The sequence below is a fragment of the Odontesthes bonariensis genome, chromosome 19, assembly GCF_027942865.1.
Source record: "Odontesthes bonariensis isolate fOdoBon6 chromosome 19, fOdoBon6.hap1, whole genome shotgun sequence".
NCBI lineage: Eukaryota > Metazoa > Chordata > Actinopteri > Atheriniformes > Atherinopsidae > Odontesthes > Odontesthes bonariensis.
The window spans coordinates 31,857,243-31,982,180 of NC_134524.1; the positions used below are offsets into that span (position 1 = coordinate 31,857,243).

Here is a 124,938-nt window from a genome sequence, read left to right on the forward strand (position 1 = left end):
ATTCCAATTGTATTCGAAATTGTTTGCTTATCATCAATTAAGTCCACCACAATGAATGACTTTAGTTTAACATTTTTATTCGACTCTTTACCAACAAACCTATCATTACCAACAGAAACAGGATGTCATTTTGTGCCATGATTAGCCTAATTTAACAGCACAGCTGGGTTCTTTTTCTGGAGATTTTCAGGCACGCAGTTGACCCCAGAGACATCGCCGTGATGCTCGAGTGTAAGTGAAAGTATCATGTTCCAATTTCTGTTCACCAATTTGCATAGTTGTTTGGAGGTTCCTCAGTCTTCTCATTCAGATTTATTGGACAAAAATAATCAAAGCTGAAGAGCCACTCGCAAGACTGTACTATTGCTTTTGATCAAATGTGATCCTCCCGACTAACAGATTTTTAACAGTTTGTAATAGAGTTTGTAATAGAGATGATATTTAAGTTATACCCTTGACTAAAAAAGGATAATTTATTACGTCTTCAAACCTTTTTCATTAAAGATTTCAAGGCATTCAGTAGACACCAGCGGTGATTGTGTAGATTTAATTTTAGATATGTTTCCCAGCACAAACATGGGGTCACTATGGCTCAGGTGGTGGAATGGTTGTCTTCCTTGGACAATCACTGAACCCCCACATAGCCCTCCATGTGCTCAATGGTGTGTGATTGCAGAACAAAAGCACTGGATACAAAGTGTGCAAATATGTCGTGAAGTGCTTCACAAGCGTGTGTGTGTGTGTGTGTGTGTGTGTGTAAAAAGGCAAATGAGGAACATGATTCAAAAACATCAAATTGTTGTGTTAGTCTGACTGAAAACAGACTTTTAAAAATACATGGAAATTTGTTAGTCGGTACCAATTGGCTGCCAGTTAAACTGTTCGTCAGTTGTATTTGTCTGTGATGTCATAGATCAACCAGAAAGAGCCCAATACTCACAAGATGGAAGGAGGCTTATCACCACCTATCCAAGCAGAGACGGACATACTTTGATCAATAAATTAGTGCTTGTATACTGCGGCAGGAAGGCTGTCCAATCAAATGGCCTTGTTGAGCGTTAAGTGTGTGTGAATGTTTTTTTTTTTTATACTGCTTTCTCACATAGCTCAGGTGCTAAAGTATTCGTCCACCAACCTGAAAATCAAGGGTTGCTCGTTTGCCCTGCCGCATGTTGAAATGTCCTTGGGCAAGACTCTTAACCCCCACTTTGTCCTCTATAAGCTCACTGCTGTGTGACTGTAGAGAGAAAAAAAGCCCTGTATACTGCTATGTAGACTGCAAATATATAAGATGTATGTATGTCCCGATGTAAATGGGTCAATAAGGAACAAATTAAAAAGCACCTTCAAAAGCGATGACCTTTAACCATTTAGCTCCAGAACAAGCATAAACCCTGTGTTATCCACTCTATTTTTACTGTCTTCATCAGATTTGACATTACATAGCCTATAGTTCTTAACTGTATCTAGACTTCATTGCATCTTACTGCCCTAACTTGTTGCTTTTCCACAGATGAGACTGTCAGAATAGAACTGGTGCAGCTGATTCCTCCAGGTATGATTATTTATGAATTCTACTGGGCAAAAATAAATATGCTTTGGCATTTGTTTAAAATTGAATCCAATATATTTTAATCAAACCTATTACTAACAACTCATCAATCTGATGGAAACATACAGTATGTTAGGCATTAAAATGAGGTTCTGTTGAGTCATTTTGTTTCCACAACGATGCAAACAATGTCCGGAACATGTCCTTGAAGAATGTATTACTCTCTCGTGTATTTATTCCCATGAAATGTGTCATTTTTAGCATATCAATGGATATGGTTTCCTCCACAGTCATGCCAACATTTTCATGCTCCTGATTCAGTGAGTCCTCCATTCCAAACAAACAAATGGGTTGTTTTTTCATACCCCAACAGATGACCAACGGGTTGCCTCATGAACTCGTGATTTCCATAACAGATCAAATATTTCTTTTGACATGCAGCAATGTCTTCTTAAGATGGACAGAGGGGGGCTCCCCCTCTGTCCATCTGTCCAGGCTCCCCCCTTCACATGTACATGTGAAGGGCTCCATCTGAGCCCTTCACATGTACATAGGGATGGGAATTGATAAGATTTTTACGATTCGAATTCTATTTTCGATTCTGCTTAACGATTCGGTTCTTTATCGGTTCCCTTATCGATTCTCATTTGGAGAAAAAGGACAACTAACCGGTCGATTAGCATCAACTTTGTTTAGTTTAGAAGTAACACGAGTCATGACCTTACAAACCCAACAACGGTGAGGTCCACATTGGTCTATCATGGCCTGGGTAATTGAACTCTTCCTGCTCTGGTGAAAGGAGAAGCTGGAGGTAGAGGTGAACTGGGGGTAGTACCACCAGCCTCTGGCTCTGAGCCAGTCAGGCTCTGTCTCTCATGATTTCATCTAAATGTAATGCCTGAGAAGGCATTCATTTAACCTTAACCGTTACTAACAGCAGCTTTTACAATGAGGCAAATGGCGCTAACATGATAGGCAGTGTTTGTTAGTTAGTTAGTTACCTGCAGTGTTAGTTGAGGACATGCTAACGTTGCTAACGTTGCTGGGTTCAGATTCACCGACGTTAATCATTCATTCATAGTTATTGCATGTTGGTAGTATTTCCTCCCTTTGGTGAAATATTCACTTTGCAAGTTGCCCTGTTGTCGTCTTTTTTAGGGATGTGTAAACAAACTTTCGAGCGTTTGTACCGCTTGGGCGCCATGTTTACTGTTGACTGCTGGTTGCACCGGACTCGCCACGCAACGTTGCGTGGTGACGTCATTCGCGCCCACTGGAATCGATAAGGGAAACGTTTGCCAAATCGCCAAAGAACCGGTTTTCGATTCCCATCCCTACATGCACAGCAATACCCATGAATTTATTGTCATGCTGAAGAGGCTGACAAAGACAAAGGTTTTGATCTAGTTGCTGGTGTGTGACATGATAATTAAAGCACAACAGCGTGGTGCCGTTCTGGAAGCCAAAGTTGTGAAGTACAATATCTCAACCACCAGGTGCTGCAGGGCAGTAGCACCAAAGCCAGGAAGGTGCATAGCAAAGGTCGCAGTGCTTCAAAATGAGCCAGAAGCACAGTTGTTGTCAAGACAACAAAATGTTACAATGACATTTTTCACTTGTTCAGGCAATAACATCTCTTACTGTGGGTCAGAAATCCAAACTACTTGGTTTGGGTTAAAAAAAACCCATCCTGGCTGGGGATAAGATACGGTATTTCCTTTGTACTCGGTTACTGTCACTTTAGTGATTGCCAGTTTCACATTTCACATGCAGCTGCCCTCACAAACACAAGAGGTTGCCTTTTCTTTGCCCGTAATTATAGTTGTTGTTGCCTACATGAACAAACGAACAAACTGTTTTTTTGGGTGTTCTGATGAAGATGTAACTATACTAAAACTGGTCAGGATTCTCTCCAAAATGTAAAGCTTTAAAAATACTTTTGTTCATTTCCATCTACTCCTACTATAGCTTTGGAATGTGCACATTTTCTGCCTGCTGGCTTCATACTTAGTTTGGTAAATTATATGATTTGTATTTAATTAGTATTCATAATTGCCTTTAAATTAATGCTATTTATTAAATCTCCAGGAACCTCAACAACTTTTGAACCTAGATTCCAATAATAATCATAACAATACTAATGTAATATATCATAATATTAATGATATTACTATTCTAACTATCAAATGCTTTTCTTTTGCAGTGGGGGACACTCTGGCCTACTTTGAAGAAGATGCTCGAAGTTTTTTATTCCCAGAGCCCAAACTTGTTCCCCCCTTCTCTGGGGTGGACCGCGAGGTTCTGATGATCAGAGCGGGTCACTTTCCTGTAGGTTCAACCCCCTTGATACCCCAAGCGTACAGTAAATTTGATTTATTCTTTAGAAATGTTAAAAAAAAAACTAAATTCATGGCAATAGTCAAAATAATTTCATCTTTATTAGTCAGCACGAGGACTGTTGTCTTCCTGCTTGATCGTTTTTGTTATGACTTTCCTTTTCTTTCTGTTTACCTTTTCCATTTATTTGTTTATTTTTTCAGTAGAAATATGAATTTTCGTTAGTTTTATGAAAACTAATGTGTCCTCTGCAGGGTATTGCTCCGAGGTTGGAGTTCTCCACCAAAACATCCATAATTGAGTGCTCACCTGATGCAGAGGTCAACATTTACTCTCATACACCCATGGTAAAAAAAAAAAAATCTTATGTTGCTCAAAATGTGTGTCAATTTGAAGTAAACTGTGTTCTTTAGATTTATTCAGGGTTATCATGGATGTTTAATCACAATGCACATCACATAAGTGAGAGTCTCTTTGGATCTAAAATGGATGCATCACATCTGTATCCTCATCAGTTACTGGTATGTTACAGTCACTGCTGCTGCTGGAGCTCCTGCTGTTCCTGTTTGATAGCACACAGTAGCTTTACCTCACCTCTCAGACCCTATTCAAACTCAAATTGTTGTTATAAGATCTGTTTTTTTTTTTGCAAAAGCAGTCAGAGCACTACTGTGAGGGGTATTAATAACACTGCAGTCTGTCTGCTGTGGTAGAATCGAAAGATTAAAGAGCCCTGCTGCTTATGTTATATTTGCTCTGCAGGTAGTTTTGAGGCATCCGTCCCTTTGTTTACAGAGGCCAGCGATAAAGAGGAACAGTAGGCGCTCCAGCAGAACGAGGGCCACGTCTCCTCAAATGAGACATCCTCAAACCCATGGAGGGGGGCGAGGGCACAGGGTTGACAGTGAAAGACAGAACACTGTCTGGCCTCTGTCATACAGTCCTAGATCCCAGCCCCTGTCCCCACTGAGAGATGATTACACCCAGCGTCTGGCACAGCTAAGCCTCGACTCCACACCTGCCTGCCCAATTGAATGGGACACGGGGACCTTTCAGCCAGTAAGAAGACACAATACAGCTTCATCTGATTCTTATTTTCTTTTTATGATGAATCACTTCCAGTCAGCAGGTGGCAGAGTAGAGCTATGTGAGCCATCTTTCTGCAGCACTTATTTCCACAGGACAGGGGTTTTACAGGACTGCAGCTTTTAAAATAAAAATTATGATATGACTTTTCTCACTTCATAGCTGCCTTCCTGTATTATAGAACAGAACTAGTATAGAATACTTTTATTCGCATTGCAAATTCCCATTATAGCAACTTTACTAAAGATGGTAAATGGTGCATAATTATTTAGAGCCTTTTATCCTTATCTAGGCCATGCATACAACGCTTACTGTAATAGAAAACCCCAACTGTGGTCAACGCTGATAAAAACAAACTGTAGCAACATGTCTCAAAAAGTTGGGATAGGGCTATGTTTACTACTGTGTTTTAGCAAAAATCCATAAACATCTGGAACAAAGGAGGCTAGTTCCTAGAACTTTAAGAAAGAAATGTTGTCTCATCCTTATCTGATATAGGATTCTAGCTGCTCAACAGTCCTTGGACTTTTTTTTGTGTTATTTTACATTTAATGTTGCACAAAATGTTTTCATTTGGTCGCTCATCTGGACTGCAGGCAGGCCAGTCCAGCACCAGGACTCTTCTGCTACGAAAAGCAGAGCTGGGTATCAAACTAATTCTTTTCCAATTTGAAGACAGCCACTTAAACACTCGAGGCATGGTAGCCCATTTTAAAGCAATGAAAAAAACAGACCAAAAATGTTGCGACGTATTCACAAAATGAATGCCATGAATGACGATATAATGATTGGAAGTGAGCAATTTAGGTCTGCATCAGAGCTGCATACAGCTGCATAGTCATGAAGAAGATAAAAGTCAAATTAAATTTACAATTACAAAATGTTTTCATGAATTTTTAATAATGCCCCAACTTTTTTCCAATTTATTGTTGTATATCCACAGATTGCGTTTCTTGACATTTCCACAAATGATGAAACTTTAAACGCTTTTAAGGCCCAACATTCCAAAACTTCAAAATTGATCTGAGCTTCAAAAAAATGACTGAGAAATATGATAAAAGATTGACTGAAAATGCACAAATATGAATTAAATGATGTTTGTGGGTTTTCAACATTTGTGTTTTAGTGAGACAACTATAATTATCTAATATTTAAAGTTACAGTTTCTCATCTTGTCATTGCATTAGTAACTTATTTTTGAATATTTTTTATTTTTGGCACGAGTCTCACACTTTTTGTCCTGAATTACCAGCTGACATCATACAACAGTCAGTTTTGGAATGTATTTTATGCTTTTGTTCATACGAATGTTTTTTCCTTATAACAAGCTCAATTAATGAAACAGTTACTGTGATAATGAATGCGCTCTGTAGCAGTTGGCTCACTGTGTCCTCATTCTCCCAGATGCTGGCTTCCTGGCCTGGAGCCAGACGGTCTGCCTCGCCCGGCCACTCTGCAGTATTTACCAGCCCCTCTTCCCCTCTGACCAAGTTTTCCTCCACAGGTAGAAATCCCCATACAAAGCTGTGTTTGTTGATGTTAATCACACTTTACAATCAAAGAACTGTTAGGCCGATTCTTTAATTGGAAGCCCAAGAACAAACCGGACGAATCTTAAAGCAAACAAAGTATTTATCAGTGGTCACAGGTAAAGTATGGCAGCGCTGGACTCGGAGTGACAGAGCTCTCTCAGGAAATCCGTCAGACCGAGCCCCGATATCCGGAAACATTTCATATTTATGTTCACCTTTGTCTCACAGAGGTTGTACTTGCACTCGACAGAGTATAATTGTCCAGTTTTTAGTGACATGAGCAGGCCATCCACGTCCTTGGTCATGTTCTTTGGATGAGATAAACAACGTGTGTGTGTGTGAGTGTTGTTTTACTGTACCAGACCTATCTGACCTAATAGAGATGCTTTATCTGACCCAGTTTTTTATCCCGCTACGTCATCTTAAAGTCTTGGACATACATTGCGTTTGTATGAGCAGAGTGGAAAAGTACAAACTAAGAACATAGACTATTTAGTAAAGTACAGAATATGAATACATGTCTAAGAACAAAGCCAATTATAACAGAACTTTACAACTTGCTTAAAGTTGGAGTTAATCTGCTCTGTTGTCACATGACCCAATTGTACCAAATTGCAACAAGCTGCTAGTGTAACGATGTAAACCGTCTTGCTGTTAGTGCTCTGGAGCCGGTCATCAAATAATTGCAATTTTTTTCTTCTTTATTTTACTTTTTTAGTGAGACACTCCCCATCTACCAGAAGAAAATCTTTATCCAGTGGTATGGTAGGAACTGTTTATTTCCATTTTCTTTTATGGAAAAGTTGTGGGGTATGTGTAAAAGGTGGGGGGAACACAATCAAGCACAGGTGAAGCACATTGAGGGAGGCAGGTAATCAGGGAGCAGGCTTGACACACAGGGGAAGGAGGAGACCTAAAAGACAAGACAGGTGAGACATAAGGAGAACTAAAAAAAAAAAGATTTATCAAGACATGACATAAGCTTTGCAAGCTCCACAAGAGAGGGGCCTGATAACTGAAGGCTCTGCCTCCCATTCTACTTTTAGAAACTCTGGGAACCTCAAGTAAACCTGCAGTTTGGGAACGAAGTGCTCTGTTAGGAAAATATCTTACAATGAGATCTTTAAGATATGATGGAGCTCGGTCATTAAGAGCTTTATATGTAAGGAGAAGAATCTTAAATCCTATTCTGAATTTAACAGGGAGCCAATGAAGAGAAGCTAAAACTGGAGAAATATGATCTCTCCTGTTAGTTCTCATCAAAACTCTGGCTGCAGCATTTTGGATCAGCTGGAGGCTTTTCAGAGAATATGTGGGACAGCCCAATAATAAAGAATTACAGTAGTCCAATCTTGAAGTAACAAATGCATGGACTAGTTTTTCTGCATCACTCTGAGTCAAGATGTTCCTGATTTTAACAATATTATGAAGATGAAAGAAGGCAGTCCGAGAAACCTGTTTTATATGCAAGTCAAATGATAAATTCTGGTCAAAAATAACTCCAAGGTTCCTCACTGTAGAACTAGAAGCCAAGGAAATACCATCTAGAGTGAGTAGCCAATTTCTCCCTGAAGCCCTCAGGTCCAAAGATAACGACTTCAGTTTTGTCTGAATTTAGAAGCAGACAGTTCTGAGTCATCCAGGTCTTTATGTCTTTAAGACATGCTTGTATTTTCGCAAACTGATTGGTTTCAACTGGTTTCATAGATAAGTACAGCTGAGTATCATCAACATAGCAATGGAAATTTATGCCATGCTGTCTAATAATGTATAAAGTGAAGAGAATTGGTCCAAGCCAATTCAAGCCAATAGCACATTTCATGTACAAAACAATTCAAAGTGCTTCACATGAAATAAAAGCATTGCAGCAGGGAGTGGACTTACTCTGGTGTGTGAGGAAGATTTTTCATTTACAAGAACAAACCAGAATCTATCAGATAAATATGACTTAAACCAGCCTAATGCAGTTCCTTTAATCCCAATAACATGTTCAAGTCTGTGTAATAAGATACTGTGATCGACCGTATCAAATGCAGCACTGAGATCCAACAGGACAAGCACAGACACAAGTCCGCTATCAGAGGCTAAGAGGAGATCATTGGTAACTTTCAGCAGTGCAGTTTCTGTGCTGTGATGCACTCTGAATCCTGACTGAAACTCTTCAAACAGATTATTTCTGTGGAAATGATCACAAAGTTGAGCTGCAACTATTTTCTCAAGAACTTTAGACAAAAAAGGGAGATTGGATATAGGTCGATAATTAGCTAATACTCCGGGATCAAGAGTAGGTTTTTTGAAGTTAAGGTTTAATTATAGCAACCTTAAAAATCTTTGGTAAGCCTGTTAAGAAGAAGTGCTCATAAATTGTGTTTTCTGCAGCTATCACCACTTTGTAGCCACAGGGCAGCCATGTTGGATTCACGGTAGGTGAGATTCCTCGGATCGTCTGTGTCAGAAGTCTGATTTAGGTGCCTTTTTTCTTCTTACAGGGATCTGTAACATCTGTGTTCAAACAGAATGCAGCTTATCTCTGTTCTCAGAGCCTAGAGTTTCTGCTTTCTATTTACCCCTGGATTTATTCAACTTTTTTTGGGCTTAACTCTTTGTTGGACTGAGCTTACACTGGTTCCTGAGTTTTACCAGATTCATTTAGAAACCAACCTTTTTTAATTGGACTAAATAAAAAACAATGAAAAACATGAAAAAAAAATAAATCACCAGCTCTGCCAGGCCCTGGCCACCCAGACACGAATCAAGCGCAGGACCAGGGCCCCAAGACCAAGAGCGCCACCCCACCCCTCCGACAGAGGCCCCACCCAATACCCGAGAGGGCCAGGCACCCTAGACAGCCAAACAAAGTGGGCCAGCGGAATCCCCAATGACCCTGTGTGCTAAACAAGCAGACCAGAGGACAACAAGTCCCAGACCCAGCCCCAACCAAGAACACCCGCACTCCCACACAAATCAGAGAAAGAGAGAGAAAAAAACAACACACACACTCGCACAGTTCACACATCCACTCATGGTTCCCTGGAGGCTCCCAACTCCCCAGAGGTGTAGCGCGGCAGGTACGCCTGGGGCCAGCAGCTCCCCAGCCACCACAGACCCCGAACCAGCAGACCGATTCTTCCTCCTGACTCCCTCCCACCCCAGGCAACAGGGGTGTAGGAGGAACCCTCCCCTCACCCCTCTGGCTCATCAATGTCGAGTGTATGAGAAGCAAATGTGTGATTGCATTTCTGTAAGCTACAGCCCTGAACACAAGGGTCGAACTTACAACCTAAAAAAAGAGACCTGAGTGTCATGAGTCTCCAGGTTCTGGTGTATTCTTCCCCTTTTGTGTCATTTTCCCTTTTCCCTCGTGTGTCTTTGTATTGTCTCCCCTGCTGTGTGTCCGTACAGAGGGGTGGGTGTGGCTGCCTCGGTTCTTCAGTAGGTTATCCTGGCACAGCTGTTTTCCATCCAGCTCATCAGTTCCTACTGCATTTATGCTCCGATATCACCTCCACTCAGCGCCATTTTGTTGTGGCACCTCTGTGGTACTATTGGCCATTCTAAGTCTTCTGATTTATCTATGTCAAACTTTATCTTAGCCGAGTCTCTCTTTGTTTCCTTGAAGAATCTACCACTGGAAAGCTGTCAGCTGCCAATCTGGGAATTCCTTTTTCCAGCATCTGTAGAATCTGCCAAGGAGACCAACCCCTGGAAATACCTGCCTGACATTTTTCAGCCCCACGGACCTGGTAATACCCACTCTCCTGGAAACCTTACCAGTCTGCCCGCTTGCCGACGCTCATCCTAGGTTTCGCTTTTGGCCCGGTGCTCCATCAGCCTGACCCGTCTTGGCAGTTTGTGGTTTATGTCGATGCTTCTGATGTCAGAGTTGGAGCCGTTCTCTCCCATAGTTCACCTCTGACCGGCCAGCTTCACCCTTGTGCTTTCTTTTCTCAACGCCTGTCAACTGTTGAACTGGGATGTAGGTGATTGGGAATTATTAGCGGTAAAGCAGACCTGCCGACCTGCCTTTTTATAGTGTGGACTGATCACAAAAACTTGGCGAACATTCAGTCTGCCAAAAGATTCAACCTCAGACAGGCCAGATGGGTGTTTTTCTTTGGCCATTTTTAATTTCACATCACCTACCAACCAGGTTCTAAAAAGGTGAAGCCCGATACTTTGGCCACCGGACGGTCCCCATTTGAAGCCTCTGTGGGTTATCAGCCACCACTGTTCCCTGTTCAGGAGAACGAGCTCACTGTCCATCTGTGCAACACCATATACGCTGCTACCGCAGACTATGGCGTGAGACCAAGGCCCTCTTCTCTGGACTGCTGAGAGGAAACATTTGGCGGATCGCGGTAGGATCCCGGTAGGATCCCGGCTCCTGTCTACACTACAGGTAAGAATCCGGGAATTCCTCCTGTCAGCGTCTGAGAATCTAAACTTCTGTTAAGCCACACCTGCACTTACCTGTCTGGAGGGCCAACCCCTAGAAATATCTGCCTGACACTCTTCAGCCCCACGGACCTGGAAATACCCACTCACCTGGAAACCTTGCCAGTCTGCCCGCTCGACAATGCTAATCCCAGGTTTTCCGCCCCCCCAGGAACATCTAACAAAGAATTGAGTTAACATTCATTTGTCATTTCCAGAAACCGATATCTTTGTAAATAAACCTGTTTGAATTTTATCTCCAGTGTTTTAAGTCTGCTTTTTTGGTCCAACACACTGCCTTGTGACACTGAGATAACTCAAGACTCAAGACCATAGAGAGGCTAAATGAACAATGGTATTTTAACAAATGTTATGAACCCATAACAAACATCAATAAAACAAACAATAACAATTGTTACAAACTCTTCATTACAATGTGTCCAAATGTAACTTGAATCTGACTTAGCTTTTTTTAACCTTTTGTGGAGACTTGCTGAAAACTTGTTGCAGAGTTGCAGGTGCATGAATGTGATGGACATCATTTACTCCCCACTTGCTTTGGTAGGTTGGAGAAATATCTGAAGGTGATTCCGGTTTATCAGAAGCACAAGAGTTCTCTGACAGTCATCACGGTCCTTTCCCTTCAGACCTATGGAATTCCTACGGAGAACGTGCCAGGCACAGCAGGTTTGTTTTTTGACTGGTCCTCAAAAAAGTTTCTCCCATTTTTAGCTGAGTGCCAGTTTGATTGCTCAGGCCTAAGTGTAGTTCTCACAGAGCGTGGGAAGAGGTCCACGATCGTGTTCGGGGTCTCCTAACAACACCGAAAGCTGTGCGTCGACTCGCTTACGTAAGTAATACATTAAATTCTTTACGTTAAAGTGTGCACAAGGACAAGTCATCTTTTGAAGCTATTGCTTCTCTGTATGTATGTAAGTCAGTTTTTTTCCAACAAACTGAATGCAGTTTTAGAAATGTAATGTCAGTGGGTATTCTTTTGTGAAGTATTAACACTAAATACATCCCTTGATCCCTGACATCTGATGGTGTTAAGAATGATTTGAAAGTAAAAGAAGCCTTGAACATCAATAAGTGTACACGCATCAAGTGAGATCTGTGTGATCTGGTGTTTGCATGATGCTCTCTGTACTGTGTACCAGACTATTAGTTGTGATACTGTGGAATGCTCTGCTAACACGGTTCACAGTATACATGCATAAAATTCTTTATGTACTATTCTGCTGAATTGCAGTCCTTGTGGGGGGCACTAGAAAACAAACCCCATTTCCAGAGAAGTTGGGTTTTATTTTGAGTGGTTCAAGAAGGGGACTCGCATGCAGGAGGCAGGTAGATTAAAAACAAAATAAACTTTATGACCACTAAAGGAAAGGGGCCGCAAAGCAGGATACCCAGAGAGAAATGTAAATCCAAACAAAAATTCTAACAGGGCAGGAAAATGAAGCATTGACCAACTGAAGGGACAACTTGCACAATAATCTACAAATGAGAAAAGAGTCAGGGCAGTTACCGAGGGAAGCAAGTTCAACACAGCTAGCTTAACAAAACCTAAACCTCCACTCAAAGATACCAGGTACTATAACAGTGATGATATTTTTTCCCCTGCACAAAATGCACATAGCACCTAACACTTGGTTCACAAGATGAGCAGGTTGTTTGAGGTGTGAAAACTATAAAGATCATTACATGAATAAAACTTTAAACCACAGAAGAATGCTGCCCAACATCGTTTGTAGTGCAAATTTGTAAGTTAATACCTGCCTGCTGTCTATATCATGACAGCTGAACATAAACTTTTAACTTAAATAATTTACTTTGACAGTGTCCCATATCAGCAGTATAAAGAGGACTTTTTGGCATTTTGGAAGACATATAAGTACATGTCCAACTAGTCTTTCATCACCAAACCAAGCATGGTTTCCATGTTAGCACGATTCACGACATTGATTTTATTTTACTGTAACAATAAAGCTTTTGGCACAATGTCAGGCTCAACAAACTTGGATTAGCATATTCCTTGAGCTGAGAATCTGCATCACAAGTTGCTGATTCAACACTGAATTCTGCTCTAAACAGATGACTTTTAGTTTGGATTAAATTCCTTGGAGGATCAAATTTTTCAGAAATGATTTGCTGAAAAGATGTCACGGAATCAACTTTGTATGGTTAAATTTGGTGTTTAAAATGTTCAAATTTGATTAACATCTAAACTTAGTATACTTCTTGACTTTTAAGATGACTGTTGTGTGTCTGGCCTGGTTGGCAGTTTGGGGGGCTTGTGGGTGGAGCTGTCTTGCGGTGTGGGGGGTGGTCGCTCGGGGGCCATGGGGTGGTGGCTGCTGGCTCTGGGTCGGGTGGCCGTGCCGCTCTGGCATGAGTTGTAGTGCTGGGCCTGGGCCCTGGTGTCTGCTGGTTGCTCTTTCAACCCAGTTATCTCGGGGTCTTAATCCGATCGCGAGTAACCCGATCCAATCCAATTTCTTGTCCGATTAAGGTGCATACATGAACTTAATTACTCAGTTTTATTGTAATTTAGCCAATAATCCGATCCTTTCAGTGCCATGTAACCCCACTGACTGTCTGACATGAACTTCCAATACTTGCCTCACGACATTTAAATGTTATTCTTAGTCTGATTGCTGTCAGGGATATTATCAGGACAAGACTCAATTAATATGACGTGACTTTTTGCAGACAATTTATTCTGAAGTTACCGTAGTGATAGCCTGGATAAAAAGATATCCACCTTTGTGACTGTGAAAGATTATTTTAGCTCAACATTGCTTGCTAGGCCTATATTCCTGCTTCACAGTACACCCCTCCAGTCTGTGGTGAGAGCAGGAAGCAAAACTAACTGACAAGACTGAAGGGACAGGCTCTTCAAAGTGAAACCGTAAACACTTACTAAACATGGAACAAGATTAAAGAAACATGTTGAACACTGATCTGGACTAGGACACTTTGACAGAACATGCCATGAAAAAATAAAAAAAAGGTCAAAAACAAAAACACAACAAAACTGAAAGTGAAAAAGGCAACAAATTGTAACTTGTAAATTTGTTTGAACCTTTGTAATGAATAAAATAAAGACAGAAATGTCAAATTCTTCACTGATTTGACTGATTACTGCTTTCTATTGCTTCTCTAGTCAATGAACAATTTTCACTTGGTTGTCTCCTGTTTTTAAGCTACAATGCAGTGACTAGGCTTGTTCTGTTGCTGTATGCATCTGCTAAGGAGGCAACCCCCTCCTAAAGAACCCAGTTCTGATTGTCCAACTCCACTCGCCTGCTCCACATCAGCCCTGTTCAAGTAAAAAATTTGAGAGAGCACTTCAGTTGTTTCATGCTCCAGATAACGATGGATAAATGTACCCACAATGCAAAACATGAGACACTTGGGCATCAAATCTGATTTCAGGGGGACCTTTTAAAGTCTGATATTTCAGCGATTGTTGGTTGGATTGACCGATTTTCTTTTTGTTAGTTATAGTACGCAAACGCATGTGACCAAATGAAACTGAAGTTGTGAACATGTTAAAAGATGTTTGTGAACATGAAGATGTCGACTTTAGCCTTTTGGTCAAAGCACCACTGTATAAGCACAGCCTCATGGAGCTGCTCACTAAAGACAAAGAGAAAGTTGTGTTGCACTTATTTCTCTTTTTTACCTTTCTTTTCAACCTGTTATGCATTCATGCCTGAAATGGCTGTAAGAAAGCTATCGACATTAAAGACAGATGATAAACAATCTACGGTGACAGAAGGCTTTTCTCTTCCATTTTTCTTGTGTTTCAGGGGGCCACAGTCTCTGAGGTTGAGGAGGTCTTAGCCCGGAGGTCCGTTTCTCCAGGCCCACCGTGATGACCTGGCCTTGGTCTGGAGAGATGTGGTGGAACTGCTGTGTTTCTGAGTTTCACTTACAGAAATGTCAAAGCATAATTTAGATGCATTGTATGTAAGTTATGCTCCTAAATTGATTGAGCAAAAACTTGATGTAAAGTTACATAAATGAATATTTACATAAACTCATCAGTACTCCTGTCCTTTCACCCACTGCTATAGATGTCAAGCTAGGACAATCTTGGAAGTGAGCTGGACATTGAAAACAAAGCATTGATGAAAATGTCAGTTAAACTGTCAATCTGCCTTTTAACTCTCCTTCAGGGAAGAAAAAAAATGTCTTCAGACTGTGCAGGTGTGTCTGTGTTGCAGTGTTGTGATAGATGTCCACTCGCTCTGTATTAGTTACTAAAAAAATCATGTAAATCATATTCAAATAAACCTTTTTGAGCTGAACACAGCTTGGAGGCAGTATTATGGGTTTACTGTCATAATCTATCAAGCTGACATTGTCCAGTCCTTGGGTAGATCGCCCAAAGGCCATTAAAAGCAAATTGGCTCCATGGCAAATCCAGTTCTATGTGAGCTACTGCGATATATTTAAGAAATAGCTGATCGTGACTGTGAAGCTACATAAGGAACATTGTGATCTGTTGGCCAACGGCTGCTGAAACAAAGTTCTATTTTGGTACATTGCACTGTATATAAAGACGGATGAAGCTTTCACCTCTTTCTCAGACTGAATAAAAGTTCAACCAAAATATGTTGGAATGGGATGCTGCCATCTTGCACCATTAAATCAAATCAAATCAAATCAAATTTATTTGTATAGCACATTTCATGTACAAACAGTTCAAAGTGCTTTACATAAAATAAAAGCATTGCAGCAGGGAGTGGAAGAAGCATTAAAATACATAAAATAATATAAAGAGAAACAAATAAAATAATTTAAATTAATTTAAAAACAGGCAACAGTCTAGATAAGTTAAAAGATATTTCATGCATAGACACATGAGAACAGAAATGTTTTTAACCTGGATTTAAAAATGTCTCCATTTGGTGAAAGTTTAATCTCCACTGGTAGTTTGTTCCACTTGTTAGCAGCATAACAGCTAAATGCTGCTTCTCCATGTTTAGTCTGGACTCTGGACTGGACCAGCTGACCTGAGTCCTTGGATCTAAGAGCTCTGCTGGCTTTATATTCTCTGAACATATCACAGATGTAAACCATCAGCAGGCTTTTAAAATCTATTCTGTGACTGACTGGAAGCCAGAGTAAAGATTTTAAAGCTGCTGTGATGTGTTCAGATCTCTTAGTCCGGGTTAAAACTCCAGCAGCAGCGTTCTGGATGAGCTGCAGATGCTTAATGCTCTTTTTGGGAAGTCCAGTTAAAAGAGCATTACAGTAATGGAGTCTACTGGAGATGAATGCATGGATGAGTTTCTCCTGGTCTTTTTGGGAGAGGAAACCTTTAATTCTGTTGATGTTTCTGAGATGGTAAAAAGCTGCCTTGGTGACAGCTTTGATGTGGCTGCTGAAAGTCAGATCTGAGTTTATCAACACTCCGAGGTTACCAACTTGGTCAGTGATTGTAAGGGCCTGAGTCTCAAGATATTTACCAATGCTGACCCTCTTCTCTTTGCTACCAAACAGAATGATCTCAGTTTTGTCTTCATTTAATTGTAGAAAATTCTCTCTCATCCAGGTGTTTACTTCCTCCAGACACTGACACAGTACGTCTGCTGGGCTGCAGTCGCCATGGTGACAGAGACACATAAAGTTGTGAATCGTCTGCATAACTGTGATAATTGATGTTAAAGTTCTGCAATATCTGACCCAAAGGGAGCATATACAAGTTAAACAGAAGAGGTCCAAGAATTGACCCCTGGGGGACTCCACAAGTCATGGCCACTCAGATTCATAGCTGCCAATAGTAACAAAATAACTCCGGCCTTCTAAGTAGGACCTGAACCAGTTAAGGACCGCTCCAGAAAGTCCAACCCAGTTTTCCAGCCTGTGCAACAGGATTCTGTGATCTACAGTATCAAACGCAGCGCTGAGGTCCAACAGAACCAGAACTGAAACATTACCAGAATCAGTATTCAACCTGATGTCGTTTAACACTTTGACCAGAGCTGTTTCAGTGCTGTGATGACGTCTGAAGCCTGATTGAAAGTTATCAAGACTTCCACTTTCATTCAGAAAGTCGTTGAGCTGGTTAAATACAACTTTCTCAATAATCTTGGATATAAAAGAGAGGTTAGAGACAGGTCTGTAAGTTGTTCATCTTAGAGGCGTCTAGAGTTCTCTTCTTTAGGAGTGGCTTAATGGCAGCTGTCTTTAGTGACTTGGGAAAAATGCCTGATGCCAGTGAGCTGTTAACTATTTGTAGTAGATCACTTTCTACTGAGGTAAAAACAGTTTTTAAAAAGTCGGACCGAAAAACAAAAAGTTTCAGTGCAATCTGTTGGTTTTCTTAGCTAGGAAATTGTTTTTGAATTGGCTCTATATGAACGAATTGGATTATTTTATGAATTATGATTATTATTAATTAATTGAATTCCAATTGGCTTGAATTGGACTTACTATCTAAGTGCCTTGAGATGACATTTGTTGTATTTGGCGCTATATAAATAAAAATGAATTGAATTGAATTGAATTATGTCCAGAGAACAAGTTGTTGATTTCAGATGCCGAACTGTTTCCTCTAGGATTGTTAAATTAACAATATTAAATTGTGACATAACGTCAGAGTTATTTCTAGGCTTTAGACACAGATTAGTTTTCTTGTTTGTCTGTGTTGCGTTAATGTTTTGTCTAATTGTTTTGATTTTTTGGCTAAAAAAGTTGGCAAATTCGTTGCATTTCTCAGTGGAGAGGAGGTCTGGGTTTGACAGTTTAGGAGGATTTGTGAGTTTTTCAGCCATAACAAACAGAGTTCGAGACTTGTTGACATTCTTATTAATCATTCCAGATAAATGCAGCTGTCTGGCCTTGCACAGCTCATTGTTATAACTACGCAGGCTTTCTTTGTACAGCTCATAGTGAATCTGAAGCTTTGTTTTCCTCCATTTACGTTCAGCTTTCCTGCATTCTCTTTTCAGGTCTTTGACCGTAGTGGTGTTTCTCCATGGGGTTTTCTGTTTGATCAAGGTGCTCTTGATTCTTATCGGTGCAACAGCTTCCATTACATTAAAAATTTTCAAGTTAAAATGATCCAGCATTCCTTCAACCGACTCAGCGCTCATTGTTGGTAACATAGCTATGGCCTCCCTAAACTGAGCACTTGTTTTCTCATTGATGTACCTCTTCTTAACTGAGAAGCTGGTTGTTTGAACATTCTGAGTAATATGTAAATCAAATAAAATACAAAAATGGTCAGACAAGGCCAAATCAGTAACCACAACAGAAGAAATATCAACACCTTTAGAAATGAGCAGGTCCAGAATGTGACCTCGAAGGTGGGTAGGTTCTGTTACATGTTGCCACAAACCAAACATGTCCAGCACAGAAGAAAATTCTTTGGCATTACCATCCATCATATTATCTATGTGAATGTTAAAATCCCCGGTCAAGATAAAATGGTTAAAATCAGTCGAAATAACAGACAATAATTCAGAAAAATCATCAATAAAACTTGCACAGTATCCTGGAGATCTGTAAATTATTAAGAACAGGATTTTAGGAACACCCTTTAAAATAAAACTCAGATATTCAAAAGAAGTGAAATCACCAAATGAGATCTCTTTACACTGGAATGTATCTTTAAATAAGGCCCCCCCACCTTTCCTCCCATTTCGGCATTTATCCATAAAACTAAAGTTTGGGGGGGCTGCTTCATTAAGAACAGTAGCACTTGTGCTCTCTGTTAACCATGTTTCTGTCAGAAAAAGAAAATCTAAATTGTGTGAAATGATGAAGTCATTAACTAACAGTGACTTATTGGACAGAGATCTAATATTAAGTAAGGCTAACTTTGTGGAGTTTACACTGGTCTCTGTTGTATTCTGAGTTGTACGTGGTACCGTTAACAGATTAGATAAATTCACCCAGCAGGCTGACTGTTTTCGATTCCTTCTTTTACTAACTAATACAGGAATCCTATTGGGCCCCAGCTTGTTCTCAGAACAGCTGTCAGAAGTCGGACTTCTATAGCAGGGACCCTGAACACATCATGGCATGGTATCTTTGTTTTGAACAGTGCTATCTTTGTTTTGAACTCTGGGTGTTGTGCTGCTCCTTGAACATCCTGCACATCCCCTTGTGTCCTGCTCTGCCAGGACAGATGATGTAAGAGGAGGAGGGGGGGGTGCCCTGCGTTTCTCGGGTGATGGTGGTCGCTGGAGTCCTGGCTGGGATAGAGACATCCTTTTGAGACCTTGGGTGATGTGGAGTAATGGGTCTGGTGAGGGGGGAGGGCTGGGGGTTGTTTGCCTCGCTGCTGTGTCCTTCAGTCTAATCTGTACAGTCATGTTTGGGTTTGCCGTCCCAACAGCATGACGTAAGTGTGCACCAAGTAATCTGCATCCAGTTCCATTGGGATGCACGCCATCAGCTCTGAAACGCTCCTTACAGTTCCAAAAGATATTAAAGTTATCAATGAACTTAATCCCATGGGCGATGCATGCATTTGACAACCATGTGTTCAGGCCAAGAAGTCTGCTGAAAAGTTCAATTCCATTACCCACAGTAGGAATGGGGCCAGAAATGGAGACCCGGTGTGCTCCATAGTGACACAGTCTCTCAAACAGCAGAGAAAAATCCTTCTTCAGGATCTCAGAGCCAGTCTTCCTTCTCAGAATATCAAAAGACCCTGTGTGGACAATGATCCTCGTGCCATCTGGATGAGTAGACAGAATGGTCGGCAAAATATCTATCAGTTCCCTGACTGATGTATCAGAAAAAGTTATATTTTCCGTCTTTGCCATTCTGACATGCTGTGTTATAGAGTCCCCGATCAGAATGGTGTCTATTGCTTTTTGTGTGGAGGTGTCGATCGCTTCTGTAGTCCTCACCTTGGTTGTGGGATTTGGGCTTCTCCTGATAATCTGGTTAGCCCTAGGCTGAGGTTTGGGGCCATTTCTCTTGTTTGTCTTCATGTTTGGGTTACATTCATCATCACACACTCTATTTTGAGTCAACGGATCGTATCTATTATGCAATAGAACTTCAGTTGGCGGAGTGAATGCTGGAGGTTTAGTTTTGGTGCTGGATTTACCTCTGCGACGGACAACATGAGACCAGATCCTGGCTGGGGTTGATGATTAAAGAGACCTCAGAGGGTTAAATGTCTTGGAATGTAGTGGATGGACAGTGGATGTCATTTAAAGTAAGCTGCTGGTTTAAACGGTTTAACTACAAAGACAAATACATTGGCAGGAAAACAGAAAATGAGAGTATCAGAAAATATCAATATGGAAACAAAAATTTAGATACAGAATATAAGGCAAAGAAAAGAGTTTGTTTCATTCTAACAGGCATGAAAATCAATATTTGGTATGAGCACCTTATTCTTCAGTGCACCCTGAATTCTCTTGTCATTTAAAGCTGACTTTGAATCATACCATTGGATTGTTGTCAGGAAATGAACTGACTCCTAATCGAGATTCGTTCATGCAACAGGATAACGACAGGAATGATCATGACATCCGTGCTATGTCATGATTTCTGTTTTAGTCTTGCTCTTTATTTCTTTTAGCTTTGCCCTTGTTTTGAATTTTGAATTTTAATAACATTTTTCGCCTGTTCGTCACTCCAAATGTTCTCAGTTATTCGTTGTTCTTTGCATAGCTGCGCTATCTAGATTTAATATCTCCAGTTTTCTTCCAAATGCTGCCATGCCGAAAACAAAGTTTCGGTGCAATCTGTTGGTTTCCTTAGCTAGGAAATTGTTTTTGAATTGGCTCTAAATGAACGAATTGGATTATTTTATGAATAATTATGATTACAATGAAATGAATTCCAACTGGCTTGAATTGGACTTTATTATCTAAGTGCCTTGAGATGACATTTGTTGTATTTGGCGCTATATAAATAATGAATTGAATTGAAATCACTGCTTTGCTTCTGTTCCTGTTTATTTTTTTCCATTTAGCTTGTGTTTTGGATTTCATTGGACACCCTGATTATAAGCACTTTATTATGTTCTTTCCTTCTACAAAATTCTTTGCTTGTGGCAAGAAATTGATTTCTAGAGTTTCTAAAAGTAGAATGGGAGGCAGAGCATTCAGTTATCAGGCTCCTCTTTTACGAGCTGCCAGTAAAAGTCTGAGAAGCAGACACCCACTCCACCTCTAACATTAGGCTTAAAAGTAGGGCTGTGACTCGATTAAAATTTTTAATCGAGTTAACTACAGGCTTTGAAATTAATTAATCGAAATTAATCGCATTTTAATCGCATATACTTTATCCTTTAGAAAATTAACATTTTCAACAATATTTCAACAAACACAGAACATATCCCTATTTGAAATCTGAATGTAGCATGCATGAAAACACAGTATATAGAATCTTGGATGTTAAGCTGCGTTGGGCCCCCGTTAGCTTCCACGCCAGCTGCTACATGTTTAGCGTTGAGGTGATATTTGAGGCTTGATACGCTGCGGTGATACGCGAATTCCTTCTTGCATAATCTGCACACAACCACGCTCTTGTCGACGCTTCCATCCGTCTGTATTTAAAAAAAAATACAGACGGATGTCATGGTGTCATGGTGCTCGTTGTCTCCTCTTTCCTTTCCTCTCAACCCCCAAACCAGTTGAGGCAGTTGATGGCCGAATTTGGGCTGGAATTCATTTTTGAAATGGGAAGAGGTTCTAAATTTTTTTTAACCTTTTTAAATTATAAATCAGAAACTCAGAATGACAAAAAGGACAAAGAATGAGTAGCTGTCTTTTATTTGCTTCCTTGCACATAATGTAGTACATGTTATTTCATATACCAGAAGTGCCAAAGTGTTACCTGTACAGGGAAAGAGTTTGTGGATGCCATCATTGTGTGCTTTTCAGATGTGGGATAGAACATTTTAAAGAAAGTTGATCTGCAAGTTATCTCAGCTTTATATAGAAAACGAAACAAGCACTTTCTTTCATCCATATTTCATTTCAAATAAGTCCCTTTTGTTAGTGTACATGATAATTATGACGTCGTCATGATTAAGACCTCATTTCAGATGCAATGGGTTCTAAAATGTTGACCTACTTGTGAAAAGGTGATGGCCTTCAGCATAAAAACGCTCAACGTATAATTTCCAAAGAAATAATGCTAAACCTAACACAACCTGTAAACTACATGTAAATAAAACTGGAAAAAAGATTTACAGTTGCTGTTAAATCCACTGTATTTCTTCACTTAACTGGTGTTCGGGAGCAGGACACAAATCTAAAAAACATCTTACAGGTTTTTGTTTTGCACGACAAATAACACAAAACAGTCACAAAACAGAAAACTTTGAATTCGTGCCGATGACCCCAAATTCAGTTTCTTTTTGTGCCACCCAGCACAACTTTCATAAAGTAATTTATTTCAGTGGGTCACACGGTTCATGTGTCCAATGTGTTTTGTATTTTTTAGCAAAGGAGACTCATTTGTCATCCAGTGATCCAGGAAAAAGATTCATGCCATAGATCAGAGTCTTTTGATGAAAGCCATGATGCTTTCCTATACATAACCAAGTAGCTTGTAATATGAAAAAGAGTGACAAAACAGCAACTGAAATCAAAATGGACATTTATGTAGTTTTTGCAAAAGTATCATAGTTATAGAACAGGAGTGAAACAAAGTTTTTTCTTTAACTCTGAATACGGACTTTGTTGTCTGATATTTGCAAAGCAACTGTCCTTTCATGAAAATTTCACAAAAAAATGCGGTGTCAGTCTTTTCCTCCACGCAGTTATTTTTGGGTCCATTTGTCTTTATACTGATGATCAGATTATGTTTTTGCAACCGTTTCACTGCTGTGAGGTTGAAACACTTTCCCCAATGTGAATGCAAAGAACTGGTTGGTCAGAAGCTTTTTTTCCACCTCCTCAGCAGATGGTAAAACCAATGTACATCATCACTTACTCACAAAGTTAGCATTTGGCTTTATGCCAAATTCACCTTAACAGCACATCAAATCTTTGCAATATTGAAGATGAGTTCAGATTTTCTTTGCTTTCACCCTGTTATTACGGGCAAACTGTAAAATGCACATAAAACAGGTATATGTACAAATCACATAGATCTCCTAGCTAACTTTAGCATGTGATGGCTAAGAAGAGTCTTGTGTTTTGCATTTTTAGAGATTTAAGAGATGCTTCACTCGGACTTTAAAGAAGACTTTGTGATATTGTTATCAATCCCATGTCATGTACAGGAGTTTCACGTGGAGTCCCCACGTGAACAACTTAAACTTGTTCCAAGCTGAAGGACGCATATGCACAGGCCTAATAGTATGCAGCTTCTTCATGGAGTCAAATACACAACTCGAAGTTACAGGCAGACACACATTTATAAAAGAGCGCAAGACCACAGTTCTGTTGTGGCCATCTTAAATAACAATGGCGATACAGAGCATTAGCATACTTACTGCAGACATTTATGGCAACGCATCTACTGTCTTTGACACTGTGGCACTTTATGGCACCTATACTGTCATCATCAGGCCAACATTCGTACTGTCAAAAGGTGATGGCGAACTTAGCAAAACGTACATAAAACACATCACTGGTTCCAGAAGATTCTTCTTCTCTTCTGTCAGAAAATAATTGAGCTTTAATTTTACAGCCTCCTCTGGCCACGATGTCAACTCAGAACTAAGACTAGCAATGAGATATCATTTTCTCCTTTTAGCAATCCCAAATCAGTTCTTCTCTCGTCATCTAATCTATTGAATGTCCATATTGTTTGTTTTGTCTGTCACTCTGAAATCCAATGATACTGAGTTTAAACTTTGATGATTTTAAGCGTATAGTTATTTCTCTCATAATAGAAATGATCGTTCAGTATTTTATTTCTGATTAAAACTCATTAACTGAATTTTCCTGATTATTGTTTTCAGCTGATTCAACACATTCAAAATGAATAAATGGCTTTGATTTAGATAAATCTGTTTGCTTCATGTTGTAGCAATCTTTACCAACACTATACTATGACAATCTTTGGTTGAGAATTCTTTTTTAAGCGACCTTTTTCCACTCACTGAAACTCCTGTGATTTTTCTCCTGTCTCTGTCGACAGTTCCGTGCTGCTCATCAGCACATCCATGATCCCGATCACCTCCTGTGGAATTTATAACACCACATTTTCACATATAATTCAAAGATCCACTATCTGACAATACAGTTCTGATTCCTAGCCCTGCCTGTTTCATTTTTGAATAACCTTAACCAGGTTTGGCATGTGTGAGACGATTAAACATCATCAATCAAATCTACAGACAATTCTGTGAACATTAGTCTCCCTCTAGACTCTCCAAAATACTTGCAGACAAGTTACAGTAAAACACCTTAATAAGGTTGCAAGAAAACCAAAATCATACATACAAGTCAGTGACAATTTAAAGGCAAAATCTGAACTAATGAACCTTACCTACAGTGAGGAGATCCAAAGTCTCTGTTATTCTGTGGGGGCATTTTTCTCTCCATAACAGAGAAGGGTCACTGCAAATCAAATCAGTCAGTCTGAATGGTCATTTCTATGTTATACTAAAACAGGAGTGGTCTCTTCCAGGTATTGAAATGATATTATTCTTATGCTGCTGCCTTTGAAGTCACTACATCTGAAAACAGCTAAATACAGAATTGAGATTTTTGGACCGGCAATCTCCACTGCAATAATCAAAATGCAAAATGACTGTATATCTTTTAGGAGAAAGGTGCTTCATTTGAAGTTCCAGAGGTTTCTAGAATTGATGCATAGGTGTATTAAAATGGTTCTGGCAGAAGATAGCGGCCAAAAAAACCTTACTATGACGCCTTCAATTTTTTTTCCCTTAGATTTGTCACAATTCAACCAGGTAAAAAAATGAATTAATGAATTAAAAAAAAACATTTTCAGGTCCATGTTTGAGTTGATATTTTAACTTGCTGTCTGAAATGTCTTGTTTACACAGTATCCTGCCACTTTGTTAGGCTTCTGAGATGGTGACAGGGAATTCATGCTTTACACAGAAATTAAAATAAAGCAGATCTAGCTGGTGAACTATTACACCAGTTTCTCAGATCAAGTCTTAATTACTGCGTAAAGTGCTGATGACATTTTTTAATGATGTTTTTTTATGGATTATATTTTGCAGAACCAAACCAAAAATGAAACTATGAAAGATGAAGTCAAAGCTGATAATTGGTGATGCTTTTTTGCAGTTCACTCTAAAGGCCGGAAGTCTTTAGCGCTGTTTAGCTTAAAGACTCGTATTATTTCAAGTTAATTGTGAAAAGTTCAGCCAAGCATCCTATAATAAGTACACACTTGGCATTTTTAACAAACGAACATCTTAAGAAAATCAGTTGAAAAGTGAAGGAGGTATGATGATTTCACTCGTGTATACGCTGCTGATGCAAATAGATGGAATGAACACCATATTGTTTGGTTAGAGGTTACAAAGTTATTTCAATTCAGTGAGAGGAAACATGTCTAATCCAGTCTTTGATGAAGGTTAACCTTTGCATAGAAGCAACTGAAGGATGTTCAGATGCTCATGTACTATCGTTCCCCTGAACAAACATGTTAATGACGAGACTTTTTGTAATCAGTGAGCCAACACTGCTTTACGAGCATTTGAACACATTTTGATTTCAGACCACATTACAAAATATGGTTGTTAAATTGGGAAAAAAGCACTTGGAAAGACACATCGATGCTCCAACAACATTGCTTAAGCATTTTACATAGGGCTTGAATACGTGCATTTTGGAGTATGTTGTAAGCTTTCCCCGCATTGCAGAAGCAAAGACACAATTTATATCTGTTGATATTTTAAAATACATCAATAAATGTTATTGTTTTTAAATTTCACAGTGTTCAATGACTTCACTGGTCTTCGTCTCAGAGGTTCCCATCAAAAATGAGTTTGCAACCAGCGATTAGTATTTCTTTAACATATTGCCTCATGCAGCTTGGTTGAAAAATAAACAGAAAGAAAAAAAATCATCTTTACGTTTGGCACAATTTAAATATACGTGTAGATATACAATAATATCAATATACAAGCATAATGGAACATAGATATTCAACAGCCACCCAAAAGGTTAAAAACATTTATATACTATCGTCTAATCATGGGATTTTCAGTTTACACTGATATATTCTCTTTTGGGAAAAAAAAAAAGAAAACACACTCCCACACTAGATACATCCAAAAAGAACATTCTCATGCACACAGACACACACACACACACACACCCACACACAGAAACAGCTCTTACTTTGAGTGAGTCTTATTCAAAAGAAACAGACTTTTCTTAAACAGACTTGGCACAGTTTCAGTGTAGTAAGGAAGCACTTGAACCATATCTAGAGTTTGTTATAAATGCCCAAAATGAAGGGAGGTTATGTTGACTTAGCTGAATGAAGGCTGCTATTGCTGATGACAGAGCTTGGATGGGATAGTTTGTCTCTCTCTTTATGGGGCTGATACATGATGAAAGGTTTTCCACGTTACAGCCGTAGCAGCGGGGCACTTTTACTGCTCCTCTGAGCCCGCCGGAGGCTAAAACTGGGAGGTCTCCGTGAAGGAGATTGCATCCGTCTTGTCAACAGTGAAGCCTCCATTGACGTAAGATTTCTTCTCGCACTCCTCGTCGTCCATAGTTGCTTCCAGAGCAAACGGGTTGGCGACGTCCACGTCTGATATCAGATCAATCCTCTCTAGTTCCCTCTTGGATAGTTTCTGAACAATGCCGGCTCCGTAAGCATCGCCCAGAACGTTGATCATAGTGCGGAACCGGTCCCTGAAACGCCAGTTACAGTAAATCAGCATTGCTCTTACGTTTGGCTTTAACATTTACAATCAGAAAGGAAGGACAAACAGCACAATATATCGTTTTAATGTTGTGATGTATGCATGCCCATCGCAGGACGTGCCATGTTAATAAAGGTAAATTCTTTAAAAAGGGCAATGCTGCAACTTCATTGCCACATAATTTTTAAAAAAAAAAAAAAAGGAAAACTGACAAGGTTGTTATTTTACAAAACTGATCAACAAAAGATGTCGGGCTGATAAAGCATAAATGTACGGAGCCCCCTAAAGGGATATGGAGGGATTTTTTTTTTTTAAGTATTGCGGGATCTCGCAATTCACGTCAGTGAACCGGAAGTAAAACAGGCACAGCAATTTCAGATGTCTCTCACTTATGCCAAAGCCATGTCTGCGTGCAAGAACGGATTTGATGTCTTTATATGTTAGGCCAATACTAAAACAGAAATCAATAAACTTCTCCCACGGATGATGGGTAGGCTCCTCCATCGCTGTGTCTGTTTTACTTCCGGTTCACTGACGTGGGAAAAATTTTTTGCGAGATCTCGTAAAAAAAAAAAATCCCTCCATGTCCCTTTTGGGGCTCCGTATTTTTGACTCCGATTTTTGGTTTCTTTGATTTTGTTTCTTTTCTTTTTAAACTATAGTCACTAAACTCAATTTGTTACTGGTGATCAACATGCACATGTTCTGCATAACACAATTTACAGATTGTGTTGTATATATAAATTGTAGATATGACAAAGAAGTCCCATTCCCATTTACATGTTACACAGCATAGTCCAGTTAATGACTCGTGCCTACATTATGACCCTCTACACCAGGGATGTCACGCTCCAGTGCTCCAGGGCTGCTGTCCTGCAGCTTTTAGATGTTTCCCTGCTTCAACACACCTGATTCTGATTAAACTGATCTCTTCAAAAGATTGTTCAATTCTGCACAAACCAGCTAACGAGGCATTGATCTGAATCAGGTGTGTTGTAGCAGGGAAACATTTAAAACCTGCAGGACAGTGGCCATTGAGGACCGGAGTTTGACATCCCTGCTCATTACAATGCAATCTCTGCACCCATTCAAAGTCCTTATTGTATCTAAATCCCACACAACACAAAACATTAATTTTCATGTTTCTGCCTCACCCCAAAAGTGTGTCTGTGTGTAATCTTTTCTTTTTACTGCAGCCTTCTTGTTCGGCACTGAACTCTGCAGAAGCCGGTTCCATTTAAGACAGCAGAAGGCCAGTGACTGTATTAGTATAGCCTAGTAGTGGAATACTATATTCTTAAAGAAAAAGAGAAAAAAAAAGGCAGGCCTGGTGACTTTGGGTGGGTAGTAAAGCAGCAGAATCTGCCAGAAGATGCAGTGAAATAGGATGTAATATTGTAAATAAGATGTAAACATCTCAACAAAAAGTGAATAAAATCAGCATACTCTGCATGGCTTAATTTGATTGTTTCTCAATCTGAATAGGACTTATTGGGGGTTATGGTAAAAGAAAAAAGCTGTTCACATGAGAGTCTTATACAGAGTAGTCTTACTTGGGTTGATATTGCTACATAATTCTGCTGTGCATGTAAAGGTTATTAGTGAAATATGAGATGGGATAAATAGAAAAAAGCAGGATTTCATTTTTTAAAAATGAACGAATAAGGTGAATCAATTTATTAATTTGCTTACCTGAGCTTCTCAATGTTTGACAAAAATGACATTATGCAGATCAAATTATACTGAATTTGATGTAACTGGACTGGATAAATAATGAACTGGATTAATTGGGACTGTAATAACTGGAGTGCAAGTAAACTTGTGTACTTAAGTACCTTCAGATGACATTTGCTGTGAATTGGCACTATATAAAAAATATTGAATCTAATATGTACGAAGGAAAGAGTTACATCACAGATATTTATGTCTGACCAGGAAAAATGGAGTATCTGCGTAGATGCTCATGCAGGGACCCTCATTGCCCTTTCTTAGGGCCCACATTTGCCTTCCTCCCTGAGGCAAATGTTATTGGATGTTTTCTGATATTGCGCAGGCCTGGTTTTGTCATAGAAAAGATAAACAAGCACTTACAGCAGCCAATCGACAGCCACTATCAGAGTGACATCACTTGCAGGTAATCCAACAGCTGTCAAGACTATCACCATGGTGACAAGCCCAGCATTAGGGACTCCTGCTGCTCCAATACTGGCAACGGTTGCTGTAATACTGAAATAAAAAGGCACAGTTTTAGAAATAGTTCTCATAATAAAGCAACTCAATTGTGTAGGAACGTTAGAGATGACAATATAACTTGAATATACAGAGAGGGACAAAAGTCTGACCTTGTAATTTTATGTAAATCTATTATTTTTAGGTTCAATAATCAAACTAGATAAACTCCTCTGTACAAAAATCCTGACCTCCTTAGGTTTTTTTCCTTCTTCCTGAAGTGGCTTTTTGAAATGACACCCAGATGGAATTGGTCAGCTCTTCTGACTCTTTTTCAAGGAATTCAACTTGTAACCACTGTTGCCCTGTTAAAAGTACAGCTATACTTCAAGTTTCCACGAACACTGCTAAAATACAATAGCATTGGGATTGTAGGAAGCCTGACGTCAGAGCTAAGTGACAGTGTCAAAAGTCACTGTCAGGTTATTATTCAATATTGTTGACAAATCATGTATGGCACTCTGGAAACTAGGTTAGTTGTATCCAAAACGGCATCAGGCGGATCAAAAGTGAGCACATCATCAGATGCATTAAGCTTTATTCAGTGAGAGATGCAGAATCTGCGTAATTAGAGAATTTGATAAATAAAGAGGGTCTTTAGTCACCTAAGGTTTAGTCGAAAGAAGACTGTGTAGTTGTCTCAGGATGAGTAGTGTTTCTAATTTCACATCTCAGCAGGGGAAACAAGGACAAGTATGATGAACCATGAATTTCTTAGTAGATGATGAAAAAAGTAATGTTTTCTGAAGAATTCTAGTGAAGAGATTTATAGGAGTAACACAAGGGGGGTTATAAGGTGACCCCTTGAGAAAATAATATGGCACCTTATCACACCGACAGCAAACGGTTGTAAAAATATTCAAGTCCAATGGTTCTTCTACTAGAGTACCTAGAACTTAACACCTATAGTGAATTAACTCCAATCTGATAAAGGAGCTGGAGCACACCATCCTTCAAAGACATGCTCCACCTTCTTTTTTTCTTTCTTTCAAGTTGCTTTCATGTTAAATGTTGCAAAAAGCTTCATGGATTACATGGTGATGCTCATCTCTATACAAGAACACATCTGATGCTTCCCTTTGTGATGAGCTGATGCTTGAGGCATCATTACGTTTGTCACGGTGTTGATGTTTGATATGTAGCTTTGGCAAAAGTTCAACAAGCAAGACATGATCCATTTCATTCACTCTTTCTTCCCATTTAGGGTTAAACTAAACTGATGATAAGAAAGGCCCATTTCTTATCATAAATCACGTCATGTTCTGCCCTGATACAGCGAGTCTAAAAACCAAACATTATTCCAAGTCTTAGTACACCAAACATTTCTGACTATTTTACACCAATAAATTTATTTAAACCTTTCATTTGATCGCTACTCATCACTGAGTCACAGCCGAGTGTAAGACCATCCCATCCAAAGTTTTCCACTGTCCAATAACTTTTGTACTTAACTCCGACCTTGTGGGGGGTTAGGGTTTCTGAGTTAAAACCACAAGGTTAGGTTTAGGCCTCTAATATAGGATTAACCTACTAATAATCTTATATCCAAAACAGGTGAATTAAGACAGTTATGCCAATTATGCAAACATAATCATAACTATCTCCATTAGTCATGATCTCCATTAGTCTCCACTATACGATTAACCGATAATTGTGACATGCATAACGCTAACTTTCCTCTACTGTCATTCGACCCCAATTTCAAGAACATTTATGGGGGCAACTTGAGGACTGAAAAAGCTAAACAATAATGACATCACAAGTAATTCCTTAAAACATTGTCAGATCATGTTGGGGTAACATGTGTGGGGTGAGCGTTACTCAAGTACTCAAGTATTCAAGTTCATTACAAATTCTATTAGAGGTTTGCTCACTCGAGCTCTGGTTTAGACTCTATTCAATAATTATGTGAAACAAAAGGGGACAAATGTCTGCTTAATCCTGCCTGAAGCCCAGAGGTTTCACCTGTTGTCATGGAAACGTGGCTCAGTATCAGAGTTCCCTTTTTCTTTTGCACAAACAAAAACGTGTCTTCAGTCTTCTTCGTCATTAAACTCCTTGGTCTGAAACAAATCATCTTTGTGTCTCGAGCAATATGGAATGTTGAGTAACATGCAGATTAAATTTGCAGTCAGAAATCTCCTGTTGCCTTTTGCCTCTACAATAAGAGAAAAAGTGTCTGCTTTGGTCAATAGTATTGATGAAGTTTATTGTTTTATATTCCCATGTCCTTGAGTGACAGTGATGTACCTGATGGTAACAATCTGGCCCACATCCAGAGCATAGTCATTCAGCTGCGCGATGAAGATGGCGGCCACCGCCTCGTACAGGGCCGTGCCGTCCATGTTAATGGTGGCACCCACCGGGAGCACGAAGCGGGTGATCCTCTTGTCAATGCCATTGTTCTCCTCAGCACATCGGAAAGTGACAGGCAGGGTAGCGGAGCTGAAAGACATTATGAGGGGCAGACAATAAACCCCACAGCAGTCTTAGACCTTGTGGTCTTTGATTGATAGAAGGGGGGAATAAAATGACTTTGTTGCTGACCTGGAGGAGATCATGAGGGCTGTCACCAGGGCCTGAGCCATTCCCAGTGTGAATGTATACGGATTCTTCCTCACAATGATGAAAAAGATGAGTGGCAGACAGATGGTGGCGTGGATAGCTAGACTGAGACAAAAAAAAACAGTTTCAGGCATTACAGAGCATGTTAATAGTTGTACAAGATCAAAATAAATGCATCAAAAAATCATCTCTCTGTTTAAGGGTTTGTCCTGCAAGAGAAGGAAAAGGGCTGTGCAGATTGGTTTTGCTAACAAAATTCTTCTTTTTTTCGTAATAGGGGTATTGCACAGTAAATGCTCCTGTCTGGTTGACTGACATGTGCCTCTGGTTACAGATAGGTCATTGTGTCTTTCCAAAGTCTGTTTATTGATCTGACCTGACAGCACTGAAGTATATTGTATCGTATTGTAACCTTTAAAAGTGTTTTACTTTAGGACTGTATAAAAGGTTTTGAGATTGTAAGGCAGGATTTACAGGTAAAATTTAGATTTCAAAATACTTAATATAGACTTTATGCCCCTCTTTCAACAATTTCAGTACAGTTCTTTGAAAAAAAAATAATGCTCACTAGTGTGATGACAGCCTGAAACTCTTTAATGGCTGAATGACATCACTTCTCATGGGTTTTATGAAGTCTGTGATCAAAATTAATGGCCAAGGCACATAAACTGATAAAAGGTTTTGAATTAAAAGGTAACGGTTTAGATGTCATTTAACTTCCCATTGGATTTCACTTACACCGATTCTACAAAAAAAAGCATCTTCATAGAGGTTTATCATCCAAAACGTTTTTACAGTGATAGCATGCTGCATGAAGAACATTAGTAGAAAAGGTGAGCATTGTTTAAAAAAAGCCTGAACTTGTCAAACAAACTGTTCGGACCCTTCAGCTCACCCTTTGACCCACGAGGGGATTTACGGTAAAGTCTTAAATGATGTCGCTTAGATTTAAAGGGATGAGCAAAGCTTTCATTACTGGGTCTGCAGGTTGAGCAGTTTTAAATGTCCTTGGCCCTTATCAGTGCTCACCCAGAGCTCAGCTTTTACTGTATCTCTGGAGGGTGAATCGGCCCAAATGCCAACTATAAATCCCAGTGTCTGGAACAGGCGGATACAAAGTAATGGGGCAGCTTACCCACTCAGCACAGTGACCATATAAAGACCCATCTTCCTGAATATCTCCCAGTCTTCCACCTCAATGATCTTTGCAGCAATAAGGAACAGGATCCCAACGGGCATGTAGCTGAAAAAGCATATAAAGTTAAAGCTGGATTTCAGCTCAAATGATAAGTCTATTAACATAAAAAAACATTTTAAAAGTCCAAATTTGAGAGTTTTGTGAATATTGGCAAATTTTTTCAGAATGACAGTGTGAAAATGATTTGAATATTATGCCCACCAAAGGTCTACAGAGTTCTGCTATGCAGCCTGTTTTAAATTGATCAAATGCTTTCTTTGACTAAGTGACTGTCTGTGCCCATGGAAGGTCACGAGTAGATCAAAAATCGGTTAGAATAGGAATGCAAATTGTGATGTTTTAGCCTGTCAAGATAAAGGGCAACTGGTTTGGACGATGAAATGCTACAATAAGGAAAAATTGACTGGGAACACAACAAGAAATTCTACTCTTACATGCTTCTCTGATGTGGAAAGAAAACCAGCATACTTGTGTAGCTCGTGTACATCACCACAACTCGTGTAGCACTACTGTGCACCAATTTACCATGTCTTTTTGCTATGCTGTATTGTATTATGTATCTTAGTTATACTTTGCTCAAGGTCCATTTGTGAATAGCTGTTTCTCAGCACAATGAGTTTTGATATAGTTCTGGTAAGATCCTTTGTGATGTAAGAGAAAACCTTGACAACAACTAATAAATATTCCTTGAGTAAATATTTTTCTCTAAAATTATCCTGATCTGGCTGCACATTGGTGTGGTGGTTAGCACCATCACCTTACAGAAAAAGGGTTTCAGGTTCTGTGTTTGCATGTTCTCCTTGCGTAGGCGTGGGTTCTCTCTGGGTACTCCGGCTTCCTCACACTGCCCAAAAACATGCATGTTAGGTTGATTGGTGACTCTAAATTGTCCCTAGGAGTGAGTGTGTTTGTCTCTGTGTGTCCCTGGTGACATGTCTAGGATGCACCTGGCCTCTCACCCAATGGCAGCTGGGATAAGTTCCAAATTAAAAAACTTGATAAAAAAAAAATCCAAAGTGTGTGCAAAGCTTTAGCTGGAAGTCCATCTTTTCTACATACCACATAATTATCTGGACCAGTTTCATGGTTGCTTCATTCAGTGCATCAAAAAATTCCAGGAGGATTCGACCCTTTTCTCCCATCTTTCCAATGACGAGACCAAAAGCAACACAGAACACGATAAGGCCCAACACATTGATTCCATCTGAATATGCTCCGACGATTTTATAGTCCTTCGTGATGTTCTGCCAAGAGAAGACACAAAGGGATTTAATCAGTTCTCCAAGACCAGACCAGGAAGCTGTTTTTACACCCACATTAACTGTCTCTAAAGACCCATCAATGACCTCTGCAGATATATGGGCCTCATGCAAGAACATTTTCGTATTCTTATTCTAAATTTCTCTCACTTTTTTCGCATGAAGTTCTGGTACGAACACGCCGCGCCAGATTCAACAAATGCTCTTATTTTTGGAAAAGTGTGTAAACGACCTGCGTAAACATGATGAATGCCACCCGTGCATTTTAAGTGTGCCAGGAAGTGTTGAGTGTTGAGTCATGAGAATGGCATCAAGGCGCAAAAATAACAACTTTAGGGGCTCTGAGATTGAAGTGAAGCAATAGGCACGGATGCTTTGATGCATATATGTGTGTGCAGACTATTGCTCCGATTTTATTTGGCAGTCCAGCCATGGCATGAAAGTCCCTCTTATTTTGTTCTTGTTCGACAGCGGCGTATGGGAATTTGATGTACCATGGGTGATAAACTGATGAGAGTTTTGATGACCAAGGGGAACGCATGACTCACAGAGGACTGGGACACCCCCGATCTGTCTCCAATCTCCCTCTGAAAGATTCCCATGGCCAAAAATCCAAGGGTGGTGAGGACCTGGGCGTGTGGTGGAATTGGGTTTGATTGGCGTGTTTCTCTCTGGAGTTGTGGCTCTAGCAAGCTGCATATTTACAGCAGCACAGTCCTTGGCAATATAAATCGTGATGTCAGCCATTCGTCTGTCTCCGCAAGGATATCTACACGATCTCGGAACACACGCTCTCTTCCAAGAACCCGACGCGCTAAGGCATCCAAAAGTAACAAGTCAGTAATGACGCAGCTGGTTACACTTCCCATTGACCTTGTTAGAGGAGTCAATACATACATGGATAGTGTAGGTGGAACACGGCAGACTGTCTGCAGCGGAGTATCAGCGCCAGATAGAGCGGGGTTTGTGCCCATACTGCGGTGAGGGGAATCATCTCCTGCCTGCTTGCCCTAATGTCTCCCGAACTTAGAGGGGTCGCCGACCCCGTGGTGGGTTTTCCACCTATTTACTGCTCTGAACAGTCTTTATTTCCAATGGCTGTGCGTGCTGGTAATTTTTGCTTTCATGTCTTAGCCTTAGTCGATTTGGCAATCTCATCTCTCCAGGACTGGCTTGTCGACTCCACCTGCCCTTCCATCGGCTTCCGACTCCGATTGCTGTCCAGGCCATTAATGGGAAACCTCTCAGTCGGAGTTCCGTGATCCACTTCATTGGTCCCATCAAGCTCATGATGGGGAACCACCACGAGCACCTCTCCCTCTTTGTTTTTCTTCGCTCTCGTCACCCTCTGGTTCTTGGATCACCATGGCTCACCAAGAACACTCCCACCATCCACTGGAGGGAGAGAAACATGAAATTTCCCTCACTATCTCCTAGCACCCACACTGTGGCTATTTTTATTTTTATTTTTTTAATTTTTTTTTTAATTTTTTTTTCATTTAAAAAGGAGAACAGACATAACAATAACAACAACAGTAACAACACCCCGGCTCAGACACGCACAATGAAATTAGAAAAAGATACCTGTGACATTAGTACGCACACATACACATAAATGAGTGTTAAACAAATATGCAGTAAAGCTACCAGTTACTGGTCATCTGTTCTGGTCTCATCCAGGGAAGCAAGGAAGGGGCCCCAAATAGCCAGAAACTTTTCCATTGTGAACTCAGGTTCACAAGGACTAATTTCCGGAATTAGTCCTTGTGAACCTGAGTCTTTCCATCTGTATGACGGAAGCCATATCAGCCAACCACCTCTGAAAGCAAGGGGGAGACGTGGACTTCCACTCCAGTAGGATTAGCCTTTTTGCAACAGTCATCCCCAGCATCAGAGACTGCTGTGTTGCTGCAGGTAGGCCTGCTGTAGTCTGTGAGCAGCCAAAGATGGCAAGTTCAGCCTCCGGTTGGAAGGGTCTCTTATAGGCCTTGGAAAACCAGTTGAATATTTTGTCCCAGAGTCCAGTCAGCAAGGGACAGAACCAGAAGGTGTGAGACAGTGTGCCCTCCAACACTTTATACCTGTCGCACAGCAGTGAGACAGAGGGGGCAATCTTGTGCAGTTTCAGTTTGCAGTAATGAAGACGGTGAACAACTTTGAATTGAATCAGCTGATGTCTGCTGTTAACCGAGCAAGATTGTATCATAGCCAAATACTTCTCCCATGTTTCTGCAGACAGCTCAATGCCTAGCTCTCCCTCCCAAGCCTCCCTCACCCTGTCCGTGGCAGCCCCGTTACAATCATCAAACAAACGCACAAATCTGGTAATGAGATGCCTGGAGTCAGGGGGGCTCTTTAAGAAATCGAAAAACACATGCTCCTTAGGTAGAGTTTTGAAATCAGGGATTTTGGATCGAACGTTTTGGATCTGATTTGCAGGTAACGAAAATGGTGCGAGTGTGGTAACTCATATTTTCCCCGCAGTTCATCAAAAGAAGCAAAATGCCCACCCACGTACAAATGCGTGCAAAAGGGGTATGTATGGATGTCGTTGGCAGACCCAAGGCTTATCTCACCTGGTTTAAAAATTCGAACAGCATTTTTAACAACAAAACTTTGAGTCCTCAAAATGGCTAGCTTCTCTGTTTGGCAGAACAGCAAGGCAGATAAAGATGATCTGTGTGTATGAATTATATTACCCCGGTGTGGTCATGAGTTGAGTGAAAGGTGTTAGTGTATGGGCTCACTCCCCCTCGCCCAGGTTGTTCCTTCCCAGGGATCGTGCTGCCTCATCCGGGTCCGCAAAGATTATGGGCGCCTTATCATCCCGGGAGTAAACAAAGAGCTTGGCTGGGTACCGCAGGCTGTGTTTCACACCTCCATCACGCAGAGCCTGCATCACATCTCGGAAGGCGCGACGCTGGGCCATCACCTCGCTGGTATAATCCGGGAAAATCAGCACTTTATATCCTTTATACTCCAGCGGCTGCTGTCTGCCATGGTGGAAGAATTAGTTCTTTATCCTGAAAGTGGTGGATACGTGCCAGGATGGTGCGCGGTTTAGCTCCGGTGGCCGGCTTCAGCTGAAGGGAGCGGTGGGCCGATCAACTTTAACTAGATGCGGGAAGTGATCGGCGCCAAGCAGTTTGGGGATTAGTCTGGAGAAGAACTCGGTGGGTTTTCCCTCTTCTTCGCCCTCTTGTATCCCCACGATTTTGATGTTATGTCTCCGAGAGTGGGCCTCCAAATCCTGCACTTTAGCGCAAAGCCTTGTGTTACACTTCCCTCCACTGCTACCAATCCTTCAATTCCCAGGGACTGTCAGGATTTAGCACCTATGTTTAGCAAGGTCCAAGCCACTCATCTGCCACCTCACTGTCCTTGGGATTGTGCCATTGACCTGTTAGCTGGTCTTTCTCCCCCTCGGAGTCGTATCAATCCGCTTACCAAAGCAGAACATCAGACAATGGAGTGCAGCCCAGAGGGAGTGAAAATGGACTGAGTAAAGGTCGAAGCATTCACCTCCTGGTCAATCCTAAGGTCCGTCAAAGAGCTCCAGCCAACTTTTACCGCCGTTTTATCAGAACTTTCAGTTCAGTGGCGTCCCCCAGTGGCGACATTTAAACGTCTCTTCTTAAGGGTGAGCTGGGGAATCTCGTTTAGACGCCAGGTGCTCGGATGCCTTTTGAGAACCTGAAACTACGCTTCACCACTGTTCCTATCCTGCGTCTTCCCGACCCCAATCTCGCCTTTGTGGTAGAGGTAGATGCCAGTGATTCTGATGTGGGAGCAGTACTCTCACAGCGTTCAGGTAAACCCCCTAAGCTCCATCCATGTACTTACTCTCCCAGGAAACTGTCACCAGCTGAGAGAAACTATGACGTGGAGGACCGCGAACTGCTGGCGGTGAAGTTGGCACTCGAGGAGTGGTGGCACTGGTTCGAGGGAGCACTCCAACCTTTCCAAGTTCTCACCAAGCATCGTAACCTGTAGTAAATTCTACATCCAAAAGACTGAACTCGCGTTAAGCCAGTTGGGCCCTATTATTTTCACGCTTTGACCTTACCATCTCTTATAGACCCGGAGGCCGTAACACTAAGGCTGATGCTTTGTCGGACCGAGCACGGAGTCCACTGAACCAACAACCATCCTGCCGGCTTGCGTCTTCATCAATCCCATCTGGGACCTCGATGTTGATATCGACCATGAGTTACAGCGGTACCCTGTGCCTCCAGAGTGCCCAGCCCACCAGAAATACATCCCTCTGAACCTCCGTGACAGAGTGATCAGGTGGGCACACACATCAACCTCCACAGGTCATGCAGGCAAAGCGCACAGCCCACCTTATTGCACAGAAATACTGGTGGCCTCACCTGGCCTCTGACGTTCTCCAGTACATCCCTTCCTGTTCCCTCTGCGCCACCACCAAGTCCCCTCATCTTCCTGCAGGGAAATTGATGCCACTGCCTGTTCCTCAGAGGCCATGGTACCATATCGCTGTGGACTTTGTCACGGACCTACCTGCCTCTGAGGGACACATGGTAATCCTGGTGGTGGTAGAACGTTTCTCAAAATTCTGCAAGTTCATCCCTTTTGCTAACCTCCCACTGCTATCCAGGTTGCTGAGGCCTTGTTCAGCCATGTGTTCAGGAACTGATGCGGTTCCGCCTGATGCACCAACGACAGGTCTGGATCACTCGTAAATTCTGTTCGTACCTGAAAGAAAACTCAAAATACGAAAAAAAGTTCTGAATGCGCAAGTTCTCTTAAATCACTTGTACGCATGACTTAAGAACAAATCTGTTCGTACGAGTGGTTCTTGAATGAGGCCCATTGTTGGGTTGTCTATTTTATTTAGATCAAACTCTGGCTGCCACATGTGGAAACAAGAAAGTTAGGTGCAGCAAATTAATCCACAAACACAAAAACTTATATGGATCAAAACCCTCCATGTAGTCCAACAGATGACACTGGTAAACTACTGCGTAAGTGTGGCTTTGCTTAAAAAAAGATGGCGTTCCATCATCATCATGACTGTTGATGAACAGAAAATGTGCACACTCACCTCCACTGCTGCCGCGATGGTGGTTGTGAGAGTTGCGGTTGTGGTGGTGGTGGTTGTGTTGACTAAAACTTTCACAGGCTCCAGCTCTTTGCGCTTAGTTTTGTACTGGAGTAAAATTGGACACATTACATAATGTCAGAATTACATTCACATGGCTACATGTTGCTTTCTCTCCAGAGCCTGATGTAGATTTAAATTGTTTATTAAAGGTGTTGAAAGTAGAATGATGGATGCATAATGTCTCTTACCTGCTGAAAGCAAGCCTGAACCAGATTTTCAGGAAACATGTTTCTGTTAATGAGAAGAGACTAAATTTGGGTTCGATAAAGGATAATGATGTATGCCACAATCATTTCCTGATAGGTTGGTCATAGAGATGATTCCTTAATCAAGTCAAAATGTCTAGAAGGGAACCATTTTCACATCCATAAAGAAGTTGTGATAAAAGAGTTTTTCAAATTGAGCACAACTCTTAAAATCATTTTTTTTGCAGCTGTCCTCTCCTGAGATAGCAATAGGAAAGTTGAGAAGAATTAGGATTTCACCACATGCTGTCTAACCTATACTAAAATCTGTTGAATCATATAAAGGCATATGTCCCTTCCTGTTTACTCCAATAAGTTTCAATATTTTTATTTTAGATGTAACAATTTCTAATTCACAAACATTTTTAGGAAGGTTTAACCATATAACTCCACTTTCGACTCTACATGGTTTATTTGATTGGATAATTTGAGTCGCTTTCTATTTGTTCAGTTTAGTGTAATAGAGATGACACTGTTGGCTCCAATTGTACAAAACATCAAGACGTTCCTGTCCCTGTGCAAGGGGCTATGGCCTCTTTCAGACATGTGCACCTTTCCATTAACCTGATAGAATATGATCTTGCTGGCATCAGTGACCATCAGTCTAAGGAGTGATGCTATCAAAGCAGAGATCTAACCCTGAATAAAGTGAGTCAGTGTGACAGAATTCCATCACTCCTACAGATGTATGAGTGTTACCTATACCATGTTTAAGATTAGGACTAATGACTACTGACTGAACACCGCAGGAATGTTAATTTAACTACCTGTGAGACGCATGCCACAGCAGTTCATTCAAACACAATCATTTTCAGCTTCACATGGCGAGGGGTTCACCTGATGAGGTCTAAGAGTGTGTCAACTGTAGTAACATTGGGAGTGGTCCCAGTTCTGTCAATGTGCTCAGCTTCCTGAGAAACTCCCGGTTTGATAGTCATCACCAAAATAATTCCTGTAAAGAATGACATCACTTAGTACACTTCAATGATGATTTACAGTCATTTTAGTTTAGATTGTCAGAACTGACAGACATGTTTCTCCAGAATCCAAAACAGTAAAGAACACTTTTTGATTCCAAAATAACAAACTGCTGATACAAACAAGAATTGAAGAAATGTCTTTAATCCTTTAAAGAACACTTACTCAAATACTTGGAAATTTAAAGCTTCAACCCTTGACTGGGATTTGTCAGCTATTAAAGACATTTTTTTTACTTACTGGGATTTCTTCTAGCTAATTCTTGAGTGATCAGAGTGTACGAAATAACCTATTTGGAAGTAGTCTGACCCTTGCTGATTGGTTGGAGAAAGTCCCCTGACTTTATTCTATTGCCATGGCATGTTGGGGTTCCGTTTTTAAAGCGTGCACAAGGGACCAATTATGGTAACTTGCATCATAAAGGTTAAATAGATTTTAAAAAACAAACTCACCAAGAATAACTGCAATGATGGTTGTTGAGAAGTAATAGATAACAGCTCTCAGACCTATCTTTCCTGACACTTCGGAGTCCAGGGCTGCAACACCTGCCAACAAGAAGCATAACTGTACCTAAAACAAAGCTTTGTATCGTCATTGAAAATTCTTAAGTCTGCTGGAAAAAAGCACAACATCACAATAATTTGCCACGTTAAAGAATAGACAATATATACAGTAGACAGTTGTAAGTGTTGTTGTATTTGTGTTAAAATGATTATATTTCATCTTGTTAAATGATTTAGATAAATGTGGCTGAATGAATAGCTAAGTTAAAATATGGGTTATTCACTCATTTCCCAAGTTCATAATATGCCATTGTATTTGGCCCGGAACTGATGTTTATTGCCTGTGTGCTACTACGGCAGACTTATCTGCAGCTACATCGCTATATTACTTAGCAAGGCCCGACATGCACCAAGAATCTGTGTTCACAACAAGGGGCCAACGAGAGTTAAAGTTTAAAGAGGACCAAATCCGTGTCAGCTGTGGACAGAGCTACAACACTCGAAGCTGGAAAACGTCCCTGTGGTTAAAAACAAGCGCACCAATCTCCGATATCTTATGTGGAATATGATATGGAGAAGTGGGTGTGATATACACAAATCGGCCACAACATTAAAGCCATCTTGTGTCGGTCCCACTTGCTGTCACAACAGCTCTTTAACCATTAGAGAATGAACCTCACGGGGTGTTTTGTGGTGTCTGGCAACAGATCCTTTGGGTCCTGTGGGCTGGGCCTCTGTGGACCGAGCTTGTTCAGACAAATTCCTGTCTTGATCAAACTGGGATCCGGGGATTTTGAAGGCCAATGCCTTAGGCTTTTTGTTGTGTTCCAAAACAGTTTTTCTAGTGGCACTTTGCCCTGCTGAGGGCATTGATTGCTGTTGCTATGTGTGCTTAGTCTGCAGCAAACCAGCATGTTTAAGTGGGTGGTACATGTTTAATTGACATCCACATTAATTTGAAGGATTTCCCTGAAAAACATTGTGAATTATGATCAGTGTTACTTACTCTACTTGTTTGTACTCCTTAGCACACTGGACCTAAATGTCAAGTTACCCTGAGTCTGGATTGCAGTGAGCTGTGACTGTCACGTAAGCATTTGTGGCCAGCAAAGTCCATCCGTCTGTGATTAGAAGCAGTGTCTTCTCCATTAATACTGTCCTTATGTTATAATGTGTAGTGTTGTACAGCTGTACAATGTGTAATGAGAGTGCAGGGCGACATGGAATTCTATGCCATGTTTCAAAAGTTCCTGAACCCCTCTTTCAAAAGACGCACATGCTCAGATAACCTTGCAATGTACATTGCCACCATGGATCTGGTCTGCAAAATTAACTGTATCTAACATAATTATTTACAAATATCAATCAAATTTTCCGTTCCTCCAGATATTCTGTACGACCTGCTTGAAAATGTATTAAAAGACTAATTAAATATTGGTAAAGAGAAAGATACTCTGTAACTAAATCTGAATGCCCTGAAACATAAAATAAGCCCATTTCTGCAGGCTGGGTAGATGTCTTTACACAAACATTGTTTCATCTTTTTTACAGATGGCATTAATAACCAAACTTAAAGACTTTGTGTTACCAATATCAAAGTTTTGCAGATCTATGTTTACGCCACAGCGTTTGCACAAGCACATCTCACATCAGGCAGGGACTCCAATAAGGTAATGACAGGGTGGAAAGCGAGCTTGTGATTCCACAGATTTTTAGTTGTCGATTGGATGTGTGTTTTTGTTGTCATGTTTCTGTTTTGTGAGTCCTTCCCGTGTTCCTGGTGCTGTGTCATGGACTTCCTGTGACGGCTGGCTGATTGCTCACTCGACTCACCTGTGGTGCTGCTGTGCACTGAGTACTTTAGCTCTAGTCTTCAGCTATTCCGTCACCAGATCGTTGGTTATCCACACGTGGTACAACTCCAGTCCTTTATTGTGTTTTTTGAGCTTTTCAATCTCGAGAATTTTTGAGTAACCGAGTCTATATGTTATCTCTTATTGTATTGTGAAGCCACTTCTGCAAACATAAGATTAACTTATTTACCGAGGGGTTATAAGGGCATGTGTTAAGTCAAGTTGACACAAGATCACCCTCTGCTGGCAAACTATTTCGAGCAGTGTCATCCATCCATCTCTGCACCCTATGGTTTATACAATGGAACTGTTTTAATTGGAGGGGGTTAGTAATTCAGTTCAAATCCACAACAGAAAAGGAAGAGAGAAAGAAAGGAAAGAAAAAATGTCTTGTTTTCAAAGCATCTGGCATTCAAATAATATCAAAAACCCTCATGTCACTGAAATACCTCTATTACAAACCAAACGGTTCAGCCATGATGAATATAACTGCCTGCTCTTCTGTAATTGACAACTGGGAGAAGCTTTTGGAACTCTAAAACATTATTTTCACAAAGATATCTCAAAATCGGACTTGGGATAAATGTTGAATATTACTTAGTTTTTGTTACCAAAGTTTTAAACTGTTATTAGTCTTATTAGGGATGACACAACACAACAATAACTCCAAATTAAACAACATAAGACATTGCAGGTCCCTCATTTAGTATCTTTTAAAAGAGCTACAGACCATAGCTAAAAACAGAGCATTTTAAATTTGACAACATTTAACATGGGCAACTCCATGGGCCTCATGTGGTGCGGTGGAAACGGATAGGAACAGACGACATAATCTAACATTAAAAAAAACAATTTCACAGAGCATGCCAGATGTGATAATGATCTTTTTTTTTATTGTTAGTTTTTTATGACATAGTCTTATTTGATTGAGTGTGTGCTTCTTCTTTGCGGTTGCTCTGCCGTGTCTATTCTTCACCTTACCTGTTACCATGCTTGAAATGATTAGTGGGAGGATGACCAGCTTCAGCATTCGCATCAGGATCTCTCCTGGGAAGCCAAAATACTGTTTGTGCAGATGGGAGAGGAATGCATACTCTCTGACCACAATGCCCAGACTGACCCCTGAAATGTCAAAAGAAAGTCAAATTAAATGAGTTCCTGGTTTTTGGCCATTGGTGTCAATCTCTTTCAAGCTCTCTCCTCACTCCCCCTCTTTCTTTAATCTCTCCATTGAAAAAAACAAGAAAAAGAAAGAAATTAATAAAAAAAAAACTAATCATGCAAACTATGATCAGAACATTGGCCTGTGGGCTTTGGTTTTGCTGATGCCTGTGCCTCTGAAAAAAAAAAGTCTAGAAAAGACACAAAACAGTTATGTAAAGGCTCTGTATGCTGTAGAACTGGCTCATAACTCACTAACTCACCTACTTTTCAGATTAGGCAGACTGCCATCTCCACTTTGTGGAGAATTTCACCACAACAAGAGCTGTTCAGGCCTGTTGTCCATGCTAACCTAGTTATTTTTGTTTTTGTTTAATCTTCTGAAGTTTTCCAATTGCACCATGCTCACTGGGATTATCTCAGATGGAGATGAGTCCTCCTTTAGGTTGGAGAATGTTCAATAGGTGACCTGGTATAGTGAGAACAAAGTTGAGCTTTATGCAGTGATGACATTGTAAATGGTTGTAGACTGCAGGAACAACCAAGCCTTACTAACCCCCTCCGTCCTGCATGATTCCCCTGTTGCCCTTGTGGAGTACTGCTTCCCAGAAATCATCATAACGCAGGACTTAAAGGGGGTGCTGAACATTAGCTGCCTCACAAAGAAGCCCAGCAAAGATTGACCTATTATTATTTATCAATTTATCAATATTTTTGTATATTGAAAAGTTGGTTTAGTTTTGAATAAACAAAAAGTGGTTTTGTGCACAAATGTTTGACACTGTACTTAAAATAGTTTTAATTAAGAGTAAACCGCAGATTGTCTTTTTTCTCAAACAATAATCTCCAAGGATGGCATGGAGCCATCCAATATTGCAATTCTTTTCTGCATTGTTTTCTATAGCTCTGTTTACACAGGTAAAAAAAAACGATAATATTTTATAATCATTTGATTGCAATGAGAAAGAGTTTAATTTGCATTCAATTCTGCACTATATGGCTCAGTAGTAGTCACTTTGGCTTGACTGTAATTCCAAGGGGCATTAATAGGAACACAGTGCATATGGTAGAATTTCCTGAATCTGCTGCATTCAGGGCTGCAAAAGTGGGCACAATTTTCATTTTCTTTACAGAAATGCATGTTTACAACTAGTCTGACTAGTGCACATAGTCTGACAACTATGTGCAAGACAGTTGTCAGCCCACTTTCAGTAATTTCATGACGTCCAACCTAAAAATTATAAACTAGCCTAATGACCTCAGCAAGTCATGCTTATCAGACATGGTTGTAGCATTAGATAGTCATATCATCTCTTTATTTTATAGTAGCTTGTAGACTTATCTCTGAGGTAACGGAAAATACTGAACGGAACTCCAGTTATGTTTTCGTGGTAGCGTTCAGATCACTGAGGGTTAACTCACTACTACTGGAAAAACATTTAATGTTCAATGTTTAAAAACGTTAACTTTGGCGTGAAACATTATATGATTGATTCTTTAATATTGTTCTCTCTCCAATGAAACTGTAAGCACAGTCCTACAACTCCAACAATGAGAGATAATAGTGGTAACGGGTTCAAATATAAAACCTCAAACAAACAGGACACAAATCTTTTCCAGGTCACTGTTGTTTTGAATAAACTCAAACTTGTCACAGCTCATGAGAGCCCATGCAAGGTGGACTCTAAAGAAGAACACCATAAATAGTTAGTGAGCAAAAGTGGTTTCTTTTGTAAGTGATGGTCGAGCCGGGGGTCACGGAAGTGATCAAGGTATGTGGTCTGAACCTCTGAGAAAGAAGAGAGGTGGGTTGATCCAAGCTTGGTTATATCCCTGAAGAATTCCAGGTGTGTCTTCTGAGATAAGTAAATTAGTTTCTCCTTACATGTCAGGTCAGAAGTTTCCTTCTTGGGGGAAGGCACTGGCTGTGGTGTGGAGGAACTGAGTCTTTGGGGGGGTTGGGTTTCAGGCAGTTGACGGTGAAGGCCAGATGATCATCTACGACCCAGTTGGGTGGAGGGGGAATCGGCCGAAGGGCACAATGGGCTGGAAGAGACTGGTTTTAATTGAGAAACATGAAATGTAGAGTTAATCTTCATGGAGGTAGGGAGTTTGAGTCTAACGGCAGAGAGGCTGATATCTGAATCCATTTAGTAGGGACCAATGTACCGGGGAGTTAGTTTCTTAGATACAGATTTAAGAGGAATGTCCTTGGAAGAGAGACAGACTTTTTGGCCTGGTGTGTACTGTGGGGCCGGGGCAAGATGGCAATTTCTCTCGGCAGTGCGTTGGAGAGCCTTCCTGTTTGGATCCAGATCCAGTGGGATCTTTGTAGGAGGTAATGGACAGAGGGAACTTCCAAATCCTCCTCAATGGAGGGAAATAAGGGCAGCTGGTAGCCCATAGAGACCTCAAAAGATGAGTCCAGTGGCAGAGGAAGTGAGTGAATTGTGTGCATATTCAATCCAGGGAAGTTGTTTACTGTACTCCAGGAGGAGTGGTTATCTGCGGTGACACAACGGAGGGCGGCTTCCAACTCCTAATTGAGCCTCTCAGTTTGTCCATTGGTTTGGGGATGATATCCGGAACTCAAACATACCCTGGCACCTAGGGCTGGGCAGAAGGTCTACCATACCTGGGAAATGAACTGGGGCCCCGGTCAGAAAGGATTTCTGAGAGAGTAGTACAGGCCAAAAAATACTCAGTCTAAGCTTGTGTGGACCAGCAGAAAGGAATTTGAACAGATGAGAGTGGGATGTGGAAGTCACATTTCTCTGCCTTAACGTACAGTTCGTTCTCCAGCAGCCTCTGAAGCACTTGTCTGATGTGGAGTTTATGTTGCTCTAGAGAGCTGAAAAAGATCAGGATATCGTCAAGATAGACAAAGACAATAAGCTCAGGAACTGTCTGAGATCATCATTGACGAAGGCTCATGAAGTGGAGGGGAGAGAGCCTTGTCTTTACTGAAGCCCTTTTTGAGGTCATGATATTTGCTAGGAACAGAGGAAAGATCTGGGGGACTATCAAGGGGGCTTGAACCAGTAGATGGGATGGCTGACTTGAGATGGTGTGAAAAACAGAAGAGACTCCAGCTCTCCACTCTCCTATCTGACCATGATGTGGGGATTAATGATGATGATGTGGGCAACTCCAGCCAGGAGTAGCCTAAGATGAATGGGGTATTAGGAACAGGAAGGATCTAAAACTCAATTGATTCATTGTGGTTGCCTGAAACTACCAGAGGTAGAGCCTGGGTTTAGTGATGGTGGTAGGGGCTCATCCATTCTAAGCAAATACAGAGATGGGGGTGATTAAAGGCTCCAAAGGGATGTTGAGCCGGTTAGCCAAGCTAGCATCTAGCAGGGTTTGTCACGAGAGAGACCTTATTACCACGTGAAGGACACTGACAATCTAGCAAAGATTGGCTGCCCCCTCTGGTCCTTAAGAAAGACTCCTCATGAAGTAGAATGAGGCACACGTGTGGACACAGGAGCCTTCTCAGCCCCAGCCTAAGGCTCAGATCTCAAAACAACACCAGAGCCAGGCATGATCATGACACAATTAAGGTTGAACACCAAAAACATCATCATTATACAGAGAGGAAATATTTTATAAATGTACTTTTCTCTCATGTAGATAAAGTCTTAGATTGCAGCACCTGTCTGCAGGTCTGAAATATAACCAGTCTCATTCTGAACGCTTTGCACCAGTCATGCTTTATCCTTGTTAACTTAACGGCCTCAATTACTGTACAGTTATGGTCGCTTAACAACTCACCCTGATGTTTTATAATGTAACAGCCCTACATACAAATTCAGCTTACAATTTCCTCTCAGTTCAATGTAAATGTTTTTGATAGCCACAAAACTTAAGTGGAGACTATTTCACAACAACAGTGACCTGTAAAAAGTTTGTTGTCCAAATGACCATGTGACAGACATGTGCATTTAAGGTTGTGCTCCTGACTCCTTCAAAATGCTACAAAAGATCAAGTAGAAGCAAAAACAGTGTTTGCAATGTGTGCCTATCTGGGATTTAATAATAAATACCATTCAAATACAATGAGAGAGAAGCTGATTGAATATGAGGCAATCAAGGTTTTTTTTAACCTTGAATGTGCTTTTTAGCACAAATATGACAGACTTTATTGCTGCAGCCCCTAACCTCTGCCCTACACCTGCAGGACATAAAAAAAAAAAAAACATTAACACAGTATCACTGGGAACTTCCCTATTATAAAACCACTGATATGGACTATAATGAGAATTTTAGAAAACTCTACTTTTAAAACTAATGCAAAATAAGAGGAAATGTATTTTCCAAAGACACAGAACCAGCTGAATCTCTACAGCAAATTGGCTGTAGAGATTCCGCTAAAACTGAGATTATTTCATTTTTAGGGGCCCAAAGATGACTAAACACAACTGAAGGTCAAGTAATGTAGTGATTACATTCAGTCATTCAGTGACTTTGCCTCAGTAAAAAAAAATAGTTAAACATTCACTTAAAAGGAGTACGTAAAGTATCTAAGCTGCAGTCCCCATGATAAATCACTCTCCTTTTCTCAGTCCTAAAACTAAGTTTTTAGTTTAAATATGAGCAACTGTTTTCTTGTATACCACTGTCTCTGATCTCTGTTGTGAATAAACATCCATGAATCAGTTTAGAAGTTGCAGTAAGATGCAGACAAATTCAGCATACTGTCAATTGAACTCAAAAACTCAGATTAGCCTCTCAAATAGAGGTAAAACAAAGAAGCGGTTTGGAAATAAATGAGAAGTTTGGGCCCTACTACCACTCCTTTAAAACACAGCCACATGATGCAGTGGTTAAAAGCAACAAACTGCAGATAATTAAGATAATTAAGATAACAAAACCTATTGATTATTAAACCTGTAATTTGAAGGTCCAGTGGTTGTTTTTTCTTTGTGTGGTCAGTAAGTCAGCCTTTGGCGCAACAGATGCATACAGATTTTTTTTTTTTTTTATTCGGATAATCTCTCATACATGAACATGGATATGCCTGACTCATACAGTTATGTAACTGTCTTTTTGTGGGCTTTTAATGGTGCTGGTGGGGGGATTTTGGTATTAAAAAGGTCTTATAGGTGCTAATATAGGCTAACCATAACCTGACTCCAGCTCTGCCCTGAACACAGATGTGACATCACTCTTCTCATCTTCAGTACCTTTAAAAAATTTTTTTTTAAAAATCAAAGACAAGCATATTTCTAAAATTGTTGAATTGTAGAAAGAAGAAGGAAATATCAACACTCGATTCATCCATCCGAGCAATTCACATGCCCTGCCAAAACATGAAAAAGCATGTAGCATCTCAGTCTTTCATGCACCTGTGTGTACACACTGGAAGCACTGTGCTGTGCTACCTCAGTACTGGGACTCCTCACACACACACACACACACACACACACACACACACACACACACACACACACACTCAGCACCATCAGCCGTCACCTTAGTCTGATCACGTTTGACTGAGACACATCCAGACACAGGACAGAGGCTGTGTCTCCTATCCAATGCTCACTGCTGGGACATGAAATCATACAATACACCCCACGTTCTGCTCGACATGAATCACATACAGTGTTGCTGTTCAGCCCAGCCAGCTGATGCAAAACAGACCAATTATTTTTTCTAACCCTCACAGAAAAGAACAAGAATGGTGGGGAGAAAAATTAGATAACAAAAATAACACAGCAGGGAAGATTAATAAAAATAAAATCATATTTTTTCTAATGATGAAATTTTAAAAAATAGCATGAATGTATGTATTTTTCTTCACATGCATAAACTGATATTAAGGAGCTTCCACATACCGAGCAGCACCGAAACAACCGTGGCTATCAGAAGCCAATTCTTCCTCAGCAAGCCTTTACAATTCACCCGTCGTCGCTCCTTGTTGCCTAACATTTCCATAGTGGTGCGTTTTGTAGAATTGTTTTTTTTATCCAAAATAAAAAATAAACAGAAACAACAATTGCCCCAGTGAAGACACAAAAGACTCCTGCGGACTAGATGCCACTAGCAGAAGGGGGAGAGGAGGAGGATGGAGAAGCAGCCGCGTTGCTACAGCCAAGGAGGCAGCGCTCTGCCGGGTGGGAGGAGGGAGAGCGCAGAGCGCGCGCGCCGCCGCGTGCGAGCCGCTTTGCTTTCTCCGTCCGCCACCCTTCCCCCATTCAAGTTTGCTCTAACGTTTCTACCTTTTTAATGAGTGGGTGCAGTTTGATGCAGCAGCATAATAAACAGGAACTTATAAAGTCCCATTTGGCATTAAAATATTGCTGCTAAGATGATCCATTATCCAGACAACTTCTAGCTTTGTTAACAGATTCCTGTGGCTCGACAAACTTCGAAAGAAAATGAGGATGTTGCCGTGGACATTGAAACAAAACAGTTGAAATGTTACATTATCAATGAGTGAAAAAAAAACCGCACAAAATTGTCTAATTTGCTTGAAATTTTGAATAAATGAGCAACTGTAAGGCTATTTCTCCAAGGTTGTACTGTACTGAAGGGGAAAATGGTGTACAAAAAGAAGTCATTTTAGGTTAAGTAAAGTTTCACATACATTTGAACTAAAATTGATGTGTACAGTAGCTGTGGACACATTTGAAGCATTGTTATGGGAGCAATGTATGCATAAAGTAAACTGCACTTACTGCTTGGTGCATGCACAAAGAAGTTAACAACTCAGCTACTCCAAAGACACATTTCATTTCCTTCACTCTTCACTCATTCGTATGTTATTGTGGTGCTACACTGAATGCTATGCTAGTCCAAAAACTCAAGAGGATACTGTACAAGAGAATGTGGGCTAAACAGGAACATGTTCTTTCAATTGAAAGCAAATATTTCTGATACAGTCTTGAGATTATTTTTTTTTTGGATTGCTAAACATGAATAGCTAAAACAGTTTTTCCTTAATCAATTACATCAAATTTAGTTCAAAATATGACTGAATAGTTGGCTGATGATAGTTATCAAAAAGTAACAGATAGTTTGAGTAAAAAATAAAAATATAGTTTACATCTTTGCCTCCAAAACTTAATTTCTATGTGACAATGAATACAGATATCTCATCTAAAAAAAAGATGAAACATTTTGCTGAAGATGTAGAGATAAATTATGAGTTTCATTATCTCCAAATAACAATTAACTTGTGATCTTGGGATAACAGTATTGTAGGTATGACTGTTTTCGAGACTGAAACGCTCCCAAAGGGCGTATTCGAGGGCATGTACAAACGACCATGTTGTCGTATGAGTTGGAGGGCTTGTTGCTGTTTTCAGTTTCCACAGAAAAGTTTAAATTGTTGGTTTAGAATTGAGTTTACTATTCAGATTTGATCTTTTTATCTTACTACCCAAACTTCGGTAAATATTTTACTTCACAGAGTGCTCTTTCAGGCAACCAGCACAATACTGTAATACAGTAAAAGCACATTACATTACATTACATTACGGTCATTTTGCAGACGCTTTTAACCAAAGCGACTTACAATAAGTGTGTTCAACATCGGTAGGCAAAAGAACTTCAGGTCACAAGAAATCATAAGCATGTTTCGATTGTTTTGTTCTGTAGTTCAATTAGAAGTTACTGCAAATTTCCGAATGTGTCTCAGAGAATCAAACATTTTTATGACCTAAAGCAGGACTTGATAACCATGAGAGGAAAGTGTAAAGCATGAAAATCTGAACATAACTTGCAGATAGATCCCCATTCCTCTCAGCTTCCGCATCAGCTTTGCCTCCAAAATCTAGCAGGGTGTCATCCTTGCACAATCAGCCACAGCTGCTGTACTGTAAGTCTTCCTGACACAGGCCAGTTGTTTTTATTCTGGCCTAATGAATTCTTATTATTTGCAGTAGCACTGGCGTAGACATTGGGTGTGCACCAGCATATACTGGGTGTGCCAAATTTATTTTCAACACGGTGTTACACCTCCACAAACATTCAAAAGAATGTATCTCGCAAATACAACATTACTAACACAAAACATATCCACACGTTGTGTGCGTTCTCATCAGTAATGGTCATCAGTAGTTCACAGCAGGTCTGAACATTCACAAGTGACGTGCTCTCAAATCAATCAATAACAAAGTAATACAAAAAGCACACTTTGTGTTCTCAAAAAAACCAACACCGCAAAAACACAACACAGACATTGTGTGCCCATTGAGAGGAACATAGTAAAACATAACACGCTCATGATAAGGTAGCCACATTACGCATGATCAACAAAGCTATTTAACCATGTGAACACAACCATTGGGCTCAGCAGCAGAGTAAAGGACACAACCATATTGCTGCTTACCTGTGCAGCTCTCAATTTAAAGGGCAAGAGAGCATGGCTTGGCGATTGAACGCATTTATTATTTTATCAGAAATAACGCTTCACCAGGTTGCCAGGTGCAGGTGTCGCAACGCATCATCTGACAGCAATTTTTTGGGTGTACCAGCGGCCTCTTTGGGTGGCACCGGCACACCCTGGCACACCCGTGGCTACGGCACTGTGCAGTAGAGACAAAGAAAGTCTTTTCACAGATTGTCTATCTCATATATATTTTGACCTATTTTATCTTTATTTTTTCTTACATATACATAGTTTTTTATTCTACCTTTTATTCTACTTTTGTTTCTACTTTAGTCTTGTTCTATGTCTATTTTTTTGTATTTGTTGCACTAAGAGAGCGAGGTGTAACCGGAGTCAAATTCCTCGTGTGTGTCCACATACCTGGCAATAAAAGCGATTCTGATTGTGAAATTCTGATTCTGATCTATCACTCCCATAGACACAGTTTCAACAAAGAAGTTACTTTAATTGAAGTTACAAATCTCTGCTTCAATATTAATTTCAGAGTGTAAGATACAGCTTATAACTAAGCTGTAATTAAATAAATAAATAAAATTAAATATACAGATGTTGTGCTTACATAGAAGTAGGCCATAATATGTTGATCACATATCAGTTAAATAAGAGCTGATAATGTATTGTCATACATAACAATACAGAGTGTTCAGAGGTGAACGCATCCCTGTGTAATTTAACTTCGTCATCAAATTATTCAAATTTGCACAATCTTTAGCTAAAATAAAAAACTAACAGAACCAATAGTGTAAACTAGTCTATGACTAGTTTTAGTCTAGAGCAACAGTGAGGAAGTAGTACATTGTCCAAGGTATCATTTCAAACGAACACCCACTTTTTACTCCTTTCAGTCATACTGTGGCTTATTTGATGTCTCCTGAGTACACTGGCTTTCTACAAATGATAAAGTATGCAAAAATGTGTCAAATTTCCGTCAAGCTACGACAGTTTTTCTTTTCTTTTTTGAAAGTGGAGCAAAGCAGACAACTTTTCTTTGGAAATGTATAACTGCTAGCAGGGGCGATTTTAGGATCTGGTCTTTAGGGGTGCCCAGCCCCCAGTGCTCACAGAGGCACATTATTTCTCACTAATTGAGGCGAACTAGTACATTTATAAATTTTGGAGCCGTATTAGTTTTGCTTTGAGTAGTGTTTTCCCCTACAACATTCAATTTTGACCTCTTCATTTCAAAAGACTGTGGCTTGACAGGGATAACAGAGAGCCTGAGACAAATATTGAAGATAACTCAACATTTATTTTGGGAGTAAAGAGTTAAAACAAAAACAAATGCTAGAAAATAAATAAAATGGTCACTAAAATAATGCATCCTTGAGCAAAAAAAATGTGTTTTTGCATAATATAATATTTTAAAAATGTGCTGAGCCAGGGGGTGCCGAGCTATCTCACGGTGGTGCCTTGGCAACACTAAAAATACCCTAGCCTCGCCCCTGACTGCTGGAGTGGGATTAGGAAACTACAACTACCAATGACCCTGGACAGGTCGGCAGTCCAGGGCGATATAAAGACAAACAGGACAAACCCCTGAAAAACAGTCTTGCTTCATTTAAAGAGATGTTATATCGCCTGGCATTTTCAGACATTTCCGAGGTTCCACTGCCACCTGCTGACAGGTTTCCTACATGTTTTACAAATGCTTTATTTTGAAGGTTGTGGCCGGAAGTTCTCCCTTTCATCCCGTCTTCTGACTTCTCTCTGATATGTTAGAGTGAGCCCAGCCTTTCAGGGAATCGCCAGTCCGCGGCTTTTCACTATTGATGTGGCCATGAGAGGAAGTCTGATGCGTTAACCTGGTAGTCCCCGGTGTACAGGCCGCTGCAGAGCAGCATCTATCTGAGCGGGACTCTCCGTCGGGACCGGTGGCTGCTGTCGCTACTAAACTGCTTAGCTAGCTAGCTAACCTCAACCCGCTAACTTCACCAGTGTACGAGACGAAGAGTGGGGCCTCTGGCTAGTGCGACTGGCTTTACGGAGACACTCTTGATACCCCGGTTTATTTTCTGGAGCAACATCCTGCTGAGATGGGTGAGTAGACAGCCCAACTAACCAACCCACTCTGAGCTGAGTTGGCAAACCGAAGTGGTCTTCACCTTTTTAGTTAAAGCTTGAAATGGTTATTGGAAGACGCCTGCGAGACGCAGCGTGTGTTTGATGGCTGACGTTGTGTCACATATCAGTCTCACTTAATTCTGTTTCCTTTATCGATTTCCGTTTTAATACTGTTTAAAAAAAAAAGGTGGCTATAACCAGATTCGTGTTATTCACGCGCGTGCGTGCGCGTGGGCAGTTCTCGGGTGGGGTAGCTCCTCTGCCTCTCCATCCACTGTCTGTCCGCCCTCTCCACTTTTCCTCCTCTTTTCCATGTTGTATGTGGCCTCAGCCATCGCGCTGCTCCTGGGTGATGCAGCTGGGGCTGGCATGCAGGTCCCAGCTGTGAAATGAGTGTACACCCCCCTGAAATGGCAGTGTGCTGCTGCTGATGGTGAAGATGGCACTCCTCCATCTCCACAGCTGTTATGCAAGAGGATTAAGCAGCCCACTTTCTGATGCAGTTCATGCTGCACTTCTCCCTGTGATATTAGTGTTTCTGCTGTTTGTTGATGATGAACACATACTGCTTCTGATTGTTTCAGCACACACTTACACTGTTACAGTTTACTGTTGCATAGAATTGTGTGCAAATTAACTTGAAATATGGGTTGTAAATTCATTAAATATCATCACTATATCATCACTACTATCTAGATCAATTTGCATAGCATGGTCTATGAGATATTTTGAAGATCTGATCCCATCCAGGGATGCAGGGATGTGGTAGTGCACTAACCAGGTCACTGCAACACTGTCTGCAAACCTTACGCAATTTTTCTGCACCTCTTCAGCTTAGTTGTTGCACACGATTCAAATGAAACCATTTATAGATTCAGCATCTATTGGCCACATGGCAGCAGATTGATGACAAGTAGTGCTCAGAATAGAGTAAAGAAAAGAGGAAAGGAGCACCAGGAAGCATGGGAACACTGCATAGTAGAAGAGCTCATTTTAATTTAAGATGAATGAGATGTGTAGATTCTCAGTGGAAGGAAATGCTTATCTTACAAAAAAAAAAAAAAAAAAAAAGACTGATTAAAACTAAAGCCTTGTTGACCCTGAGGATCCCCAGCGACACTTACCTACTGGTTTCATCTATTTTTTACTTGCTCCCTAAACTTTTAAACAACACCACGGTTATACTGAAAAAAAGTGCAGAAATAGCCTTACACACATTATGATTGATTTCACACTTGATGATTCAATCAATCAATCAATCAAACTTTATTTATATAGCCCTTTACAATAGCCAACTGGTACTCAAAGTGCTCTACAACAGGATAAAAACAACAATACATAAAACACGATTGAGGCTATGTACACACGTAGCCGGGTATTTTTAAAACCGAATTTTTTCCCCCCTCCGTTTATAAAATAATTTGTATCCACATTACCTCGTTTTCGAACAAAACACCTTCCACACATAACCGGACATCTGCGTTTTCATCTGTCTTGACAACCCAAATGCATTTGCTGTTTTGCGGCCCTCGTCAGCTAAATAATAAAGTGTGCACGCAACTTTTTTGAGCACATTGACAGGTGATCACATGACTGCCCCTCGATATGAGGACGTAATAATTCCGACAGCGACAGGAGTGAGGAGTACGACTTGGACGTGTAAAATCAAGGCTGTAAACAGCGCCTGCACAATAATAACCACCACAGTTCTCAAGGCATCCATGCTTCTTCAGTAAACAAAGGTCGCACTTTAGACTTTAAAGCAGATTTGTTGTTGTTTTGGCGCATATTGTGACGTTCGAAAACGCAAATCTCCGGTTATCTCTGTCTACACGCAGCTGCATAAATGGAGTTTTCAAAAATCTTCACTTTGCCCGGAGTTTTTAAAAACATTCGTTTACGATGCGTTTTTATGCGTTTTCATGTGGATGACAGGTCCAAACGTAGAAAAATATATTCGTTTTAGCAGATACCCGGCTACGTGTGGATGGGGCCTCAGAAATGGTAAAAGTGCTAAAAGTGCTGCAGGGCATTAAAAGCCTTCCTCAAGTGCAATAAAATTAATTTAATAAAATTTGTATAAAATTAAGATAATTAAAAAAGAGCGGATAGAATGGTTGCATAGTGGCCCTAATCAGAGTTCGAACGCCAGTCTAAAAAGGTGGGTCTTAAGCTTCCATTTAAAAAGGCCGAGATCAGTGATGGTGCGGAAGTCAGGGGGCAGTTTGTTCCACAGTCTAGGAGCAGCAATGGCAAAGGAACGATCACCCCACTGTTTAGATCTCGACCTTGAGACCTCTAAAAGAAGCTGACCCGAAGAGCGCAGGGCTCTACCGCAGTTGCGAAAAGTTAAAATGTCCGACAGATAAGAAGGTGCCAAGCCATTAGTAGCGTTAAAAACATACAACAGGAGTTTAAAATCGATTCTGAATCGGACCGGAAGCCAATTGAGAGACGATAGCACAGGAGTAATGTGTTCGCGCCTAGAAGTGTTTGTTAAAAATCGGGCAGCAGCGTTCTGCACAAGTTGAAGACGTGAGAGAGAGGTCTAACTGAGGCCAACATGGAGAGCGTTGCAGTAATCCAGTCTGGAGCTGATAAAAGCGTGGATTGCCTTTTCGAGGTCCTGCCAACTGAGGAAGGATGATTGGTTAATAGCATTGATGAGTCCATTCATTTCCACATTCAAACAGGCAACGTTTTTTTGGCCAGTTCCTCCTCCTGGCTTTAGCTGCAGCAGCTGTGTTGTTGTTGTTTTTTACATTTTAAATTCCATATATTTATTGACCCACCCATGTTTGTGCCCGATCATCTGGTTCCAACACACAGCCTTTTATGTGAACACAGTCACTGCTCAGTCAAACCTGGGTTGACTGGCGCAGTTGGAGACCACCTCTACGTGGTGCTGTGTGTTAGTGGGACTGTAGGTCCCCATAGTTTAACTATAGGAAGGAACTGGAAGCAGATTTTGCAGATAAAAAACTTGAACAAATTCTGTGTTTTGTTTTTTTTTTCTTCTTAAAGGGGAACTCCGGGGCATTTGAAGCGCGTTTCCATTGCTAGAGGTTGTCAAATACTGATAGTAGGACACAGACAGGTGCAAATCTGCGCTCCCTGTGTGGAGATAGCGCTGTTCGCTCAGCCTGTCATGCAAGGCTAATACGTGGTGGCTAAGGGGCAACTGCTAACCCTTCCACGTAAAACAACAACTTGCACACAGCAGAAACGTCACACCACTTTATAAACCATCCGACAATAAAGTCACAAGCCTTACCATCAAAACCATATGCATGGTTCTCACATTACTGGCATGGGGACGTTACAAAACAACTTTATAAACAGCATGTAACTCACCGGCTGGTTGTAGGCTCGCGCATGTGAAAGCCCAAAAGAGTCGATGGACGATAATCCCATATACAAAACAATTATATTCTCTAGAAAAACTGCGTTCAAGTATTTAAAACATTACAACAATATTACTGGGCATGTATTGTTGTAATGTTTTAAATACTTGAACGCAGTTTTTCTAGAGAAAATAATTGTTTTGTATATGGGATTATCGTCCATCGACTCTTTTGGGCTTTCACATGCGCGAGCCTACAACCAGCCGGTGAGTTACATGCTGTTTATAAAGTTGTTTTGTAACGTCCCCATGCCAGTAATGTGAGAACCATGCATATGGTTTTGATGGTAAGGCTTGTGACTTTATTGTCGGATGGTTTATAAAGTGGTGTGACGTTTCTGCTGTGTGCAAGTTGTTGTTTTACGTGGAAGGGTTAGCAGTTGCCCCTTAGCCACCACGTATTAGCCTCGCATGACACGCTGTGCGAACAGCGCGATCTCCACACAGGGAGCGCAGATTTGCACCTGTCTGTGTCCTACTATCAGTATTTGACAACCTCTAGCAATGGAAACGCGCTTCAAATGCCCCGGAGTTCCCCTTTAAATGATTATTTCTGAACTTGAACCAATAATCTTTTTAGATATAAGTGGGTGAACTTTCTGTGCATTTTGACCTTTGGAGCTGTTTACATCAGTGCACACAGACAGTTTGAAGTGCACTTCAGCTGTGTTCACAAAAAATCTGTGAATGTTGGACATTTCTGTTATACAGAAACGGTTGGAGATTAAGGCCCTACCCCAGTCCTCCGCTCTGTTTTGCATGGATAAGGTGCCCCATTTGGGATCCAGGAATAGTGGTCATTGAGTCATTCAAAAGGCTTCCAAAGCCCCAGTTGATGGGTTATGACCAAAACCCCATCATCCCAAAAGAAAAGGGGTACATAACCATTAATATGGAGGGGTAGGGCCAAGGGGAGAAATTGGAATTGGCTTTAGATTTGATTGCTTCAGTCCCTGGCTTTTTGAGCATTCTCCACCACCGCAGCTCACGGTGTGTGCGTTGTCCTGTGAAATGATCAACCCCCTCTATTTGGTCAATTCTACTACAAAGAAAAGGTTCCTGCGATTGAAATGCAGCCTATGAAATGGTGACACTGTTTTTAATTTCCTCAGACCTTGTTTGACACTTCTTTACTGCAGTTCCCTTTTACTTGAAAACAGGAACAACTGTGAGTAAAATAGCATACTTAAAGAAGCGAGTTACTTCAGGGAGGAATTAAATTGGGTAGATTTAGGATAATGGATAATATTAGGTGGTCATTCAGTGTCTGAAATTGTGTCATGACCAAATTAACAGGTAGATGAGCAAAACATTCACTGGCTAATCCTTCGGTTTATCGGCCAAAATACCCAGATTGAGATAATACGGTTTTGTTGAGGTCAGATCAGAATGTGAAGCTTCAAGTCTGAATGTAACTCAAGAAGCATTTGATCTCCAAATTCTTCTTGTTTTGTATAAAAACATGGACATATCTTTATTTATCGACTTAAAAGTAAATGTTAAAGTTTCGTAATGACTCTTGTTAATTTACATCGCTCATCGTTGCATGGGTCCCGCTCCTACTTGGTTCTGATTGGCTGTTTTTTTTCTTACTTGGTTCTGGTTACCTTTACCTTTGGCAGAATATGCTGGTCTTCATTGGACCTAATTTCACAAAATAAACTACGACTCAGATAACACACGACAGAAGTGACGACCATTTAAAAGACACCAAAGTGTGGATGCAACCTCGGCGATATTTTTTTTTATTACAAGACAGTTTTGATACAAAGTGTCCCTGCACAGTGAGGTGGATAACTTTTTGGAATTCCTTTTTATAGCAGAAGATTTACCCAGATTTGGAGCTTTGGGGGTGTGGTCAGAGTCTGTCCCTCGTAGAAAAATGTTCAGCGGGTTCTTAATGATGTTATTGACTGTTTTGATTACTGTGTTTAAGGGTTTTTATATGTACATCCTCAGTGTCTCAAGATGGTTAAATAGTGTGTTCTCCATCTCTACCAGTGCAAATAAACAGTCATCAGACTGGCGAGAAGGGCGAACACCAAAGCAATGCAAATTCTTTAATGGAGAATTTTAAGATGTCACATATGCTCTTGTATTAAACTAGAAGATGACAAACATACATTGCACTTGAATATTTCTTTGCGCTGGTTTTGAATGGATTTTTACTGAAGACATAACGAGTCATCACAACTACACGTCAGGGGAAAAAGTCATTCAGATAGCATAACTTCCTTCTGTCGTGTGGTTGAAGATGCTGAGAACTGACACGTCTGATGTGATGAACTATTTTTAGACAACCTGAGTGAAGCCCTGGAGAAGCTGAAGCTGGCCTCTGCAGACAGCACCACTGGCAGCATGGAGAGCTGTCTGGACTGCCTGCTCAAGGCGCTCGCCAGCAACAGTGAGTACAAAGTATAGATTTCCACTTGGTGTGCAGTAGAAACACTCATCTCTTTGTCTTTAAAAAAAAATCTGCCTACGCTGGATCCAGAACCAGCACGAGTATATTTTCAGGATGACTCAAATATGAATAGAGCAGTCGTTAGATGAGATCTGGATTGTGCTCCAATGTGTGAGACATTGTTTGCCAGACAACTGAGCACTGAGCCATTCTCTCCCAGCTTCCTGCGCTTTTGCTGTTGCATGTTTAGCTGATATTGGTGTTGATTAATAGCTGGCTGGATAACATACATGGTTCACCATAATAGTTCATTTAACCTAACATGTTAATCTTAAATTAGCACCATGATTTCACAGCGAGAGGGTTCCAGGTTCGAATCCCAGCTGGGGCCTTTCTGTGTGCAGTTTGCATGTTCTCTTCCAGCTTCCTCCCATCATCCAAAAACATGCATGTCAGGTTAACTGGTGATTCTAAATGATCCCTAGGAGGTAGTGTGCATGGTTGTTTGTCTCTGTGTGGCCCTGTGATGGACTGACGACCTGTCCGGGGTAGTGGTGGGTGTTGCCAAGGACCTGACGATACGATATGCATCACGATAGTTGAGCCACGATACGATATGATATTGCGATATCCAAATTTTGCGATATTCTACATAGTTCACTGAAAAACGTAAAAGGCATTGTACATCTTAAAATGGCTTCATAGCTGTCTTGTGATATCGGCCTCAGTGAGGGCACACACGTCTTTCTCACACTTTCTTACCTCACCTGACAGCAGGGCAGGGCAATGGCCGGTTGTTGCTCGAGAAAGCGCTGGTACCATGTTGTGAGCACCGTTCCATCAGTGTTGGTCTTTAGTTTGTTTCTCCAGGTGGAGCAATTTTTGCTTTTCCTATGCGCCTCACTCGTCCCAACAAGCGTGCGACTGCTGGGAACTTCAGTGCACGCTGGGAAGCCAAATCGAGGATGTGGGCGAAGCTTCCAAAATGCAGCATCCCAGCCAACCCTGCTGACGAGGGTCATGTTCGCCACGTTCTCCGTGGCCACAGCTGGATCTTTATCTTGAAGGCCCCATTCCTCCACTGTTGCTGCCAGTGTGGCTCACGTACACGGCCCTCGTCTGCAACACCTGTGTTAACCGTGATGTCCAACCGTCAGAGGACAGTGCGGCTCTCGGAGCAGAGCTAAGAGCTGTTTTTACGATCTCCTTCACTCGTCGTACATTTGTGGCACAGCTACGTTAACCGTGTATTTAAGTTGGGGCATCACATAGCGAGGCTCCAAATTATGAATCATCCACCTAAAGCCGACGTTCTCCACAACGTTGTATGGGCGCAAATCTTACAAAGGAAATGCACCATCGCCTCTGCGATCCTCCGGGCTCGAGTTGAAGTAGGTGGGAGGACTTTGGCACTTTTTTTCCTGCTCCACTTCCTCACTGCAACCTCCGGGGGAAAAAGAGAAGAAGAAGAGTGCCTTGCAGTGAGGAGCGGAGGTGCTTAAGTCGTACTGGATTTACAACCCGTCTGAAACATGATTTATTATTAGAAAAATATCGATATTCAATCAGAAGACAAAGTATCACGATATATTGGTATATCGATATTTTTGCCCACCCATAGTCCATGGTGTACTCTGCCTCTTGCCCAATGACTGCTGGGATAGGCTCCAGCCCCCCCACGACCCTAAAATTGGATTAAGCGGGTATAGAAAATGGATGGATGGATGGATGGATGGATGGATGTTAATCTAAATGAACTTCTAACAAAGGTGCCTACCCACCTGGCTCGCCAACCTACTCATGGATTTCTTCATGTTCGCCATGTTGTTTGCCTGTTTTTCGTCATTCTTCCCAGAAAATTTTTACAAATGGAGATTTAATGCTTTGCTGTCCTCACTTTCAGTTGAATTACAATTCACTTGTTAACAATTAGTTGTATCTCAAATCAATGTATGACCACACTTTGTTTTCATCAACAAAGAGAAACAATGGGTTCACTGAATTCTTTTTTTTCATTTGCTGCTTTGTGATTTTAACACAAAACTCTGCATCTTTTCAGCACCATATCATCTACCACTATCACCTTAAAGCTACGTAATGCAAGCTCAAAATGACAAGAAATTAAATGTCACAGCAGATGTCTCTGTATTGGGATGCACAAATAGTTTCTGACGGTAGCATGCTAATCAGCTAGTTCAAGCTCATAATATCATTAACACTTCAAGAGGTATTAATAAAGTATTCGTTGTCAACTTTTTTGTTTTTGTTGAACTTCCGAAAAACTTGTTGGAAATTCAAAAAACTTTCACCGAAAAGTTCCTACAATGGTATAAGGTGGTTTTTACCTTTCTGTTAAATGGCTTTTGTTGCATTTTTGACAAAGCAAATGTGTTTCCCACATGTCTGATCACATGAACAGGTCCAATTCTAGCCGACATGAAAGAAGAATTCCCTCATACTTAGCTGAAACAAAAAGAAAAAGGCTTTTTTTGTCTTTCTTGTTTCCATTTAGAAACTGTTACGCTCTGTTTTACACCCATGTGTAAAGTAGCTTACAATGGCAACTGTTAACATAGCTCTTTGCAGTTAGTGGAAACCAGTCTGATGAGCATTTTCTGTAAAGCAACATTCAAAAAGTTGCAGCGGTGCAGAGGAGATATTGGAATTTGCCACTCTGTGTCCACATGGAGTCTGTGCATCAAGATTGACTTTAAGGCTGTTCAGATTTTGTAAGATCTTATAGTATTATTGATGTATAGTGATAACGAACAAAAAATGTTGGACTGAATGCAGACTGCACAGAAATGCAAAGTGGTATTAATGTTACAAAGTGAGATATATGCATCTCATTTAATGTCCATTATTGTGATGTTTCCCCATCAGTAACCCTAAGTTTGAAAGTGACATGGCCAAGGACCTGGCACAGAGGGGGTTAGAACATCTTTGTATTAACATTATTAACTTCGGCTCTTTTTTCCTCCAGACACCGAGGCCAGCATGAAGATCCAGGAGATGGGCATTCTTCCCATGTTCCCCAACCTACTAAATCCTCAGTCTTCCTGCACCCCTAAATTAGCCAACATCATTGCTGAGGTGGCCAAAAATGGTGAGGTACACTTTCTAAGCTCATGCACCCACCAACATCCCCACTTTCTGTTACTCCATTTGTCATTCATTTTTCTTGTCGCTCTTATCCAATTCATTTTTCTGATTATTTGCAGAGAAATGGAGGAACCTGGTTAGATATTCATAATGAGATCATTCATAGAATCAAACAATAACTTATTCATAATAACAGGTCATTTTAGAGCAGGGCTAGTTTTAGAAAAACTGCTTGGTGTTTCAGAGTCAAACTGTCAGTTCCTGTCTGTGTTATTGTGTAAGCACACAAACCTTTTAGAACTGCAGTGTTGGTTAGGGCTTCAGTTTTTACATCATGTTTGTGCACAATAAAAGCTTTTAAAGCAGAACAAAGCAGGTGGGAAAAGAACTTGAGGCAAGAAAAGGTTTTGTTAATGAATGGGTTCTTAGCTCCCAAGACTGCAGCTAATGATCACTCGCCATTAGTTTGCCAAGCCTGGCAACGACCCGCTGGCATTTATCTGTCACTGCTTCCGGAGGTGTCTGCAGTCAGCCAAGTGACTGCCGTGCTGCCGACATATTCCTCTGTTTTCTTTTTTACAGTTGGACTTGATTATTTAAAGAAATATTACAACATTTAATAGAAAAATGGATGTGTATCAGAAGTCACTGGCAGTTTTCTGTCTATTTGATGCCATTTTTAATTGTTGTTTAAAAGTCTCAATTATCATTTCTTATGCTTGATAATTTTTGTTTTCTATTTTTGGTGATGTGAATAGAAAGAGTCTTTCTATTCAGTTTTATTCAGTTTTTTTTTCATATATAGTACCAATTCACAACCTTTTAAGCGAAGGTAAACGAGTTGGATTAAATAGCAGTTAAATAAAAGTTTAAATTAAAGTTCCAGGTCAGTTCTATTAAGTATATTATTAAATACGATTTTAATCCAAACGAGTTGTTTTCAAGTCATTAAAAAGGCTGACATTACAAGGCCCATCTCTAATATGACATGACTTGCAGATAGCTGACAGGAATTGTTTAAGCTGACCGTGATCTGGAATTTAGTGGCTATTGTGACTGCAGACTGTGTAACAGTGGACTACCCAAAATATGTGTACGCATACTCATATAGTTCTTATAAAAGCACTCCACACCAAGATCAAAATAAGCAGAAGATCAGTCAGATGACAACAGGACCACGTGCGATGTTCAAAGTAATACTTGCTCAACTCTGGCCACAGACTCGACAGTATCATCTGACCTCAACACCTAAGATACAGTTTTTTTTAATTAAAAACCCAAAATAACCAAAATGAAAATTCAAACAATAGATGACATAATAACCAAAAAACAGACAATTGAACCTAGTGCTTTAACAAAAATATATCCATCCATCCGTTCATACATTTTCATCCGGTTATCCGAGGTCGGGCAGACATTCCTCTCCCCAGCGACACTCTCCAGCTCTTCATGGGGGATCCCGAGGCTTTCCCAGTCCTGAAGGGACATATAATCCCTCCAGCGAGTCCTGGGTCTGCCCAGGCCTCCTCCCAGTAGGATGTGCCTACTGCGGCTCTACTCTTGAGTTCCCTTCGGATGGCTGAGCTCCTCACCCTATCTCTAAGGCTGAGCCCAGCCACTTTAATACGCTTGCATCCGCAATCTCGTTCTTTCGGTCACTATCCAGATGTCGTGACCATAGGTGAGGGTTGGAACAAAGATGGACCAGTAAATCGAAAGCTTCCCCTTCTGGCTTAGCTACTTCTTCACCACGACAGACTGGAGCAGACTGGAACCCTCATTACAGCTGACGAAGCCCCAATCCGTCTGTCAGTCTCTCGCTCCAATCTGCCATCACTCGTGAACAAGATACCCAAATACTTAAGCTCCTCCACCTCAGACAGGGACTCGTCCCCAACCCGAAGAGAGCATTCCGCCTTTTCTCCATTTCAGAATGATGGCATCGGATTTGGAAGAGCTGACCCTCGTCCTGGTTGCGTCACACTCAGCTATGAACCACTTCAGAGCGCACTGAAGGTCTCGGCTTGAAGAATCCAACAGAACCACATCATCCCCAAAAAGCAGAGGTGCCATCCTGAGGTTCCCAGACCAGACACCCTCCTGTCCTCAACTGCGCCTTGAGATCCTGTCCATGAAACTCACAAACAGGATCAGTGACAAGGGGCAGCCCTGGCAGAGTCCAATATGCACCGTAAACAAGTTCAACTTAGGGCCAAGGATGCGGACACAGCTCTTGCTTTGGTTATACAGGGACCGGATAGCTCGTGAGAGCGGCTAAGGTACCCCATACTCCCTCAGCACCCCCCCACAGAATCCCTCTGGGAACAGGGTTATAAGCCTTTTCCAAGTCTGCAAAACGCATGTAGACTGGATGGTCAAACTCCCATCGTCCCCTCAGTAACTCTGCAAGGATAAAGATCTGGTCCACTATTCCGCGACCAGAGGAAAAATGGGAACCACCACCCCGGTCTGCCATTCTGTAGGTCTTGATCCAGACCTCCATGCGACATTGAAGAGGCATGTCAGCTAAGACAGCCCCACTATGTCCAGAGCCTTTAGCATCTCAGGGCGAATCTCATACACTCTCGGTGCTTTGCTGCCGGGAAGCTGTTTGACAACCTTGACGACTTCCGCCAAGGTGATAGACAAGTCTTCCCCCAAGTCCTCACATTCTGCCTCCTCAATGGAGGACATGCCAGCCAGATTGAGAAGATCCTCAAAGTGCTCTTTCCACCGTTCGACAATATCCTCAGTTCGGGTCAGCAGTTCTACTCCCAGGTTAACCAAATATGTGAAAGAAAATAAATTAATTTGGCTGAATTAAGCCAGTGTATCAATGGAGGAGAAAAGCTTTGAAGTCCACCTTCTTCTCCACTCCTTAACTCCTTCTTTAAAACAGACTTCAGAGGAATAGTCACAAATGTGTCGGTCTTTAAGCAAGCGTCTGTTTTCACTTGTCTTAAACAAGGAAATAATCTTTCAGTTGTGGCACTTGCTATGGGAAGAGTAAGCGTCCGTTTCTGGAGTTTGAGCACATCAGAAGGCTACTCCTTCATCAAAACCAAATGAAAGGCCGGCAAAATATTTTCTGTCTGTCACCCAGGTCTGCAGTTCCACTCACTTGAGGATATTCACTTTGAAGCAGTGTATTTCTGCAGCTGTAATTTCCTATGTTAATAATACTTGCTGACATTAACATCATAGATTTAGTTGCAAAACCTAAGCATCAGCACATCACAATGGGATCATTTTGATTTGCAGATAAAAAAAAGAAAGGAGAGGTTGAAAACTTGATAACATGGAGGAGGTGATTGGTTGTATTTTCAGCAAAATGATGGAAAAATAAGTAGGACAGATAATGAACAGAGAGGACGGTAAACAAAATTTAACAGTCCACCTTTTCTCCATTTTATTGGTGATGATATATAACTGAATATCTTTAGGTTTTGAATCTCAGACTAAACATTAAAGCAAAATATGACTCTTGAGTTCATCTTAACTCGCTTTATTTATTTGAACAAAGCTATAGCACATGCTGACCTGTTATTCAATGTCTTTACTTCTCTCCAGAGTTTATGCGGAGTCCCTGTGTGGATGCCGGCCTCATCCCTCCTCTAATTCAGCTGTTAAGCTCCACCGATCAGGAGGTTTTACTGCAGACCGGCCGCGCTCTTGGCAACATCTGCTATGACAGCCGTAAGTAGGAGTTTGCTTTGCTCAGGGAACGCTGAATCAGATGCTTTGTCATCACTGTCACAGAGCTAAGAGATCGACACTTTAGCTGATTTCCTTAATGTTGTGGACCTGATTGAAGTTCATAAGTTGCTTTGTTATTGGAGTTTTTTTTCCGAATATGTATTCATAGTGTTCATACTGTACAATAAAACTAACACAGCTTAAACTCAGCTCAGTGAAAGTGCAAACGTCAAAATGTCAAATATTTGAGATTAAATACAGAAAGAGAAGATGTGCACAGTTAAGCCCAACAGTTATTATTGTTGTTATTATTATTGTTCAGTGGACACTATAAGGCAGAAACTTTTCTCTTTTCAACTACGCCAATTTTTAAAAAGTTGAGATGCTGTGGAGGTACAAACAAAATGCACTGTTTTTGCTAGTGATTCTCCGATCGATCGGCTGCCGATCATGATCGGCCGATAATGCCCAAAAATAGCCTGATCGGCGATCGGAAAAATATGCCGATCAAAAAACCGATCACGTGACGTAAATTACTAGCGACCACTTTCTAATGTGGTACGGGACGTGTGTACAGAACCGAACAGGCAAAACCTCTACAGTGCATCTCGACAACATGACCTCTCCTGTCTGGAATTTCGTCAAAGTGTGTCAGAAAGATGTGAAACTTACTGCGGTCACGCCATCTGCGCTTCGGAGAGGCACGGTCGCGCTAGCTACACTTGAAAATCTAGTGCCCGTTTACATCGCGTTGTACGGTAAAGCGTGTGAGCGGATTTATGGTGCATTCAAGTGCACCCCGTAAACTCAGAAATCTATATCGAAGTTGATTTTTCATTTGTTGGAATACCTGTCATTACTTGGTTGTTTTTTTACTACATTGTTTTTAATGATTAAAACAAAATGATAGAACAAAATTATTGAAGCATATTCAGAATCAAACTCATTTCTGCATAGTCAGATTTGAAAACTTCCTTTAGAACCAAATCAAAATGTTCTCTGCCGACTCCACCAGATTCTTGTTCTACATGTCCCCAGCTACCTCTGTGGTGATTTTCAAGTTATTTCACTGCATCATTGTTTAATAATCTGATGTTGAAATCATACCCAATGGATGATGTATATGGGCAGATTAAAATATTAATAGAAAATTTAAAAAAACAATTGTTTTCTGCAAACTCCACCAGATTCTTGTTCTACATGTCCCCAGCTACCTCTGGCGGTTTAATTTCTATAAATGGTGCACTCTCTGCTAGATGAAAGGCATGGAAATGTCCGATTCCTTCCGTGATCGGCAGTGATCGGCAATCGGGCAGATCATGATTTTGGTGATCGGTGATCGGTCCAAAAAATGCTGATCGGAGCATCACAAGTTTTTGCAAATGGCATAAACCAATATTGTATTAACAATAGAACATATTAGATATGAAAAGTGAGACATTTTACTATTTCATGAAAAATATTAGCTCATATGGACTTTTGTGCCAGCAACGCATCTAAAAGTTGGAACAAGGGCCATATTTACCATGTATAGCATCCCATCTTCTTTTAACAACTGTCTGTAAACAACTGGGAACTAAGGAGACCAGCAGCTGGACTTTAGGGGAGAGGAATGTTGTCCCATTCTTGTCTGATCTAGTATTCCAGTTGCTCAACAGTCCTGGATTTTCTTTGTTGTATTTAACGTTTTATGATGTTCAGTCCAGGACCTGGGCTATTTTACTACAAAGCCATGTTGATGTAATAGATGCAGTATGTGGCTTTGCAATGTCTTGCTGAAATATGAAAGACCTCTGAAAAGATGTTGTCTGGATGGGAGCACATGTTACTCCAAAAATTGAATCTGCCTTTCAGCACTGATGATGCCTTTCCAGATGTGCAGGTTGCCAGTTGCATAGGCACTAATGCACCCTCATCCCATCAGAGCTTTTGAACTGAGCCCTGATAACAAGCTGAATGGTCCCTCTCCTCTTTAGTCCGGAGGACATGGCGGCCATGATTACCTAAAGGAATTTCAAATTTTAATGGAAATTTTCCTCTTTGCCTTAGGCCATTTTAAGTAAGCTTTGCCTCAGACAAGACGATAGCAATTCTGAATATGTGAACTGTGTTGACAGACGATGATTTTTGGAGGTGTTCTCCCACACAGTGATTTCCATGACAGAATCATGCTTGTTTTTAATGCAGTGCTGTCTGAAGGTCCAAAGATCATGGAAGACCATTGATTTTTTTCAGTCCTGTCCCTTTAACACAGCGTTGTCTCCAGATTCTCTGAAACCTTTAAAGATATTTTGAACAGCAGGTGATGGAATATTCAAAGTCTTTGCCATTTTATGTTGAGGAACATTATTCTAAAATTGCTTCACAATTTGCTGACGCAGGTTTTTGCAGATTGCTGAATCTTTACTTCTGAGATACTCTGCTTCTCCAAGGTGCTCTCAAGTTGCTCTTTTTTTTAGTAGTACTTCCCTTTCCAGCCTTTTGTTGCCCAGTTCCAAACTTTTTAAGACCTGTTGCTGCCATCGAGCTCAAGATGAGCGAATGCTTTCCATGACTTAGTAAAAAAAAGAGAATATATAAATTACATTCAATTAGTTTTTATTGCAATTTTTTTGACACAGTGATTCCAGGTTTTTTAGAACTCAGGATGTAGAATAAACATTACATTGCATTAAATATGTGAGTACAACAAATGGAGTTTGTTCTTATGTTGTGCAATTATAGCCAAAAACTAAAAAATATTCAACTAAATGTTTTGTGTAGCTGAAATGTGTCAAGTTGCACATATGAATGAGATCACAGTATGAGTGGACATGACGGAGTAATAACTACATCTCATGATGTATGTGGACCAAAAATAAAACATTTGCTGAGTTGAAAAGATGGATGCAAGCAATCGAAAATGTGCCAGTTTATCATGCGATAACTTACAGCCATTTTAGTGATTTGCAAAGTCAAATTTACATCTGACAATAATCTGATTGTATGTAGCACTTCTGCCATTTCTGCCCTAAGACATTTCATTCAAGAGTTTACAAGTGAAGTATTTGAAGACTGACCTCAGGGACGAGTTGCAGAGTTGAGGCCTGATTTTGCTGCCAGCTTTAGAGGCTTTAATCACAGCTGTCAGTTCTGGCGCATAGTTTCTCATCTTGTTGAAAAGCTGGCTATCTGTGGAATCTGGTGGGACGTGGCATTTGTTAGAGTGGAGGGGGGGCATGGTCGTATGGTAAATGCTTGAGTAGTGTGAAGACGCAGATGTTAACTACCTTAAAAACACATGCGATATCAAACATCTTCGCAGTTGCTTCAGTAAGGCTGATAAAACCGGATTTTTTTTTTTGGGCTCATTGTCATCTGTTCCCTCAGTGTGCAGAATGCACGCTCACTAAAATGAGGGGATAGGGATGACTCAAAAGATCTGCTCTGTCATATTAAACAGGTTCATTCATTAAGGGTTTCAGTTTATTTTCCATGTAATGATGTAAATGGGAATGTTCAATTAAGCTTTTTCAAGATATCCAACCTTAAATCGCACACGCCATCCACCCATGAGTGAAGTGTTGATGCCTGCTGGGGACAGACGCACAGGATACCATTAGGTACTTCCCCTGACTGCTCCTCACTGCCTTTGTACCCTGAGCATGAATTACAGTGATCACTTATGGACATTTACTTATGGACCGCGGCGATCAACTGTAAATACCTAAACAAATGGTGAAGGACGTAACCACAGACTGCAAGAGAAATATGGAAGTAGGGTTTTGTTGGCATTCTACCATCTCTGCCTTTGTTGATAGGAGCGCAGGGTACTGTACAGGGAAGTGTGTGACAGGGGGCATCCTGTGTTCCAACCTGTGGGGAGCAGTCCACACCTTTTTACCACTGTTGCAGGGTTTTTGACACAAATTGTTCAAGTGTGCACAGTAGATCAGTGGTTGATGAAACCAGAAAATGTCAAATATGTCTGCAAAAATCCGAGGTTTCCAGGCTGGATGCCCTCCTTCAGAGATGGTGGAATCTCCTTCTGACTTGCCTTAGAGAAAGGTGACCTATGACTAGGGTTGCAAAATTCCCAGAATTTTCAAAGACGGAAACTTTCCATGGGAATTTAAGAGAATAAACTGGGAATTTTCAAAATTGAAGGTTGGCTCTTTTAGGGAACTTAAATATAGTTGAGGAAAGTACATTTTAGCATAATCATGACATGAATCTGAGGCCCTTGCACCTGTAGCCTCCATCATCCTCCAAATCCCACCATCATCAGCCGCCTCCGAGCGCAACTGGTCCCTGTTTTTATTTTTGAGTGGGGTTAGGGGATGGGTAATATTGAACCCAACACTCCAACACTTTCATCCATGAAACAAGTAATTAGAATGTGTTCTACTTTACTTACAAATAAATCTGTTGAAATATCTGTTGAAAACATTTTGTATGGATGTTTTCTTATGACTTCTGTTTATATTTATGCTTGGATATATTCCCAGTTAGTTCTCCTAAATTCCCATTAGTTCCCATAATTCCCATTATTCCCATGGAAAGTTTCCAATATGGAATATATCCAAAATTCCCAAGCTTAACTTCCCATGGAAATTTACCGGAAATTTTCCGCCCCTTTGCAACCCTACCTATGACTCCAGAAGACCTGAATGAATGTGACACTGTTGACTGTAGACTGTTAAAGCAGTATCACATCCTCTGTTTTCGCACATCCCTCAAGATTATCTGCAGCTACTTTGTTCCTTTTAAAAAAGGAACATGTTTAGTTTCCACATAAAGCCCATGAGTAGACCTGAAATGGGCAATATTATGCACGTACCACTGCAGGGTTGCTGAGAGCCAAGTTGTTTCATGGCACCACAATTAAACAAAATTAGTGGGTGTGCTGATACTGAGAGGGCTGACTCATGCCGGCTTTGTCCCGCCAGACACAGCCCTCCTGCAGAGACCGTCATAATCACTGTGTACTTACTGTTTGTCTAAAGAAACAAATGAAAGGGTAATGCTGATGACACCTGTCATGAATATCCCAGAGAAGCGCCGTTCTTCACAGGACTCGGATCTGGAAACGGACACAGCGGTCAAAGGCTTGGTTGCACCAAACATGTTTGCTCTTCTTTTATTAGACTGCAGGGCATTTGTTTGCTTTTGATTGTGTAAAGTTATTATTTCTTGGCTACAGGAAAGTGATGCATGTGCAGGAAGAGCTTTAGTTTTATTCTTTAGCTTCACACACCGGAGGAAAAAAAAAAAAAAGTGTGGTTTTCTGTGCAGTTGCAACATTTGGACCTTTCATGGTTTCAGATGATAATAATAAATAATAATTACTGTTTATCACATGGTCCATGAGCCAAATTTGAATCATCTTTAGTCATGTTCAGTAGTCAGACTGTAGCTATTCAACTTGTTTTTTTCAGCATTGCGACTGTGTACAGCCTCGGTTTATAGTTTAATTGATTTGTATAGTATCTACCTATTATTTCAGATTGCTTGTATGTATCTTTTTCACGTGTGGTTATTTTTTTGCTTTGCTTTTTTTCTTTGCTTTGTGGTTGATTTGTGTCCTGGCCTCTTTGTTTTGCAGATGAGGGCAGGAGTGCAGTTCACCTGGCAGGAGGGGCTCAAATAGTAGCTGAACACATTAAATCCCTCTCCCAAAATACTGAGCCGGAAAATGAGAAGCTCTTGACTGTCTTTTGTGGCATGCTGATGAACTATAGCAATGATAATGGTAATGACCATCTTCCCCCAAGAAGCATTGTTAACTCATCTCGACTAATCAGGGGGTCCTCTTTCTTCCACACAGACAGTAGGGTTGAACTGAAGCAGGATTCTGTGCTTCTCCGCTTTAGACTGATCTGTCTCCTCTTCTTTCTGTCACGTTCTTTTGCTTTTCCAACTTCACCTCTGAGGAGATCTCACATTATTAATGTTTGGTTTCATCCTAGCAGCACCTTCCTCCCACTGTTCCCCTGTGAGTTTGCGACATGCGCTGGGACTCGGTTGGTAGATGATAACATGGCTCAGAGGAGTGCCGGTCTGTCGGTTGCTCGCCTCAAAGTAGACCGAAATATCTCAACAGCTTTTGGATTAAGTGCTATTACATTCTGTACAGACAGTTACAGTACCCCCATGTCTTGAGTCCTAAAATGTGTTTAGTTGTTGTTTTTTTTCTAGTACCACCAACAAATTGTCACTTATGTGGAGAAATATATCAAAACGTCTAAGAATTGACACCATTAGATGACTCTGGTTATCCCCTGACTCTGTAGCTCTTCTAGTGCAACTATATAACAACCCCAAATCAGAAAGTTAGGTGTATGGAAAATGCAAAGGAAAATGGTATAAAATCTTTAATTTATTTTAATTTTATAGCAGAGATACCTGGCCTCTTGCACATCATAACTTGTGTTAATACACAGCCATCCATTTTTGCATTTGAATCCATCTCTTATGCTTGTACATCCAACACTTATAATGATGAACAGTTTCACTTGTTATTTTGATTCATTCTAAGAGTCGTTGTATTTTTCTGCCTTTTTCTGATTTGTGGTTGTAGCTTTTGCTCGTGTTTTACAGAACTTTAAGCAGAACTCTCCTGAACCGTTGCATTTTGTTTATGAATAACGAGACGTTGATGAGCTTTATAGGGGTTGTTTGCCTGACTCTCCTGCTCTGTGCTTGTTGAACTGTTCCTTTGGGGTGCAGGACATCAATCGTGAAGCTCCTTTGGTTTATCTTTTTTAAGGTTTTACCTTTGCTCCGTTCTGTTCACATCTGCATTATTTTTGCATTCTGGTGTTTTACCTGCTGTGTCCCACAGTCGGGTCTTTGTGATAACGAGGCTGGTTGAGAGCAGACCGTTTGGAATGACCCAGGCTCAGAGCTCCTCCCAGGGTGTGTGTTGGCGCTGGGTCAAGGATGGATTTGTTTGGCTCGGTGATGGGAGGTTTGGGTCACACTAACAAAATGGATCAGTTCTTATGCTATCCTCCAGCTTTTAGCATCTGGATGATGCTTCATAACGCGCTACTAATGAGAAAGCTTCATGCTAACACTGAAAGAAAGTGCCCTGGGATGACTTGTTGTGAACCGGCACTGTGCAGACATACTAACTTTAAGTGAAACGATTAGCCTCGTTTGTAATGGATGTCATTGTGTTTTAAAGCTGCTCTACCGGTCTAAAATATGAGAGTTTTGGTTTATGAGCAACATGAAGCAATGCCTTCTGTTCTGTTGGTTCCATGGAGGAAGCTGCTTTCATCTCAGACCTATTTTCACTTTTTAATGGCTGAAAGTGTTCAGCTTGTGCTTGTACACACCGTTCTTCCAGTATTTATAGTCTGCCAGCATCTGAAAGGATCATGACTCGACTATTTCCCCTCCCCTCTGCTCTTCTCCTCTGCCCTGTTATGATTCTTGATTCTGATTGACTTTTTTGTCACATGGAAATTAATCAAAATGGTTTCTTTTTGCTCTTCACATGCTTCCGATAACTTCCCCACTTACTACCACTCGGTGACAAATATATCTACACCTTTCTTTAACGTTCTTAGGAAATTCAAATGTTAATTTTGAGTACTTTTTGTTTTAGATTGTATCCTAATTTGTTAAATAATATATGGTTACTAAATTACAGTGTCAGCTCATGATTTAGAATAAAGCTACTATGGTCACTGATGTACAGTACTGTGCAGAAGTCCTGATCCACCCCTCATGTCTTCATTTTTTGCCTGTCAGACTATCTTATAATCTTTTAAAGTTGTCTTGAGCAATATTTCTCCAGGCTTTCTGAAGGTTTTTCATTGCCTGCTTTATCACAGATTTTCAGTCCAGTCCTTGTACCCGACCATTTCCAGAGGGCAGTGTTATTTTAGTTCACCCACTAGACATGCTCATGCATAAAAAAGGGCACCTACCTCAAGGGATGAACCATAACAGACAACTTGGCAAAGACCCAATTTTTATTTTCAGCCTGTTGCAAAGATATATTTCGTTCCCATTTGTTTAGTTGCATCTATGAAAAATGCCAAAGATAACACAGTGTGACAGACAGAAAATAGTGTTTCTGCACCAAAAACGGGATTCTCAAAGCGCTGTTAGCTGAAAGTGGAGGACAAAAGAAGAAGTGTCAGGCCTAAAAAACTATCTACAGCAGATGAACAGGATCTGAAAGTGATGTCCTTAAGAAAGAGGAAAAAAATCGAGCAAAGACCTGACACAGGAGCTGAGAGGTGAAGGGAAACAGGGAGAAAAGGCTGAGCTGTGCCAAATGACACAAGAAGTGGGCTGAAAATCAGTGGCAGCAGGTCTGATGGAGGGAAGAATCCTCCCCAGAGCCCGGACCTCAACATTATTCAAGCAGTGTGGGATCATCTTGGCACAGAAGGGAACAAAAGGCAGCCCACATCCAAAGAAGAGCTTTGGGATGTCCTTCAAGAAGCCTGGAGAACTATTCCTGAAGACTCCTTAAAGAAAGGACAGAAAGCTCGTCTGAGAGGGTTCAGGCTGTGTTGGAGGAGAAAGGAGCTCAGAGCAGATATTCACTTTAGAGCTGCTCAGAATGTTTCTGCCTCATATTCTGTATTTACATTTCTGTTTCTACTTATTTAAAAAAAAAAATGCTGCACCTATTTCCTGTTTTCCTGTGTAAAGAAATGACGAGTGGCTCAAGACTTTTTCAATAGTTCTGTAACCTAATGTTGAGGTGGGACAGGCTGTGCCAATGAAACCCCATAGTGTGCTTTAGACTGTGATGAACAAGAACATCTGTACAGATATCCAACATTTAAAAGTTGGAATGTGTTATTTCTTCTTACAAAAACGTATTTAAAGTAAGTTAGGTGCTAAAGGGGGGTGTTTGTGAAAATGATCAGATTTATATGTATAGCATATTGGCTGTACAGATGCTTCTCCACAGACATACTGACTGTTTAGAACAATGGATGGACTGCCTGTCTTCCTGTGTCTGGTCTCTTTTTGCAGATTCCTTACAAGCCCAGCTGATCAATATGGGTGTGATCCCCACTCTGGTGAAGCTGCTAGGCATCCATTCCCACAACACAGCCCTGACAGAAATGTGTCTAATTGCCTTTGGGAATTTGGCTGAGCTTGGTGAGTATATCATTGTTGGGCTTTTGTCAGGCCACAAGCGTTTTGTGTTGGGCGTTATGTCTCACTTGCTTTCTTCATTTATTGCTCTCAGGGTTATTGAAATAGAACTCTGAGGTTGGCCTCCATTTATATGTTGCGGAGCAGATTCTCGAATGGACTGACACGTCCTTTTTTTTGGTCATTTATTTGCCAGATCTGTTTCTCTTTTACTCTGTTGCAATTCCCCTTCATCAGACTGCCAACAACACTGACTGAACTACTCGTCATGGTGTTGGCAGCCTAATGTCTCCAACTGCAAAAACGTCAGACACCGGTGCACCCTCTGAGACTTTGGAAAGCAACATTTCTGATCCCTTTTGTAACACTTGTTGTGTTTTCAGAGTCCAGCAAAGAACAGTTTGCCTCCACCAACATTGCTGCAGAGCTGGTGCGTCTTTTCCAGAAGCAGACGGAGCACGAGAAAAAGGAGATGATATTTGAGGTTCTGGCTCCGCTTGCTGAAAATGGTAATACTTTTTATTTTATTTTTATTTTATTTTATTAGTCAGGGTTCCCACACAATACTGAAAAGTCTGGAATTTGTTTCTAGTTTTTTTTTTTTTCCAGGTTTGGGTAAGGATGGAAAAAAGAAAAGGGAGCATGAAATTTGTTTTGTGTTTTTGGATTTTCCCAAGTTTTTTTAAAACCTAAAAATCTGAATTTCTAATAATAAATTCATCCAACCAGCAGAGTGTATTTCATATGTACACTATATTGCCAAAAGTATTCACTCATCCATCCAGACAATTAAATTCAGGTGTTCCAGTCACTTCCATGGCCCCAGGTGTATAAATTCAAGCACCTGGGCATGCAGACTGCTTCTACAAACATCTGTGAAAGAATGGCTCGCTCTCTGGAACTCAGTGAATTCCAGCGTGGCCTTCAGATTAGCTCAGGAACAGCGCGTAGAGAGCTTCATGGAATGGGTTTCCATGGCCGAGCAGCTGCATCCAAGCCATACATCACCAAGTGCAATGCAAAGCGTCGGATGCAGCGGTGTAAAGCACGCCGCCACTGGACCCTAGAGCAGTGGAGACGCCTTCTCTGGAGTGATGAATCAGGCTTCTCCATCTGGTAATCTGATGGAGGAGTCTGGGTTTGGCGGTTGCCAGGGGAACGGTACTTGTCTGACTGCATTGTGCCAAGTGTAAAGTTTGGTGGAGGGGGGATTATGGTGTGGGGTTGTTGTTCAGGAGCTGGGCTTGGCCCCTTAGTTCCAGTGAAAGGAACTCTGAATGCTTCAGCATACCAAGAGATTTTGGACCATTTCATGCTCCAACTTTGTGGAAACAGTTTGGGGATGGCCCCTTCCTGTTCCAACATGACTGCGCACCAGTGCACAAAGCAAGCTCCATAAAGACCTGGATGGGCCAGTTTGGTGTGGAAGAACCTGACTGGCCTGCACAGAGTCCTGACCTCAACCCGATAGAACACCTTTGGGATGAATCAGAGCGGAGACTGTGAGCCAGGCCTTCTGTCCAACATCAGTGTCTGACCTCACAGATGAGCTTCTGGAAGAATGGTCAAAAACTCCCATAAACACCCCTAAACCTTGTGGAAAGCTTGGCCAGAAGAGCTGAAGCTGTTATAGCTGCAAAGGGTGGACCGACGTCGTATTAAACCCTCTGGATTAAGAATGGGATGTTACTGAAGTTCATATGCATGTAAAGGCAGATGAGCTGATACTTTTGGCAATATATAGTATCATAAATAAAAGACATAATCTTGATATTTTTATTTTATTTTTTTTTTTTGTTATTTTGAATCCATGAGTTAAGTGTTTCAGTCATGTTTCTATTTCTATTTTTGGTGCTCATACAAGACCAGCTTGATGAAACCTTTATGACCAGTGATAGCACATGATTTTCACAGGTTTTCATCAGCAGTGCAGACAACCAGTTCATAAAGCTTCAGTTCATCATGTTGTTTTCTATCAGAAGAAATGAAGCAGAGAGTGCTTTTCTCTGGGCAGGATTTCACAAGTAGGAAAAAATGTTCTTCAAATGTTTTCCAACAAATGTTCAATGGTGTCAAACCTTACATTAAATCTGTAGTGATCCAGTGACATTGGCTTTCACCCATAATATTAAGCTCCTTTTGGTCTGAGTAAAACCCCTCAGTATTCAATATTTGCACTCGCCTTCCAGCAATGATCTACTCAGTTTTGATGGCTCATTGGAGGCGGTAACCATAACGATGCGAGACCATAAACCAACCACAGTTAACAACAACCCCTGCCTCACTGTAATATTCAACCCACAGTTTCCCAGAACCACAATGGTTGGGTGTTTATCTTAGCCTTCTCATCTGCTTGTGTTTGCTGGGGGTCTCCTGGGGGTCTGCCACCTGCAGCAAACACAGAGTGCTGCTCAGGATACAACACGTGTCCCAAACCGTGTCAGTTGAATTAATCTGGGAGGCTGGATCATAGAGACGGTATAAACTCAGCAGCTTTACCGTAATAAATCCTCTAATTATAGTCCAAAGATGACCGCCTATATGGGTCATTTTGTTGAATCTTGTTTGTGTGAAAACAAAACAACAGGACGTGTTGATTCTAGGGATGCACCGATACCACTTTTTTTCAAACCGATACGATACCGATACTTGGATCTGAGTACTTGCCGATACCGAGTACCGATGCCGATACTTCTACCACAAAAAAATTTAATAAATTGGAGGACAGGTTTGGTCTCACTAGCCCAGTGGTTCCCAAACTTTTTGTGCCCAAGGCACACCAAAGGACAAGTAAAAATCTGAAGGTACACCTATTGTGCAAAATAGCCCTTATAACACGTGTTATCACTCATATCATGTAAAATATCTGTAAATGTGCATTACTATTTACTAATGCCAAATACAATGTGACAAGACAACTATTACTCATGAAATATTTATTAACGAAATATTTCAAAAATTAATTTGAAACTTTATCAAATTAGGCTTCATCAAAGCAGCAACAGTCATTTAAACCAGACAGGTCACAAAATTAAAAGTGAGGCAAAGGAAACTCAGCAGAAATTCAGCACAGAGAACTGTCAATGCAAGGAAGCTGTATTGTTCATGGTCCTAAACTACAATTTATCAATGCAACATTTCAGCAATCAGTGAGACATGTGCTATTGTAAATATTTTGCCTACTTACAAATTAGTGAGTCGGGGCGCGCAGATTTTTTAAATCCTCGGTGGCACTGAGCAGAGGGCCACTTGCAAGTCCTGTTCAACAGAGAGCCGCGACCTCCTGTTGTTCTTCATGTTTAACCAGAGCAGAGAACGCCAACTCACACAGGCAGGTAGCGGGGAAAAGCAGAAGGTGCTCAATCGCGTGGTGGGAGATGCTTAGGTAGTCCGATGCAGAAGAATTAGCTAACTAGGAGTTAAGTTACCATTAGCTAACTAGCAGTTAAGTTAGCATTAGCTAACTAGCAGTTAAGTTAGCATTAGCTAACTTCTCCCGACAGGACGCACTCGGGCTGAGGATTGCTGACACCCCCGGTCCAACTGAAGCCATAAGACGGGTAACTTTCATGATACTGTCAGCTGACAGTTTTTTTTTTTTCCTCTTTTCTTTCGGTGGTGGGTTGTCGGCAGTCTCTGCACTGGTGGTTGGTGGTTTGCTCCGCACAAGAAAGCGCTCTTTCTCTGTTTTCATGTTGTCCTTCAGCCTTCGATGTGTCAAAGTCTCATAATTCCCACCTGCGCAACTGCGTTTACAGCGAAATATGGGTTCTTTGAGGATTATTCTTTTTTAAATAATTTTTTTAGGAATAGAGTTTTCCTCTGTATTATGAAATGAGTACATACAAAGGACTAATATAGTAAATAAGATAAAAATATTTTTGTGTAGTTGTATATTGCACACCAGGACTTGGACACCCTCTGATCGCGGTCTTGATGGTATCGGTTCATGGTATCGGTTAACTTTAACGAGTACGAGTAGGAGTATGTTAGAAAAGTATCGGCCCGATACCCGATACCAGTATCGGTATCGGTGCATCCCTAGTTGATTCTTAATCTTTTTAACCTTTTTCAACCCACCCTTTCTCAACTCCTGTGATTAAGAAAAGTTGTTTCAAGGCCTAATCCCAATTCCATCCCCTGTCCCCGCTCTTCCATTTTGCATTCTGGTGGGTGAAATAGCCCATTAAGACTGAGTCAACTGGCAGTTACTTAAAGCATTTCCAGACCGTCACTCTGCTCTGATAAAATTCCGATTTTGTAACCATGGTGACATCTGACAAAATCACCATTCGAGTAACTTAAAGACCACGTTTGAGCCATGAATTCAGCTACACTTGTACATATTTATGATGATCTCCCACAGAGACAGTTGGGCAGCAGATTGTCTCGAATATTTTTTTCACACAACAAACGTCAGTCATTAACTTTATTCCGCTCGTGTACATGTTTACTGGGACGAGGATGGTGGTCAGATTGGATATCCAAATCAACTGTGCATGTAGCTATACACAAAGATGAAAGAAGGTGGAACTATGGAGCATGTACAGAGTACCGTAGCCCATTGTTGAGCGTATACCTGCAGGGATTCTTATCCCAACCACACTATCTGGGTGTGTTTGTCCAGCGATGGGAGGCTTCAATTTCTAATGATTTCAGTCAAACTAACATGTTTACATGCTTATTTTAAAACCCCGTTTTGGTCATGTTAACTCAATATTTTTTTTTCTAGTGTAATGTAAACAGGCCAGCTGTCTGCAGCTTGTATAAAAGGCTGTGTTTTGGGTTAGTGGTAATTGATTTGTATGAGATACAACAATTACAGCTGCAGTCTTCTGGCAATTCTTTGGCCACATTACAGGATGCAGAGTCAGATTATAGCCTTCATTTTCAACAGTAGTTTTAAAAATCATTGAACTAACAAATCTAACTGCTTGTGCACACGTAATAAATCTGTCGATAAATAAATCTTATACTGGAAAAGTTTCAAATTTTGTGAAGGGAAAAACGAGTTGGCACCTGGATACTTACTAAGTAAGACAAAAGAGCCATAAGCAGTGAATAAGAAGTCTAGATATTCAGATATAAAACGGTGAGAAACTGCAGTGCTGCAATGCTTTTAGATGAAACTCATCTCCGCCACCTACTGTAAATTCTCCTCTCAGTATGAGTCATGCTTCCCAGACTGCACAGTCATGACAGACGGCTCCTGCATTTACTCTGCTGCTCTTTTTCGAACATATCAGTGTGTGTGTGTGTGTGTGTGTGTGTGTGTGTGTGTTTAAGCAGCAGATAGTGAGCATCTTACTAAGTGTTATCACTACACAAGGCTCACTGAGTGCTTCCAGACTGACAGTTTCCAGGACAACGTCCTACTTAACTCAAAAGAAACCTCGTTCCTGGTTTCATTTGTCACACTGCAGACTAGCTGAAAAAAACAAGTCCGGGTGACCGTCCAAACTGGTTAAAGCCGCAACATTTAGTCAGTTTTACACGGTAATTCGTAAATGCTTCGTTTAGTTTGCCAGTATTTCACTGCACACTTAATGTGTCCAGAATCATTCACGATCAGAATGTCATTACAGTATCAATTTAAAACTTGAAAAATATGTATTACTTTCAGACTCTTGGGGGTTTTGGGGTTGTTGTTTTTTTTAAGGTTAGGAAGTGTAAAAATGGCGCAAAGAAAGCGGTCTCCATTCTATAATGTTTCATTTTCATGAGTGAGATCAAATCACAAAGTGTTAAAAGTGAGTCGTTATGTTATGACCCAGCTCTACTCTTGTTAAACAGGAGGTAAAATAAAGACAATCAAGCGTAAAGGTAAGCACAGACTGTTTATTCACGAGTGCTTTCAGATCAAAAGTCACAATTCCAAGAGGAGGAATGAAGGGTGGAAGGTGCTACTCAAGTCAGATGAATAATTAAAACTAAAGGAGACCTTGAACTTGAACTGCCCTACCTATCCAAACCAAAACACAACAACGAGTACCACTAAACCTTATATTTAAGGTTTAAACAGTAAAAAGAAAAACAGTCTAACGTGTGTGTTGACAGGATGGAAAAGAGAACCAATTCCTTGCCCAACCTCCAGGAACAAACGCAGAGAAAAGGGCTTCCCAACTGAGCGAAATGACTCCGATGTGTCTGACGAGCAGCCATGATGAGAGCTGGTCACATTTTCTAAATTATAAGGAAATCAGATTCGGTGCTTCCTTTATGATCTTCTTTATCTTAGGAACAGTGGATTATCCCTTTTTAAGAAATGAAAGGAGATAATTCCATCCCAAAATTCTTTCCAACTGCAACATTCAAAGGGATGCTTGATTATTTTCATCCAGTTGCCTAACTTGGATTTATGTAAATAATTGTGAGGACAATAGGCAATCTCTTTGCAGTGCAGTCATTTTTTCTTTACTCCATCTTTTCCTAACCACATGATGTTTGCCAACATCGTCATGGGAATAAGCTCAAGAAAAGACTTTTATGAGGAGATTTTACTGACTGTTCAGCTGTACCCTGGGTTGCCGGGTATAGCTTCCGGGCAGGAGGTTAGCAGGAGGCTAGCAGGAGGCTGGCAGGAGGTTAGCAGGAGGCTAGCAGGAGGCTGGCAGGAGGTTAGCAGGAGGCTAGCAGGAGGCTGGCAGGACGTTAGCAGGAGGTTAGCAGGAGGCTAGCAGGAGGTTAGCAAGAGGTTAGCAGGAGGTTAGCAAGAAGTTAGCAGGAGGTTAGCTGGAGGCTAGCAGGAGGCTAGCAGTCTGGAGAGCAGGAACGAGTGATTGAGCACTATTATTTTGCATATACGCTGCTCAAAAAAATGAAAGGAACACTTTTTATTGAGAGTATAGCATTCAGTCAATTAAGTAAACTTTAGGGATATTGATCTGATCAATTTCAGCTGTTTTGGTTTGAATGAAATTAACAACAGGTGCACTAGAGCGGCAACCATGAGCCGACCCCCAAAATAAGAATTTTTACAGGTGGAGGCCACTGACATTTTTCCCTTCCTCATCTTTTCTCACTGTTTTCCACTATTCTTGCATTTGGCTAGGGTCAGTGTCACTACTGGTAGCGTGAGGGGATTTCTGGATCCTACAGAGGTTGCACAGGTAGTCCAACTCCTCTAGGATGGCTCATGAATACTTGCCATTGTCAGGGCGGTTTGCCGTCTCCCTGCACAGTCTCGAGCATGGAGGAGTCTGTTACTCCAGGAGAGCTGGACAGGGCCGTAAAAAGGTCACCTGGGGGACTGGTATCTACTCCTTTGTGTAAGGAGGAACAGGATGAGCACTGCTGGAGCCCTACAAAGTGAGCTCCAGCAGGCCACTGGTGTGAGAGTCTCTGACCAAGCAATCAGAAACAGACTTCATGAGGGTGGCCTTAGGGCCCAATGCCCTCTAGTGGTCCCTGTGTTCACTGCCTTGCACCATGGAGATTGATAAGCATTTGTCATAGAACCACAATCGGCAGGCTGACCACTGGTGCCCTGTGCTCTTTGCAGATGAGAGCAGGTTCACCCTGAGCACATGTGACAGATGTGAAAGAGTCTGGAGAAGCCATGGAGAGCATTACGCTGCCTGTAACACCGTTCATATGACCGGTTTGGTGGTGGGTCAGTGATGGTCTGGGGAGGCATATCCATGGAGGGACAAACAGACCTCTGCAGGCTAAACAATGGCACCCCACCTGCCATTAGGTATCAGGATGAAACCCTTGGATCCATTCTCAGACCCTACGAAGTCTGCAGGGGGTCCTGGGTTCCTCCTGGTGCACAGCAACGCCCGCTCTCCTGTGGCCAGAGTACACAGGCAGGATGAACAAACTGATACCATTGACTGTTCTACACAAATGATCTGTTGTCTTGATGATCCAGTCTTTATAGGTGGATGGTATGTGTCACAGAAAAAAGCACAGAGAGAAGTCAAAGAAAGCTGTTCAAATAGTAGATCATTGTATCATGCTCATTCTGGACCACTTCCTCAAAGACTGAACATTTCCGTCAGACAGCTGAGAACAGTGATGCCTGTCATGATGAATGCTAAACTGACACAAACAAAGGGGACTTTTATGCTGCCTCCAACACAATGAGAAGTCAAGTCTTAAAGCTTTCTCGCATACAGAAACAAATGTGAGTGGAATTCAAGTCGGATCATGTGGAAGAGAAGCGGCTTGTTTCTGTTTGTTTCTACATCCTCTTTCTATCACTCAGCTGGTGACTGTCCACTTCACTTCCATTCATACCAGATCAATAGTGTTAAACTTATCAATTCAATAGTTTTTCTCAGAATCTTAAGTATTTGAAATAAGTTGTGTAGAATGTAGAAGATAACACGGATGCATTATTTTTAGGCAATTCAGTAAGTGTAGATATTGGCTGATTCCATGCATTAGAGCACAGTTTGTTGTTCACCTGAACATGTTTCTGAACAGCCACTGTGGTCCTCTTCCCCTGGCAGATGTGATAAAGCTGCAGCTGGTGGAGGCCGGGCTGGTGGAGTGTCTGCTGGAGGTTGTAGCTCAGACTGTGGACGGAGAGCGGGAGGAGGACATCGCCCAGCTCAAGACTGCCTCTGACCTCATGGTTCTCCTGCTCCTTGGAGGTAAACATGAGGGGTTGATACATTGACAGAAGCTTGTACTTGGTGGTTTTTGTATCGATCACCTGGTGGATTCGTTGAGTCAACACTGCAGTTTGATTCCAGCAACTAAGTGATAGGATTGGGGTAAAAAACCTCATCATCCACATTCAGAGCATTCTGGATGCATAGACGCCATGCTCATTCTTTCTTGAAAAGGTTGGATTTTATTCCAGCACAGAGAATGCAGCTTGCTGTACAAAGCTGTTTGAGCAAGGGCTTTACCAAAGGATGAACTAAGATACTCATCATTTGTTCCAATTTCTTTAGTTGCATCTTTAATAAAATGCCAAAATAAAGACCTGCACGGAAGAAAATGACGCCGGAATTACAACTGAGCGGCAAAGCAGTAAACATATTAATACAAAGTAGTAAGTAAGGCAGTCATTTTATAAAACTTCACTCCACTGAGACCCATCCGACCTGTGTTGCTCTTTAGTCACATCCTTCTACAATGCAGCAGGCGTCATCGTTGTACAGTCTGCTCACATCAAACGGGATTTCAAAGCCAAGCTCATCAAATGTGTGGCAGAGTGCGGCTGAAAGTGGGCCTGGTGGTGGAAGAGGCTGCGTGCAGCTGCTCTTAGAGGGTTCTGGTTAGGGCTGCACGATATTAGAAAAATGTGCGATACACGATAACATGACTGGATACCGCGATATTGATATTACTTGCGATATTTAATATATACATATATTTTTCCCTCTCTACTTGCCATTCTGCATTGTATCATGTATAAAACAACTGAGAGCAATGTTTTATTTCCAACATTTTTTTATTAGGAAAAAACATGGCTGATATGCAGCATAAACTTAAAATGTCAACCTTTTTAATAACAGCAAATTAGGTGAATCACGGAGGAGTTCACAAAATGAGGTCGGGAGGGACTTAAAAGTGCTTAAATGATTACATGGGGAAAAGACCAAAATGGCTAGTGCATTTACATTCATAAAGCTTCCCTTGGCATAGCAAATGTGTTTAGCATAAACGGTATTCAGATTACAATTCTGCTGCCATAATGCTGGACAGGACAAGGGGGGAAAAAAATAAATAAATTTGCGATAAAATTTTTACTTTTGCGATACGTGTATTGCAAGCCGTGGTATCGCGATAACGATACATTTTCGATATATCGTGCAGCCCTAGTTCTGGTGCTCATACCAAACATCGACGTACAAGCTCAGAATTATAGAAACTCTGTTTTGATGTGTTTACATTTCCGTTTGCCCATCTTTTTTTTCCTGGCAAAGTATACAAGTGAGGCGTGGCTCAGCACTTTAGCACAGTACTGTAGGCATCCTTTGTCGGGCAGACGGGCACTGAATAATTCAAGCTCCCTGTAAGTATTTCATGGCAGCAGCATCGAGCTGAACGTGGTGGGATGTAAGTATGCGTGCAGGTTTTTTTTCTCTTTGCTCCCTCAGCACTTCACCTGTGAGGGATTAGACACTTCTTTATTTCTACTACAGCAGACTTAGACACCTAGAAGTGATTCAGCACAGCTGGGAGCTGTTGTAAACTGCCCTCCTTTTCTCTGTGCAGATGAATCCATGCAAAAGCTGTTTGAGGGAGGAAAGGGCAGCGTCTTCCAGAGGGTCCTGTCCTGGATACCGTCGCACAACCACCAGCTGCAGCTGGCAGGGGCGCTGGCCATCGCTAACTTTGCTCGCAACGGTAAGCTCGATCCTGTGTTCCTGTGAGCTGGTGTCAGTTTGTTAGCAAGATTACTCAATAACTAAGCTGAATTTCATGAGTTATTTTTTGGGCTGGGCGAGCTAACTCGTTATTATCGCGTTAACTTGTTAATTATTTAACGCAGATACATATTTTATCGCGCATTAACGCAGGTTTTATTATTGTAAAAGTCTATTGAATGCATCACATTCACACAGTTACAGCAAACCCTACGAAGCATGGAGGAATAAAATAAAAATAAACTAGCAGGTAACATCACCGTTACAGGTGTGAAGCTCACGGAGCTAACCGGCGCTACTTCCTGTTTTACTTGTTTCAACATAAAAGCACGTATTTCAAAATAAAAAAACCTCCTGCATTTACAGCCAAGTTGAATTGTCTTCTCAGCGTAGTAGTTCCAGTCTAAAATATCACTTAAAGGCAAAACACACAACTGATAGCAGCAAGTCATTCAAGGAAACAGACAGTGGAGCGAGGCTTCTACATAAAAACTACAGAAAGATGCTGATGTTAAAAGTGTGTTTGCACAGCAAATGTTATGGCACTTTCATTCATATGGCAGCACATTTAAAATAAAACTAAATGCTAAAGGCTACACACTACTTTTTAATTTATTTTTGGATTTTGCGTACAAATGCGATTAATCGTGATTAATCAGGGAAATCATGTGATTAATTAGATTAAACATTTTAATCGTTGCCCAGCCCTAGTTATTTTCACTCAGCCATGTGCAATGGTAACATGACAGTTATAATTCCTGCACTGTTGAACCTCAGCTGCGTTTGTCCTCAGACTACATTTGTATTTGTGTGTAGATGGGAACTGCATCCACATGGTGGACACTGGAATTGTGCAGAAGCTTCTGGAGCTGTTGGACCGTCACGTTGAGGAAGGCAACGTGACGGTGCAGCACGCAGCACTGAGTGCCCTGCGGAACCTGGCCATACCTGGTGGGTCGCTGCTTTGGTCTGGTCACACATCAAACCCTCAGTGCGGCTTTGGGAGACATGTAGCGGCACATTATTCCCAGTGTTCTATGCTACACGCACAGCATAAATGATAAATGATACAAAGATGAGTTCTCATCCAGTACACTGTGCTGCCCTAAATGTAAGAAGGCTGTTTTCGTGTTTAGGTAAGTCTTCTTTGTCTTCAGTAGCAGCTCTGATTTTAGGCATCTGGAATAATTCTCTCTGACAGTTGGCATTTTCAGACTGTCCTTTCAGGTCTTTGTTGTGACATTGTGTCACACTGGTGCCTCTGTGCTGTCTTTATCTCCAGCAGGCGTTATATGAGCCGTTGCATATTGCTGCAGGTTAAACCCCTTTTGACCTCTCTATCCCTGAAAGACTCCCTTTGAATAGACACAAAGTATTACATGTTGATCATTTTCTTTGTATTTTAAGCATGAAATCCAAAAGATGAGCGTGATAATGATGAAGTGATGCTCTGTCCCTCCACAGTGGTGAACAAGTCCAAGATGCTGTCTGCTGGTGTAGCTGATGTGGTGTTGAAATTTCTGCAATCAGAGATGCCTCCAGTCCAGTTTAAACTCCTGGGAACGTTACGCATGCTCATCGATACGCAAGGTAGAGATCTGTTCCCATCTTCTTCTTCTGTTATGAGCAGCCAGTCAAAGCACAGCTTGTGACATAGTGACTCTGAAAGCACATGCTATCGACATGCTGTGGAAATCCAGTAGTTCTACTACACTGACAAGTTAACCAAGCTTGGAGTGTATGAAATGCTGTTTCAATTAGTAAATGCAAATGCTCATTTTCAATGATTTTTCAACAAATGCTTAAAAAATCTGCTGAAATGGCACAAATCTTTAGAAATGCTGTTAAAATTTACTTAAGCAACACTTCTATGTATATTTTTCCATCTCGACTGCATCTCTGAATAAGATTTAGTAAGAAAAAGACAGTTTGGTAAGTGCTAGGGTAGGAGATGCTCTCTAAAATGCTGGGTCTTAAAGAGTTTCTTGAAGATAGACGGAGACTAAAGAAAGGCGCCTCCTGCCTGTCCTCGCCTCCTCTGCCCACATCTCCGATGGGAAGGACTAAGACCCAACCAGAGGAAGTGATTGGAGGAACAGAGGGTGTGCAAACTGGGAAATGGGATAATAGGTTGGACTATCACTGTGAGGCCAGTGAGGATGCAGAGGAGTCTAACACATGACCTGCATGCTCACACTCGCTTGCCTCAGTCAGTCCTGCTGCTTCAGTTTATATTTGGTAGAATAAAATTTAAAAAAAAGAAGGCTGATGTAGAATTCTTAGTCTTAGCATTCTTAGTTTGAAAATGTGGTCCCACTGTCTCAAAAAATGTTTGCCGTGTGACTTTTGTTTTCTGATATTGCATACAGTATGACAGTTGTTCATTCATTTGTTCATTCATCATTGAAACATCCTTCAATAGAAGTCCTACTAAAAGATTTTCCACACAAAGTTGCCTCCGTTTAAGTCCTTTTCCGATAATCAAGAGAGATTCTTTGCAGCCTGCAGGAGCCTCAGCTCTGACTCGTATAAACACAAATATGGTGACAGCTGCTCAAGAAAGAGCACAGCAGCGTGCTTGCCAGTAATCCCGCGTCCTGCTGTGTGTGTTGGTTCAGCTGAAGCCGCAGACCAGCTGGGAACCAACGGGAAGTTGGTGGAGAGGCTAGTGGAGTGGTGCGAAGCCAAAGATCACGCAGGAGTGATGGGCGAGTCCAACCGGCTCCTGTCGGCCCTCATTCGGCACAGCAAGTCCAAGGTAAGTCCACGCTGAAGCCGAGAACACTGCAGACAGCCCAGATTTTCTCTCAGCATTTGGACTCAGAACTTCCATAATGGTGCTCGTTTGAGGAAACGTAAAACGATGTTTCATTGAGATTATAGGACAGAGGATGTCCCATACGTTTTCCAAGCAGTTTTCATTTAGCATTTGGACAGAGGTAGTTTGAAGAGGTGAAAGACTTGCATGTTAATGGATCCACATTTCCTCTCTTCCAGTTTCTGTATTCAACTTCATTGAAGGGATAATGATGTTTTTAGTGTCTTTTTTTTTCTTTTTTTTTTTTTTTAGGAAGTCGTCAGGACTGTGATCCAGGGAGGAGGAGTCAAGCACCTAGTTACCATGGCAACTAGCGAGCATATGATTATGCAGAACGAAGCTCTGGTGGCTTTGGGGCTCATCGCAGCGCTGGATTTGGGTAAGACGGGTTACAGATGATTTATTTCTATCCCTCTGAAGTCAATTTCTGTTCCACTTGTATTGTTTTTATCCTTGTACCACGTACAGCAAGTTGCTCCATGAAACAAAATGGGATCTTCTAACTGTGACGTTGTCACACAAGTCGCTTCCCCTTCACTCAGAAATCCTGTTTGCCCGTTCCGTCAGTTCCGTCTGACACTTGGAGGCAGAAGTGTTTCTGAGTGTTTCTGACAGCTACAGACCCACATCGCAGCAAGTGTGGTCAAATTCTCATCGCAGTGCACCTCTCTTTTTCTTAAGCACTAATTAATTAGTTCTCATTTTTTCCGTGACATTTTCCATGGAGGGCAGATTACGGGAGGTAAATGTTGAACCATTTGACCAGAGCCTGACACTGTAGGTGGTGCTCTGCAGATTCAGATTAAGCAGAAATCCTCAGCCACAGCAGCGGTGGCTGATTTTGCTCGTTGCATCTCTCGTAGCGCATAAAAAACATCTTATGGACACGTTAATGAGATTGAAAACTTTTTTTTTTTGTGATGGAGGACTTTAAGACTTGTGCTTACAAGCATATTTGACATCATTTGGAAAAATATGTGATCCAGCTGATCTGTGACCAGCAGTTTTCTTTCCCTCCACTTTTACCCTGCGGATGACTTCAGGGAAGTGTCTTGGGAAACGAGGCGATTGTCAGAAATCTGTAGTTCCTTTGAGCTTCTCTGACAGATGGGAAAACATTGGAAAAACTGAGAAACTGTTTCTGACACTTTTAAAAGTTGGCGTGTGAATATATCAGACCTGGTGTGATGTCTTTAACATCTCACATACTGAATAAACTTAAACTCTACAAAGCCCTGAACTTTCTGCTGAGTACTGCACTACGTGTGAATGCAACATTAACTTGTCTATAAGGTGAATCTGATAGTAGATTCTGTGAAACATCCCACTGTTTCCTGGGTTTCAGTTGCAGCTGAGAAGGACTTCGTAGGAGCCAGCCTGGTGTCGGTGCTTCACAAGCTGCTGTCAGACGAGAGGAGCGCACCGGAGATAAAGTACAACTCCATGATCCTCATCTGTGCTGTCATGGGCTCAGGTGAGACAAAAATATGCACTCTGCTTCAACTGCAAACTTTTTTTGGGCAGCAGAACATTTATTTTCATCATGTCATTTTGAAGAATGCTTCGTTCTCATTGGTTATGATGAAAACTGTCCTCCACCAAACTAACATCAGCCCACACTGTCGACAGAAAAAAGCTGTCTCACTAAAACACCGGTTAGTTACTGACCACAATAGAAATATGAACAACTGGTATATTAAGACTTATTATCTAGAATCCATGTCAGCTCAGTGGAAAAGTAGCCACGGTGTTATTTGAAACTATGCAAATCAAGAAGGAGAAAAGACTCTGACCTCTTTAAAAAAAAAAAAAGTCAGCTCAACTAACAATTACTCAGGTGAAAAAGCTCATGGCCTCTGTCTGCAGGCTTAGTTTGCATGCGTTCCTTTAGAATCTGTTTTTATCCTTTATCTATGTCTGTATTTTTCACGAGCTTTATTGAATGCACTCAACATAACAACATTAAAGCTGTGGGCTCAGCTGGTGGAGTCGTTATACGTTAATCTGAAGCTTGTTTGCACATCTATCTGGAGACAGATTATTAGATGAAATAGGTCTGAGATGATTCAGTTTTTCATGGACTCGGACATATTTCTGTTGCACATGCAGTAAGAGATAATATGTGGTGCACACGTGTGCACATCTGCACCACCTGTCAGAAGTTGGGTTGCTATCCTCTCACATTCTGCCAGTAAACTTGAACACAGTATACTACTAATGAGCATTTAAAGGTAGGGTAGGAGATCCTGGATTTTGAGTCCAGCGAAGCTACATTTTGAAAATACACAGGTCAAAAGTTCCAACCCTTTTCTTCACTTTCCCCCCGAAGCCACGCCTCTAGAGTACGTGAATGCGCAATGCTTGTTCACGAGCACGAAGGTGCACGTGCGCTGTTCTGACAGCAAGCATCGATCGTTGCCGTATTTAGTATTTAGTATATGCTGACTATACGTTTAATAATGCTAGGTGCTAGCCAAGCTGGCTCTAGTTTAGCTTCCTGCCAAGCTTCTGGACGCGTAATTCGTTCACGGAGCAGGGTACGCGCACAGGGGGAGGAGGGGGAGGGAGGAGCAGGTTGCAGTTTGATAGACGGCATCAGTATCCAATCATTGTGAACGGTCTGTTCAGTATGATTGGATAGTGTTTTTCCTAGATTGTACGTTCTAGAGGCCACTAAAACTTTTCATTTTTGTGTCAAAACTTTTAATTAATTGGTTGCAATGGGGGTGTGAAGAGTATTTCAAGCAATATGTAAAAAAATGTTCCAGAAAAAGAACCCCTACCCCACCTTTAATCATTCAGCATATTCCTTAACACAAAATGACTTACAAGTGATCAGAACACATTCAGGCTTCAATGAGTCCTGATCTGTACATTAAGCGTCAAATCATTGACGTTATTGCTGCTAAAAGCCAATGATTCTTGGGGTGTACTTAGTTTTTCACACACTGCTGGTACATTATGGCTTAGTTTATGATGTGATGACATGATGACGCCATGTAGCATGCCATATGTAATTATTTGAGGCTGCGTATACTGTAGTCGATGACCTGGTAAAGCCGACATGATTTTTTTGTCTTAATACGTAACTATTAACTTTCAGTGATGAAGGGTCTGCTTTCTTTTTCACATGACCTTAAATCTCCCTGTGAACCTGAGGAGAGATTAAATATGCCACTGTTGGAAAGACTTAGAGTTTGAAAACACAGCCGTAGTTGTCTGGAGGCTGTAGTTGTCTGGCGGCTGTAGTTGTCTGGCGGCTGTAGTTGTCTGGCGGCTGTAGTTGTCTGGAGGCTGTAGTTGTCTGGCGGCTGTAGTTGTCTGGCGGCTGTAGTTGTTTGGCGACTGTAGTTGTCTGGCGACTGTAGTTGTCTGGAGGCTGTAGTTGTCTTGTGTAGTTGTCTGGAGGCTGTAGTTGTCTGGAGGCTGTAGTTGTCTTGTGTAGTTGTCTGGAGGCTATAGTTGTCTTGTGTAGTTGTCTGGCGGCTGTAGTTGTCTGTTGTCTGGCGGCTGTAGTTGCCTGGAGGCTGTAGTTGTCTGTTGTCTGGCGGCTGTAGTTGCCTGGAGGCTGTAGTTGCCTGTTGTCTGGTGGCTGTAGTTGCCTGGAGTCTGTAGTAGTCTGGAGGCTGTAGTTGTCTGTAGTCTGGAGACTGTAGTTGTCTGGAGACTGTAGTTGTCTGGAGGCTGTAGTTGTCTGTAGTTTGTAGTTGTCTGTAGTCTGGAGGCTGTAGTTGTCTGGCGGCTGTAGTTGTCTGTAGTCTGGAGGCTGTAGTTGTCTGGCGGCTGTAGTTGCCTTGAGGCTGTAGTTGCCTGGAGGCTGTAGTTGTCTGGCGGCTGTAGTTGCCTGGAGGCTGTAGTTGTCTGGAGGCTGTAGTTGCCTGGACGCTGTAGTTGCCTGGACGCTGTAGTTGCCTGGAGGCTGTAATTGTCAGGAGGCTGTAATTGTCAGGAGGCTGTAGTTGCCTGGAGGCTGTAGTTGTCTGGAGGCTGTAGTTGCCTGGAGGCTGTAGTTGCCTGTAGTCTGGATGCTGTAGTTGCCTGGAGGCTGTAGTTGCCTGGCGGCTGTAGTTGCCTGGCGGCTGTAGTTGCCTGGCGGCTGTAGTTGCCTGGCGGCTGTAGTTGTCTGGAGACTGTAGTTGCCTGGCGGCTGTAGTTGTCTGGAGGCTGTAGTTGCCTGTAGTCTGGATGCTGTAGTTGTCTGGCGGCTGTAGTTGTCTCGAGGCTGTAGTTGCCTGGCGGCTTTAGTTGTCTGGAGGCTGTAGTTGCCTGTAGTTGTCTGGCGGCTGTAGTTGTCTGGCGGCTGTAGTTGTCTGGCGGCTGTAGTTGTCTCGAGGCTGTAGTTTCCTGGAGGCTGTAGTTGCCTGGCGGCTGTAGTTGCCTGGCGGCTGTAGTTGCCTGGAGGCTGTAGTTGCCTGGAGGTTGTAGTTGCCTGGCGGCTGTAGTTGCCTGGAGGCTGTAGTTGCCTGGAGGTTGTGGTTGCCTGGAGGCTGTAGTTGTCTGGCGGCTGTAGTTGTCTGGCGGCTGTAGTTGCCTGGAGGTTGTAGTTGCCTGGAGGCTGTAGTTGCCTGGAGGCTGTAGTTGCCTGGAGGTTGTAGTTGCCTGGAGGTTGTAGTTGCCTGGAGGCTGTAGTTGCCTGGCGGCTGTAGTTGTCTGGCGGCTGTAGTTGCCTGGAGGCTGTAGTTGCCTGGAGGCTGTAGTTGCCTGGTGGCTGTAGTTGTTGCCAGAGGGGCTGCAATGAAATAATAACCCAGGATACAAAATGTCCATTTCATTTGGCACATTCAAACCAGACCTCTGCAACTGGCAGAGCTGATAGAATGTGAATATGTGAATGAAAACCGTATTTAAGTATATTTTGACCCATATTTTGTGTCCATATTTTGGTTTTCCTGACACTTTTCCATCTCTTTTTCAGAACCTCTTCACAAAGAGGTGCAGAGCCTGGCATTCATCGATGTGGTGTCCAAGCTGAGGGCTCACGAGAACAAGACCGTATCACACCAGGCATCGCTCACAGAGCAGCGACTAACTGCCCAGAGCTAAATGACAATCCCAACCACACCCACCCACCCAAATGCCTGTCTGACCACCTAATCACCCAGTTGAAACCTCATGACTGCTCTTCCCTGTGCCCCATCGTCATGTGCCAAGGTACCACATCACGTTAACTGCCAGCCCGACGTACAGCCATCTCTGTCATTGACTCAACACCCCACCTACATCTACCAGGCTTAGACTGATGTGCAACACTATGGGCTTAAATTTAAATCATGAATTTTGAGTGTTTTTTTTCGATGAAGTTTTTCTTCTTTTTTTTTTTTTTAATCACTCGAAAAAGCCTCTGAAACTGTTTTTCCACACCATGGGACACCTCTCCTTTTGAAAGCCATAAAAACTAGATTTATTTAAGGTGGGTTAGCAGGTCCTTAAGGCAGGGTGAGGCAGGCTTCATTTCAGGCTTTACAGACTGGCATCCCTATTGTGATCCCTATCAAATGCACAATAGACTGATTTGAAACCCTCCCAGTCTCTTTACTGAAATGTACATCAGTCTAAACCTAGTCCCCACCTCTACTTGTGCATGTAACTGCTGCCACAGGTCGCTCCATGGAGCTGGGGCACCATCAACGTCCTGACGCAATAGATTAAGAGACAAAACTTTTAAGACCATAGCTGTGACACCATCCGACGGTAACCCACCAGTGAAAAAATGTGCACAAAAGACACCAAAAAACATCCTATTGTGACACTTTTTGGAAAAAATAAAAATAAAAAAAGGGGAAAAAATGCAGCCATCCATGATGTGCCCAGTCATGTCCATGTAGCTTGAGTATAAACTGACTAGAACCTGTGCATGTTTTTGTCCTGTTGAAGCTGTGACGGTTTTACCCCCACCCCACCGCCTGCCCACTTCTCTACTCACACCTCAAGTCTTTTTTTTGCACTTGTTCTTTAAGACTTGGATTTAGAGATTTTAGCTTTTTAACTCCACAGATGTCCAGACACATTCCCCTGATCCAGAAGGTGTACAGTGAAAGTTGGGACCCCACAAATGTCCAACCCATTGCTGAAACGGTTCCCTGTAAGAGGCAGATGTAGTGGAGAAGAGATCAGTAGTTATTCAAGTCAACCTCAAGTCTAGCTTGAGAAAATGTCAAAGTGGCCAATTGGAAGTGTGCCTTTCCCAGTCCAGATATCATAGTAGATATGTTTGACCATCACCAGAGACGCACAACTCTGCTGGAGCTCTTAGCCTTGATCCAGGACCATCGTACACCCTGTTGGGGTCTTGCATTGATGTTTCCTAGTAGTTTCACAACAGATGTTATTGTATGAATGTTTGAAACACACACTTACCAGACATTAGCAAATCCTCTGACTTCATTTAAGGATGCTGGGAAAAGAATAGCAACAGCAAACAGATTTAACTTTGACCAAGAAAGGCCTCTTCCATTAAAACAAACACACACCGTTTAAAATGAAAGGTGGCACTGGAATTAAAGGGAGCGTTCTTAGTTTGACTAAATGTTTGCTGTTAGCTTTGCTTTGAGTTGCTGAGGAAACCACCAGTCCAGTCAGTGCATTACGGTTCCAAAGTAAATCAATTTAGCCAAATCTCTGTGTAAAGGGATTTTATTTATAGAACTGTTCGCAAAATCAAAGAAAAATACTTTTGATTATTTTAGATGGGCAGAATATTGTTGAGAAAACTATAAAGAGCAGTGCCCTCTCCCCCAAACTAACAGTGCAGTTTCTGCGGAGGACAGCTTCTTCTTCATGTAGGACACGGTTCTCCTGGTCAGAGATGCGTGCCAACGTGCACGTGTGAGCATGTCCCATACTGTGCCGACACTCTGTGTGTTCCTTGGTCTGGGCCCACACTTTTTTTAGGAATGAATGATTATTTATCATGACTTGTGATCTACTTAAGACACATGCCAGTGGAGATGTATCCATAGTAACTGCGTAAAATACTATAAACATAAATGTTTGTTGTAAATGTCATGACTTGTACATTTGGAGGACTCAGCAGATAATTAAAAGATGATAGCTGGTGATGACTGGCGTCTTTTCTTGTGTGCATCGCTTCCATCTGTGAATGAGATCGGAGTTTCCCCCTTTGGTATCAGTTAACCGTCAGTATTCCTGGGTAAGTCTCTCCACATCTATATTTTGGAAGTTGATCCCGTTCTTCCTGGCAGATGCCAAAGGGAAAAAGACCACAACAAGCAGCATATTTGTCACCTTTTATTAATTCATTTTACTTGATATTAAAATCAGTCAAATTTAACAGGACATGAGACAAGGAAATGAGGAGGTAGTTACTTTACAATGTTTGAGGGATATACAGTGATTAATTAAACGGTCAGTGAATGTGAAACCGGTTGTGACGAGTGAGAGGCCTACACACGGTAGGACAGCAGAACGCCTCTTTGGATCATTTTACAGTCTCCAAACCCCCAAAAAGTGACCAATTACCTTCAGTGGTACTGAATGTTTTAGGTACTGAATGCGTAAGAAAACCAGATTAAAAATGTACAATAAATATTTAGAATCAAAAACAGTGTTTTATCCCTTTTTAAGTAGCTTAACTCTTTCTCCTGAGTTCCAGACAGATGAAACACGCTTTACAACAACCACCGTCGCTTGAAAAAATACTGCAAATACTTTGCTACAAATGCATGCTTTGAGCATATCTTCACTTTAAACCTTCAAAAAGAAACGCATAGAAAAATCTCCACAGTAACACTTCTCTTAATAAGCACAATGTTTCTCATTCACTGTTGTGGAGTGATCTGAGTAAAAGTACACATGGTGGACAACAACTGGGGTGCCAGGTTTGTTTTCATTCGAGTGCAGAAACGCTGTGAATGAAGCATTAAACTTGGTCTCTTTACCAATCGGCTCCTCTGGTGACCCTCTGTCCAACTTTTCCCAAACTTCACTGAAGTTTCTCAGTAATAACGTCAGCTCCTTGGCAAATGTGATAATTCCAGAATTATGTGAAATGACACGGGTGGGGTGGGGGGGTTATAGCAACATACATATTTTGTGGTTACTGTTGAATGGGAACTCAAACACACTTCATGTACATTTTCAAAAAGAAGAGGAATTACAGGTGACTTTCCAACCCTTCAGGGCCTTAATAACTAGAAATATTAAAACATAAGTGATGTAGTGCGGTCAGGACTTAGTACCCAAGTTTTTTTTTTTAGTTTTGTTTGAACAGAATTTTCTTTACCCATTTACTCTTATATCCACACTAAAGAAACAAAATCCTTTTGGGTGGATTTTCCTGTCTCCATGAAACTCTTGCTTACATGATAACGCAGGATCAGACCGAATCGTTGGTACAATCACTCCATTCAGCCCCTGAAGGGAGAGCTTTGTTGGGCGTTTCAGGAACAACACTCCTGTTCCGTGGTGGTGGTTTTGGTCTGTGTGTAGGTTTGCTTCCAGGACAAAAAAGAACCTCCAGTTCCTGCTTTAGCCTCACGTTGCTGTTCAGAGGAACGGATTTACACCTTTGTTTTAAAAGTTTAATTGCTTTCCAGGTTGGAATCTAAGAATCTGTGTCTTTAAAGGAGGGGCTTTAAATGTCAGACCCGTTGTCCAGACAAAGAAGCCTGTGCTTGGATAAAAATAGGTTTGAATGATCGAATCAAAGAAAAAACTACTGATGTTTTAATCTTTAGTGTGACAAGACACATTTTAGTTGGTACCAAAAATAGAACCAAAGGGTACTATTACAACATCAAACTTTTGTAGCACACAGTGCGGTTACAATGTGGTGAAAGTTTGGTCAGTAACACTAGAGTCTACAACATTAGCTCATTAACTACCATTAGTACAGTAAGTATGCTAAATAATGAATTCAGTTACAATAAAGTGGACTGCAGAACACTGTACTTGTAATGAACTTGCTAACTTTCTCCTTAAAGTGCATTGAGATGATGTTTGTTGCCACATAAACACACTGCGATGAAGTGTTGGATCTGTGTCTGGAGAAGCTGAAGCTCATCTCTTCGATCACCTGCAGAAATATTCCTACGGCTGCTGGGCAGAGGGAGATTCAGGGTAATGGAACCACATAAAGGATTCTCTGTAGATTCTGCTGAGATGAAGCAGATGGAATTTTTTTGTGTAGCTGAATTGAGCTATAACTCACTATTTTTTCCTCTTTTGCATTCTACAGAAGCACCAACCTACACAAGCAGTGGAAAGGTACATGAAGCGAGCACTTAACTTTGAAAAATGGACACTTTAGTTCTTTTGTTTACTCCATAATTCAGTCTATGGTGGGCTTCAGCGATGAGCCGTTACTTCCAAAGTGAAAAATATGAATCTAATATCAAAAAGATGTATCAAAACTCCTAATCTCTACATGTAGCTATCAAAACTGGAGCGCGGCAATGATCTGCCTGTTGGTCGGTGATTTAACATCGTGGTCTGCCATTTTTGTTTTCACAGTAGTCACACGCAGTGCTTATATACAGAGCATTTCACAGATTAGTGCCTTGAAAAATGGTGCTGGTTCAGTGTAGGGAATGGGGCAGGTGATCAGTGACGCTCGCTGAGCTCTCCCTGATCGTGTTCAGGCAGGCCGCTTTAAAGATGGAGCTGAATTAAAAAAGACAGAAATAAAGAGTGAATTATTGTGTGATCCTGTCGGCCTTTTCATCTCAGGCGAAATTTCATTAGAACACGAGATTACCTGTTAGAATAGAAATGCTGTCTCTGGATTAGGTAAAGAAACTGAAAGAGAAGACACAGAGAGGAGTTTGTTAAGTAGACAAAACAAAAATCAGTAAATCATCATATTACTGACATGGCCCTAACCCCTGTGCTCTGCACTGTTAGCCAGGACAAAAAAAGGTGAGGGATGAGGGTTAGCTTTGGAAGGCTAAGGGGAGAGCTGTCTGCAGAGGTCAGCACTAAAGGTTTGAGAGAACAGACTGCAGAAGGAATGCAAGTCAGAGCAGCGCAAACACTGGACAGTCACAGTGTGCAGGCAGAGGAAGAAAGAGAGGGCTGTTTAGGTCACATGACTCCAGGGCTTATTAATGCAAACTACCCCAACCTTGTAGCTCAGACAGCATGTAGGAGGATCAGTGGCATGCAGTCACACTTCGGTCGGTGGTTCAGCTGATCTCTAAACGGTTCCTATTAAACATGTAGCTATGTGGTCATTCTCCTTATCAAACACAGCACTGACGTGACGGATTCACTTTAATCTCGGAACTTTTTGGAGAAAAAACGTAGTTCTTAACTTGTAGTGGTAAGATATGCTTATTAGGGGTGGGCGAAAAAAATCGATTCATGTACATATCGCAATTTTTAAAAGGATGATTTTAAAAATCGATTTTTCTCCCCTGAATCGATTATATTACGTCATATCCGTGTCCAGAAAAACTTCATCATTTCATTACATTAAGCTAGCGCACATTTGTGCTGTGTGGACATTTCAATTCATTTTGTAACTGTAAACTTTAAAAACTGCTGTACATGTTAAGTACCTCTTTTTGTCTGAGTTGAAATAAATGTCAGCTGCTGGACTGACTGACACAGACTGATGTGCATCGTTTATGGGAACGATATTCATTCTAGGAGTGTATGATTCAACTTGTTTGTTTTTTAATGAAGAAGAAAATTGCATTTAGATTATATCGAATCGCAACACTTGTAGAATCGCAATTATCAAGAATTGTGATACAAATTGAATCAGCACCTTAGAATCGTGATCAAAGCATATCGTCCCTCCCCTAATGCTTATTGTTAGGTTATAACTGAGATGTGGTTTTAGAGGCTGATCCTACAGTCGATGCTTAAAAACATGTTTGCTAAGGTTAGTAGAGTTAAGCAGGAACCTCACGACATGGCTTGTAAATGAAACAGGGACTCCCAACTGCCCAAAAATTCAGCAATGACAGTGAAGGAATGGCTGCAACATCCAAGTAACATCCCAGAGCTTTGGATTTGTACTGGAAGTCTAATGAGGGCCCCTCATATTATATCTCTAAGCAACATCGCATCTGTTACAGCGGCGACTAACTTCTTGTCTGTAGTTAATGTGGTAAATATTTCGACTTTCCCATTCCAAAGAAAAGAATGGCAGTCATTCATTCAGCTGCTGCAGCGACTACACAGACAGAAAGCTGCCTGCGAGCACATGGTTGCATAGCTCAACCGCTCACCAGAAGCGCTAACAATGTGAACGTTTTACACAGATACATGTGATAAATGGGATGAAACATTGGCTAAAAATGAACTTTTATTCAATGTCTTCAACTAAACATTGAAAAAAACTGAATTTTTCTTTTTTTTTTTTTTTGAATTTGAATTTGAACCTATGTTGTTATGTTTGAGATGCCTTTCAACCCAAACGTGCACAGTGGGGTATGATATGAACACGAACAGGTCGAACCTGTAATCACATGTGCGCAAACATTAGCATTTTGCATCTCAAGCGCTGCAACCGTCCCTTCAACCGTCCCTTCAACCGTGGCTGCTTTAACTTCCTCCTTTCTATTCAGAGCAGACTGCAAAGATGTAAAATACCACAACACCCTTTACGGTGGCCCAGAAGGGTCAACGCAGGGTCATACTACTGTTGGTTTCCTGAGCTAGGAAATTGTTTTTGAATTAGCTCTATATGAATGAATTGGATTATTTTGTAAATAATTATGATTACAATGAATTGAATTCCAATTGGCTTGAATTGGATTTTATTATTTAAGTGCTTTGAGATGACATTTTTTGTATGTGGCGCTATATAAATAAAACTGAATTGAATTGAATTGAATTGAATTGAAAACGCCACAACACGACACATACACCACAACGTAAATGAGCAATGTTGCCCACTGTGTTGTGTTTTATGTAAGGCATAACGGAGAGTTAGGAGTTTGGTTGCTGCTCACAGTCGTTGTGGCGTAAGTGTTGTGTTGTGTTGACCCTTCTGGGCCACCGTATGGTGCTATTGCTGCAACTGGGAAGCATAACTATCGACATGAACAATGTTAGCATTGCAGTGTGGGTAGTGCAGTCTAGCATAGCACCACATAGTTCTGGAGTAATTAACACAACACAGACCAACACTGAACTTTTTCTGTGTAATATTTATAGACCTTTACATTCAAACCACATTTTGAGCATTATGAGACACTGTGCTATGTCTTAGCTTTAATAAACATTAGCTTAGGAGTCCATTTTTAATCTTGCTCTGCCTTTGTCTGCATAGGGATTCAGGCTGTGTGCTAAAGGAATTACTTGAGGCAACCAGTTTGTGTTGGATGAAAATTCTTTACAAATTTGAAAATCAAATTTACATCAACACGTTACTTCATAACATTCCACTAACTCCTTTCTCTAATCAGCTACAGTAGCTAGCACAATCAGATGGTACAACAGGAAATGCTGCATGGAGAGCAAGGAAAGCCAGCTTTTAGTTGTGAATCTGAACTGAAAGTATGGCGTCCGCTGAATGATAACAGCTTAAACATTAGGCAGCGGTTCCATGTTGCATGTACAGTCACAGTGCTGCAAAGCAATTTCACTAGAACTTTCACTTAAATCTGTTCTTTAACTTATAAAATGAAACTACAATTTTTGGACTCGTGCCAATTTTGGGGCGTGCTTCTGCCTCCACACAACACTCCATAGGATGGAATAAAATCCAAACAGCTCCACATTTGGAAGTATGGGAGAGCACAACACCAAACAGATCACACAGAGGAATGGTCAACACAAAACAAATGACCCAATGGATCCATCACACCCACCAGCTACAAACACACATACATTCTGTTTGTGTGTCTCATGAGTAGTAAGCCGATGATTTCTTGCTGGAGTGAGGTGGGAGTCGACGCATGAAGAGGGGGGGGGGCACCCTGATGAAGCATGGAGGAGGAAGAATGAGGGGTGAGGTGAGTTTTGGCATGATAATGGTAACGTTCAATAAGCCTTCTCCCTGTAACACTCAGCCTGGGAGTGACTGCTGATAGAATTTCTTTATTTTCCAGAATATTCTCCTTGTCTTTTCCTACAGCTTTAATTTTTTCTGTCTTCTATCACTTTAAAGGAAACATTATTCAAACCCAAAATCTACATCATTTCAAGAATTTTGAATGGTCAGTTTGTAACATTGTGATTGTTACTATCTTGACACTTTAAGTGCCCAACGAGGATCTTATAGCATATGTGCCTGAGCAAACATGATATCAATATGCTGCTTCTGCAATCAGGGTCATTTGTGTGAGGTACAGGTCAAATTCTTACAGGATAACTATCAAGCAATACTGGATTCTTCGCAATGGCAAGGCAGTATTGGGGTTTCCATCATTTCTTTGAACTGTTTCCTTCTTCAGATTCTAAGATTGTCAGTTCAACTGTCTGTACTTAAGTCCAAATTATTAAGAGATGGAGCCACTCTGGAATTTGTTTGGATCTGGAAGAAGACCCAGAGGAAATTAGTTTGGGTGCTCAGGAATGATCCACGGACCGCCACGGCCCAGGTCTGCCATCAACAGCCACATCAGTTTTACCGCCTCGTGTCAAACGGGCCGTGCATTCCTACGGACTCCTCAGGTGTCCACCATGAGATAAGCCCCTGCTCTGAGATCAGGACCACGAGCTCGACTAAATGAACAGCGTTACTGTCTCTTTGGAGGCCAGGCTGTCGACCCCTGGAACACTGTATCAACTGTCAGTCATGGTGGTGGCAGCATCATCCTCGGGGGCTGTTTTTTGCCAGTAAAACTGGTTGATTGTATAAAAAGGATTTAGACGTGGAAGAGGAAGACTACTGTATTATTATTGAGTATAATCAAAAACTATCAGTTAAATGACTGACACCTAAACACAAATAAAAGTGGTGTCCATACCAAGAAACCAACTAATTTAATAGAGCTCTTCTAATTTTGCCAAGAGAGTTCTGGCAGCTCTTTGTTGATGGAAAGGCTCTATTCATGGTGCAGGTTGCTAAGAATCATTGGACCTCAGTCACCAACAGTTCTTATGAACCACTTTATTCTTATGTCCTACTTTTGCACTTTTTGAGAAGATGGATGTTTTCTCATCCAGATTCTAAGAAACAATGCTACGCACACCTGTTGCCTCTGTGTTGTTGTCTGTTGTGCATTCTATTAAAATACCAGAATAAAATTACAGTAATATATTTGTCAGATTTTTTTTTTTTATAACTTGGTCATTTACAAAGCATTTTGTTAGTTCAAAATAAATGAACTAATCCCTAAATGACATTAAGTTATTTGGAAACAGCGTCATCAATCCACCCTTTTTAGAAGCCAAAGTGGCCTTTCTTCCTCCCAGGCCTGCTCACAACATATTTACTGTTACTGTAAGATACTGCAGATTGGCTCCTACAGAGGGATGAATCCTTCATTACCATTCACTTTTATTTGCAGACGGTTTAAGGCTACAAGAGCAGTTCTCATGGACCCTTTGCAATTTCATTGGCGCCATGCACAACGGTCCAACCCCGTTCCACCACATGTGCAGGTCCTGTCCACCTCTGGTTTTTGGGCCGCTGGAACATTTTAGTGGGAGCTGGGGGGCAGGGTGGGCATATCCCAGCCGTCCATCAGCCGCGCTCTCCTGCGAGTCGTGGATGCAATAAATCATCTGGCCACACAATACATAAAGTTTTCACATGCAGCTGAAGGACAAGTCGCAGTGAAGAGGGATTTCATTGTATTGCCGGTCTTCCTGAACCCAATCGGTGCAATAGACTGCACACGTGCACGTCAATGCCCCCCTCGCCGGATCCATTCCAATAACCTCAACCCCACGCAATATTACTCCGTAAATATCCAACTCGTTTGTGAGTAATGAATGTGTCCCAGGAGGAGCACACGACTCATCTTACAGAACAGCTCTGTGAGCATGCACCTCCAACAAGGAGCTTCTCGTAATGAGGATTTTTCTACAACAGTGGCTTTTTATTGTGATTTTTTTTATTATGCCCGGCCCCCTGGTTATTTTTATTTGATTTTAGGGGGGCTGTTATACGGTGCCCCTAAAGGGATATGGAGGGATTTTTTTTTTTTGCGAGATCTCGCAATACTTTTTTTCCCACGTTAGTGAACCGGAAGTAAAACAGAAACAGCGACTTCAGATGTCTCTCACTTATGTCAAAGCCATGTCTACGTGCAAGAACGGATTTGATGTCTTTATATGTTAGGCCAATACTAGGGGTGGGCGATATGGAAAAAATGTTGTATCACGATTTTTTTTCATAAAATCACGATTTCGATTTTTTTATCACGATCTTCCATCCAAAAAAAAAGAAAGACCAATTACAGAAGAGTTAAGTCGACATGCTGAACCACAGAAGAGCTAAGGAGTAAAAGAAAGAATTTGGCAATCAACACATTGTAATTCAACTGTAACCCAATTCAAGATGAAAAATAATGATCTAATTAATGACATCTGACACAGTGAGAGTGAAGCAACCGGAAATAGAAAAACGAACCTCTGATGACGACTTGACTCCACCTCATGATGCCATTTAGCAACAGATGAGCAACGCTGCATGTTCATTTACTGCAGCCACAGTCACGCACTGCCATCACCAGAGCGCCCTAAAGGAATACTTTCCAACTGTGTAATGTTTGTCACGGTCGCGGTGCATCCCTTTTCTCTTGCACCGTAGTTAGCTTACGAGCTAGCGGTTTCCTCATCCGACCCGAGAGTGCTGCTGCTGGCCGTGAGTTTCTCCCGTGCGCCGCTATGGATGTGCTGTGGATGGTGGCGCTGCTGCTGTTCCCATTCCTGATGTGGACCAGCAGCAGTGGGTTAGGGTAGAAGAAAACCCGAACAGATTCCAAATTACAGAGGTGGATTTCCTCTTCTTCACCAGCTCGTCGGCTTGGCTTTCAGCCATGGCTGTCCATGCGTTTTCTAAGTTTTTACAAACACAACATGGAGGCGTGTAAGAACGTGTCACGACGCACAGTTCGCTATGATTGGTCGGTTAGGTTAAGGACGCACTAAGTCTGCCGCATCGGCGGGAACCAGCATTAAAAAAAATAATAACAATCATTGCGCTGATTGGCAAAGGCGATCTATACGGTTTCTCTAATTTGGTAGATCGCCTGCGATTCTCCACTCTTCCTCGCCAGTCACAATTTTATATTGTCAGATCGCGCACCCCTAGCCAATACTAAAATAGAAATCACTAAACTTCTCCCACGGATGATGGGTAGGCTCCTCCATCGCTGTGTCTGTTTTACTTCCGGTTCACTGACGTGGGAAAAAAACTTTTGCGAGCCCGCAAAAAAAAATCCCTCCATGTCCCTTTAGGGGCTCCGTACTTTTATGCCTTTAATGGACAAGACAGTTGAAGAGAGACAGGAAGCAGGGGGCAGAGAGAGGGGGAGTGACATGCAGCAAAGGGCTGTCCGATGCGGGCCAGCTGCAGTGAGGACTGTAGCCTCTTGTTCCTGAATGTCTGGCCCTGCCCCCTCCTTCCTGCTAACATCACACAGGCCGTGGAAGGACCGATAGCTTCTGTTTTCCATCAATCTGACGACAACTCAACTCATTTAAGAGGAGACTGACAGAATGAGAGAAATAACATCAGAGTTTTCCTTAGCATAATTTGGTCTTTTAGTAACAGGTGATCTACAGACAGTAATGTGAAATGTGAGAACTTTGCACAAGATCTAATGTTTATTTTTCAATATTATTACTATTATTAGGATAATAACAATTAGGTGCACCGGATATATAACTATAAGCACAAGACATTATACCTTTTTACCAGAAAGTTTAGAGACAAAGAAACTTTGGACCCTTTTTCTTTAAAAAAAAGTTATCAGTTTTGTTCTTGCTGAAATATGTCGTGATGTTGTTTACCCCTATTGGTTCAGGAATTACACATTTCCTCCTAATGTGGTATTTAAAGATGATAGAAAGTTGTGTAATTCACAGATCTGAACAGAATTAAAAGAGGGAAAGGGGCTCTCTGTATGAGGATCCCTGAGAGAAAAGTAAGAGCAGAAAAAGTTTTCTCACCAGCTCGCCCTCACCGCTTCAATGTCACTCACTAAATTTTGGGCCAAACAAATCCCAAAAATCTGTAGGTGGAAGAAAAAAAGAAACAACACACATCAGTACTGAGAGGGAAAATAGGACACTGGCTTCCCTACTCATTGTTTACCAAACCCATGACAGGAACCGACCTGCAGCAGTGCGACTCCTATGAAGATCCCAGCCACCAGGGTCAGGTTGTCCTGGAGCCACTTCTCAAACTGCGGCACGCAGCCCTTCACGTTGATGAAATCCTTCTGCTCCGCGTCCTGGAACACCACAACTGCTCAGTGTGTACTCAGTGCATGTGTTTTAAAACAGTAATGAGTAGGGATGGGAATTGATAAGATTTTTACGATTCCAATTCCATTTTCGATTCTGCTTAACGATTCGGTTCTTTATCGGTTCCCTTATCGATTCTCATTTGGAGAAAAAGGACAACAAACCGGTCGATTAGCATCAACTTTGTTTAGTTTAGAAGTAACAGGAGTCATGACCTTACAAACCCAACAACGGTGAGGTCCACATTGGTCTATCCTGGCCTGGGTAATTTAACTCTTCCTGCTCTGGTGAAAGGAGAAGCTGGAGGTAGAGGTGAACTGGGGGTAGTACCACCAGCCTCTGGCTCTGAGCCAGTCAGGCTCTGTCTCTCATGATTTCATCTAAATGTAATGCCTGAGAAGGCATTCATTTAACCTTAACCGTTACTAACAGCAGCTTTTACAATGAGGCAAATGGTGCTAACATGATAGGCAGTGTTGGTTAGTTAGTTAGTTAGTTACCTGCAGTGTTAGCCGAGGACATGCTAACGTTGCTAACGTTGCTGGGTTCAGATTCACTGACGTTAATCATTCATTCATAGTTATTGCATGTTGGTAGTATTTCCTCCCTTTGGTGAAATATTCACTTTGCAAGTTGCCCTGTTGTCGTCTTTTTTAGGGATGTGGAACCAAACTTTCGAGCGTTTGTACCGCTTGGGCACCATGTTTACTGTTGACTGCTGGCTGCTGGACTCGCCACGCAACGTTGCGTGGTGACGTCACTCGCGCCCACTGGAATCGATAAGGGAATCGTTTGCAAAATCGCCAAACGATTCCAAGGAATTGAAACATTGGGAACCGGTTTTCGATTCCCATCCCTAGTGATGAGGATAAGGGCTGTATCGAGTCCCTGAAGCAGACCCCAGCTACTTACTGGTTTCGCTCGAACGTCGTATCCACACTGAGTGTTTATTACATCCTCCTATAGACAAAAAGTACAAGCCTGTTTGAATCAGCATTATTCATGAAAAAATGACCAGAACTATAGATATTTTATGCCAAACTGTGATTCAGCTCTTGTGACATCATTGGTAAGATGATATAAAACATTTGAAATGATTTGATCCCAGGCCTGAGTGAAGTGACACGTCTACGCATCCAGAGTGAGAGAGGGGTCATACCGCGGGGTCCTTGGTGCAACAGGAGAAGGGAACTCCACACTTTTCTCGACTGGGATTCCCATCGGTACAGTTAAAGTAGATGTTCAGGTTCCAATCGTCCGCTCCGAATGCCCCACAGCAGTCCCACTGAAGCCGGAAAGAGAAGGAAACCATGTTAAAGAAACCTGTCGATGAGATTCCACACTCATCAAGTCTGTATACCCACAGAGCATTTTAAAAAAAAAAGCAGTTTGGAAGAAAAAATGCATTACAAGCTGAGCCAGTTAGTCCTGGATTTTAAAGTTTCACCCCTGGCACCGATTCACCCTTTCATATGCACGCCTTAACCTTTTTTTTTTTTTTTTGAATAGGGACAATGCACATTAATGAACATCAGTATAAAAACAAATGTAAATATGCCGGATTATAGCTACAAAGCTAGTTTTCATCCGTAGTCCCTAGGCAGGCAAATAAACAAGAAAGAAAATACATAAGAAAAAAATATAATATACAATAGAAGGTTTGTGGTTTGTGTGTCAGAAGTTCTCCTGCATTCACAAAGCATTAGAGGAGGGACGATATGTTTTGGTCACGATTGGGTTGTATCACGATTATAAGGTGCCGATTCGATTTGTATCACGATTCTTGATAATTGCGATTCTACAAGTATTGCGATTCGATATGATCAGTAATTGCAATTTTCTTTTCCTCCTTAAAAAACAAACAAGTTGAATCATACACTTCTAGAATGAATGTCGTTCCCATAAGCGATGCACATCAGTCTGTGTCAGTCAGTCCAGCAGCTGAGACAACAAGAGGTGCTTAACATGTACAGTATTTTTTAAAGTTTACAGTTAACAAAATGAATTGAAATGTCCACACAGCACAAATGTGGGCTAGTTTTAACTAGGGCTGGGACTTTAGTGTGTTAATTTCGATTAATTAACTACACACATATTAGCACGTTAAAAAAAATAACGCATTTTAATCGCACACTATAATTTTTTATTTTTATTTATTTTTTAAATACAGACGGATGGAAGCGTCGACAAGAGCGTGGTTGTGTGCAGATTATGCAACAAGGAATTCGCGTATCAACGCAGCGTATCAAGCCCAGAGGCGGCGCTAAGGGGTTGCTTGCGGTTGCTATAGCAACCCCAAGAATGTGCTCAGCAACCCCATAGCTACCCCAACTTTGGGGCTAGAGGCAGGTTTACTGCTCACAAAGAACAGAAGTGCAGTGCAACAACGACAACAATATTAAGAAGTAAAGAATCACGTATGTTGCTGCGTGGTAGCCTATCCCCGTTTTTCGTTCCTTAGCTGATAAATATACATATGGAAAGGTATAAAACACCAGCTTTACTGGTGAAACGGCTATCCACATTGTTCCTAGATCTACAGTAGCTGTGGTGATGTCATTCTACAGTCAGCCAATCACGTCTGTTCTAAATTACCCGGGGAAATCGGAGGTCTAAAATAATATTTCCATAAAGCAAATTTATGAGATAAATAGAAACCCTATTTAATTGTATTCTCAGTTTAATTAGTTTTTGAATAGTCATATGTTACAGTTTTCCTCTCATTTTAGCACCCATTCACTCATAACATAGCTAAACTGCAATTCTAAATGGATATTTGGCGATTCTAACTGGAATATGGCGATTTTGAGAATGTCCTTCTTCAAGTAACACAAATAAGGTAGGAAATCCCAGTTGTTTTTCATATGCTCGCTGAAACACTATTATCAAATAGTCTTCTTGTGACTTGGTTTGTTAGTCGACTCTAGGTGCGTGCAGTCTATCTGGAGCTACTTGCTAAGTAGCCCAGTGTCAGTGCAGTTAGCACCATCTTTTGGAAATAACGGACCCACTTTTTACTTTATGTTAGGTTGCCAGCGTGCTTCCTCTGCCATAATGTGATGCGAGTAGATTGGCTTGAGTAGGCTATGTGTCCGCTGTGGCAGCGGACAGACTGGTGTGAGCAACAAGTTTGAACGTAATGTTGTGCCTGTGTGATTTAGCACTGTACGAGGCTACTGTTGGAAGCCCGCCGGTAGAACTATCTCTTGAAAGTTGTCGCCTACAACTGTTGTGCGTCAGATGAGATGAAATAGAAAGTCCGCACTGTAGCTCATTCACTCCCAGCTCTTTTTTTCCAAGATGAAGTTGATCAAAACTTATTTGAGGAACACAGTGGGCAAAGTAGCCTTTGTGGATTAGCTATTTTATCCTTAGTGAACGGGCTATGAATGAATGAGATGGACAGGTATGCCTGTGTGTGCATGTGTGGTTGCGTACACGGGCTGGGGCTGTCTTGCCCCTGGACCTTCTATGCAGCTGTTCCACCACAACGCACAGTGCAACATCTGTCTGCTTGTGAGCAGTAAGCTCCGCTGATAACTTAAAGTTTACAGTATGCAAGGCTACATTACAATATGCAAGGCTGCATGCAGACGGTGGAGTAATGGGTCAGTAACGTTGTTGCGTTGATGCGCGCGCGGGGGGGGGTGTGTATGCTGTTTTGACTAGCAACCCCTCGCATTCATGCAGCAACTGCATAGCAACCCCAACGAAAAATCGCTGGCGCCGCCGCTGATCAAGCCTCAAATATCACCTCAACACTAAACATGTAGCAGCTAGCGTGGAAGCTAACGGGGGCCCAACGCAGCTTAACATCCAAGATTCTATATACTGTGTTTTCATGCATGCTACATTCAGATTTCAAATAGGGATATGTTCTGTGTTTGTTGAAATATTGTTGAAAATGTTAATTTTCTAAAGGATAAAGTATATGCGATTAAAATGCGATTAATTTCGATTAATTAATTTCTAAGCCTGTAGTTAACGTGATTAAAAATTTTAATCGAGTCACAGCCCTAGTTTTAACATAACTTAGTGTAATGAATTGATGAAGTTTTTCTGGACACGGATATGACGTAATATAATCGATTCATGGGAGAAAAATAGATTTTTAAAATCATCCCATTAAAAATCGCGATATGTACATGAATCGATTTTTTTCGCCCACCCCTACAAAGCATCGTGTTTTGTAAAGGAGTTCTTGGTCATCACCTGTAAATGTAAACATGGCCATTCTGATATCATGGATTTAACCACTTTTCCTGTTAGCTGCTTTCACATGCGCAGTTCTGCTTGTGGTGTGTTAGGAAACTGTGAACTTTAAAGGGATACGCCACCCCCAGGCCAAATTAAAGGGGAACTCCGGGGCATTTGAAGCGTGTTTCCATTGCTAGAGGTTGTCAAATAATGATAGTAGGACACAGAGAGGTGCAAATCTGCGCTCCCTGTGTGGAGATCGCTCTGTTCGCACAGCGTGTCATGCGAGGCTAATACGTGGTGGCTAAGGGGCAACTGCTAACCCTTCCACGTAAAACAACAACTTGCACACTGCAGAAACGTCACACCACTTTATAAACCATCCGACAATAAAGTCACAAGCCTTACCATCAAAACCATATGCATGGTTCTCACATTACTGGCATGGGGACGTTACAAAACAACTTTATAAACAGCATGTAACTCACCGGCTGGTTGTAGGCTCGCGCATGTGAAAGCCCAAAAGAGTCGATGGACGATAATCCCATATACAAAACAATTATATTCTCTAGAAAAACTGCGTTCAAGTATTTAAAACATTACAACAATACATGCCCAGTAATATTCTTGTAATGTTTTAAATACTTGAACGCAGTTTTTCTAGAGAATATAATTGTTTTGTATATGGGATTATCGTCCATCGACTCTTTTGGGCTTTCACATGCGCGAGCCTACAACCAGCCGGTGAGTTACATGCTGTTTATAAAGTTGTTTTGTAACGTCCCCATGCCAGTAATGTGAGAACCATGCATATGGTTTTGATGGTAAGGCTTGTGACTTTATTGTCGGATGGTTTATAAAGTGGTGTGACGTTTCTGCAGTGTGCAAGTTGTTGTTTTACGTGGAAGGGTTAGCGCTTGCCCCTTAGCCACCACGTATTAGCCTCGCATGACATGCTGTGCGGACAGAGCGATCTCCACACAGGGAGCGCAGATTTGCACCTGTCTGTGTCCTACTATCAGTATTTGACAACCTCTAGCAATGGAAACACGCTTCAAATGCCCCGGAGTTCCCCTTTAAGTGTATCCCCGCATTCCCGAGACATAAATAAGTGTGTGGGAGCGTTTTCCTGGCGACCCAGGCATTGTCCGACTCTCACAACACTGACCACTGCTTGGTTGCGCGTAATACATACATGCTAGCGTCGCCAGCGTCACCAATCGAAATATTTCGCCCAACGTGAATTAATTTACTTGATTTACCTTCTAATTACTGTGTGAGTGGTGTACTTTCACATCGAGTGCAAATGACTGTGTAAATCTACACGGAAGGCTGGGTTTGCTCATGTCGGTTTGGGAACTAGTTTCCGGTGCGGAAAACACAGCCGAAGCACACCCCCGACTTCCTCAAACAAACCAGCGTGAAGCAGCCGGGGGGGGGATTCCCAATGACGTAGCGGGGAGTGTGCGTCGGCTGTGTTTTCCGCACCAGAAACTAGTTCCCAAACCGACATGAGCAAACCCAGCCTTCCGTGTAGATTTTCACAGTCATTTGCACTCGATGTGAAAGTACACCACTCACACAGTAATTAGAAGGTAAATCAAGTAAATTAATTCACGTTGGGCGAAATATTTCGATTGGCGACACTGGCGACGCTAGCATTAATGTATTACGCGCAACCAAGCAGTGGTCAGTGCTGTGAGATTCGGACAATGCCTGGGTCGCCAGGAAAACGCTCCCACACACTTATTTATGTCTCGGGAATGCGGGGATACACTTAATTTGGCCTGGGGGTGGCATATCCCTTTAAAGGACTTTCTCTCTGACTCATCATCCTACAACCAGTACCACAGGTGTTTTTTTACTTGCTGATTACTGAAGAAGAAGAAGAAGAAAATGTACCCAGTAGTGAGCGATCCCATTTCTTACAAATCCTTTGACTTACATATTCCTGAGTGAAATCAATAAGGTTCTGTAGGTCGATGTCGTCCCTGTACGCCCGGATGTTGTTGTTAATGAACAGGTTGAGCTGGTCTTTAATCCAGTCCTTAAAGACAAACGCCAGAACTCCTGTTGTCAGCTCCAAGAAAAAGATGATTCCCAGAAACACGGAGAACTACAGCAGCAGGAGGAGGAGGAATAATGAAGGAGAGAAAAGTCAGACCCATGCAGGATATTAAGCATCTCTTATCTTTCACTGCTGCTGTGTGCAGAATGAAACATACAAACTTAAGTAAAAATGTGTTTTCCCGCAGTGCTCCAATGCATCCGGCAAAGCCCAGAATGAACATAACCCCTCCGACCACCATGAAGAGCCAGACAGGGTCCAGACCCCCCAAATCTGTGATGGACGAGATGTTGGACAGAACCCCCTGAGGAGGAGAGACAGAACATGAGACCCTCAGAGTGAGTCTGGCAGCTGCGTCTCAGTCAGCTCAGACCATGTTCGGCAGAAGAGAAAAGAGTCAAAGGGACCTTAAATAGAGAGGAACTGGATCCATTTCAAATCAACATCTTCAAAAATTGGAACATAAAGCTACATCTTTGTTTTTGTGCCCACAAGCAGGCACCAAAACAAGCAAAAAAACGTAATGTCTGGCTATTTTTTTACAATTAAGTTTACTGTTTACTTACACATCTGACCAGCAGAACAACTCTGCCATTCATTTGTTACCAGTATTTATTTCATTTCTATTTCATTTAGGCCTCATTGGAAAAATACGAGGTTATATTATATATATCTGTCTTATTATGTATGTTTAACCCGGTGGAGCTGCTGTTGGCACACAAGCAGCAGCCTGCTTTTAGGGTGGATAAAGGTGAAAAGAGTTAGGTGCTTGTAAATCTAAAAAGAGGTGAGACCATTCGTGCTCACTAGAAAGAACATTCTTCTGCTCAATCGTTGCCAATAATTTGGTTAGGGTAAGCTTTAACTGGAATAACAGCAGCATGAGAATCCTAATGACAAGTTAATCTGAAATCAGGAATTATCAGGTGCTTACATCACTAACACAACGTTGTATTTCTTCCTTTTTTTTCATTTGAAATATGCGTATGTGCTCACCTTCTCACTCCATGCCCACAGTCCAATTCCAACTAAGGCCATGCCCAGCAGCTGCAAAACACCAGTCACATCTTATTACTGAGAACATGCACAGATGCAGTGGCATGACGCCTGCCTGTCAGCGTTCCTCCATGAGAGTACACAAATATTTTCCCTCTGTGAGAAACAGTTTAACATCTATGGATGTCACCCGTTTGACGATTAACCGCGATTTAAAACGCCACGGTTGATAAATCGTAAAAGGCTTAAAAACGTGGATCTATTGTGCCGGTAACCATCGACAGATTGGCGGCACTTCAACATAAAATGACAGCAGCTCAGTCACACAGAGCAGAAGCAGAGAGACGGACATGTGACAGACAAAGAGACATCAGAGCAAACAGGCTCATACATGTAAAATGATACTCCTTATTAACCAGATCAATGACAGATTCTCCTCCAGGACCACTGAAATGAATTATAGTCGTATAAAAGTTTAACTTAAGTCAGTTCAGAACTGTCCAAACAGAGTGAAAAGCGTGTTTACAGAGCAGAGGTCACTTTGATTCAATTTGGCAAAGCATGTATTTTAATGGCCTTTATTGTTCAATCTCTTTTTTAAAAAAGGGCACAATAAATAAGAGGTAAAACGTCTAAAGAATGTGTTTGTGTGGTTGTCTTCATTAGTACTGAAAAAATGAATCAATGCGAATAATCATTGTATAATAATTATACAATTAACAATTATTAATAATAATAATTGGTATTATTATTGTTGTTGTTAATACAATCATTGTAAATATTAAAAAAAAATGTTGAGCTACTTGACTAATTTGAATTTCCCCCATTGGGGGATGAATAAAGTATTTTTCTATTCTATTCTATTCTTCTATAATCGGGAAACTGGGACCATTTCTCAGATGATAATCGTACCATCAGAAGCTATTGTGACATCATCTTTTTCATCTTTTAATTTTACTGCTTCAAATAGAACTATTACAGCAAATATCTTGTGGTTGTTGCAGCTCTAATTCTCATGTGCAGGTTGTGGCCGGACAGGGCAAAAGTTTCCTCTATCTGTCAGCATTCTGCCAATAAGCAACCGGCCAACAATCTCAAGCAACTGTACATCATTTCCTGATTAATCAATTAGCAGACAGAAAAACAAGTTTGGCAGCGATGCATTTGGTTCTAATGTTTCTAATGCAGAATAATATCAGCTTTAATCAGTCTTCCTGCAGCCTGAATCTACTCCATCATCCCTGAGGTCCCACTGACCACAGGAACCAAGCGCAGAAGTATTACGGAACCTGGAAACTGGATTATTCTGGGGAAAAAAGGGCCTCATTTATCTAAATGAAAGCTTCTGGCCGGCACATTTGCCAGAAATGTTTTCCGGGCATCACGAGTTACCAGGATATTCTGCACTCTCCCACCATTCTTGACCCACAGAGCACATTTATTAGCGTCCTTCTCAGACTCTGTAGTGTCTTTCTCATGGCTCCCACACGGATAAATGGACTGGGACACAATCACACAGCTGCTCTGGACCTTCCAAATGTGACTGAACCAAACACATTTACGATAAAAACACTTTTAGAGCCTGTGTACATGATGTGATAAATGTTAATCTGGTTCCTTTAGCGCAGTTTCCTCCTGCTTGGTGTGTTCCCATCAGGTTCTACAGCTGCCCTGTTGGACTGTTTTTAAAGGGACACTATGTCATTTCTTCCCCCATCTAGTGGTGCAATTTTATTTTGCAAAGTCGAATGAATTTGCTCTCTAGCGCCTTGCGTTTTCAAATGTGCGTTGCAATTACGGCAGGCGGTATGTGTCAACGACGAGGATCCCTTCTCCTGTGGCGTGGCATAACTCTGGTCTTCCATCGCGAACAAAAGTGCAGGCCGTTCAGGCTGGTTCATACCAGAGAATGTCTAATGGCGTAGACTGGCTCTGTTTATACCTGCGTGCAAACTTGATGTCAAAATGGGGAAAACGCGATTCAAAGTCCTTTACGTCGTTTTTCCTAGACCAGAAGGACATGGCAGCCTCCATAGAGCTGGCCCGCTCTATGTAGATACAGACAAGTTATTCTTCACTCAGGAGGATAAGTGAGATTTTTGACAGAGATAATTTTACACCAATGAGGACTAATTTATGAATGAATATGTTGATTTGAGCTAATAAATGACTTAATACAGAGGTCTTCAACAGGGGGTCTGCGGAGGTACTGCAGGGGGGTCGCGAAATCTTTGGTTGATTAGACGATTTTTAACTTTTTTTTTTTTTTTTCAAACAGTTTTTTCTCACAAATTGTGTGCAAACGTGTGCCATCCACAGATGGTTTGAGGATTCATTGTCCCATCTACATGCATGTTTAAAGTTCAAATCTGTGGATTATTTGAATAGCTCAGTGTTGTATGCAAGATGTTTGTTTATAAATGGCAGTGGCATGGCCACCCTGTACCTTGCACATGTTTAAAATAAAAACATGAATATATTAACCTGTGTATTATTTGAATAGCTTAGTATTGAATGTACAATAACAGAGTAGCTATGTTTATACACGGCACTAGGCCCCGTTAAATATAAAACACAATTGTATGCCATATAAATAGTAGGGGGTCCCTGCACCAACTCTCCATCAGTTTGGGGGTCCCTGGACTGAAAAACGTTGAAGACCCCTGATTAGATCATTACACGGTGTCCCTTTAAGTAAAAACATTTGTTACTAAGTAGTTAACAACTCAGCAGGTTATCTGTTTATTTGTGGCTGTCCTTCTTATGTGACCAGACGGCAACTTTTGCCTTCCTTCCAGACAAAGTAAGAATATGCTGACCATATTCTGTTGTGGATGACATGTGTGACGTCATGCAGTAGGCAGTAGCTCCTGTAGTGTATCTGAGCGGAGCTGCGTCCTGTGCAGCCTGCAGCTGCAGCCTGCAGCCTGCCGCTGAGGCGCTCAGCTGTCATTATAGCTCACCACAAAAAGCCGATTAGCTGTGCTGGTGACTCAGCTGCAGCTGCTTTTATCCGGACATTACTGCGCGACAACAACGCACCAACCAAGCCTTCTGCCTGCACTGAAAGCCAGCAGCCCGCTGGTTTGATGATGACTCGGGCCTCCCCCTTTAAGCACACAATAACCCAGCAGAAGGGATGAAACACACAAACAAAAAGCCGCTCACCCAGAACAGGATGTTGAATCCAAAAATGAAGTATTTGATGCAGCAGCTGACTTCGTGCCCTTTGTAGTAGTTGCCCGACATGTTTGAGCATCCTCTGTGAGAGCCTGTGTGAGAGGAGAAAACACGGCCTGCTCACAGGCTTTGTGCTGTGCGGGAGGGAACAGGTTCAGCGCCCCGGGGATGCATTCCACTCTGTCCGCTGCAAAGCTCGCGCCTCAGATCCGCGTCGGGGACATGATGGACGAGCGACGGCCGCGCTCACCGACACCGCATCAATAAGCACATAAGCCAACATTAACGCGACATTAGAAATATCAGAGGAGATCCGCCTCAACTCCAGGCAAATTGCCGCTTATATGAGGCGGTGACGCTGCTGCGGATGGTCGCCGGTGATTGGCTGGAGGAAGACTTGAAGAACAGAGATGGGAACCAATCAGATCAGAGGCATGCCGAAGCACTTCCTGTGTCGTTTTCTCAACAATAATTATAATAACAGTAATCATAATAATATTAACAATGATATCCATTATAAAACTATAATATTATCACCACGCTTCAAAACAAACTTTGACATTTTCTGAGTAGCCTATGTTTCTTTTTTTTTTCTTTTTTAATTTACATCTTCTTTACATTCATAAAGCTTCCCTTGGCATAGCAAATGTGTTTGGCATAAACGGTATTCAGATTACAATTCTGCTGCCATAATGCTGGACAGGACAAGGGGTTAAAAAAAAAAGAAAAAAAAGTAGCCTATGTTTCTACAAAAGAATGAACTACAAGCAATGTAGGCTATACATCTATTTTAACAATTCTAAATAATCTTTAAGTCATTATGAATCTCCCACTTTTTCAGAAATGTAATTGTGCTCATTATATCATTCTTACTGTGTGTGTAATGTTGTAGTTATGACAGTGCCCGCTAGAGGGCAGACCCCTCTCACTAATAGAAATGTCAGACACAGCAGCATGACCTCACACTTCCTGTGGGGGCTTGCTAATCAAAGGACTAAACTAAAAGATTAACACTAAAATAGGACTGTACTAATACTGGTGACAGTGATGTGGAATGCAAAGCACGCCATCTCTCAGTTTGAAGGTTTGATGCATCAGAACATAATAAGGGTGAGAGTGGGTCGTCCAATTGGCGGTTCGATTCCCGCTCTCACTGCTCAAAAGATTGGTGAACTGACAGCTGGAGGGATCAAATGCAGAGGAGTAATTTTCGTAATACAAAATCATCTGGTCCTAAAATAGAACATTTGATGTACAACAATATGACATATTACACATGGTCATTATTTATTTCACAGAAACTGAGCTGGAGTGCAGAGGTAGTCTGTGTAAAACTGAGTAAGCAGATCACTTTTTTGTACTTCTGTCATCAAATGTCTCAGCTTTATTAAGGGAAACCGACTCTAACATCATTCTTCCATTTAAATTTCTGACCATTAGGGATATATACAGTTTTAAGAGTGGATCAAATTTCCTGTGCTTGTACACCTACTTATCTTCATTCAGTTGTAGTAACCACAGGTTTGATAAAGGCGTTACATGGATTCTACATAAATGAAACAAATTAAATCAAAGAAACGTTTAAGATTATTTCACAATCTGGCACATTATACTACTGTAATGTAATAATTACAAACACATTACAACGTGTAATTATTCAATACTTGATACATTGTTTATGTGCCAGTGCAGGTATTACAATCAAAAGCCTTAAAGTACAATTTCATGTCATATCACCAGGTACACGGCTCAATAATGTTCGTGGAAAAAGTAATGAAAACTAAGTAAGTGGTCACGGTTTCAGCTGATTAATCCCCTTTAGCTACATCTGAAAATAGGCAGAAGTGTAAACCCAAGTCATTTCATTTTTTGTCCCATGACCTTCTTGCAAATATATATATTTTTTTTCCATTTAAAAATTCGGCAGTAATCCAGCACCCTTCCCCTCCTCTTCCTCAGCCGTGCCTTTGGAACGTGCGCAGAATGTGCTTTTCCATGGTCTGCTTGAACAATGCATGGACGTCCCTGGAAAAGATGTGTTCCTGAAGGCAGCACATGTTGCTGTAAAATCTCAAAAACTAAAAACAAAAAAAAATCCTGATTTGTCTGACCACACAACACACACTTCTACTGTCGATGGTCCATCTCAGATCTGAGTCCAGAGAACTCAACATCACCTCTGGACAAGGTAAGCGTGAGGCTTCTTTTGCACAGTAAGTAGTTTGAAGTGGCATTCGTGAATGGAACTCTGTATTGTAGTAAAGGTTTCCCACAGTAATCGCCTATTTCAGCTATTATTGAATGATGGTTCTTGACTGCCGTCTGGCGGATCAGAAAACAGGTGTTCAGCCTCGTCTTGTATCTTTGGCCTTTGTGCACTCATATACCTGGAGGATTATTATTTTATTTTTATCATTTAATGATATTCTACACTGTAGAATGAAAAAATATGCAAATTCCTTCCAGTCTTTGGGGAACATTGTTTTCACAGTTCAATTATTTACTAAGCAGAGATCCTTTGTCCATCTTCTCTCCTCAAAGGCTCAGCCTTTCACAGAAGCTACTTTTTTATCAAATCATAACTAAAATCATCTGTTGACATCACCTGTTTGATGTTCTTATATTTTTCTTTGGATGCATATTAATAAATTGAGATGAAACTGCAGAAATCGGCCTATAATTAGATAAAAATCTAAGTAAATGTAAGAATCACTGCTTTTTTCAAATGACTTAATTTATTTTTGTTAATTTCCATAACATTCCATCTTTTGGGCATCAACTGAGAACCTATATATATTTGCAATAAGGAAAAGAAAACCAATCAAATGAAACGGAGAAGCTTTACATGTCATTCTAACGCTGTACAGTGGTTACAGTCACAGAGTTAAACCCGGAGAGGATGTGCCTGATAAAGCACAAGTAAGGGTTCACTTAGAGAGCCTCTCTGTAGACAGTACAGACTCTGTGTGAGGGCCTCGTGGAGGACCAGACTCCCGCTCTCGTCTGTGTAGCGCAGCTGAAAACCCACCACCTCCAGAGCCCTCCCAGCCAGAACATCTGACACATCAAACACATCGTACCCGGACGAGGGCCGCTGATCCAGCGTCAGCTGTCTCTCCTCCAGGGCCGGGCTTTCTTTCAGATCCTCCTGTGAAGCCACGACGCTGTGCAGGCTGACGGTCACACTGAGAGGATGGGGGTGGAGGGTTTTTCTGAACAGAACCAACTCTGCACCCAGCATGGAGGGGTTCAGGCTGCTGGTATTAAACCAGATCCATCCTTGAGGAGCATGATGTGGACCTGGGTGATCCACAGAATAAAATAAAGAATAAGTCACAACTACAAGGCTATTTGAATGCTGCATTCAGATGCTGTGAGCTAAGCTTATGAGTCTTTGAATCTCAGCAGTCACTTGACCTCCTAGTTTCCTTCCATGGGGGGTTGACCCTCAAACACAAACATGGTTTTATTTACCAGTTGATGAAAGGACTGACATCTCACATGACTGCTGTGGCCTCTAGTGCTAGATTATAACTCTGTAATAAGTTCCACTAGCAATGTATTGAGTTTGTTACTTTAGTACTCAGGGTCTACTAAAACTCTATAAAGTAATTGTAGTTGAAGACAGGAAGAAGCAAAGTTCAAGTGATTACAGTGCTTAAAAGTTTAAAAATGGTTTTCAAATTTTTTCAAAAGTTTTCAAAAAAAAAAAAAAGGTTTCAGTGCAATCTGTTGGTTTCCTTAGCTAGGATTTTTTTTTGAATTGGCTCTATATGAACGAATTGGATTATTTTATGAATAATTATGATTACAATGAATTGAATTCCAGTTGGCTTGAATTGGACTTTATTATCTAAGTGCCTTGAGATGACGTTTGTTGTATTTGGCGCTATATAAATAAAAATGAATTGAATTGAATTGAATTGAAATTCTTACCGTCAACACTGCGAAAGCTCTGCACCAGCATTCCATCTGATCTTCCAAAGTCTCGAGCTTCCAGAGAGTCCAGGTGCTGATAGATCCTCCTCATGTAAGGATGGGGTTTGGCCTGATGACTTGCTGACACTTTTTTGATGTGTAGCATTTCCAAAATAGCTTTGCTGAGCCCTTGGTCGTCCACTGCATCTCTGCGCTGATCCATCAGCAATAATCCTGTGACCGACCGAACCATGAGGAAGACCAGCAGTGCATCCAAAAGTCCCAAACACACACCTCGGACCATTCCGACTTGAAATGATTTTTGAGCCCTGTTGGTGTGATGAATATTCGGATTTCTTTTTATGTCACACCACTGCCGCTCCACTTTGCAAGCTGCTGTAGTGCTGTGTGCATTAACAGATATGCAGGAACCCCAGGGGCTGTCTGGACTTAGTGAACCAGTCCAGTTCTGAAGCTGAGGAATGTCACTTCCCTTTGGCAAACACTCTCACTACATGCAGTGTAGTGAGCCACGGCTGCACTACTCCGAACAAGCAACCACTCAGCTGAGGCACTGACTGGAAAGACTGCTTTGTGACTGGAAACAAACAACATAAGACTGTAGCTACAGTGACTGCGACTTTAGTACGTGGGATGTTACATTCGTATATGCAGCGATTCATATGATGAAACATAGATGAAAAAAGTGGAAATATAGACTAGAATAATTACAATGCTACAACAATCTTACGTATATAAAAAGTTATACTGTAATATTTCAAAATCATTTTCTTTAAATAAATAAAGCAATGACCCTAAATGTGAGAGTAAATGGATATTTTTAACATTCAAATACTGATGTTTTTACTCACTTGTTGAGGGAAAAGTCTGAGAAATAAAAGAATAGATTCCCCCATTTTCATTGAATGGCTTGCAACAAACTTGATAAATCCTAAGAAATGTGTGGTCCAGGACCATGAAAAGGACCACAAAACAAAAGACTTCTCACTAACCGACTAACCTAAACACAGAAGAACAGAGACATTGATCAGCTTTTCATTTTTATCTCTATCTCTGATTGTGTTTTTTTTGTATGCCTAACCCGAACCAACCACAACTGATTGTGAAGTGGTGAGATTCAAGGAGAATACTGGATCAGAAAGGGCTCAAACTTGATTGCAGTCAGGGGTGTAAAGCCACCTCCACTGCTTCTAACATCCTTTAAGTATTTTAGAACATACCATGGTTGAGCTGTATCACTTTCGTGACAGTTTCACATATTGTAAAACATTAGCATGTCACAGTCTGTAATGGCAAAAGTAGGCATGCAACTTATCTGAAGGCTTAGATAAGGCTTAGGCTTAGGCTTGGTAAATTTGAATTTTCCAGCCTTTATTGTTAAATTGCTATGCAGTACTCTGTAAACAAAGGCAGCTTTTGTACATTCTGGAGTGAGACTGCGTTGGAAATACATCAAATAAAAACAACATCTCAACATGTTTAAGAACAACAGAAAGCAACAAGTTTTCCCTCTGTTTTGTTGCCAAACCACAAACTTTTCCTCAACTTAACCAACAGGGTTTAAAGATGGAAGTACCAGATAACCTTCCTGATGACCCCAAAGACATGTTGGTCAGCACTGCTATATAGGGATTATATGGAATTATTCACTGAGTGTGGTCCATGTTTTTCTAGCACAAGTTTCTTGTGTTTGCTTTGAATCCAGAGAGGAATCCTTTCCACTTTTAAGACCAGGCTTAAAACTTTCCTTTTTTATAAAGCTTATAGTTAGGTCTGTTGAATCTGATAGTGTGTCTGCTAGTGTGTCTTGTTCTGCCTCCACCTCTGGCACCCTCTATACTTTCATTACCCCCTACCCGAACCAGGGTTTGAATCCCATTCCCGCTTATCTTACCTCTTTTATTTCTCCCCCTACCCGAACCAGGGTTTGCATCCCCACCCCGCTGTGACTGGTGTGCAGTTGGTGAGAGGCTGAGGTAGCTTGTGGCTGTAAAAAGATGGTTGTTGTGGTGTGAGGAGCAGATCTATATAGGGAGTATAGGGAATTACTTACTGAGTCTGGTCCTTTATTTTATTATTTATTTTTTCGTTAGCACAAGTTTCTTGTGTTTACCTTGAATAGGGATGGCTCAGGTAATCCTGAAACATCCCATAGTTAAGCTGCTATAGGCCTAGACTGCTGGGGGGCCTCATCTGTCACACCTTTCCTCACTTTACTCTCTTTATGTATATGTGATATTATTGTGGTCATTAACTCGTGTTTCCCTGTTCCAACAGATATCCTTTGAATGGTGTTACAGTGCCGCCGCCGCTGCGGCCCCCCCCCCCCCCTCCCCCCCCTTTCTGTCTTCTCAAACCCCAGCTGGTCGAGGCGGATGGCCACCCTTCCTGAGTCTGGTTCTGCCAGAGGTTTCTTCCTGTTAAAAGGGAGTCGTTTCTCTCCACAGTCGCCTCAGGCACGCTCAGGCCGGGAGATTGGACCGAAAAACAAAAAGTTTTCAGTGCAATCTGTTGGTTTTCTTAGCTAGGAAATTGTTTTGGAATTGGCTCTATATGAACGAATTGGATTATTTTATGAATTAAGATTATTATTAATTAATTGAATTCCAATTGGCTTGAATTGGACTTACTATCTAAGTGCCTTGAGATGACATTTGTTGTATTTGGCGCTATATAAATAAAAATGAATTGAATTGAATTGAATTGAATCCAGTTCTCCAGAAGGAGCATAAGCTTGCATGACTGAGTGTAGATAGGTGGGTCCAGACTCTGCAGTCACTTAAGGCAGCAATTATAGTGACTTGATTTGTATCCTAGAAGCCATGGCAGCCAGTGAACTTCAAAGAATAGTGAAGGTACATGTGCACTTTTGACTGATCTAACACCAGACCTACTCCCATGTTCTGGACCACCTGTGGGGGTATTTGTATGGATGCCAGAAGACCTGCTAAAGAGCATTGCAAATGTGGAGGTGAGAGATAATCGTTGCATTCTGAGTCAGATGTGGTCTGATAGATTGTTTGAAACCACCACTTTCAGCGGCGATAATATTGTGTAATATCAGAGTACTACGAAACAAAATCAAGGAATGCCAACAACTGCAGTGCACACCAGAAGCCCTGACTTTTATACTGAGTAGCTTTAACCACATCAAGCCGGAGCTCTTATGGAAATTTCCAAAGTGCAGACATCATGTTGAATTTACTTCATAGTTATGATCCAATCATCCATTCATTCATTATCTATACCTGCTTTATTCAGGCCAGGGTCATGGGGGGCTGAAGCCTATCCTACTGTTGGGCAAGAAAAAGATTGCTGTACAGGTCCCTGGACAGGTCGCGAGTCCATCACAGAGCTAACCCAGAGACAAATGAGCCAAACAACCGTGCATGAACACACTTACCCCACTGGTCAATTTAAAATAACCATTTCACATAAAATGTATGTTTGTGGACTGTGGTGGAAGCCGGAGAGAAGCCCCGCATGCACAGAAAGTACATCCTAGCTGAGGGTTGAACCTTCTTGCTGTGAGGAAACAGTGCAAACCACCACACCAGTCCCCCATAGTCATGATGATACAAATATTTTCTTTCAAATAGAGAGAGAGTTAACTAAGAAATATATCCAACCAGACTTACAACTCCCCATTAGGGTAGCATTAGGGTAGCAGAATTTTTAAGCATCTGCACACCAAAACTGCTATCAAAAATAAATTACTGTCTAAGATGGATGACATTCATAAAGCTTCCCTTGGCATAGCAAATGTGTTTGGCATAAACGGTATTCAGATTACAATTCTGAAGCCATAATGCTGGACAGGACAAGGGGTTAAAAAAAATTAAAAAATTTAGTTTTTCATGTGGTAAAATTCCAATTAGCTCATTTTTAAATGCTAAAAAGATGGAAAAAATCCTATTTGATCCAGACGAGGTTGTGATCATAGACCACTGGTTGTATGTGACAAGCCAGTTGGACAAATTCAGTCATGCAAGTATCTGTGTGTACATGGACAGCACTTCATCGTGGAACATTCATGATGAC

General features: G+C 41.4%; 4 protein-coding genes across 8 annotated transcripts in view; 2 read left to right on the forward strand and 2 right to left on the reverse strand.

Annotated features, from left to right (window-relative positions):
* spata6l (spermatogenesis associated 6-like) overlaps window positions 1–15,266 on the forward strand; it is an 18,507-nt gene extending 3,241 nt beyond the window's left edge. The window contains exons 1-11 of one of the 2 annotated variants that reach the window (XR_012767488.1): window positions 1–231; window positions 1,514–1,555; window positions 3,756–3,880; window positions 4,144–4,236; window positions 4,685–4,948; window positions 6,380–6,479; window positions 7,226–7,272; window positions 11,507–11,628; window positions 11,719–11,791; window positions 14,757–14,916; window positions 15,024–15,266. The exon at window positions 1–231 is cut by the window's left edge and continues 63 nt beyond it. Coding sequence is in view for 1 of the 2 variants with exons in the window: in XM_075451225.1 (XP_075307340.1) it covers window positions 183–231; window positions 1,514–1,555; window positions 3,756–3,880; window positions 4,144–4,236; window positions 4,685–4,948; window positions 6,380–6,479; window positions 7,226–7,272; window positions 11,507–11,628; window positions 11,719–11,791; window positions 14,757–14,822 (981 nt within the window). In the remaining variant the exon portion in view is untranslated. Of the gene's footprint in view, window positions 232–1,513; window positions 1,556–3,755; window positions 3,881–4,143; window positions 4,237–4,684; window positions 4,949–6,379; window positions 6,480–7,225; window positions 7,273–11,506; window positions 11,629–11,718; window positions 11,792–14,756 lie in introns of both variants that reach the window. The other variant, XM_075451225.1, reaches the window with a different exon arrangement.
* Window positions 15,267–21,682: 6,416 nt separating this feature from the next.
* Window positions 21,683–49,915, reverse strand: slc1a1 (solute carrier family 1 member 1). The gene is made up of 12 exons (XM_075451041.1): window positions 49,703–49,915; window positions 43,680–43,820; window positions 40,795–40,887; window positions 40,202–40,316; window positions 39,308–39,350; window positions 39,060–39,164; window positions 33,795–33,979; window positions 32,673–32,780; window positions 31,520–31,642; window positions 31,223–31,417; window positions 28,835–28,969; window positions 21,683–26,732 (listed from the first exon to the last, which is right to left on the reverse strand). The coding sequence occupies exons 1-12, from the start codon at window positions 49,800–49,802 to the stop codon at window positions 26,492–26,494; spliced, it is 1,584 nt and encodes a 527-aa protein (XP_075307156.1). The 5' UTR covers window positions 49,803–49,915; the 3' UTR covers window positions 21,683–26,491.
* A 4,027-nt stretch (window positions 49,916–53,942) lies between these two features.
* Window positions 53,943–94,502, forward strand: rap1gds1 (RAP1, GTP-GDP dissociation stimulator 1). Of its 2 annotated transcripts, XM_075450836.1 has the most exons (15): window positions 53,943–54,297; window positions 60,021–60,128; window positions 63,112–63,234; window positions 66,801–66,926; window positions 72,511–72,657; window positions 75,912–76,040; window positions 76,421–76,546; window positions 84,494–84,637; window positions 86,214–86,345; window positions 87,182–87,316; window positions 87,830–87,955; window positions 88,984–89,123; window positions 89,436–89,562; window positions 90,529–90,657; window positions 94,099–94,502. In XM_075450836.1, exons 1-15 carry the CDS (start codon window positions 54,294–54,296, stop codon window positions 94,224–94,226), a joined length of 1,824 nt encoding a protein of 607 aa, XP_075306951.1. In that variant the 5' UTR covers window positions 53,943–54,293; the 3' UTR covers window positions 94,227–94,502. The 2 variants fall into 2 exon arrangements, with proteins under 2 accessions (XP_075306951.1, XP_075306952.1); XM_075450837.1 differs by lacking the exon at window positions 72,511–72,657.
* Window positions 94,503–96,418: 1,916 nt separating this feature from the next.
* Window positions 96,419–117,332, reverse strand: tspan5a (tetraspanin 5a). 3 transcript variants are annotated; one of them, XR_012767392.1, is made up of 11 exons: window positions 116,947–117,332; window positions 113,779–113,829; window positions 112,940–113,086; window positions 112,660–112,830; window positions 107,677–107,802; window positions 107,430–107,477; window positions 106,388–106,504; window positions 106,221–106,282; window positions 101,985–102,073; window positions 98,899–98,939; window positions 96,419–98,804 (listed from the first exon to the last, which is right to left on the reverse strand). XR_012767392.1 is itself a non-coding variant. In XM_075450838.1 (10 exons), exons 1-9 carry the CDS (start codon window positions 117,025–117,027, stop codon window positions 98,927–98,929), a joined length of 816 nt encoding a protein of 271 aa, XP_075306953.1. In that variant the 5' UTR covers window positions 117,028–117,331; the 3' UTR covers window positions 96,419–98,804; window positions 98,899–98,926. The 3 variants fall into 3 exon arrangements, 1 of the variants encoding a protein (XP_075306953.1); XR_012767393.1 differs by having other exon boundaries at window positions 101,966–102,073; XM_075450838.1 differs by lacking the exon at window positions 101,985–102,073 and having other exon boundaries at window positions 116,947–117,331.
* Window positions 117,333–124,938: the final 7,606 nt, after the last annotated feature.

What these genes read in the sequence shown, in the direction of transcription:
- slc1a1 (XM_075451041.1), bottom strand. Translation starts at nt 49,802, where the DNA reads ATGGAAATGTTAGGCAACAAGGAGCGACGACGGGTGAATTGTAAAGGC. An exon ending in CATTTCAAGCATGGTAACAG is followed by an intron (nt 40,888 to 43,679) that starts GTAAGGTGAAGA and finishes TCTTGTTGGCAG; the next exon opens with GTGTTGCAGCCCTGGACTCC. An exon ending in TTCAGGCTTGCTTTCAGCAG is followed by an intron (nt 39,165 to 39,307) that starts GTAAGAGACATT and finishes ATTTTACTCCAG; the next exon opens with TACAAAACTAAGCGCAAAGA.
- rap1gds1 (XM_075450836.1), top strand. An exon ending in TGCTGAGGTGGCCAAAAATG is followed by an intron (nt 63,235 to 66,800) that starts GTGAGGTACACT and finishes ACTTCTCTCCAG; the next exon opens with AGTTTATGCGGAGTCCCTGT. An exon ending in GGCTCCGCTTGCTGAAAATG is followed by an intron (nt 76,547 to 84,493) that starts GTAATACTTTTT and finishes TTCCCCTGGCAG; the next exon opens with ATGTGATAAAGCTGCAGCTG.
- tspan5a (XM_075450838.1), bottom strand. Translation starts at nt 117,027, where the DNA reads ATGTCGGGCAACTACTACAAAGGGCACGAAGTCAGCTGCTGCATCAAA. An exon ending in TGTGGGCATGGAGTGAGAAG is followed by an intron (nt 113,087 to 113,778) that starts GTGAGCACATAC and finishes TCTCCTCCTCAG; the next exon opens with GGGGTTCTGTCCAACATCTC. An exon ending in GTTGCACCAAGGACCCCGCG is followed by an intron (nt 107,478 to 107,676) that starts GTATGACCCCTC and finishes TTTTGTCTATAG; the next exon opens with GAGGATGTAATAAACACTCA.